Genomic DNA, 103,964 nt, shown 5'->3' with positions numbered 1-103,964 from the left:
AAAAGACAATTCTATCATGCTTTTCCCGCCCACCAACCACTATAAAAGTTGTTATTAGTATGAGAGAGAGAAAATATAATAATAAAGGTATAAAAAGTATTATTTAATTATATAGGAAAGAGAAATTGAGTGATTTTTAATTTGATTATATAGATAGAGATGAGCTGAGAATGATTTTAACTAGTTTTCATTTATTTATAATTATTTTTATATTTTTCAATTATAGTTTATATATATTTATGTGTGTGTGTGTGTGGTGGGGGGGGGGGGGGTTTAAAATAACAAGTGGAGTGTGTCAAAATAAAAATAAACACTCGTGCACGTAAAGCATATGAAACATATAACACACAATAGAGCAAGTATTCTAAGTATCATACAACCTAGAGTTTGTGGTTTGAAGATAGAGTATTATAAATCGTTCTTGTTTTGGATAAGTATGCATGTTATCCCCAAAGTATAAAAGTTAAAATGAGGGATGAAATGTATTCACGTGAAATAAGTAACTTGAAGGATAGTTTGCGATAAAACGGGGGAAGGATAAGTTCAACGGGCAAGACATAGATTAAAAAGGGTCTTGAGTTAGTAGATGGTTTTAAAAGCTTTAAAGTAAAATAACTTGACAAGTAACATAAATAATTAGAGTTTGAAGGCTAAAATGTAAATACATAAGGAATTAAATTGATGATTTTTGAAAAGTAAGTTTACTCGAAGTCGGGTCTCGGTATTCTATTTATTAGTTTTTACTTATCCTTTGTTAAGTAAATATTTTGGTATAATTGCAATATAACAAAGTTAAATAGATACCAAAACGAGACTTTACGAGTGTTCGGATTTGTCGGTTCGAGTCTTGATAATTGGTCAAGCTCGAAGCCGAGATTCCAAAATGTTATGAGATAACTCAATGAAATCAAAAGAAATTTAACCAAGTGTGTAGTTCTATTAAGAAGAACCTCGAGGTCCGTTAAGGGAGTGTTTGGTTTTGTCGGCTTAAACTTGTTATAAGATCAAGTTAGATCCAACATACCAAGTGTTTTGAGAAAACAATTTAAAATTAGTTTATAGAATAGTTTTAGAGAAAATATGAGATTTGGTGGCTCAAAACACACTAGTGTGTCTTAAGCAAGTGAACTCGGTTTAGTTCGGTCTTAGTTCGGTCCTTGACTCGGAGTAAAACCGAGGATGGTTGCCACTGTTTGATCCCTTTTAAAATCGTTCTAATCAATATATATAATAACTTAGATCTAATCCAGATCTATATGTTAATATTAATTATCCGGATCTAGCTCTCTAATACGTTAGTTTGATTGCTATTAGTATGTAGTATATATTATCAGTATGTTTATTGTGAAGCTTGAGAGATAGAGAGAGAATACTTTAAATCTTTCTGAATAATATTAATTCTCTCAAAACTTCAACGCTTACAAGTGACCAGTGGTTCACTATTTATAGAAGACGATCTGGTTCGCTAACATCCCCTAGCGAACCAGCATCCCCTTCGTTAACTTAACGAACCTCCCCCTGATTCGTTAACATTCCCTAACGAATCAGGAGGGAATACATTATAATGTCCTAGTTCGCTAACATCCCTAGCGAACTAGACTTAACCTTAACGAACTAGTCTTAATTCGCTAACATTCTTAGCGAACTAGACTCAAACATAACGAATTAGATAAATAAACATTTAAATATTACATTTAAATATAAAATAAACATTAATGATAATTACAAAGACTCGAGACGCAAAACCGTGCACTAACAGACACCCCCTCGTCTTGAGCTCTTTGTCTTTAACTTATTTGAAACGCTTTGTCTGCCAATCTCTGCAACTATGAATCCCATGTTCATGGCATACACGAACAACACGTTGGAATTGCATAGCCAGGTCATAATCTTCTTGGCGTTCAAACAAAATCTGCTTCCTGTGTAGCACGTCATTGTCTGTCTCTGATAAATTAACCAACCACATTGGATCGATTATCTTGATAAGCTCAGTCTGTAGTCCTCGACCATGAACAATAACGGCCTCGCCAGTACGATTGTCATAGTACCAACGGTTGAAAGACAGATGAATATCTTGAGGCATTGTCTTCACAAGAACCCTTCTCATAGTCTTTGGTGGCTTCACTTTCAAAACAAGTTTCTTCCAGCCGGTCCTCGGATCAATCTCATCAGTACGTTTACCTCTTGGGACCTGGGGTTTGAAGAATTTGAAGCCATGATTGACCTCGAACAGTAAGTGTTGATGAAACCACTCAGCAGTTCGGTTACCCCCACGATTGATAAATGGACGTCTCGCGAGGGTGCGTACATCCCAACGCGGTAATGTTAAAACATCCATTATCCTCTCGTAATATTGGACACCTTTTTCCCATTTCACAATACATACCTTAAGGTCTGAATCATAGAGCCAGAAGACAATATCACCATGTACCTTAGAAACAGTCTTGAAAGTAGTCATCTGATTTGCCTCAATCCAAGCAGCAGCTGTATCCTTTCTTTCTTTATCTACATACCGGAAAGCACTGATGATCTTACCCACTTTCTGGCGTTTGAACCATCTTTCAATGTCATCATCAGTCACTTCTTTTAGTGAAGGAACAGCCCGTTGCACAATCTTCTCCAAATCATCCTCAGTCTCTTTAATTACGTTTTCATTAAATACCGGAGCACCTTGATCAACATTTGCGTGTTGATACAAGTCCGGGTACTCATCAGCTGTCACATCCTCCATCTCAATCTCCTCGTTCTCATAAATAAAATTCGTATCCATAAATAACGGATCATCTTCCATTTCATTCTCATTGATCACTTCGACATCGGGCTCAGTCTCTAATGCAGTCAGCTGATCGTCATTTAGCCCAAGTAGAATCGAGATCTGCTCCCTTGTCAAAGAGCTAATCACAAACTCACCGATCTGTATCTCATCTCTGTTCACCACACTTCTAACCATCCCCAATTCATCAATAAATATCACCGTGTTAGCCTCAATCATTTCTATCGGCTTGGCAGCTGTTGGATCTTGATATGAAATTATCTGTTTGTTCGAATCATCAGCGCTACTAACACCAGCACCAGAGGATGAACCATGCGATTGTTTAGGCTCACCTCCTGCATCAGACTCGTCAGGATCATCATCATCATTTCTGAGTTTCTTGAGGGCATCATCTTTACAAGTTAATTGTAAAATTAACTCATCTTGTTCTTTTAATTTCACCCCCTGAGACTCAACAATCGTGCGTAACGCCTTGGTCTCCTTTTGACAGAAAGTAATATAACTCATCATTTTTCATTGATTCTCAATGAGTCGTTCTTGAGTTTGTCTGTCAGCTGCCATTTGATTTTCATATAAATGTAGTAGATTAAGCAGCATTTCCGTTTGTCGACCTGGTGGCAAGTTGTATACAGATGGATGAACAGGTTGAACAGGTCCTTGAGGCCGAGTGATTCTCATGAATGAGACATCACTAGGCGGAGGTGGAGGAAGAGTAGTTGTAGGCAGAGGAGGAGGTCTCACTGAAGTTGTTGAAGAAACAGTCGACAGCACAGCAGGAGGCCTCGGTATCTCGGTCAATGCCATTTGAGGAATTAAACCGAGCCTCTCATGTGACACCATCGTCGTGGTCAAAGTAAGCATCGGAGTGCTAGTAGTTAGCGGCACCGCCGAGCTTTGAGTAGTTGATTGACGAGGTGGTGGTGATCCAATAATTACACCAGCCCCAGAAGACACACGTGTAACACCCCGACCAAAGGCGGATTATACATCGGGGCGCCACATATTGCTTCATTACTCGCGACACTATTGGTGTCAATATTTATTAATACACATTTTATCGCGCACGCGCAGCGGGGAAAATAAAGAACATAAATCAAACATAAATCAATATATTATAAATTATAACATTCAAACAACATTAACTTGTCTTGATACATTTTAATTCTAGGTCCAAAAGTAAAAACGTCCTACGTGTCCACAAGCTCCAAAACAGCTACTGCAAACCTGAACATGTGTTAAAATAAACGTCAAACACTTGCGTGTTGGTGAGAAATCAAGTTTAATAGATAATCATAGATAATCACAGTAAATCTGCGCGCAACACGTGTATGTCTAGAGTTTAACAAGGGTGTAATCAGATTGTGATCAAGCCTAAGATAGTTCATAGATCATAGTTCAATCCATGCTCCCAATTGAGCATAAAAACGAGAAAACATCTGTGCAAGTGTAAACAAAGAAAACCGTAAACGATAGGTCTCCCGTGTTCAACTAATGGTACCAACGGAACTGCGGAATAGGCCGAACAAAGCGGTTAATGATACACACATACAAATAAACAGCCAAGTAAACGTCCTCAACACATGGGATACTGCGCGACTAAAGTTCATAAACAAGTTTAAGACTCTAAGTTTTGTACAAACACATGAACATCCCAAAACATTAAAACTAAAAAAAAGGGATTAGGTACGAGATTACTCACTTGATAATCGGTGCGGTGTAAGATAAAGCAAGAACCAACTTTAAACAAGTACAAGTTAACCTATAAACAAGATTATTGTTTTAATGATTTGTTTTTAAGTCTTGATTATAAGTTAGCATAATTAATAAGTAAATTATTATATATATATATACATTACCGGAAAAGCAGGGCAGAACGGAGGAAGACGGAGGCAGAGAGGGAGGCGGCAGGAGGACAACGGCAGAGAGCAAAAAGGGGGGAAGAGATAATAAGTGTAGTGTGTGAAGTGTTAAGAAAATAGTACTATATATAGGCAAACCCTAGGGGACACAAACCCTAGAAAAGATCTCCAAAAGTAAAAGATTCCAAAAGCAAAAGATATGGAAAGATATGGCAGCTGCAGGGGGCAAAGGAAAAGCTGACAGGGAACAGTAAAAAGCATGGGCGGGTCAGATAAAGGTACTGGTCAAGCATGGAAAAAGCAGATCTCAAAAGATTATGTCAGTCACTTTATCTGCCAACCAATGGGGTTGGCGCGCATGCTGCGCCGAAAGTAACTTTTCAGACATAAAGCAGATTAGGTCAACAGCTCAAAAGATAAGACAACACAAAAGCAAACGGCTAGATTCAACAGAAGAAACTCAAAGGGTTTAGCGCGAGAAGGCTAAGGCGCGAAGGCAGACACAGAAGGTCATGAGAGCGCGAGCGCGAAGGCAGACAGAACCAACCTTAACGCGTCGCGGAAAGAACTACCATTTCTAAGCGCGCCGCGGGAAGAATCACATTTCTTAGCGCGCCGCGGGAGGAACTAAAATTCCTAGCGCGCCGCGGGAAGAACTATAATTCTTCGCGCGTCGAGGGATGAACTACGATTCTTAGCGCGCTGCGAGAAGAACTACAATCCTTAGCGCGTCGCGGGAAGAACTACCGTTCTTAGCGCGCTGCGAGAAGAATTACAATTCTTAGCGCGCTGCGAGAAGAGTTCGTCTCGCGTATCGCTGAAACAGGTGGTCTTCACGCAGGATTCCTTGTAAGGGGTCTGGCGCGTGGAGCTGCGCAGACAACCTTAGGCGGGAAGGAACGAAGGACAAGCAAAGAGTTAGAAGAAAAAGAGGAAAACAAGGCTTAAGGGCGGGACGACGACAAAAGGGAAAAGAAGGCGGAAAGAGAGAAGGAGAGGGACGGGTCGGCGGAGAGAGAGAAAGAGGCGGGAAGGAAAAGTATATTATTATTATTAAAAGTAAACTATAAGTATAAATAAATACTAAATCATAAAAGAAAGAGATCGGGTCAGAGAAACGGGTACCTGGGTCGGGTCGGGTCGGATCGGGGCAGATGTCACAGTCTCCCCTACTTTAAGAAATTTCGTCCCGAAATTTATCTCGAAGTAGGTTGCGCAGAGAACAGGTGCGGGTACTTGATCTTCATTTGATCTTCCCTTTCCCATGTAAACTCGGCTCCGCGCTTGGACTCCCAGCGAACTTTCACGATAGGGATACGACTGCGCTTGGTTTGCTTAACCTCGCGATCCATAATCTCAACAGGCTTCTCAACGAAATGCATAGTTTCATCAACTTGAACTTCATCAAGTGGAATGTGAAGGTTCTCGTCAGCTAAACACTTCTTGAGATTGGAAACATGGAACGTTGGATGCACATTACTGAGCGCGAGCGGCAGGTCAAGTCTGTAGGCAACTTTTCCCACACGCGCGAGAATCTTGAATGGACCAACATAACGAGGAGCAAGCTTACCCTTCTTCCCAAAGCGGACAACACCTTTCCAAGGTGACACTTTGAGGAGAACAAGATCACCAACTTGAAATTCGAGAGGCTTTCGCCTACGATCTGCGTAACTCTTCTGTCGGCTTCTGGCAGTCAGCAGATGATCACGGATCTTGGCGATTTTATCGGTTGTCTCTTGAACAAGTTCGGGTCCTGTGATTTGAGTTTCACCCACTTCGCTCCAACAAATCGGGGAGCGGCATTTACGACCGTAAAGTGCTTCAAATGGGGCCATACCGATACTGGAATGATAGCTGTTGTTATAAGAAAACTCGATCAAAGGCAGGTGTGAATCCCAATTACCTCCAAAATCAAGAACACAAGATCGGAGCATATCCTCAAGAGTTTGAATAGTTCGCTCAGACTGACCGTCAGTCTGAGGATGATATGCCGTACTCATGTCCAAGCGAGTTCCTAGCGCAGATTGGAGAGATTTCCAAAAGCGAGATATAAAACGGCCATCGCGATCGGATATGATGCTCAAAGGAGTACCATGGCGGCAGACAATTTCCTTGACATAAAGCTGCGCGAGCTGCTCAACACGGTAGTTTTCACGAATGGGCAGAAAGTGAGCAGACTTAGTCAAACGATCCACTATTACCCAAATGCTATCATGTTTGCTTGCTGTCAAAGGTAACTTGGTAATAAAGTCCATCGCTACACATTCCCATTTCCACGTAGGAATTTCAGGTTGTTCGAGCAAACCAGATGGGCGTTGGTGTTCAGCTTTCACTTTAGAACAAGTCAGACATTTAGCTACGAACACAGCAATATCCTTTTTCATACCGGGCCACCAATAAGTAATGCGCAAATCCTTGTACATCTTATCAGCGCCAGGATGAATAGAATACCGAGATTTGTGCGCTTCACTTAGGATATCAGCGCGAAGATTCTCATCAAAGGGAATCCAGATGCGATTAAGATAGCAGAGAATTCCACTCAGATTAGGGACAAAGAGCGCTTCCGCGCCACACGCTAACTCGGCGCGAAGGTTACCATTACTGATGGATGCGCGCTGCGCGTCACGAATACGCGATTCAAGGTTGCTTTGGATCGGCGCGAAGTGAAGCTGGGTGCGCGGCAAGATACAGTTAAGCTGGCAGGGTTTTCGGCTGAGCGCATCGGCTACCACATTAGCCTTACCAGGATGATACCGGATCTCACAATCGTAATTGCTGATGAGTTCGTTCCATCGGCGTTGCCTCATGTTAAGTTCCTTTTGATCAAAGATATGCTGAAGGCTTTTATGGTCAGTGTAGAGGATACACTTAGTACCATAAAGGTAGTGTCTCCAGATCTTCAAGGCAAAAACAACTGCACCAAGCTCGAGGTCGTGAGTTGTATAATTCTTTTCATGAACCTTAAGTTGCCTTGATGCGTAAGCGATAACCTTGCCTCGTTGCATAAGAACACAACCGAGACCTTGGTTGGATGCATCGCAATACACGACAAAATCATCATTACCCTCAGGTAGCGCAAGAACAGGAGCTTCACACAACAAACGCTTGAGCGTTAGAAAGGCTTCTTCTTGCTTCGAGCCCCAAATATACGGTTTACCTTTGTGCGTCAGAGCTGTTAAAGGCAAAGCGATTTTCGAGAAGTTCGAAATGAAGCGCCGGTAATAACCAGCTAAGCCTAGAAAGGAACGGATCTCGGAAGGAGAGGATGGCGTAATCCAGTTCTTGATTGCTTCAATCTTGGATGGGTCGACATGAATACCCATCTTGTTTACAACATGACCAAGAAACTGTACTTCATCAGACCAAAATTCACACTTGGAAAGCTTAGCATAGAGTTGCTCGGCTCTAAGCTTTTGCAATACCAATCGGAGATGTTGCTCATGCTCGGCCTTGGTCTTAGAATACACCAGAACATCATCGATAAACACAATCACGAATTTATCCAAGAAAGGCTTACACACCCGATTCATTAGATCCATGAAAACGGCGGGTGCGTTGGTTAGACCGAAGGACATGACCAAGAATTCAAAATGGCCATAACGAGTTCGAAAAGCAGTCTTCGGAACATCTTCATCGCGGATACGCAACTGATGATAACCAGAACGGAGATCGATCTTCGAGAAACAAGAGGCACCTTGGAGTTGATCAAAGAGGTCGTCAATACGCGGTAAGGGATACCGGTTCTTAATGGTGAGTTTGTTCAACTCGCGGTAATCAATACACATGCGAAACGATCCATCTTTCTTTTTAACGAACAACACCGGAGCACCCCAGGGCGAAGAGCTAGGGCGAATGAATCCTTTAGCAGTCAACTCTTGAAGTTGGCTTGCCAATTCTTGCATTTCAGCGGGTGCAAGACGATAAGGAGATTTAGCTACGGGGGAAGCACCAGGGACAAGATCAATACGGAACTCGACTTCACGAGCGGGAGGGATACCAGGAAGATCATCAGGAAAAACTTCAGGAAAATCACGCACAACAGGGATATCGCGAAGCTTCTTCTTTCCTTCATCAGGTTTAACCACATGGGCTAAAAATGCAATACACCTTTTCCGCATGAGTCTTTGGGCTTCGGCGCAAGACATAAGTTTAAGACCACTGGAGGGTTTTTCGCCGTAAATATGAAGATCACCATTTTCTCGAGGAATGCGAATCAACTTCTTGGCGCAAATAACTTCGGCGCGATTTTTCGAGAGCCAGTCCATACCAATGATAACATCAAAGCTTCCAAGAGGCATGGGGATGAGGTCGATCAGAAAATCGTTTTCGTTAAGGTTAAGCGTGCAATTTTTAATCACAGAGTTAATTAAAACAGTTTCGCCATTAGCCAATTCAACTGAAAAATTCTCTTTTAAATCGTTGCGCGGTCGCGCAAGCTTCTGCTCGAAGGCGCGAGAGATAAAACTTCGATCGGCGCCAGTATCAAAAAGTACAGAAGCATAAAATCCGTTAAGCAAAAATGTACCATTAACTACGTCATTATTCGCTTGCGCTTGGTGCGCGGTTATGTTAAAAGCTCGTCCACGCGTCACTTGGTTCGAAATCTGGTTCACCGGATTCGCTTGTGTGATTTGCACTTGTAGTCTTGGGCACGCGTTCCGGAAATGACTGGGATCACCGCAGTTAAAGCACGATCTGGGTCGTGGGTTTTGGTAGGTTGGTTGTGGATTCTGCGGGTAGACTGGTGGTGTTGGCGTAATTGGGTTGGCGAGAGGGACTCTACAGTATTCGGCAGAGTGACCAACGCGGCCACATCGGTTACATTGCCGACACGGGGTTTGGGTTGGGTGGTGAAGTCTACAGGTTGGGCAAAAGGGTTGATTTCCTGTGTAAGGTTTCTTAGGTGGCGGGGCAGGGAGTGCGGGATTGGTTAAGGCATAGTTGTGGACTACAGGAGGTGTTGGGTAGGCTGACAGAGGGTTAGGCGCGTAAACTGGAGGTTGGTAAATGGGTTGCTGGACAATGGGCGGGTTGGTAAGCGCATAGGCTTTGCGCCTGCGCTTGAGGTTGTTACGGTTCGAGGGTTCAGGTTTGGTTTCTGTTGGTTCAGGGGCAGTCTTGGTGAGTTTGGTCTTTTCTGTTCCCCGCAGGAACAGGGTTCCTGCTCTGACATGGTTGTCGCTGAGCACAGCGGCCAACTCGATGGCGTCAGAGAGGGTTACTGGGTTTCTGGCCCATACAGAATCTTGAATTTCCATGGGGAGACCCCCAAGGAATTTCTCTATGGCTCGGCGGGAAGGGGTAACAAGGTGAGGGACAAGCAGGCTTAGTTCATGGAAGCGCGTCGCGTACTCGCGCGCTTCACCGCTGTATTGCTTCAAGTTCCAGAATTCTTCCTCCAGGCGCTTAACTTCGTTGGGAGGGCAGAATTCTCGCGTAAGAATTTCCTTGAATTCCTCCCATGTCATGCTAGAAGCAGCCTCTGCGCCACGCGCATGAGCTACTCCATTCCACCATGTAAGCGCTCTGGATTCCAGGACACTGGAAGCATATAGGGTTCGTCTTTCTGAGGGGCATTGGGTATGGAGGAAAGCGTTTTCAATCTTCTCAAGCCATTGGAGCATCACGGTGGCTCCTTCAAGACCTGTGAACTTCGGAGGGTTACCCGCATTAAAGGACTTAATGTTATAACTGGGGGTGTTGGTATTGTTTTGGCTCAAAGCTTGGGCTATTGCGGCGGCCATTTCCTGGGAACGTTGCTGCGAGCGTCTGCGCGCGGCTTCTTTCTTCTTGAGATGGCGACGAGATAGCGGAGGCATTCTATAAAAATTTTAATTTTAGTTAATATCTTGGTTTTAGCGCAAAGTTTTAATCTTATAAAGCTTGGTTTCGCAGAGTTAGATACTATCAAAAGTTAAAGTAAAATAAATGACTTTAAATGCAGACTTAATAAAGGTAACAAATTCGAATCGAGAATCGACAATTCATGTATCACCATGATCTTCCAAATTCTCAATTTAAAATGACGAGCAAACAAGTATTGGAGATTGACGATTCATGTATCACCATGACTTTTCAATCTTCAATATAAAATATACAAGAAAATGAGTATTGGAGGTTGACAATTCATGTATCACCATGACTTTTCAAGTCTCCAACCTCAGAACATAATCGTAAATGGAAATTGAAAATCAACTATTCATGTATCACCATGACTTTTCGGATTTTCAAACCCAACAAACGAATATGTAAGAAAAATCAATAAAAATCGAAATTCAACAAAAATCGAAATATCGCGGAATAAAACATAAAATCATATACTGCGCAAGCGCGAGCATATTCATAAATAACGAATAATTAACAATAAGCGCGCAAACATGAGATTTCTCTCATGCGCGAGAAGGGACTCTTAGGTATTCTAGGCCGTTACGTCTAACCACCTATCCTAAAGTCAACGAGCTCTGATACCAATCTGTAACACCCCGAACAAAGGCGGATTATACATCGGGGCGCCACATATTGCTTCATTACTCGCGACACTATTGGTGTCAATATTTATTAATACACATTTTATCGCGCACGCGCAGCGGGGAAAATAAAGAACATAAATCAAACATAAATCAATATATTATAAATTATAACATTCAAACAACATTAACTTGTCTTGATACATTTTAATTCTAGGTCCAAAAGTAAAAACGTCCTACGTGTCCACAAGCTCCAAAACAGCTACTGCAAACCTGAACATGTGTTAAAATAAACGTCAAACACTTGCGTGTTGGTGAGAAATCAAGTTTAATAGATAATCATAGATAATCACAGTAAATCTGCGCGCAACACGTGTATGTCTAGAGTTTAACAAGGGTGTAATCAGATTGTGATCAAGCCTAAGATAGTTCATAGATCATAGTTCAATCCATGCTCCCAATTGAGCATAAAAACGAGAAAACATCTGTGCAAGTGTAAACAAAGAAAACCGTAAACGATAGGTCTCCCGTGTTCAACTAATGGTACCAACGGAACTGCGGAATAGGCCGAACAAAGCGGTTAATGATACACACATACAAATAAACAGCCAAGTAAACGTCCTCAACACATGGGATACTGCGCGACTAAAGTTCATAAACAAGTTTAAGACTCTAAGTTTTGTACAAACACATGAACATCCCAAAACATTAAAACTAAAAAAAAGGGATTAGGTACGAGATTACTCACTTGATAATCGGTGCGGTGTAAGATAAAGCAAGAACCAACTTTAAACAAGTACAAGTTAACCTATAAACAAGATTATTGTTTTAATGATTTGTTTTTAAGTCTTGATTATAAGTTAGCATAATTAATAAGTAAATTATTATATATATATATATACATTACCGGAAAAGCAGGGCAGAACGGAGGAAGACGGAGGCAGAGAGGGAGGCGGCAGGAGGACAACGGCAGAGAGCAAAAAGGGGGGAAGAGATAATAAGTGTAGTGTGTGAAGTGTTAAGAAAATAGTACTATATATAGGCAAACCCTAGGGGACACAAACCCTAGAAAAGATCTCCAAAAGTAAAAGATTCCAAAAGCAAAAGATATGGAAAGATATGGCAGCTGCAGGGGGCAAAGGAAAAGCTGACAGGGAACAGTAAAAAGCATGGGCGGGTCAGATAAAGGTACTGGTCAAGCATGGAAAAAGCAGATCTCAAAAGATTATGTCAGTCACTTTATCTGCCAACCAATGGGGTTGGCGCGCATGCTGCGCCGAAAGTAACTTTTCAGACATAAAGCAGATTAGGTCAACAGCTCAAAAGATAAGACAACACAAAAGCAAACGGCTAGATTCAACAGAAGAAACTCAAAGGGTTTAGCGCGAGAAGGCTAAGGCGCGAAGGCAGACACAGAAGGTCATGAGAGCGCGAGCGCGAAGGCAGACAGAACCAACCTTAACGCGTCGCGGAAAGAACTACCATTTCTAAGCGCGCCGCGGGAAGAATCACATTTCTTAGCGCGCCGCGGGAGGAACTAAAATTCCTAGCGCGCCGCGGGAAGAACTATAATTCTTCGCGCGTCGAGGGATGAACTACGATTCTTAGCGCGCTGCGAGAAGAACTACAATCCTTAGCGCGTCGCGGGAAGAACTACCGTTCTTAGCGCGCTGCGAGAAGAATTACAATTCTTAGCGCGCTGCGAGAAGAGTTCGTCTCGCGTATCGCTGAAACAGGTGGTCTTCACGCAGGATTCCTTGTAAGGGGTCTGGCGCGTGGAGCTGCGCAGACAACCTTAGGCGGGAAGGAACGAAGGACAAGCAAAGAGTTAGAAGAAAAAGAGGAAAACAAGGCTTAAGGGCGGGACGACGACAAAAGGGAAAAGAAGGCGGAAAGAGAGAAGGAGAGGGACGGGTCGGCGGAGAGAGAGAAAGAGGCGGGAAGGAAAAGTATATTATTATTATTAAAAGTAAACTATAAGTATAAATAAATACTAAATCATAAAAGAAAGAGATCGGGTCAGAGAAACGGGTACCTGGGTCGGGTCGGGTCGGATCGGGGCAGATGTCACAACACGGGCTTCTTCGGTGGTTCATCAGTAGCTACCGCTTTGCCCTTTCGTTTTTGTTCTTGCTGAGCTTTTATGGTGGCAGCTAGAGCAGCATCGACTGCATCTTGTTGTTCTTTCAGAGCTCGCTCACCAGCTCCATCATCACCATCATCATTGTTACCATCATCATCCCCACCATCGTTGTTCCCATCTTCTCCCCCTTCACGCTCGGAATCCGAATCATCATGGATCCAGCGCTCATTAGGAGGACATACGTAATCTGGATTGATTATATGACCAATCATCCTTTTGTCTTGTGGCTTATCCTTTCGATATATCAACATCCGATGCACCGTTTCAGCTTTCATATGCTCCATATCAAGAACATCGCTCACCAACGATCGATCAATCACCAAATCCGGTATCAGATCTTGAATAATTAATTGTAGAAAGCGTGGATACATCAAGAACTTCTTTGACGGTAGAGTTTGCTGAACTTGCTCTTTCAGATGATCAAAGATGAGTTCCGAGTAGTTGAATGGCTTGTTCAGGATTAAAGCAACAAATGCCGATTGTAAGCTTAGTCTACATTCATCGAAACCACCGCGACGTCCACTCAAGCAATGAAGCAAGACATGCAGCAAATACTTGTAAGGTGGACACAACCCATTCTTGTTCAACATTGACCGACGAATATCACCCCCATAATTTAATCTTGTGAATAGCCCCCTAACCAGCGTCCTGTCAAATTCACTCGGGTAATCGTCACTATCGTCAAATTGAAGTACCCGACGAATGACCTCAACATCAATCGTGATCGGAAGCTGATTAATTGTAGCTTGAACCCAATTACTTTCCTCAACATATACCGCCGTGTTCCAGAACTGTCTGATTATACTAAGATACACCTTGGGTTTAGCAGTGATTGCATAATGTATCTTCGAACTGCGTAAGAAATTTAACATAGCTCCGAACGTCCTTAAATCAGCCACATCATGATCGACATAAGCACAGATGTTGTGCTTCTTATCGAACGGTAATAGAATCATTTCGACTTGTTGAGCTTGTTGTTGTGGTTGTCCTTGTGGAGGTTGTGGTTGTTGTTCTTGTTCAGCCATGTTTTACTGTATAAATAAAGACCTAATATGAGAATAGATATCACCATATATAATCAAAAGATATGTGTAATTAATCTAGTTACGCGTATTAGACAATTTAAATCCTTTTAATTAAATTAAATGAATATTAAATTTTGTTAACTAAATTTTTTTTAATACTTTAAATGTCATTCGTTAACAATCACACTGATTCGTTATACAAAGATAACGAATCAGGCAATTCGCTATCAAGTAAATAACTTAACGAACTAAACCTAGCGAATCACTAATTAAGTTCACGAACTAAACTCTAGTTCGTTATATTTTAAGCGAATCAAACTCTGATTCGTGTAACCTCTTATTCGCTAAGCTAGTTCATGTAAAATCTTAACGAATTGGACACGAAACAGTTCCAATTCGCTAAGACTAACGAATGGTCAAAATTAAGACCTTTTCTTTGACTTCACAAAGTCAAGGTCAAAATTATCAAGAACAATAATAGTCAACAATTTGAACCCAGATTCAATTAGACCATAATTGTCGTCGAATCAACAAGATAATCAGCTCGTTAAGCTCGGAAACACACTCGTTAATGTAGGTGAATGAGATTGAGACTCATTACCCAAATGTGTTAATAATCAAACGAACCAACAGTGAATATCAAGAACACATAACAATAATTAACCCAGCAAACAATAATCAAATATTGATTAGAGTCCACCAAGGGTATCGGAAAGTGATTCCGATCAAAATGATAACAAAATCAGACAATTAATAACATAAATTATACACAGAAAGGTTTCAAAGGTTCAAAACCCTTAAACCTCTAAAATTACATAATTCAACAGTTAAATCAATGTCATTTTTGACGAAAATGATATCGCCAAGAACATTTATACCTTAGAAACTCAAATATATATTTGAAATGTTCAAACTTAAAGATCGAAAATATCAGAGAGAATTTGAATAGTTTCTGAAAGATGAAGAAAGAAGACGAACAGTGGAATACTATTCGTTATCTTGTCTTATATAGCGATACACGAAACCCTAGGCACAACTTGCACGAATCAGATGATTCGTTTAACTTAAAGTTAGCGAATTAGCCCATTCGCTAACTCAATTCGTTACCTTATGTTAGCGAATCACAATGTGATTCGTTAAATTAAAGATAGCGAATCAAGACATGATTCGTGTCATGATTCGTTAAATATGTATAACGAAGGGATGATTCGTTACAGAGTGCGGAAGCGAATTAGGTTAGCGAACCAGAAGCTAGTTCGCTAAAGAATCACCTAGTTCGTTATCCATAAATAACGAATGGGAGTTTAGCGAATTAAACTCTTTAATTTAATATTAAACTCTTTTATTTAATTTTAAACTCTTTTATTTAATTTTAAATGAAATTAATTAAATGAATAAATTAAAGAATTAAATAAAGAAATAAATAAAACCAATAAGTTAAATTATCGAGAAACCCTTATAACCCGACAACCTAATACGTTAAAAGTGTTTCAGATTACCGAAACATAATTTAAAAAAATTTATTTAAGTATATTGTATAAAGAAGACGAAAATATTTTTGATATTTTGTAAAAAATAAAGAATTAAAAAATGTATTTACAGAAGAATATCCAATCCTCTAAAATAGACAATCTTTTTGTGTTTTTCAATGATTTTATCAAAAGCATTACATATTTTTGTATTTTTGTTGAGTTTGAGCAGCGAATCATATTGACCAAATTGCCCTTCCATCACAGTTTTATATTTCAGCGATATTATGACTGGCGATAAGTCGGTCATTGGTATTGTTGTCCACATAAGTCTAACAACACACATTCAAGTATTTTTGTGATATGATTAAATAGTTCAATTAGAGCACAGAATATCCGAAATTATCAGCCTCTAATCTCGGTTCAAGGGTAATTTGATTTTTGCCAAATCACCCCAACTTGACTTAAACCATTATATTGTTGATCAAAAATTTGATACCAAATGAGAAATTTTGAGCAATGCATCAAGTTTCCTTTACTGTGAGTGAGTATGCACGAGTCCATCTGTCGGCTTACATACATTGTATCCCCTGGGGTCCGTTTCTTAATGGTATTAAGACGCACGCAAGGGAGGAACAATTGTATGACTAACAGCGGATTTTGATCAAGTCAGTAATTTAAATTGTACGAGGTACAGCGGTGATCAAGTTTAATGACTTTGGGTTTGCTCTAGAAAGCGAGTGAAATAGATCGGCTTTGGTAAATAGATCGGTTTTTTGAAAATCTGTGTGCAATTTCTCAAGATCAATTAATTTCTTTTCATAACAATCCCGTATAAAATGATATCGAATCTCGATATGTTTCGTTTTAGAATGTTGTACGGGATTCTTGGTGATACTTATAGCAGCAGAATTATCAATCAAGATGGGAGTAGTAAGAAACTTCAAACCGTAGTCGCGAAGATGTTGTTGTATCCACAGAACCTGGGAACAGCAACTCGAGGCTGCAACATATTCAGCTTCGGCGGTTGAAGTAGAGACCGTTGTCTGCTTCTTACACTGCCAGGAAACAAGCCGGTTTCCTAAAAATTGACATCCTGCAGTCGTTGATTTGAAGTTGATCTTTCATCCTCCATAATCTGAGTCTGAGTAGGCGGTAAAATCGAAAGTATTATCTTTGGGGTACCATAACCCGATGTCAGGATTTCCCCGTAGATATTGCAAAATACGCTTGACCGCTGCCAGGTGAGTCACTCGGGGACTAGCTTGGTACCTAGCACACATACAAACAGCAAACATTATGTCGGGTCGAGAAGCAGTTAAATACATTAGAGAACCAATCATAGCACGATAAAGGGTCGGATCAACAGTATCCTCCAATTCATCCGGTGATAAATTGTGACCCACTGGAAGAGGAGTTGAAGGGATTTTTCCGGCAGTTATCTTGAATCGGCTCAAGACATCGTTCACATATTTAGTCTGATGAATGAAGATTCCCTTATTAGATTGATGAACCTGCAGCCCTAAAAAGAAATTCATCTCTCCCATCGAGCTCATTTCGAACTTGGTTTGCATGGACTTCTCGAATTCCTTACATAAAGTGTCGTTTGTAGACCCAAATATAATATCATCAACATAAATCTGGAGTAGAAGAAGATCATCACCAACAGTTTTATGAAATAAAGTACAGTCAACAGTTCCTCGTTTGAAGCCATTATCAGTCAGATGGTCGGCGAGCGTGCCATACCAAGCTCTCGGGGCTTGATGTAGACCATACAGGGCCTTGTTTAAACGATAAACACGGTTTGGATAATCAGGATTTTCAAAACTAGGTGGTTGTTGAACAAACACTTCCTCATGTAGTTCACCATTGAGAAATGCACTTTTAACATCCATTTGATAGACCTTGATATTCTTGTAAGCAGCATAAGCCAGGAAGATTCGAATCGACTCTAATCTTGCAACTGGAGCATATACCTCAGTATAATCAATACCCTCTTGCTGATGAAAACCTTGCACCACTAGATGTGCTTTGTTTCTGACAATCACCCCTCGATCATCCTTTTTACATTTAAATACCCACTTAGTCGGAATAGCTTTCTTGACTCTAGCAGGCTTGTCTATTAAATCCCAAACACCCAATCGTGCAAACTGCTGTAATTCCTCTTGCATAGCTTCTACCCAAGAAGGATCATCAAGTGCCTTACGAGCTGTCGTTGGCTAAACTTGAGATAGAAAGCAATTGAATTTAGCAATATTCACAATTCCCGAAGAGTATAAATTAGTGTAAGCACACAATACGTTATTGTCGCTTGACGAAGCAACTTGATGACGTGTTCGAACGCCCACATCAAGTTCGCCAATGATATTGTCCTGTGGATGATATCCATGAATCTGAAGAGTAGGATTTTCAGGAACAACAACATTATCAAATAAATTAGTGTAATGTTCACCCAACTCGGGAGATGAAGCATTATAACTATCAAGATCAATAACTTGAATCTCAGCTTGATCATCATCGGAAGAAGTAGAAGCACTATCAATAACAACTGGAGGAACAACTTGAGATTCTTCAGTTGTAGCATCTGGTTGAACTTCAACTACATTAGAACTTGAAGAGCTTGGAATGTTCAAATGTTCTTCAAAGTATGCTCTAACCAGATCTTCATCGATGTGTTCAGTCGAAGGAAAAAAGGAATTAAATAAACTATCGTAATCAAACATCCAGTCTGGACCTTTCCCTTGAGGAGGAGTTGTGTACTTTTGACAGTCCACATGGTACCATTCTTCAACACAGCCAGATGTAAAATTAAATACTCTTTTCTTTGGAGACGCATATCCCAAGAAATATCCTTCGATAGCCTTTTCATCAAATTTACCCGATTCCTTCTTCAACATTGTACACGGACACCCAAATGGTTCCAGGTACTTTAAATTAGGTTTTCTGTTATTTAATATTTCATAGCTTGTCTTCTTGAGTCGCTTTATTGTTAGAACCCGATTAAGTGTATAACAAGCTGTGTTCACTGCTTCATTCCAAAATTGAATAGGAAGCTTTGAATCAGCAAGCATTGTACGTGCAGCTTCAATCAGAGTTCTATTTTTCCTTTCAGCAACACCATTTTATTGTGGTACATAAGGTGCACTATATTCTCGGTGAATTCCCTTTTGAATACAAAAGAAATCCAAAATAGTGTTTTTGAATTCAGTACCATTATCACTTCGGATTCTCCTCACCTTTTATTTATACAGTGATTCTATCTTAGTAATAAGGTTTTGTACCAAAACAGGTGTTTGATCTTTTGAACTCATAAATAACACCCATGAATATCTTGAATAATCATCTGTCACAACCAGACAATACCAGTCTCCAGAAATACTCGCACGATTCACTGGACCAAACAAATCCATATGAAGTCGTTCAAGAGGAGTATTAATGGAATTCAATAACTTAGAAGGATGTGTCTTCTTCTTCTGCTTGCCCTTTTTGCATGCAACACAATGATCAGATAACTTAAAGTTCTTTAACGAAACACCCTCAACTAAATTATTTGCCATTAAATAATTCATCTTTCTAACATGAATGTGACCCATTCTTCGATGCCATAGAATCGAGTCTTTCTCAGTTGCTTTCGAGACAAAACATGTTTCGATCGATGTTGATATCTTAGAACTCATGTTTAAGACATAAATATCATTTGAACGTGGTGATCGCATGACAACCATATCCTCGGGAATAATAAAACCCGGTTTCAAGATAAGACACTCTTTGTCAGTAAATATTGTAGTGTACTTTTTATCACAAATCTGCGATACACTCAATAAGTTATGATCAACCTTGTCACAATAATTTACTTTTTCAAATGTAATATGACCATTTGAAACATCACCCTCTTGTGTGATCATGCCCCCAGAATTCCCAGCAAACGCTACATAACCCCCTTGAATATTTCTTACGTTGGTTAATAGGTCGAGATTTCCGGTAATATGACGAGAACATCCGCTATCCATGATCCAGTTTTCACCAGAAATGGTCTTGGATGAACCCTACACACAAACAAAAGTGATTAGTTCAAAAAGGCAGCCCAGGCCTCCGTCTTGGGCACCTTTTGGTTTTCTCTTTGATCATTAACTTTAACAGTTTTCAATTGTTGTTCAGCCACTTGTGAATAAGTTACCGGCTTCTTAGACTTTCGTCTTAAATAAGCTGCCTGAACAATGTTTGAATTCCTGTTTTGACATATAGGTTCAGTTGGAATGAATTTTGGTTTCACTTGACCGTGTGTCTCATTGATATGCAACACTTTCCGAGGATTCACATCAGAGAATAAAATATGAGTATCATCAGCATATGACACAGGTCGTTTCAGAATCTCCTTAACCATTGGAATTGGTTTAGATTTGTCATTGATAAAAGGATGAAGATTTTGAAAGTTCTGTTGATTACAATTCTTCACAACATGACCTTGTTGACCGCATAAAAAACACGTTCGCATGTCCACATGGTGATGTTTAGAAGAAATTGGAATAGATGGTTGATGATGACTCACATTTTTAGTCATGCTCTTAGCAAACTCATCAGATAATTCAGATTTCTTCTTTAGATAAAAATCTAAATTAGAGCTGTTTGAAAAACTTTTTAGTGTATCTGTTCCAGTTGACTTAACAAAGTTAATCTTCTTAGCTTGTTTTAAAAATTGTTTTGCCTTAGTCAATGGATTAGATTGAACTGATGTTTTTGTTTGAGCATACACAGTTCAAGTTCTTGAATTTTTGAAGTTTCATTGACAAAAACACTCTCAATTAGCTCAGGCTTAATGATACTAATTGGAATATCTTTTTCAGTGAACATTGTGTCCATTCCCTTTAACTTAAAAACTCTAGCAGCAGATGGCTTAGAACTAGAAGGATTAATGAAACGCATTAAATCCTCATCAGAAATTTTTGGTTTAACTGACTTCTTTGCCTTCATAGAGTTCACATTCTTTGAATTTTCCTTTTTCTCTTGAGGTTTGTGTGAACCATACACTGCTTCCTCAAATTCGTGAGGTTCGCACAGAATATGATTAGAACTGGGAATGTTCTTATTCTTGTGTATAATCTCTGGTTCAAACACATCCTCGATAATGACCTCGTCATTGTGTTCAACAAACACCTTTTTGCTTTGGACATGAGATTTTTGAGGAGCAACTTGGGGTTTAACAATTTCAGGTTTAACCACTTTAGGTTTTTCAGAAATCACAGATTCCTTTTGAATCAAATCCTCTTCTTTTCTTGCAAAAGGATTAATTTTATAATCATTATGAAAAGGTGGTGGAATTTCAACAAAACCAATACCTTTCTTAGAATCTTTTTGTTTTCCAGAAACTTCAATAATTTCAATCAATAAAAATGAAGAATTTCGAAATTTACCCAACTTGTTCTTCAACTCAAAAACCTCATTCTCAAGCTCAGTTATCTTAGAACGATGTTTCAAAATTTCCTGAAACTTTTGGTCATTAATGGTCATTTTCACAGATAACACGGCTTTGAGATCATGATTACTTGTTGACAATGCTTCAATCTTTTCTCGAGATTTCATTTGATACTCAAGAGATTGTCGATAAGTGTCCTTAAGAGAAGCAATTTCTCTTATAAGATTATCATTTTGATTTTTTAAAGCATCTAACTTAGAGTTGTTAGATTCACAGTCAACACATGATGCTTTAACAAATGAAGTAGAAGAAATAGAATTACTAACCTCATTGATCTTAGCCATGCAAGCAAACATTGATTTAGAAGTCTTGTCGAAAGAATCGTCAGAATCAGATCCAGAATCATTATCTGAAGACATCACACTACCAGTAGCATCTTGACAATCTTCATGTAACCCAAACATAGCTAAATTTGCTTGAACATCATTGCAAAGTAGTCGTTGTGACCAATCAGTTCCGTCTGCAAACATTGCTTGTGTTGTAGAAGAAGATGGTTTCTTTTCAACATCACTTCCTCGTGGTGAAGAAGCATTTTGACTTTGACCACGAGGTCCAGTGTATTCTTTTCTTGGTTTGTCACATTCCTTTGCGAAATGCCCGAATTCTTGACAATTATAACACTTCACCTTTAATTTGTCAAAACCCAACTTCTTGTTTAACGCTGGGAGATCTTTTCCAGTTCTCTGCATGAATCTTTTAACTTTACGAACAATCATGGCCATATTCCATTTCAAATCCATGATCTCTAGATCATCCGGATCTATCTGATCATAATCCTCATCAGCTAACTCACATGTGGCAATTTTACTACTCACCAAGTTTTCATATGAAGACATAAATGCCGTCAGAAAAGCAAAGTTTTGCTCAGCTTCCTTCATATTCACACTAGGTGGTGCAGCAAATGGATTGGTACTAGTAGAACTTCCAGAACCACCTGAATTACCAGCAGAGTAGAAACAAACTTTTGGATCATTAAATATAGCAGATTCTTTTTCACTTGCGGCATGAGTTAGAAAAGCAGTGATTGGTGAGATTGTTGAACTGAGAGGCATACTTCCACCGTAGAAAGCCGGATCTTGATTTTCTTTGGAAGATTTTTGACACTTAAGATCATATTCTCTAGCTTCGATCTTTTGTAGAAATTCAAGTGCTGTCAAATCTTCATTCAAAAAATAATCATTTTCTTTCAAAACCATGAGAAATGTTGAATAGGAACTAGGAAGCACACTCTTGATAGTGTCAATTTTATCTCTTTCAGAAATTTCCATTTTCATCTTGTCCATTTCAGCAATTAAGTGACTAAATCTTGTAGTCATCTCTTCAACTGTTTCTCCTTTCAATAAATTAAAGTTTCGAAATTGAAACCTGAGCATCACTTTCTTACTCTCAGCTGTGTTACCCATGCTTCTCATCCGCAGATGTTGAAACAAAGATGCACATCTCTTGATACTTCCAACTTGATGAAAAATATTTTCTGGTAAAGTCATAGTCAAAGTAGAATATGCTTTTATCTCGATTTCTAAAACTTTCTTCTCTTCTTGTGAGTATTGAGAAACAGCTTTAGGAGTATACCCAATAGTATCATCACCAATCATTGGTGCAACATAAACCTCATCAAGACAATATGAGCAGTCAGGATGAACAGATCCCAAATGTGCACGAAACCGAGGTTCCCATTTGGCAAAGTCACTGAACTTCATCAATCTTGGACATTTAGAATGTGATCCTATCTCAGTATCAAGTTGCAACATCTGTTGCATCAACATATTTTGAGACGCCAATGCATACATACCAGCCATATTTGAAAATAAACAAGTGTACAGTTATAGCGAACTACACACTGTGTTTAACGAATCAATGAACAAGGTTGAGCGAACTGTGAATAGTGTAGCGAATTGAGTCTTAACGAATCAAGTCTTAACGAATGAGGTGAGTGTGTCAGCGAATCAAAAGTCAACCTAGAGAGTCAACTTAACGAATCACAAATAAAGTTAACGAATCACCCAAAAGGCAAAACAGATAACGAATGTGATGAAAGTTTAACGAATCACAAGTCAACCTAACGAATTGACCAAACGAATTGACCAAGTCAACTTAACGAATTGACCAAGTCAACTTAACGAATTGATCACACGAATTGACCAAGTCAACTTAACGAACTGATCACACGAATTGACCAAGTCAACTTAACGAATTGATCACACGAATTGACCAAGTCAACTTAACGAATTACTAAGAAATGCTTAGCGAATTAAAATAACGAATCAGCTACAGTTGATAGCGAATCAACACTATAGCGAATTATACTATAACGAATCAGGTTGTTACAACCGTTTGTAACAAACTTGATTCCTTTCTGCCACGTGGCAAAAAGTTGTTAGAGCACAAATTCCAAGATAAACACGTGTCAAACGAATCAGTTATATAGTTAACGAACTAGATGGTACGAATTGATTAACTAACACGAATCAGTTAGCGAACTGATTAGCGAATGACAAGAACTGATAGCGAATCAAGTTAAAGACATAGCGAATCGTTTGAAACTTTATAACGAATCGCGTTCATCTTCAAATCTTCAAACATTCAAGAACAATTTTCCAGAAATATGAAGATCAAACCCAGAAACTTATCAATTCCAGATTCGTAATACTCACTCAATTCTTAACCAAACTTAACAAATAATATACCAAAATCTTCGTAATCACAACGCGAATTCAACCCAACACATCTCGTAACCGATTATCACAATACACGAATCAATTTCAACCAAAACTAATCCCCTGTTTACGGACTCAACCCGAAAACACAATAAACATCACAAATCCAATCCACAATCCAATTCCACTCAATTGAACATCAATAATACCTTAACTAAACCAGATTCACTCTAATCCATCCAGATTCAATCCAAATCAACTCAAATAGATTCAAACTCAATCCAAACAGAAAATAAACACAAAAACTATAACAATAACAACCAAACCAAGCGAATTGAGCCCCGAAAGCTCTGATACCACTTGTTTGATCCCTTTTAAAATCGTTCTAATCAATATATATAATAACTTAGATCTAATCCAGATCTATATGTTAATATTAATTATCCGGATCTAGCTCTCTAATACGTTAGTTTGATTGCTATTAGTATGTAGTATATATTATCAGTATGTTTATTGTGAAGCTTGAGAGATAGAGAGAGAATACTTTAAATCTTTCTGAATAATATTAATTCTCTCAAAACTTCAACGCTTACAAGTGAACAGTGGTTCACTATTTATAGAAGACGATCTGGTTCGCTAACATCCCCTAGCGAACCAGCATCCCCTTCGTTAACTTAACGAACCTCCCCCTGATTCGTTAACATTCCCTAACGAATCAGGAGGGAATACATTATAATGTCCTAGTTCGCTAACATCCCTAGCGAACTAGACTTAACCTTAACGAACTAGTCTTAATTCGCTAACATTCTTAGCGAACTAGACTCAAACATAACGAATTAGATAAATAAACATTTAAATATTACATTTAAATATAAAATAAACATTAATGATAATTACAAAGACTCGAGACGCAAAACCGTGCACTAACAGCCACATACCCAATGTCATAGAACTTATTAAAATGAACTTAGAAATTATAATACACAAATCATACTTGTAACATATTAATAAATCATTTTAAAAATAAAGTATTTAAACAAAAGTTCGGTTTTGGTTCGGCTCTTGACTCGGAATGAAATCGAAAATGGTGGCTACATATCCAATACCATAGAACTCATTAAATAAACTTAAAAATAATAATACCAAATCTTTCATACAATATGTTAACAATAAAGTATTAAACAAAAGTTCGGTTTTTGTTCGGCTCTTGACTCGGGATGGAACCGAAAATGGTGGCCACATACCCAATACCATTGAATTATTAAAAATGATTTGGAAACTAAAAGTAAGTAAGGACTAAACAATATTGATAAGCATAAACTAAAACATAAGTTAAGTATATATCAAGGACTATAATAGTCCTCCATGTAGCATTGCCTTGTAGCACAACACTTCAACCGACCGTGACCGGAGAAATGAAAGCCGGAGGAAACAAAGGGTGTATATTATATATATGTTGCAACATCAAACTTTAATTACCAAGAATTAGTTAGAAACAAATATTAGTATTAGCTTGACCTTGAGAAGTCAAATTATCAAGAACTTGAAGAAAGAATACTTAGATCTAGATTGATGAGAGTTTGAGGAGAAAGAGCAACAAAAATGGGTACATTTACCATAAGGGTTATCCATTAGTTTAAAACACCCCTTTAGCTTTAGTTGTTTGGTGATTTGGGTCCCTGAAGTTCGTTTTTAATAGTAAAAGGGTGTTTTCTTAATCCGACAATTGTGAACCATAAAACCCAATATTTTTTTAATAACGAAGGGTCCGAAAGACAAAATGGGTCGGGTTTCCAATACAAAAACAAATACAAGTTAAACCTAAAATGACGAATGTCACACGAATAATTTCAGATTCACTGCACCACATTTCAGGTTGAGCCCCCCTTGAACCCAACCGATCACCAACTATTATTTCTAGTGATAAAACAATAACCGAGCTTGTTACCCTATGGAATCGTCTTGATGCCTTAGTGTTACAGTGGATATATATATATACGGGACCATATCCAGCGTCTTCTCCAAACGATCACAAAAAAGAAACCCACACCCTATGATGCTTGGATTTCTCTTGAAACCGTCTTACAAAGCAACAAACCCTCCTAAGCACTTCACATATAACAAAAACTTCCCAACACTCGATTGGAAAATTTTCCCAACAATTGTAGAGGGGTTAAAGTATTGTCTGACCAACTCACAAATGTTAGATGCTGCACTAAACAAATTAGCAACTTATCCTACGACTTTTAATGGGGTTAAGTGGTTAACTTAATAATAGGAAACAATTATTGCAATATATACTTAAAAACACGAAACTCTTCCCGAACTTCAACGCTACCAAATCCATAAAGGAAAATCAAGATTTGCATGCATCTAAGACGGCTGCCACAACCTTACAAGCATCAGCCTCTAAAACCGAGAGCTCTTGCTCGGACTCTCTTCATCGATAAGACAATCAGCTCTTGGAACGAGGTCGGGGATGCGGCCGGCGATCATATGGAGGTGGTCACGGTTTCACATACCTTTTCTTCACAGCCTGCAGGATTTTCTCGGTGGCAACACATGAGTACACCAACACAACCACAATGGCAACCTTGGTACCCGTGGACCTCCCACCATGTCCTTACCTGATAACAACCTAACCACATGCTCCTACACAAGGCAATCAAGGAATCCTCGGATAATGTCCTGCTCAATCATACACAGCTAACTATACTCCGACCGACATCGAACAAGCTCTTCATACGATGTCTCTTTAACCTCCGGGGCAACCTTGGTACATGGATACAGGAGCAACGAATCATATGACCAACCACGGGTGGTAACTTCTCGTCTTTTTTAATATGAGTATTTCTCGAAACATAATTGTTAGTGATGGTAATACCATTCTCGTTAGTGGATACGACAATCAAACCTTAAACCCACCCTACCCACCTTTTAAACTAAACAGCGTTCGTTTAGCTCCTAATATAATCGAAAACATTTTGTCTGTTCGCCTTCTAAGATAATTAAGTGTCCATTAAATTTGATCTGTTTAGATTTCTTTTAAAGGATCTCAAGACCAAGGTTCATATCCTACGCAACAATAAATCCGGGGATCTCTACCCTGTCACTCCTAAACATTTATCCAAGATTCGGTCGTCGTCAACGTTTTCTGCCATCTTTCAAGACATCTGACATCAGCGGTTAAGCCACCTGGGGCCACATTTACTGCATTCTCTTAAAAAGACTCGTATTTTAAATTTTGGGAAATTAAACAATAAACTATGTCCATCTTGTGTGTTTGGGAAATTTACTAGACTTCCTTTCATCGCTTCTTCTACACCTACTAATATGACATTTGACATAATCCATCGTGATATATGGCCGTCACTCGTTATTAGCACAGGGGTCACCGGTATTATGTTTTGTTTATCGATGATCATACCAATTTTTTATGTACATACCCGCTTATATCTAGTATTATATCTAATTAATTTCTTCTCAGTTGTAGGTCATATATGCATCAACATGTAAAAACGGTAGCCTGTTTTTTTGCGATGACATAGTATATAAAAAAATGAACATTACGTGATGACAAGTTCCGGTCCTGATGTGGATGCTTAATTGCTTATAGAATCCCAGTATCAGTCTTTCATAAAACTAGCATGGGGATCAGTTTGTTGTAGCATAGACCAAAGACACGTGCCTACTTGTGATTTTATCGACTGAAAAATACCAATAAATTAGTAAATTTGAGTAAACTAACTTGTGATTTTTTGCAGTGAGAGGCACAACATAACAACGAGGGCATTGCAACAGCAATATCTTAAGGTTAGAAAACTTGTATTTTCAAATATTATTTGTGATTGTTGATATTGCTACTTAGGGGTTCACGGTCTAGTTTCCATGGTTTATTTTTGCAAACCAAACTGTAGAACTCTTAAACCGAACCAAACAAAATTGTTAGTAACTCATGCTACAACACCAAGTTTATCATATGTGATGGTTACTTGCATTATGTCCATTTTATTGTTCCTTCACTTTTCATTCAAATTTTTTTTGTAAATCATGGGAATGTAAGGAAAGTAATCATCAAATCATCATAGGATGGTAGATTATGAATATCCCAATACAATCCATGAGTATCATGCTAAAAATTTTTTTGTAGCACATTGCACACTTCAGAAGCATGTAATTAATGTGTAGTTTGAAAAATATAATGCTTTAGAGTTGAAAATTAAACCAACACTTGGATTTTGATCTAAACTTGTTTATAATTATAAGTTACTGATTCCAAAAGTTAACAAAAATATTTTTTTATAAAAATAACCAAGCTATTGAAATTTATACACTTGATAAGTTCACTAATTACTAGTGTTGGTATTTTTAAAACTTTTGGTATAGATGTTTTTATTAGAACTTATTTGAGTTGTGGTTATTTTGGTCATTAATATATGATACTTGATTGAACTATTTGAGGTCTTGATGATTGTTTGGGCGTATATGGATTTTTAATGAAAATACGCCTTTATAATGCCAAAATTCCAAGAAAACTCATAAATTTAAGTTTATGTTCTAAAAGATTATCAAAATTTTACAAAAGCTAAAATTTGTCGTATTATGATCTTAACCAAAATTTTATAAAATTTGTAGAGGTGTAGCTATTGTTTAACGGTTTATTTCATCATTTAAAGTCTATTTTACAAAATAGAGTTAAACAACTCCAAATTACTTGAAAATTTTATAGAAATGCTAAGTTATATATATATACTGGATCAAATACAAATGAAATTAACGTGCTAAACGTGATAATCAAGTAGAGTAATTATGTATACAAGTAGATTGATTATCATAGAGTAATTATAATTACTCTATGATAATCAATCTACTTGTATACATAATTACTCTACTTGATTATCACGTTTAACACGTTAATTTCATTTGTACGTTAGCATTCCCATATATATATATATATATATATATATATATATATATATATAAGTTCTAGTTTAATTTTTGTTAAATGTGGGGTTTGGTAACTATGTTTTTTTAATTTTCTCTTGATTAAACAGTCATTTAATCAAGAAATTATAAAAAAAATATCTTATAAAATATAAAATGATGTAGTAAAAAATTTTACAAAATGTTTATGAGTTTTAGAAATTTTGTAAAATTTTCCTCAACTGATTTCATAAAATTTGAATTTCTTTGATAAATATAGAAGTTTTAAACATTAAAAATGAGTTTTTAGTAAATAATTTTATAAAAATAATAGGACAAATATAGAATTAAAACAGAAACCTATTAACTTAATTTATAAAAACAAATTTGAAAACATTTTACAAATTATTAAACTTAAACCGGTTTAATGAACCAAACCCGTTAAACTAACGATACGTCGTTATATGACTTTTTATAACTAAAACTCAAGCATTTCAAAACCAACAGTTGTTAAAGTATTAATAACGTGGGATATGAACATATTGAGTTTCAAACGTTTTACCGAGACTTATTAAAACACCTTTGTAGTGTAGGGCCATGATCAACTCGCTAACAAGTTCAAGCACGGTTTTTAACTGACTTTACACTGAACTGTGAGTTTTCTAGCTCCTTTTAAAATGCTTGTAAATTGTTTTGAGGGAAGCATGAATTATTATTGTTGAAGTTTGAAAGTTAATAAATATGCATTAATGAACTTAATACGTAAATAAGTTTTGTATAAAAAACTTATTAACACGAAGCAATTAACTCTGCGGGATCCCATAACTTTGAGTTTTGTGGCCCCTTTTTAAATCCATTGATTAACACGAAGCAATTAACTCCGTGGGATCTGTTAAATAACATAGATAGTACGATGGGGGTCTGACAAACCCTCGTTCTGATTGATCGCGCCAATCTTTGTGAGTATACATTATTCATACAACTTGTTTTTGGCATAGACAAGTCGAAGGATAATTTAGTGTCACGGTTGACGTGGGCTTATCAGTATTAATGGTTTGTTTGCATATACGGATTAAATATTTGTTCTGTTTTGAGAACGTGAATTGTTGGATTGTATAAGATAAAACCTGCAAGCTCACCAACCCGTTTGGTTGACTCTTTTTATCCATGTTTTTCAGGTCAAGAAAGATTATAAGATACATTTAAGTTTATTTGCAATTGAACCGGATAGTAGAAGATTCAGCCACTTTGGATGATTGTAAAAGATTTTGTTATGTTAAGATTAATTGGATGTAATATTGGCCTAGTGCCCAAATCTTGTATTGTTACAAGATTATTAAGAAATGAAATGTAATCCTTCTTAATCAATGTGTTGTGAAATCATATTTCTTTGTATATCGTGTTTTTGCTTTAGCGAGGTGTGACAAATTTAAGTCCGGAAGACAGACACAATTGTGCTTTCTCAAGCAGGGGCATGCCTACGTTGAAGACAAAAGCCAAAATATGACAAAACCGAAAAGACTGACGAGCCGTTATGAAACGTGTTAAAGCAAGGACACGTACGAACGTGCCACACCTAAGCATGGGCGTGCTCAAGTATGGACAACAATTTAATAAAAATCAAAAGTTAACAAGAAGGTTGACCAGAGATCAAACATGAGCACGCTCTCCTAAGCTTGTCCATGCCAAGCTTGCCGACTTTGACCCGTAAAATTAGTTGCTCTCTAGCACCTCATTCGCCTCATACCTACACTCGACATTTCCACCTATACCGTCAAAATCCGAAAAGAAGCGCACCTACATATCATCAAAGTTTTGCTAAGGTGCTGTTTGTTTTTGCAGACATAAACTGTCTGCAAGCTGATTTCATCTGTTTTCATGTCTGCAACTGAAGATGTGGTCTGAAGATCTGCAAGCTGAAAATATAAGACTGTTTGTTTTTATAAGCTGATACTGTCTGCATAACTGTCAAACTTATCTCACAAGATAGAAGTCATTTATTCAAGTTACATCTAGTTTTTAGTCTTTGCTTGCCATGCCGATTTGGTTTTGGTGGGTGGTGGAAGGTGGTGGTGGTGGATGGTGGTAGTGGCGGCGGACGGTGGGTAGTGGCGGTGGATGGTGGTGGTGGACAATGGGTGGTGGTGATGGATGGTTTTGGTTGGTGGTGGACGGTGGTGGTGATGGATGGTGGTGGTGGTGGGTGATGGATGGTGGTGGTGGCGGTGATGGATGGTGGTGGTGGTGATGGATGGTGGTGGTGATGGATGGTGGGTGGTGGACGGTGGTGGTGATGGATGGTGGTGGTGGTGGCGGACGGTGGTGGTGATGGATGGTGGGTGGTGGACGGTGGTGGTGATGGATGGTGGGTGGTGGACGGTGGTGGTGGCGGTGATGGATGGTGGTGGTGGTGGCGGTGATGGATGGTGGTGGTGGTGGGTGATGGATGGTGGTGGTGGCGGTGATGGATGGTGGTGGTGGTGGCGGACGGTGGTGGTGATGGATGGTGGGTGGTGGACGGTGGTGGTGATGGATGGTGGGTGGTGGACGGTGGTGGTGGCGGTGGATGGTGGTGGACGGTGGCGGCGGGGTACGGGGGTGGTGGTGGCGGCGTACGGTGGGTGGTGGTGTTGGCGGACGGTGGTAGGAGCAGTGGATGAGAGGGTGGCTGCAAAGGGAGAAGAGTATGGTTTTTTTGTGAAGATGTTTTAAGCAAGATTTCCTTGCTTTTCTTTTAAGATGAAAGAAGATAACTTCAGATCTGTTTTAAGAAAAAAAACAAACAGTCTTCAAGGGTAATGTCTGCGCTCCTGCAGACATTAGCTCCCTTGAAGATGTTTGAAGAAAAAACAAACACCCCCTAAGTGTGGTTAATAAGTCTAAATAGTTCGTTAAAATAGAAGATTATGAAAAAAAAACACGCGATAATGAGACAAGAGTAAATTGAAGAATATGAAGATTCTGTACAATTTTCGTAACAACCCGGAGACAGCGAGGATAATGGTACTAACAACTTGAAGACTTTGTCTTCAAGAAAACACAAAGAAGACAAAATACAAAGAATACGAGAGTACAGTGAAAAAAACACTTCTATCATGTGTTTCCTCCACCAACCACTATAAAATGATGCATTCTCTTCGAGAATTTTCATCCCCAATTCACATTTCTACTATTTTCTCTCAAAGTTAGGTTGAAACGACCTTTGGAGCTTGGGGATCGCTCCATAAACGTTCCAAAACTAGTTTTTGTAAAAGAGATATGATAATTAACTTATCTAATTCACCCAAACATGGACCGGCTAGATTAATTGTGTTGTTTGCGTGAAGATGAAACTTATCTAATGGTTTACTTTTAGTAAAGTAATGTGTTTGCGTTCTTAATAACTATTTTTACTTATTTTTTTTATTGTTGAAACACTTATGTTATTAACTTGGTCTTTGGTATTTCAACTATTTTTGGTAGAAAATGGTGTGAAATTTTTTGGTGTGCACGTGGAGTATTGAAAAACCCCGCGCACCATCGTGGGGATTCCATGCCTACCAAATTTTACAAACTTTAATAAAAATGACTTAAGGACTCAGATCTTGCAAGAGGTTTTTACGCTTATGCTAGATCCTGATACGAGCTTCTGAAAATACAAGCCAGAATTTTCAAAGTGTTTTTGCACAATACCGGTGTGACTAACACACATCCGGTAGTGTGCCAAAATTGGTAAAAAAAAAAAAGGCTTCTGCACTTTGCTAGATCCTTTAGACAGTTTTTGGATGGTAGCCAAATAAAAAAAGAGGTTAAGGGTTAATTTATAAAATAAAATTGGGACAACAAAATAACTTAAACCTATTTAACCAATCACTAAATAACGTGAGCGTATTTTGTAATATTGCTAAGTTAGGCATCCCGCAATAAGGGACTTGATACATATCATGACGCATTTTAAATCCATGAAGCAATGGTGGTTCGTCCCGGCCAAAGAGAACAATATCATGGTGCGACTACACTAGGCTTTTACACAAGCTCGTGCCTGATAATTCCTGGCTCCACATTTCGAGGATGGGAAGCGATGTCATCCGCCACGAAAACAATCATATCCTCCTTTTTTTATCTCGCTTTTAAAAAGGATCTGATATGCGTGACATATATCGGCCTTTTGTAAGGCATTTGCAAAACAACTATATCAGAATAGAACAGACAAGAATATAAGGTTTGGCCAGTTTTATAGAAAAGCATACTAAGTTACCAAGTTATCAACTGATCTGCAAAGCATAAATATCATATCCAATTGTGCCAGCAACTAAAATCGACCAGATCCGACCCTCAACAACAATTTGACAAGACACCAAAGGGAAGCAAAATGCCAGTAACAAGAGAGAATTTCCTTTAAATGTTTAAAGAGAGAATTAAAAGGAAAAACAAATGCCAGTACTAAATGATATATATTATATTCATTATAAATTGTATTTTGAATCCCTTTACTTATTGATAATAAGTACAAATATTATAAATTCTATAAAGTTATTGTTATGGACCACATTTTGGACATGAAATATAAAAAGAATTTCAGTTGAGTTTTTAATAATTCTATTATGGGGTATTTAGTAACAGTTTAAAAATGTGTCGTTTCATTAGTTTTGGATTACTTTATGAGTTTAAGTTGTATGTATATGAAATTATAGGGTAAATAGTTAACCAAGTTGAACCTTCCGATATAACTGGTTGTACCATTTTTTAGCCAAACCCGGCACAAATTAACAACTCCCGATACAATTGGTTGTACAATTTTTCTAACCCGACCTGGCACAAATTAACGTGATTAAAACACTGGTTGTGATTATTTGATTTGTCATCTCATTATATGCCTTGAGAAGCATAAATTTTCTCGTTCGATTTTTCCCTCCTATGTGTATTTTACTCGTTTAGCACTTAGGGGTGCGTATATAACTATATATGTGTTGTTTTTGTCATTTTAGCAATTTTATCTTACAAGTTTGCAACTTTGCTATGTTTGTACTTTCATTTGACCAATGGTGGAACTTGGTGTAGGCGGTGAGGGGTCGTGGCCCCCCCTATTTATTTTGTGAGAACCTTCCGGTCGACCATCAATTCTTCACCCGATATCAAAGATTTAGTGATTTTTTGGTGTTTGACCTTCTAATCTGTCAACATAATGTTGGAAAATTTGTTACGTGTGCATTAGTAGGTTGTTATGACACAACAAATGCATACTAATAGACATTGATGAATGAGATATCGATGTGTGATTGTGTGTATTTGAAAGAAAATACTATAGTGGTGTAACCCACATCGGTGGGATGGAGAACTTGTGCCTTGTTTTTCCTCTATAAATAGAGAGGTAAACTAAGTTGCAACACACACCAAACCTTACACACAACACAAACATTGTTGCAAGGTTTTTCCAACTTCTTCTTCTTCTACATTTCTGGTTTCTTTTATTCGAACCTTTTTCAGGTTTACGGTTAACTCCGGCAGTACTACTGCTCCGGCTGTTGTACCCTGGGAAACAACAAGTTCTCTTGGGAGACTCGAAATATTGTTTTAAGGCCCCCGTATTCAACACGATCCTCAGCCAAACCGTTTACATTTTTTTTTGTATTGTATTTGGTTTATTTCTTTGATTCTGTATTGTATTTCAGATTCTTGTATTGTATTGTATGAGTAATAAAACTGTTCGTTAATTTTCTGTTTATTTACTCAATTCACGAATTCGGTTCCTACAATCTTAAAACAATATTTTTAAAACCGTTATCGTGAAAACTTTGTTTAAATTTTCAGAAACTATTCTATTTTGATCCAAACCAGTTTTGTTTCAAAATAGCATATGTTTTAAAAACAGTTTTTTCTTTTCTGTTTTGGTCTCAGAATCAAGAATTGGATCTTCAAAGTTGGACTTAGACAGATTCGTTCTTGGTTTAGCATTCTGAAATCAGAAAAGGCTTCTTTTTGGGCTATCTAGCATGAGATAGCTTATCGTGAAAACTTTGTTTAAATTTTCAGAAACTATTCTATTTTGATCCAAACCAGTTTTGTATCAAAATAGTATATGTTTTAAAACAGTTTTTTCTTTTCTGTTTTGGTCTCAGAATTAAGAATTGAATCTTCAAAGTTGGACTTAGACATATTCGTTCTTGGTTTAGCATTCTGAAATCAGAAAAGGCTCCTTTTTTGGGCTGTTTTTGGCTATCTCGCACGAGATAGTGTTATCTCGCACGAGATAAAGCTATCTCGCAAATTTCAGAATTTTCTGAATTTTTTTTCTGAGTTACTAACTTGGTCTGTTTTCTGTGTTTAAAAATGACAGGACCAACCCCAAACACTTCTAATGCTACCCCTGCTGTCCATTTGACCCCAGCCAATGTGGGAGCGACCACAATGGCTAACCATGCTGAAAAACCCGAAAAGTTCACGGGTATCCACTTTAAGAGGTGGCTGCTAGAAAATGTTTTTCTACTTGACAACCTTGAACTTAGCACAGTTCTTGGAGAAAACAGCCCCATACCCACTGCCCAAAATGATGCCCAAAGTGTGAGTGCTTTGGACGCTTGGAAACATTCTGAATTTCTATGTCGCAATTACGTGCTCAATGGTTTGGCAGATCCATTGTATAACGTCTATTGTGGGATAAAGACTGCCAAAGAACTATGGGAGTCTTTAGACAAGAAGTATAAAACCGAATATGCGGAAACAAAGAAATTTGTTGTGGCCCGTTTTTTGGACTTTAAAATGGTTGACTCCAAGACTGTGATCACCCAAGTCCAAGAACTACAAGTTATACTTCATGAAATTCATGTCGAGGGTATGACACTTAGTGAAACGTTCCAAGTAGCAGCCATAATTGAAAAGTTGCCTCCTAGTTGGGTTGAGTTTAAGAATTATCTTAAGCACAAACGAAAGGAGATGACTATTGATGAATTAATTGTTCGTCTTCGAATTGAGGAAGACAATAAAATGACTCAAAAATCAGCTCGTATGGAGCCAATGACTAAGGCCAACATGGTTGAACTTGGACAATCTTCTAAGGGGGGGGGGGCATAAGGGTAAGGGTAAAATGGATAAGGGAAAGGGAAAGGTGAACCTTGGACCGAAGAAGGAGGTTGTGAAAAAGAAACCTCAACCTTCAAACTTCCAAGGTGTTTGTTACAATTGTAATGAGAATGACCATCGTGCGAACCAATGCAAGAAGCCTAAGCGTGAGCGTGCGCATATGGTGGATGAAAATGGTAAACCGTTGGTGGCAATGATCACCGAGCTCTCGGCAATGATTGAAGAAATCAATCTTGTGGGGGACAAACCGCAAGGATGGTTCATTGATACGGGTGCGACCCGTCATGTGTGTGGTGACAAGACCCTCTTTAGCACCTTTAAGGAGGCTGCTAGTGATGCTAAGTTGTTTATGGGGAATCAAGCAACGGCCGACATCAAGGGTGAAGGGAATGTGATCTTGAAGATGACTTCGGGAAAAGTGCTTACTTTGAGCAACACTTTGTATGTGCTCGAAATTCGTAAGAATTTGGTTTCGGGTTGGTTGCTTAATAAGTTTGGTTTTCGTTTAGTGTTTGAGTCGGACAAGTTTGTCTTAACTAAGCGTGGAATGTATGTTGGTAAGGGCTATGCCCTCAATGGTATGTTTAAACTTGATGTAACCGTGATTGGAAATGAAATGAATAAGGCATCTACTTCTGCTTATATTATTGTGTCTTTAAATTCAAATGTTTGGCATGGTAGATTAGGACATGTAAATTTCAATTCACTTCGTCGTTTAATTAAATTAAAAAGAATACCAACATTCCACATTGATACAAACTCGAAATGCGAAACATGTGTTGAATCCAAACTTACAAGATCATCCTTCAAATCGGTTGAAGAATAACCGAAACACTTGATTTAATTCACACCGATGTGTGCGATTTAAAAATGTGCCCAACAAGAGGGAGAAACAAATATTTCATCACGTTTATTGATGATTGCTCAAAATATTGATATGTATATTTACTTAAAAGTAAAGATGAAGCAATAGAAAAATTTATCTTGTTTAAAAATGAAGTTGAGTTACAACTTAACAAGAAAATTAAACGTGTGAGAAGCGATAGAGGAGGTGAATACGTTTCACCATTTGCGGATTTATGCGCACAAAGTGGCATAATACATGAATTAACCGCTCCTTATTCTCCACAATCAAATGGCATGACGGAACGAAAGAACCGTACATTGAAAGAGATGATGAATGCCATGTTGGTTAGTTCTGGGGTGAGCCATGACATGTGGGGGGGGATGCCATTTTAACGGCAAATTATCTTTTAAATAAGATACCTCTCAAGAATATGGACGAGACTCCTTATAAGTTATGGAAGGGAAGAGAACCTTCGTACAAATACATGAAAGTGTGGGGGTGCCTAGCTAAAGTCACTGTACCACCTCCTAAGGCTCTTACGATTGGTCCCAAAACTGTTGATTGCATTTTCATTGGATATGCTCACAATAATAGTGCACATCGGTTTTTGGTACATGAATCCAAAAATCCAAATGTACACGTAAACACTTTCATGGAGGCGAGCCCCAATACTGTCTCGTATTTTGAGCACGTGTTTCCTAAGTTAGGACACACACATGAGGCCTCATCATCACGAGCGAATGATGTAGGTGCAAGCTCGTCAACACAAAATGACGACTTGGTTCATGAAGGAACACATGAACGGCCCGAGACTGAGGATGGTGATTTAAGACGAAGCAAAAGACAAAAGGTTGCAAAATCCTTTGGTCCTGACTTCGTAAGCTTTGTGGTTGAAGGTGAACCTAATACCTACCATGAAGCGGTGACCTCACCTGAAGGACCTCAATGGAAAGAAGCAATCAAGAATGAAATTGATTCGATCTTACAAAATCATACTTGGGAATTGGTAGATCTTCCAATTGGTTGCAAACCACTTGGATATCGTTGGATATTCAAAAAGAAGATGAAAGCTGATGGAAGTATTGATAAATACAAGGCGAGGCTAGTGATCAAATGTTTTAGACAAAAGGAGGTCTAGACTATTTTGATACTTACTCACTTGTAACACGTATAACCTCTATAAGGTTGGTGCTTGCAATCGCGTCTTTACGAAGTTTGGAAGTGCACCAAATGGATGTAAAAACGTCTTTTCTAAATGGTGATTTGGAAGAAGAGATATACATGGAGCAACCTGAGGGTTTCTCCGCCCCTGGTTAAAAGGGTAAAGTATGCAAACTCATCAAGTCTTTGTATGGCTTGAAGCAAGCTCCAAAACAATGGCACCAAAAGTTTGACCAAGTCATGATTGGCAATGGTTTCAAAATTAATGAGTGTGATAAATGTGTTTATGTTAAAAACACAAATGGAGGTTATGTTATTTTATGCCTTTATGTGGATGACATGCTTATCATTGGGAGTAATGATAAAATGGTTCAATCTACAAAAGACATGTTAAAGGCACGATTTGACATGAAAGACATGGGTTTAATTGATACTATTCTTGGAATAAAAATCATTAAAACCAAATAAGGTCTTACTTTGAGTCAAGCACACTATGTCGACAAGATTCTTGAAAAATTCAACAAGGAAGACAAGCGAGTGGCTCGTTCTCCTGTTGACACTACTCTACATCTATGTAAAAAGAGAGCTGAGCCGGTTGCTCAATTAAAGTATTCAAGAATCTTTGGAAGTCTAATGTATCTCATGACATGTACGAGACCCGATTTAGCATACGCGGTGAGTAGGCTAAGTGGATATACTAGCAATCCAAGTGTTCAACATTGGAAAGCTATTATAAGGGTGCTTAGGTACATAAGATACACAAGAGACTATGGTTTGCATTATACCAACCATCCAGCTGTGATCGAAGGGTATACTGATGCGAACTGGATTTCGGATATGAAAGATTCCAAATCAACAAGTGGGTACGTGTTCCTACTTGGTGGGGCAGCAATATCTTGGAAATCATCCAAACAAACTGTAATTGCTAGATCCACAATGGAGTCTGAATTCATTGCCTTAGACAAATCTGGGGAAGAGGCAGAATGGTTACGTCAATTCGTGGAAGACATTCCACAATGGCCAAAGCCGTTGTCGGCAATTTGCATACATTGTGACAGTGAGTCTGCAATTGGTAGATCTCAACGTTCAATGTATAATGGCAAATCAAGGCATATGAGACGTAGACATAACACAATACGACAACTACTGTCAACGGGTGTTATCGCGATTGACCATGTGAGGTCAGAAGATAACATTGCAGACCCGTTAACAAAAGGCTTAAGCACGGATAAATTTTATAAGTTGTCGAGAGGAATGGGACTAAAGCCCGCGATAAAGGAAGTATGAGGGAAACCTAACTTAGCAGACTGGAGATCCCAAGAGCTAAGTTCAATAGGCAAACTTAATCATATGACCAGAGGCAATCACTGTGGGGGAGTACCCCAAAACCAAAGGGAGTCTTGAACTTCCTAGTCCCTTCTCCTAGGGGAGTACCCTAAAACCAGTGACATTTGGGAGAGGTTAAGCATATTAAGGTTAAGTGAAATAACCATGATGCTTTTAATGATTCATGGGAATCACCTATGTTAGAGAGAAGTGTGGTCGCTTCGAATGGAATTTTGGGGAGGCGCAATTTCCTAGAGCTCTCGCAGAACCAGGACCGTGATCCATGACCATAACGGACACAAGAATGAGGGGTTAACCAAACCAGGGAGAGTATTGTGTGAAGGCATATTGTCGTCTACACAAATGGGGGTCTATTCAAAGTCATCGCGACTACAAACCGCTAGGAGGCTAAGTATGCTTCACAACGGAAGGTTCAAAAGGTAACACCTACCTATCCGGCAATACTCAACTGCTGAAACTTACTTCGAAGAATCGATTTCCATTCATGTGGGGGATTGTTGGAAAATTTGTTACGTGTGAATTAGTAGGTTGTTATGACACAACAAATGCACACTAATAGACATTGATGAATGAGATATCGATGTGTGATTGTGTGTATTTGAAATAAAATACTATAGTGGTGTATCCCACATTGGTGGGATGGAGAACTTGTGCCTTGTTTTTCCTCTATAAATAAAGAGGTAAACTAAGTTGCAACACACACCAAACCTTACACACAACACAAGCATTGTTGCAAGGTTTTTCCAACTTCTTCTTCTTCTACATTTCTGGTTTCTTTTATTCGAACCTTTTTCAGGTTTACGGTTAACTCCGGCAGTAATACTGCTCCGACTGTTGTACCCTGGGAAACAACGAGTTCTCTTGGGATACTCGAAATATTGTTTTAAGGGCCCCGTGTTCAACACGATCCTCAGCCAAACCGTTTACATTTTTCTTTGTATTGTATTTGGTTTATTTCTTTGATTCTGTATTGTATTGCAGATTCTTATATTGTATTGTATGAGTAATAAATTGTTCATTAATTTTCTGTTTATTTACTCAATTCACGAATTCAGTTCCTACAAGTAATAACTAAAGTAAAGTATGAAAGTGATGAAATGTATTGTATTCTCTTCTGACATGACAACCTGAGTTGAATGGCTTGCTATGAATACTCATAAGATGTGAACAAGAAGTATAAATGGTATATAATAAACTTTTAAGAATAGACCTTTTCATTTCCGATGTTTAATTTATCCATACTTTATGTCAATTCCAAAGACACATCCACTCAATATTCTATATTATATAATAACAAAAATATAAAAACATAAAGGAGATATTTGATTTCTTTTTTAAGTTTTTTACTTTTTCTTTATTGGTTTATTTAATTTAGTTTAAAACATTAGGTAACTATTTTAGTTATTTTTTATAATTTTCATATTTTAGCAAAATATAAAAAAAGTCATATATATTAGATCATTTCTGTAAGAGTCGGTTTCGGTACGGCATATAATATATTTACTTTAAACAATTTTATGTTTTAAGGATTGTTTTAAAATTTGCCGCCCCTTCGCTTTAGATGTTCAAGTTTTGACCCCCCCCCCCCCCCGTCTAAGTGTTCAAGTTTTGACCCCCCCGTCTAAGTGTTCAAGTTCCGCCACTGCATTTGCCCCTCGTTACTCCAGCATACCAGTACTATAGTATTGTTAGTGGTATTGTTGTTACTAAGGCTAATCCTTGTGGACTAACAACCAGGACATTAGTCGGTCCAATCTAGCCAGCAACAAAAAAACGTAACTCTACTACATAAACTAAACTAAAATTAGTAGTGTTACTCTAAAACTATTAATAATACTTAATAAATTTCTAAATATTATAAATGACAATTTACAAACATGTTTTAAGTAATTGTCTTGTGTTTATAAATAGTGGCATTGCAATAGTTATATACAACAATTGTGTGTGAATTATTAGAAAGATTGTGTATAGATATACATTTCATCTTGTCTACTCGTTTAAAATAAATTGGATTGAGAAAATTACCTTTGAAAGCACCACATCATCACAATTCTAAAAACCAACGGGTTTGTTGCATTTTTTTAAACCTCATATGTGTTATTCTAAGTGGAATTTAGATATACAGATCGTGCCTAAAGATAGGCACTAGTGTGTTTATCTAACTTTCATGATATTCTTCATTTTTGTCCAGTCCTTTATTTATTTATTTATTTTTTTTTGCTTATTCGTCGCCAAAGGCATAAATATTCCTGTCTAAAAATATGAAAATGCAATATAAATGGTCAAATATGAGGTTGTTATGTGGTCAAACCATGTATAATTTGAGACACATCAATCATGTATATATATATATATATATGATCAGGATCATGAGAGAACCTTTTTAAAATTGAGAACTATGAGAACCATTTTGGACCACAAAAAACCCAAAAATAAAAACAATCATAAAATAAAATAAAAACACAAAAATCAAAAAAGTAAAAAAAACCAAAATTCTTATTTTATCATCCCGGTTTCATAATAAAAAAAAACTCGGTTTAGCTCAATTATATACACATATGTATAATATATACATACATGTACATTTACATGTTTTTTTTGTACACATGTATATAATTTAAAATAAATGATGTTGTACATATGTGTATATTATGTAACTAAAGATTAAATAAAATTATACATATGTGTATAATACAACGTTTTTTTTGTTTTTTTCTATTTTTTTTAATGAAACCGGAATGAAATATAAGAATTTTGGTTTTTTTTACTTTTTTAAAATTTTTATTATTTTTTGTTTTATGATTTTTTTAAAGGTGTTTTTAGTGGTTTAAAATGGTTTTCAAAGTTCTCAATTTACAAAGGGTTCGGATCCTTACCATATATATATACACACACACACACACACACATATATATAAAAAATATTTTTTTTAATGAAACCGGAATGAAATATAAGAATTTTGGTTTTTTTTACTTTTTTAAAATTTTTATTATTTTTTGTTTTATGATTTTTTTAAAGGTGTTTTTAGTGGTTTAAAATGGTTTTCAAAGTTCTCAATTTACAAATGGTTCGGATCCTTACCATATATATACACACACACACACACACACACACACACACACACATATATATATATATATATAGCAAGTTCCATTGATTTCGTCAAATGCAAGTTACCTTGTAAGTGAAAACTTACCCAATCAACGACAAGTGCTTGTATCAACTCCAAGGATTCCTTCGGTGACAACTCTTCTTTTAGTATCTATCTTCATCATTCAAAATCTTCATAAGTGACAAGCTTATGTCAATCATAACTAGCTATTAGTAGCAAGTTATCGCATTAGCACTAAGTGCACTCTTAGTACAATATAATTTACTCGTCCACAACTCTGTTCATTAGGATAAATATTGGTGTAATTTTGCACCTAACATTATTTTACATAAAATATTACATAAAGCACGTGGGTTATACAATTACAAAATACACCGGTAAACTATATTATCAAAGGAATATTTTGCAATACAAATAACTAACATTGTGTGGTCACTATATATATATTAAAGTTTTCCATTTATTTTTACCCTTTGATACCTTCACACAAAACGTACATTATACGCGTATTAGCGTAAAAACTAAAATATATGAGAATATCAGTTAATGTCATATCATTCTTCACTCTCCATCACTCCATTATGGAAATGTTAATCTTTTTTTAATAACGTTTGGATTCACCACCAATTCCCGAATCTCGAGTGATCCTTCTTGAGACGAGATGTCAACCGTCTATACTGATTTTGACGAACCATGCCTGACTCACCCAAAAACACCATCAAGCAGGAAACCAACCATTGTGAGAAAATTTCCTTGAGTCAGGTTTAAAACCTGAAACCTCAAGGATCTCAAGTCTTAACCATCACCTCATGCCATTGAACTAGAAGGCCAATTGCTGGAAATGCTAATCACTCATCAACACTATTTTTCACTCAACCATTTATCTATTTTAAATATAAATAATAATTTTATATGTTTAAACAATTATGTAACCAAAAAAATAAAAGAATTAAATATAAAAACATTCACAATAAGAAGGTATAAAAACATAAAAAAAAACACACGTTGTCAACTGCCATATCATACAAATATCATTATTTAAAAACCCGCAAAACTCATCTAATAAAAAATTATAAAAGTACACACAAAACATTGCCACATCATATCCCCTTTTACAACCCCCCAACCATCCCCCCACCCCAACTGGGGCCCACCACCTACAAAAGGCCCCACTTCTATCTCATGTTTTCTAGTTTTACCCAAGAATATCTTCTAAGAATAAGTTATAAAAACGACATCCACGGTATTAAAATGTGATAACATGTAAAAACACACAAAATAACCTCTAAAAACTTATTTATTGTGGATGTTCTAAGTTATATTGAAAATTTTAATTAACAATAAAAAAGACATACTTATTATCAGCAACTAACAAAAATACAACAATACAAACCAAGCCTTTCTACAATCTTCACCTTCAACAATTTGACGCTCCACGGATCATTCAGGCATTTAATCCTTCTCCGCTGAAGATGTTGTTTCTCGTTTTACTTTGCTCCTAGTCGACCTATTTGTAACTTATTGTTTGGGCGGTTCTACATCGGCATCATCATCATAGAGGTCCTAGAAGCAAGGGTGAATTTGAAGCACTAGTCGTGTAGTTAGGTATTGTGTTCCCTGACGTACATCTTTCGTTTAGAACCACTTCGGGCGTTATAGGGGAACGTTGTAGAACATCCTAAGCCCATAGATGAGGAAAGTTAGCATAATTTTTCGCAACACTATTTTTCAAAGTCTACTAGGGGAAAAAAACAAATTTCTAAAGAGTTAATTATGTGTGTGAGAGAGAGAGAGAGAGTTAATATAAATTTAAAAAAAAAGTCAATCATACCCTTACAAAACGGTCAAGAGGGAAAAATAACAATTTTCATAATAGTATACCTTTGCATCGTGTGGGTGAAAGGCCGATCAGGTTCGCGAGTGAGAGCCACACATGCCTGGTGCGGTGTTCCATGCTGGCACGTAGGACAATAGGTGTATAACACAAAATTTTTATTCTCTTCTAAAACGGTGTGAATTACATGGTACCAATGATTTTTATTACCGGTCTCATCAACAATGGTTTGTAACATGATATAATATAAATTTTATGATAAAAGTATATTTCACAACATTAAAATTTAAATGGGTGAACAATATGCCAAGAATTCTTGGCGTGAATCTCCTCTATGTATGAAACAGTTCAATATGGTGCCCTTGTATGGTGTATAAAAAGGGTTTATGGAGTCGTATCACAAGTTGGGTAAGATAATACTGCTAGGCCACTAATTAATATTGTTAATTTAAGAATACAATAATGTAAATTTGACTCTATTCACTAATTCAGTAGTGCAAATCCCAATTTATCAAATGAAACCATCACATGCATTTCTTCTTCTAAAATAATACAATGTCCACTCTAATCACGTTATATAATAAAATTTATACAATTCATTTAGAAAATGACTTGTATGCTTATTATACTATATTTATATCCCAATCATCAATTCGTCATTATTATTTTTATAAGTTATCATTCCTCAAATGTATGTCCAAATAACATAAACCGACCTCCACAAAATAAGGAGAGAAGAAGGAAAGAAAGAAAAGGTGGATTTGACTTGTGGGGAAGATAGCGATATGTAAAATGTTGGTGATCACAAGATTTAGATGATATTATTATTATTATTATTATTATTATTATTATTATTATTATTATTATTAACGTGGCAAATAAGAATCTTTCTTCTACTAATTTGCATTTATAAATCCAAATATTTGTCATCAGCGGCCCCTAGCGTTTGTCGTAATATAGATTCTCGACAGACAATGGCAATACTCTGTTTGGAATTCATCGTAAGCAATGACGAACACACATCTAATCATTGCTGCTTCAAATCTCTTTTTGTTATTAATATTAATATGACCCTCCATTTGACTCATAATAAGTGGGCTCGGATCAGTTTGCCACCAACTTCATTCCCTATGCAAACCATCACTTAACTTCACTGTAAGTCAACTCATACTCACACTCTTACATTCGTTTTGTGCATAATTAATGTACTCAACGAAACAAACAACTTGATTCACAATAGGATGAAATATATATATATACCTGTCTTTTCATGAACTTGCACTCAATGCTGCTAACCATAATTATTATGATTTTACATATGGAAAATTCCTCAATATCTTGTTCACTCGCAACAGAATATTTTATTTGTGCATTAATAGAAAAAAAATGCTTTTGGGGCGGGTTACACGCGTTTCCGGCATCGGTACGTGTAACCAATTAACCGACTATGCCCGTGGAATGTGCATAAACGTGATTTAAACATGCGTGATCAATGTCGCGTGCGCAATTAACGCCTGAACACGCGTAACCGGATGCGCGCAGAGCTTAATTGTAAAGTATTTTTAAAAAATTCATTTTTTTAAACCAACCCGTTTTTGACCCAAAACCCGTTCCGACCTGAACCCGTTCTCACCCGACACTTTTTGACATGAACCCGTCTCAACCCGAACCAAATTAGCCCTTTTCTGAGACGACCCATTTTGACCGAGACCTGCCCCATTTGGCATCCTAGTCTGGATGCATGATAAATCATGATTATTAGTTTCATTATACTCTTTGATAATGCATTTTGTTGCAACTAATTGATCAAGTAATCATGAGAAGAAGGTTAGTTAAAAACTAGAAACTGATAGGTGAGAGTGTATCAGATAAATGCTTACATAAGTGAGCAAATTAGTATTAAACTGAATATTTGGGATATGTTTGTTTCAGGTGGGAATTCAGGGAGATATTTGCACAATTCATTTCCGAGCCGTCATAGTGAAGTTCGCATTATGGGTAATTTAGAGCCGTTGGTTTGGTATTGTCGGCCCGAAGAAAATGGCATTTGGGCAAAGACAACAGCTAGTGCTCTTGGAGCTTATACGCCATGCGGCATTGAGTCCGTTGTGGGTTGTATATCAAATGTGGTTTTGATGGGCTTGTGCTTATATAGAATTTGGCTGATCATGAGAGGTTTTAAAGTCCAGCGGTTTTGCTTACTGTCAAAGGGCTATAGTTATATGTTGGCCTTTTTAGCAGGTTATTGTGCTGCAGAGTCGTTGTTCCGATTATTTTTCAATGTTTCGATGTTCGACTTTAGTGCACAAAGTAGCCTTGCTCCGTTTGAGGTATGTTACTCATTCTTGTTTTAACTTGTATGTGTGACAATTATACATTTAAAAGGGCAAAAATTGAATAAAAATGTAAACCTTGGTGGTCTAGTTTCTGTTTTCTGTAACCATCTTCATTTGCTTAGAAAAATTCCTCAAAAGTTTTCAATTCAAAAAGCCAACATGGTCAACGTTACTAACATGTCATCATTTTGAGTTTGTAACATGTGTGGACCACCTTTAATTTAAATCTTTTAAAGATCAGTGGTGTTAAATCATAAAATGGGGCCAAAGTTGGGTACCTTTTTATGCAATTTTTTCTTTATGAAAAGACTAAAAGTTGTCACACCAAAATATACTTTATTTAGATGAATTAACTCCATATGCCAAGTAGGTTAAGTTAAAATAAAATAAAAATGAAAGAAAAATGTAGTAGGGAATGCTAATGATGTTTAGTACTATGTCTTCATGCAGGTAGTTTCACTTATGATTGAGACTCTTTGTTGGAGCTCTTTGTTGATCATGACACTTTTGGAAACTAAAGTGTATATTAGAGAGTTTCGTTGGTATGTCCGATTTGGTGTACTTTACGTCTTGGTCGGGGATATTGTGAAACTAAATGTCATTCTTTCAGTTAAAGATCTATACCCAAGGTTGGTATACACCTATTTTTCTCAAGTAAAATATTCAGTTCTAAATTAATATTTAAAAGTAATTGGATATTATAAAAGTTTTTTTTTATTTTTGTTAGTTATGCCTTGTTGTCCTGAATATTGTAGGACATGGTGACTAAATTTAGTTTATTTTCAAGACACTCACAACTATATTTCTTATGCAGATACATACTCTCTGTGTACATTAGTTCATTGTTCTGCCAGGTTTGTTTTGTATGTCTGTTATTATACCATTTTAGAGGAAAAACATCCAAGTATATATGTTTTTGTTGTGATGCAGGCTTTATTTGGATTACTTCTTCTTGGTTATGTACCAAATTTGGATAGCTACATCGGTCATATCCCGCTTCAAACTGATCCTCATGATGACATTAAGTATGAAGTGCTTCGTGGAGGAGAACATATTTGTCCCGAGAGGCATGCCAACATCTTTTCAAGTAAGTGCCTTTATTACAGGTCGGTTTGACCTGAAATACTTTGTTAAAGATATTAAGACATATAATTGATGCGTCATTGTTGTGGCAGGAATATATTTTGGATGGATGACTTCCCTTATGCAGGAGGGCTATCGAAAACCTATAACAGAAAAAGATGTCTGGATGTTGGACACGTGGGACCGGAGTGAGACGTTGAGCAAAAAGTTTGTGAAATTTTGTATTTAAATACATTCTTATTCAATCATTACAGATTAGCTAAAATGACTGGTTGCTACCAATTGTAGATTCCAGAAATGTTGGGCTGAAGAATCTCAAAAGTCAAATCCGTTTCTTTTACGCTGTCTGAATAATTGTGTTGGAGGAAGGTGACTAACTACCATTTTGTTCATGATAAGACTTATGATTATGAGTTATGCCACTAGCTAGACTCCTCTATATGATACTTAACTATTGGTTGTTTGATGTTCTCTGCAGGTTCTGGTTTGGAGGCCTTTTCAAAGTAATTATTTCATTCTTCTAATTAGACGTGGCAAAATGGGCGGGTGGGTTGGGTCAAAATGTGTGGTTTGGATTTGCAAAAACTTATGTCAAAAACTAGTATATTTACAAAAAAAAAATCAAATGGTGTTATTGCAAGAATTATACTACTAAATTATAATCTAATTTGGTGAATATGTACTACTAACATATCATTTATACTTTAGATACTGATTTGTTATACAGTCAACTAAGGTACTATCCAATCTCATTTTTCGTGTAGGTAGGCAATGATCTTTCTCAGTTTGTGGGACCAGTTATATTAAGCTATCTTCTTCAGGCAAGTTCCTTGTTGAGAATCCATTACCAGCTAATGATGCATTTATTATGCGACTTATTCTTGTGCATTATCTTTTCGTAGCAATTTTCCTCTTAATTTAGCTTTTGTTGCTACTTTCTATTGAATTAACTTATGAAGCTGCAGTTGACATATTCATTAATATTTTATTTTGTTTTTGCAGTCGTTGCAGCGAGGTGATCCATCATGGATTGGCTACGTCTACGCCTTCTCAATTTTTGTCGGTGTGGTATGTTTCAAGTTGTACATTGACTTTTAACTTCACATTTTTAGAATAGCTGTGGGAAAATATAGTGAAATCGGTAGGAAGAAAAATATGTGGTAGGAAAGTTTTTACCATGATGTTAATATCGTTTCTAACGAATAGCTGACTTTCATATATCCAGTCATTAGGAGTTCTATGTGAAGCACAATACTTTCAGAATGTTGCAAGGGTTGGATTCAGGATTAGATCAATTTTGGTACGTTCGTTATGATAAAATTCTCTGGTAATTAATTAATCATGACCATGAACTCAATAATGCATAATGCTCTAGGTGGCTGCTGTATTTCGTAAATCATTGAGGCTAACAAATGAAGCCCGAAAGAATTTCCCATCCGGGAAAACTATGAATATGATAACTACCGATGCAAATGCGCTCCAGGTATGCATATGTTACACAAAGCCACTTGCTTTATTATTCATGCTGTTAGTAATTAATAAAATTATGCGAATATGCAGCAAGTATGCAATCAACTTCATGGCTTATGGTCAGCTCCATTCAGAATTGTGCTTTCCATGATTCTTCTTTACCAACAACTAGGGATTGCTTCGCTCGTGGGTTCTCTCGTTTTGATTCTCATGTTTCCTATACAGGTAATTTAAGCTATTTTAATTGCTTAAAATCATCTCAGTAAAATGTGTTTTTGTATAAAAAGAATTGTGGCAAGTTATAACCTCGTTCTTACCGGTTTTGTACAATCTGCTGATAATAGACGATGATTGTCAGCGGAATGAGGAAATTATCAAAGGAAGGATTGCAATACACTGACAAAAGAGTTGGTCTAATGAGTGAAATTTTGGCTGCAATACAAACTGTAAAGTATGTTTTACGTTATAATATTAATAACTGCTTTTGGATTTTAACTTTTGTAGTTAGTAAATTGATTAGTGTTTTGGGACACTGCAATTTTCAGATGTTATGCATGGGAGCAAAGTTTCCAATCTAAAATTCAAACTATTAGGAAAGATGAGCTTCTATGGTTATGGAAATCACAATTCTTGGGAGCGGTAAGCACCACCATTATACAGTTAAAAAAAAATATGAACAAATTTAGTTTAAATATAGAATCTGCACATGTGTAGGTAAATATTTAAAATAAAAATAATATGTGAACAAATTAATTTAATGATTTTTTTGTGTGCATAACATAGACATTTGTATGTACGAAGTAATAATATTAGAAAATATGAGCCACTGACAAAAAAATTAAACATTTTGGGTTTGTTCTTTTTGTTCTCGCAATAATTTAGTGCTTTGTAACGAACCATATATATGTATGTATATGCATGTATTACATGTATAGGAACATATACATGCATGTATGCATTTATAGAATAACAGTAAGAGAAGGAATTACCTCACAAGTTATAGATGTTCTTGGTTTTTACTTTAGAAGATTTATAACTCTCCTTATTTTTTTCTAATTATCTTTCTTGCAGTGCAACAACTTCATACTGAACAGTCTTCCGGTTCTTGTGGCGGTGATTTCATTTGGTTTTTTCACATTGTTGGGTGGAGATTTGACACCTTCAAGGGCTTTCACATCACTTTCCTTATTTACAGTGCTGCGGAATCCTTTAAACACACTTCCTAATTTAATCACTCAGGTTCTCCCTTTTCACCAATTCATATATTTATTTTTGCGTTGTGTCTAACATCTTAAACACGATAAGACCTGTTTTGACAGCCCTAGACTTTAATTGCTTTTATGTCCAAAGTTTACATAAACACGTCGAAAACTTTTGTCCAAGCTTCTTAAAAGGTAGGGTTTTTTTTTGTATTTGTAGGCGGTGAATGCGTATGTTTCGTTGCAGCGTTTGGAAGAACTATTTTTAGCTGAAGAAAGAATTCTAAAACCCAACCCACCTCTTGAACCCGGGCTTCCAGCAATATCAATTAAAAACGGCTACTTTTCGTGGGACCCAAACGCTGCAAAACCAACATTGGCTGATATAAACGTAGATATAGAAGTTGGCAGCTTAGTTGCAATTGTAGGTGGCACAGGAGAAGGAAAAACATCCTTAATTTCCGCAATGCTTGGTGAACTTCCACCTTTGGAAAACTCAACTGCTATCATCAGAGGAACAGCTGCTTTTGTCCCTCAAATTTCATGGATATTCAATGCTACAGTAAGTTGTTGCCTTCGTTTTGTGCATTGGGTTGTCTGTGTAATGGCCAAAACGGATTTGGGTTAAAACGAGTATTTTGTCAATGCAACGGGCCAGGTTTGACCTGCAGCCACTATTTTGTGCATTTTCCTTTTCTTTATATGCAATTAATGTGTAAATTTGGTAAACGAGTTGAGCCCGATCTCGAGTTAGGCTCAGTCATTGTTTATTAGCTAAATTATATACCTTTTTTAATTATTGTTATATATATTTTTTAACTATAATTTTAATATATAACATTGAAGAAACATGGAATGGATCCGGGTCGGATCCAAGTCCAAGTTCCCCGGTCTTCGAGATGAACGAACCACGACTCCGTCTTCTTCTCTGGTTGCTCGAGATCTGCCATAGAAAAGTGGGGGAGTAGAGGTGATTGCTAAGAGTTTTCTCTTGTTTACAGACACAAAAATGTGTTGGAAGCCAAATGGTCCAAGAAGGTTTTTCAAATAAATGATGAAGACTCCTTATATAGGAACTCCATAACTACCATCATGAAACCCTAACCTTTATTGGGCCAGACCTGGCCCAGTTAGGGGTTACCTCCAAAACCCCCGGCCCAATGGGCCTAATAAGTAGACAATAATAATAGTGGAATAAACATAATACATTATGTAATAAATAAAAGGTCGTACCGGGTTTGACGTACCCTACACCTACAAACACAATATATATTTAGTTATTTTTGTCATAGGGGAAGGTTAACATACAAACGAAATTAACGTGCTAAACGTGAGAATCAAGTAGAGTTATTATATATACAAGTAGAGTAATTATGTAATTACATCATAGAGTAATTATCATAAAGAATTACATAATTACTCTACTGGTATATATAATTACTCTACTTGATTCTCACGTTTAGCATGTTAATTTCATTTGTATTTGATCCAAACCCTTTGTCTGTCATAATGTTAAAGATATAAATAACTATTATATGTATACATCATTAATAATATATTAAATAATAACTCTAAAAACAATATGCTGAGCTCGATAAGTGAAGCTTGGGTTCGGGCTCGTTTTTTAAACAAACTTGTTTTTAGGCCCAAGTTCGGACTCAGGCCCGTTTATTAAAAAAACTTGTTTTTAGGCTCGAGTTTGGGCTTGAGCTCATATAAGCTCGGTTCGATTCAAGATTTTAGCCAGCTGATCTTGGGTAGCCCACGAGCAGCTTGTCTCGTTACCCCAAATCTATATCTTTGAATAAAACTTTTAAGGAGGTTTGAGATAAAACAAAACTTAAACTTGGCAATTTATAAGTAAACAGGTTTAATTTTTCACTTCTAGAATATCTAAGCACATACATCATATCAAAACTCATGTATGCTTCTAATCTTCATCTAAATGACAACCTTACAATTTTGCATGTCTGATCTTTTCAATGGATGCTTACAGGTACGTGAAAACATACTATTTGGATCAAAATTTGAAGCTTCAAAATATTGGAAAACCGTAGAAGTAACTGCATTGCAGCATGACCTTGATATTCTTCCAGTTAAGTACCCCAAGAGGCGTATTACCATGTTTCTTGATGGTTTGAGGTTAAATCTGTGTTAATTTTTTTATTTTTTTAGGGTCATGATCTAACTGAGATTGGTGAAAGAGGCGTGAATATTAGTGGTGGTCAAAAGCAAAGAGTCTCAATGGCTAGAGCAGTGTACTCTAACTCAGATGTCTACATATTTGATGACCCCTTGAGTGCTCTAGATACTCATGTTGGCAGAGAGGTAACTTTATCATAGCCTTTTTCAGTTTTTCTGTTATTTACATGATTCTAGAGTACTAATTTTGAGCTGGTTGATAGCATACCTAAACGAGTTTGGGTCAAAATGGGATTTTATTAGGGGTGCTAGACGGGCCGTGCTTGTGGGTTGGCAGGTCCAACCCGAACATGGCCTAAATCCGAAAATCATGTCAGGCACGTCAACCCGAACATGACCCGTTTGACCCATATGTTGCTATATTTATTTTTTTACATACTTTAAAATTTTAATCTGAATTTTTACAACAAAACGTACAAACTTATACCAATCAGTTACATTTTAAGCATAAAATCTTATAAAAATATCCTTTGTAGTTTAAAATTTTGGCTAAGATACCAACCAATTAATTTATTACATTAAACACATTTTAGTAAATAAAAATAAATAATAAATGGGTTAAACGGTTCAACCCTCGCAGGTTGAACCGGAAACAACCGTTTAGCTAAACTGGCTCGTGGGTCCGACCCAAACCCATTTATACGTGCAATATCCAACCCCGCGAGTTTTGTGTTAGGTATGTGTCATGCTTTCATGCCGTGTCAGAAATTTACACCCATCAGGTTTTATCGGGCGAAATGGTTCAGGTTGAAACAACTTTTTTACTGTTTAGTAATCTACAAATATGTATTATGTATTATGATTAGAAGACTATATTATTAAACTATTAATCTATTTTTTTATTAAAGTGGTTTAAGTTGTGTGCTTTTAAATTAAACTTTGCATGATTTTCAACCAGTTTGACTCGTGTCAATTTCTATTAAATATAATTTTGTTATCCATATAACCTGTTATAGTATCTTACATTAATATAATCATATACTTCTATAATCCAGGTATTTGAAAAATGCATCAAGGAAGAGTTGAAAGGGAAAACAAGAGTGCTTGTGACAAATCAGCTACATTTTCTTCCACAAGTGGATAAAATCATTTTGGTCTCAGATGGTATGGTTAAAGAGGAAGGAACCTTTGAAGAGCTCTCAGAAAACGGGCCGTTGTTTAAAACGTTAATGGAAAAAGTTGGCGGAATGGATGAGCCCATGGAAGGAACTGAATGTGGGACCAATATTGATTCTGAGTCCTCAAAACAGTATGGTAATGAGGTGGCAGGCGAGTCAAATAACGACCAAAGCATCACTACAAAAAAGAACCGTCAATCTGTTCTTATTAAGCAAGAAGACAGACAAACCGGCATTGTTAGCTGGAGAGTATTGGCAAGGTAAGAATTAAAGCATGTTCTTATCTGTTTGACTCGTTTGACCCATTTAGTTAAACGGGTTGAGTCAGGTCGACATGTTTAACCCAATATATATTACGATTTATAGGTACAAGGAGGCGTTAGGAGGCTTATGGGTCGTCTTGATATTATTCACTTGCTATATTTCAACCGAAGTGCTTCGAATATCAAGTAGCACATGGTTAAGTTACTGGACAGAACAAAGCAGTACAACGACTCATGGGCCCGGTTTCTATATTCTCATCTATGCCCTCTTGTCCCTCGGACAGGTATATGGACACTGGCGAATTTGGGTTGTATTTTGTTGTTAACGAGTCAAATATAAAAATAAAGCTAAATTAAGGGTCAAAAGTCACTAAATGTGTATTTAAATGCTTACAACATCCTAAAAGCTAATCATGTTATGGGGTGTAAACGAGCTGAGCCACTGGTGAGCTACTTAAGATCGGCTCACTAAAAGCTAGAGCCTAAATTAAATGCTCATTTAATAAACGAACTCGAGCCTAAGTTTCATATTGAGTTTGACTGAGCTCACGAGCCTAATTAAGCTATTATTATAATAGTTTTTAGTTGATATGATCAATATCTAATTACATAAGAAACACTATTATACTATATAATTAAAATAATCAGTAGATTCGTGCTCTTTTAAGTTAAACGGTCCGAGCCCGTGTTTAGGTGAGCTCGGGCTCAGCTCAACGGCATATTTATACGTTATGTTTACAATTTATTTTTTATAAAATGGGTCACGTCCAACCCGACGCAGCCCATTTGACGCTCATTAATTTACTTATTTTGATCGACTGCGGCATGCAGGTACTGGTAACTTTTGCAAACTCGTTCTGGTTAATCTCATCAAGTCTTAATGCAGCTAAAAGACTTCATGATACAATGCTGCATTCGGTTCTTAGAGCTCCAACAACTTTTTTTCAAACTAATCCAATCGGACGGATGATTAATAGGTTTGCGAATGATCTTGGTGATATTGACCGCAATGTTGCTAATCTTGCAAACCAGTTTCTGAACCAAGTTTGGCAGTTACTTTCAACTTTTGTGCTTATTGCCATTGTCAGCACAATATCTTTGTGGGCCATTATGCCTCTTCTGTTTTTGTTTTACACAGCCTACCTCTATTATCAGGTTAGCATCCTTTTACTTTCAACTTGTGTTTGCGGGTGGCGGAAACACCAAACGCATATTCGCAGGCTGAACCGAACACGACCTGTTTGACCCAAAAAGTTTTCAATTTTTTTTTTGTTTTCACATATTAATACTTTAACATTACATTTTTACAACAAAAAATACAAATTTATATAAAAGAATTACATTTGAATTATAAAATCTTATGTCAATTTCTTTTTAGTTTTAAATTTTGGTATAAGATACCAAACCGAATAAAACAGTTTAATCGATTGAATTTAGTTTGGGTAGATACATGTCTAATGTGGATTGGTTCGGTTTATTGGTTTGGGCCAAAAAATGATTACATTTCTACCTAAACACGTGTCTTGATTTTTAAAGATAGCAACACGTGTCAAAACCGAATAAACCAATATCTAAACCGATGAACACCCTAACCGAAACACCTGTTTGATTTTCAAGAGATATAACATAACTCATATCAACCCATTTTCAGAGCACATCACGGGAAGTCAAGCGTTTGGACTCCATAACCAGGTCTCCCATATACGCACAATTTGGCGAAGCATTAAACGGTTTATCAAGCATCCGTGCCTACAAAGCATACGAACGCATGGCCACCATTAACGGCAAGTCAATGGATAACAATATCAGATTCACCCTCATAAACTTCAGCTCCAACCGTTGGCTCACCATAAGACTTGAAACTCTAGGAGGTATAATGATTTGGTTAACCGCCACCTTTGCAGTCATGCAATTTTCAAGAACATATGATCAAGTAGCGTTTGCGTCCACCATCGGCTTACTCCTAAGTTACTCTCTAAACATCACAAATCTCATGAGTAATGTTTTAAGACAAGCGAGTCGATCAGAAAATAGTTTTAATGCTGTTGAACGCGTGGGCACGTATATTGACTTAGCATCTGAGGCTCCATCTGTGATTGAGAATAACCGACCGCCACCTGGCTGGCCTTCATTGGGTGTAGTGGAGTTTGAAAATGTGGGATTTAGGTATAGGCCCGGTCTTCCATCGGTTTTGCATGGTATATCTTTTAGTATATCTTCTAGTGAAAAGGTTGGGATAGTTGGAAGGACGGGTGCTGGGAAGTCGACCATGATTAACGCGTTGTTTCGTTTAGTTGAGCTTGAAAAAGGAAGAATTTTGATTGATAGTTATGATATTTCAAGTTTTGGATTGACGGATTTGCGTAAAGTTCTTGGTATTATACCACAATCACCTGTTCTGTTTTCAGGTATGATTAATCTTGATCAGTAAGATAGCGAAGAATAAAGTTATCCAATATCAAAGTTTACTAAACTTTCATTGTTTTCTAGGTACTGTGCGTTTTAATCTTGATCCGTTTAACGAACATAGTGATCCTGAGCTTTGGGAGGCTCTTGAACGGTCGTATTTAAAGAACGCGATTGTCAGAAATCCTTTTGGTTTGGATGCTGAGGTATGACTTCACATTTCACTCTTTGGTGCTTTTACATTATTTCAAATTTCGTATTATTTAGATTTTAAATTGTACTTATGAAGGTTTCGGAGGGAGGCGAGAATTTTAGTGTTGGACAAAGGCAGCTACTGAGTCTTGCAAGGGCGTTGTTAAGAAAATCGAAGATTCTTGTTCTCGATGAAGCAACTGCAGCCGTGGATGTCAGAACCGATGATTTAATACAAAAAACAATCAGAAAAGAATTTAAATCATGCACAATGCTTATTATTGCGCATCGACTCAACACCATCATTGATTGCAATAGAATTCTTGTGGTCGAAAGCGGTCGAGTATGTCTTCCACTTGTATTTAGATTGAAAATTTCATGATGCGTTTAACGAAAAGGTTTTGAATTTGATTTCAGATTGCAGAATATGATTCTCCGGAAAGGTTAATATCACGTGAAGGGCCGTTTTCAAAGATGGTTCAAAGCACAGGGGCTGCAAATGCGCAGTATTTACAGGATATTGTACTTGGTGGAGTAGGAATAAACAGGTTCAGTGGAGAAGCACCACAAATTGATGTTGATAAATGCCTTGATGATCACATGTGACAAGAAAGTACAAACTCTCATTTGTTTTGTCGGTCATACTTGTAGCCAGAACTCAATTGTATTGACAACTTTGGCCTAATGAATTTTACTAGTTTACCATCAACATGTATTGAAAACATCAATTTAGTTGAAGTTTCCAAATTACAGATGTTGTCTAAAGCTATCAAGTTTGTTTGGCTTAATTATATCATGGTTCACACCCTCTAACTTAGTTTAATTACCATCTAAAGCTAAAAGGTTCGGTTTTGTTAGGACTTGCTTCAAATCACTAGTATTAACTATTAATGTTACTAGATTAACGGGAGTAAGATGACGGTGCCAAGCACACTGCTTAGGCGCTTGTTGTTGCTTTTGTTTCACTTATGATATGCCATTTAAACAAAAAGAAGGTAAGTTTAATATTATACCATGGTTACAAGTTACAACATGACTTTGCGAGTATAAAGCTAACATGACTGCAAGAGTGTCTTACGATCGTATCATCTGAGATCAGACGTATGACTGAGTTTTCTTTTTTTAAATGCTGATTTTACCCTTAAGTTGAGAACAAATTATACTAATAACAAAATAAATCATGTCATCCCAGAAAAGTTTATAAAAGCAAATATTAATTCCAACAAATAGTAACTAGTCACTAGTTGGTTAAGTATGATTGTTTATAAACTATATTCTTTAAGTGAAACATATAAGACGAATTGAGAACCACATATCGGTCTCAAACGATTATCATAGCACAAAGAAAAACAAATCGACGCATGGTGTTGAACACCATTCAAGCTATGAACACCACGTACACACAGAACAAAATACAAACTCATGCATAGATACCAATCATCACATGCTTAGATACCAATCATCACCATCTTACATCTGCACCACACAGCTGCCTAGTGTTCCAAAATGAATCCTGCTAATACGTACTCGAAGCACAGACAACGGGCAACATCACCCTCTTACTTCTACTACAAGACAACCAAAAATCGTTGGTCTTTGCCACTGCGCTGCCTATTGTTTCAAAATGGAACCCGACAACAGCCACACCATCGCTGTCGCCTATGATTTACAAAATGGAACTCAACAACGGAAGAATCAGAGTCATAATAAATGAAATCGGAGCACCAAAAGTGGCACAACATCACCGCCATTCTTCTGAAACCCAACAACAGACGAATCAAAGCCATAACAAACGAAAACGGAGCCACAAAAGTGGCACAACATCATCGTCATATTTACACCACCACTGGTGGCCGCAGATCTCTCAAACAATAGAGAGAAAGCGACCATTAAAATAGAGAGAGTAAATGATAACTAAAAGATGAAGAGGTATGAAAGTGAAGAACATATACATGTTTTAATATGAGCGTATAATCAAAAGGTTACCACAAATGATACTGAAAGTACAAACATAATATGCATGAAGTAAAATGAATAGTACAATAATAATAATAATAATAATAATAGTTGTTTGTTGTTACATGCATGCATCCGTACGCATAAAAATCTAAAAAGTCTTTCCCCTTGTTTGGATATCAACGTTTATAACACTTTTTTAAGTCATACAAAAAGACAAGACATGTAGTTTCCTTTTAAAATTCGTGCTTGTTCACGCGGTTTAACTATTTCGTCAGATAACAATCATTTTAATATTTATCCAACCACATGGGTTACAGATCAACTTAACTATCCCTTGCATCATTAATAGTCTTATTCAATCATCATATCTCACTCTAATGGCTCATGACACAAGCACTTCCACGAGAAAAAGTATGTTCCCATCGTTCTCTTTTGTTACTTTTTAAGTGAACTTGTTTTTTTTTTTGAACGGTCAACAAAAGCAAATTTTATTAAAATAAATCGGACTAGAAAGAAACTAGCCCGACACCACAACCGAAACAGACACCAAAAAGAAAAAAACTCAGTACACTTTAAATCTACACCAATCATTCCAAGACAATTGAGACACTCCCGATCTATTTTTAACCCAAAGATAACTAAGCCCTTTAATTTCACTTACTACACTATTCACCGTGATCGCCATACCATTAAATACCATGTCATTTCGCGCCTTCCATAAACACCACGATGAGACTAAGCAAACCGCGTAAAAAGACTTCGCCTTCCTTTTAGGGAACTTTGAGTATTTATGATACTCAAGAATATCCCTAATATTAAAAGCAAAAATATGCGGTACTTTGCACCAAATAGTAATTGCTTGCCAAACCGCTTGGGCTAACCCACAAGCAATGAAAACGTGTTCTGCCGTCTCCTCCATAACGCCACACGCCGGACAATCCACCGAAACAATCCTAATGTTTCTCTTGGCAAGAGACGTCAAGACGGGGACCCTATCCAACTCCGCTCGCCAAGCTAGGATTCCCACTTTTCGGGGAACCCAATTATTCCACTCGATTTTGTAACCCGGAACAGCTGAACAAGCCTCAATTATTTTGTCTTTTAGGCTAGACGTAGAGAAGCAACCAAAATTATTAAGATCCCAACCAATTCTATATTTGCCCTCCACCAAAACCACATCTCTACAAACTAACAGAAGCTTCCTAAACTCCTCCACCTCCAAATTGGACATTGGCACCTCAACCAATTCCATGTGCTACAAATAATGCCATCCATCATAATTAGCCGATCAGCCACTTTGCACCCTTTATCCCTTTCAAGGCTAAACAACAATGGTAATTTTAAATAAAGAGGTTCTTCGCCAATCCAAAAATCAAGCCAAAAGAGAGCGTTGTTACCACTTTTAATCACATGTTTTAGAAGCATATCTAACCTTATTCCAAAACTTACCAACTCGTCTTCCACCCTCTTAATCTGTTTCCACGGACCCGGGATTGAAAGCTTCGCCGGAATACTTTGCCAACTCCGCGACGAATAATGTATTGACCAAATTATCCTTCGCCATAAACAGTCACGTTCCCCTTTAAACCGCCACCACCATTTCACCAATAATGCAACATTCACATATCGGAGTGACCCGAACCCAAGCCCGCCATAGTCCGTAGGCGCAATCACACGTTGCCACGCGACCCAGTTAACCTTAGACTTATCATCTGAACCCCCCCAAAAAAACATTCTTCTCAATGTCTCTAGCTTTTCTATAACTCCATCAGGAGCTCGATACAAAGAAAAATAGTAGGTCGGTAATGCGTTCATAACTGACTTAATAACAGTAATACGACCTCCAAAAGACAATGTCTTGGCTTTCCAGATTAACATCCTCTTTTTAAACAAATCCACCACCGGATCCCATGCAGAAATGCGATTCATGTTACCCCCAATTTGTAGCCCCAAGTGTTTAAACGGGAAGTTACACCCGACACTGTAGTATGTTCGCCAGATGTTGTTTTTCTACCGGGGTCACACACGTACCATACACCCGACATTTTTGAAGGTTCACCTTGAGGCCCGACACTAAGTAAAAACATCTCAGAATTCGACAAAGACTCGGTGCATCCTCCTCCTCCCATTCCCCAATAAACACAACATCGTCCGCATACAAAAGATGTGATAAGACCGGCCCATTTAAGCCACCATTTATACCCCGAAATACACCCGTTTCCACTGCTCGTTTCATCATTCCAGTTAAAGCTTCCATCGCAATAATAAACAGAAATGGCGATAGCGGGTCACCTTGACGAAGCCCCCGGAAACACGAGAATTCTCGGGTAGGAGATCCATTTACCAACACCGAGGCACGTCCGGCCCCTAAAATGTTTAAAACCCACCTCCTCCAACGAAACGGGAAATTCATTTGACTTAGAACCGAGTCAGGAAATTCCAATTAAGCGAGTCGTACGCTTTTTCGATATCCACCTTGAAGACCATTCCACGTTTTCCCGATTTTTTTAACCACGCCACCAACTCATTAAGAATTAGTGGCCCGTCTAAGATACTCCTATTCGATAGAAACGCCGATTATTGTTCCGAGATCAACTTCCCAATCACCGCTTTTAATCTGTTCACGAGCACCTTGGAAATCATTTTGTTTATACAACCTATAAGACTTATAGGTCGAAAATCCCCCAACCTCAAAGGATCCTTTACCTTTGGGATTAATGCAATAAATGAAGATAAACACCCATTACTGAAACTCCCAGTGTTATAGAACTCGGAGAAAATGTTTACAACATCATCTTCAAAACAACCCCAACACCCTTTCAGAAACTTAAAATTGAAACCGTCCGGGCCTGGAGACTTATCCCCGTCACAATCCCATACTGCCTTTTTAATTTCCATCAGTGTAAAAGGCCTAACTAATAAATCGTCTTCCTCGTTGCATAATACCGACAGCCCCGGGCAAACAAAGCTAGGCCTTGATACCGTCGGCTCTTTAAACCGTTCCGCAAAAAAATTGAACGCCATATCTTTCAGGATTATCGGGTCATCCAACCAACTACCATCATCAGCAACTAACCCATGAAGCCTATTATTTGATAAATTTGCATTTAGCAACCCATGGAAATAAGCCGAGTTCTCGTCACCATTTACCGCCCAACTAACCCTAGCCTTTTGTTGCAGATCTTTTGCTTTCCGAACTTCAAACTCCTGCACAAACACTTTACATTGGTCTCTTTCAACCATTTCGCCATGTGACAATTGTCGTGTTTCCGCCACCAACATTAAATCCTGAAGCCTCTTTTGTGTCACCTTCAATTCCCCATCACGAGCCTTATTAAAATCAGTCAACCAAGCCTTAATCTTGTTCTTTAGCCACCTCAGTTTCGTTGTCAACGCCAGGTCTGCTGGTCCCGAGAAACTAAACTTCAGGCACTCCGTTTCAATAAATTTCACAAAACCCAGAAGTAGTAACCAAGAGTTAAAAAATCTAAATGGATAGTGACCAAAGTTCACATTCACAGACGAAAGAAACACTGGCCGGTGATCTGAACACTCTTTCGCCAACACAGTCACCGAAGCCCTTGGCCACCCATTCATATATCCCCGACAAACCAAGAAGCGATCTAGCTTACTAAACTTGTCGCCATGATCCGAGACATACGTGAACATCCCTCCCCCCATTTGATATTCCACTAGATCCGCCTCCTCAATAAACCGATTAAACGCAGCTGCATTTGAGGCAAAGAAATCTGAATTTCGTCTTTCTGTCGGAGCCCTTACCTCGTTAAAATCTCCTGCAAAAACCCACAACCCCGGAATGGCGCCTTTTATACACAAAAGCGTATGCCACAGACCCCTACGTTCCATTGCATCATTAGGAGCATAGATATTTACAATATTCAGAACCTCGCCTGACGATCTGACTTCACCACTGATAACCAAAAATCTCCTATTTCATCAACATCCTCCATTGATCCAACCCACGACACTATTTCTTCCTCCCTACCCACCGAAACGTATACGCAAAACCAGCAGGGTAATCAGTGCCTTTTTTCGTTGTACCTGATCTTGGACTACAAAATCTCCTGGGCCTTTTCCTACTTTTAGAAAACACACCCACCTCCCTGCCTCATCGTACTTTTACTATTCCTCGTATTATAACTTTTATATTGAATATTTGATTAGAAAATATTATGAAGATCGAGTGAATTGTGTTACACCTCACGCCACATCAGCAATCAAAATGTTAAAACAATCGAGTGAAAATATTACGAACTTGTTAGTTGTTACCCATTATATATGTAGAGCTAGCAATATATAAACCATTTTATATGGCAAATATTAGATGAGGAAGAGTACGCCCCATTATGTAGAGCTATCCAAATGGGAGACTGGGAAAAAGCTCGAGAGTTTTTCGACCACGACGAAGATGCATTGACCGATGTACTCAACATTAGAGGACACCGAGCACTTCATGTTGCAATTGGTAATCCTGAAAATGATGGGTTTCTTGAGAGCCTCCTTGAGCGGATACGCGTGGAGTCACTTCCAACTCTAGTGAATCATAAACAACAAAACGGATTGCACTATGCCGCAATACTTGACAACACAATGGCTGCGAAGAAGCTGGTCGACAAGAACCCACGTTTGTTATTCATTGTCGACTACCAAAACTTCTTGCCTATCCAGATAGCTATTTTTAATTCTCACAAGACCACTTTTCTTTATCTGCTTCAAGTGTGCAAAGAACATATTTGGCTTAGCCAAACGAACGGATATCACAACCCCTTTGAGGGCGAAAAGGGTGTTTCGCTTCTCTGTTATACAATCTTGTCAGGGTTTTTGGGTGAGCTTTACTATCCCTTTTATAGAGTACTTGTCTTCAAATTTATACGGATGATGTGAGTTTTACTTGCAGATGTTGCATATGAGTTGCTCAAGGGCTACCGTGAATTTGCTTCAACAAAGGTCCCTGGTATGAAGCCTCCATTATGGTGTATTGCGCAAATGCGGGATGCATATCGAAGCGCTAAACCATACAACTTCTACCAAAGATTTGTTTATTCGTGTATGTGTCAATTTGCTCTAATTAATTTCATTAAATATTCATTGTGTAGATGTTCTCATTATAGTGACTTAATTATCAATAAGGTTGTTCAATATGGAGGGGCTTTAAAGTCCCTCCACGTCATCGTCACGTAGGAACAGGGCTTCGAAGCCTTTCTCCATAACGCTCCGTTGTCGTTTAAAGCTCATTTACCGCCTCATTATATACACAGACACATGTGTATGAGAGAGTGAGAGGGAGAGAGAAAAACACATGTCCCCACCAAAACCCCCATACCACCGGTCATCCAAAGCCCCCCCCCCCCCCCCAAACACACACACACATATCGACCTTCTTTTAGCTCCCCTCAACGGTGTTCCCCCCCTTTACCACCCCTCTTTTAGCTCCCCTCTGCGGTGTTCCCCCTTATAGCGCCCCAAAAATGCCCCCTTTACCGCCCATAGCGTGTAGTCTAACTATACACATCATGAGAACTCATCCAAATAGATAAAGATCCAATGTTAATTGTCTTTTCTTGACTCCATCTTTCTTCAAGGGAAATATAATAACCCGAACTTTAGTATTATATAACAATAATAATAATAATAATAAATAAATAAATAGAACCTGGAAGAGTTCAAAGTTCAAACTCAAGATTTAAGCACATGTGTATTATTCTAAATTCAATCATCATCTACTTACCTTCTTCAAATTCAAACTTGCGGATAGATCGAGATGATATGTTCGTTTCTTTATAAACATCTTCAAACTCTCTCAATCACATCTCATAAGACCTACTAGCTCCTATTCTCACACGACCTTTGTTCTTCGTTACCACCACCGCATCGCCCCGCCACTATTAAATAAGCCTCATCCTCCGCTGCCGCCGTAGACTGCATCCGCCACTACAAATCGGACACTACCGGGCCGCTAACAACCAGACATCTATTTTGTTCTCAGGTCAGTTTGATTCATAACCAGCATTTAAGATTAGTTGCTTCTTTGATGTTCTAATTGATCAGAAACTTTGTTGGTTTGTTGGACCGATGCAGTCGTAAGCGTCTCCGGATTACCGTCTCTGACGCCCCGCTTCCTGATCATATCATCTCACAGTGCGGGTAATAATTCCAGACCTTCCTTTGTTTTATTCATCCCGATACTTTGCGGCTGTGACGATTGACGGTTCCGGCCATTTAAGGCTTTAAATCTCTATGTGTTAATAGATGCATGTTTGCGTTTAAAGATAAGAATCATTCATCAGAAATAAAGTAAATAAATAAAGAAAGAAAAGGAAGTTGACTAAAAAGCAAATTAATCTGACATTGTTGAATATGCACGTGAGTTTTGTAAAAACTTGTTTTGCACCATACAATTATATAAGAGCATTGGAAATTGTTTTATGAAACCATCATATAACTAAAAGGAATAAAGCAACAATTTTGCTCATACACTTATATCTATACACATATTCTAAGTAATATATAACATGAACTCTACTGCGTAAATTAGTTTCATACGTTATTTTTGTTTAACTAATAGTATTATTCTATTAGTGTTAAATTCAAAACTCTTGCCATCCATTTAACGTTATATATTAATATTAGTAACAATTACATGACTTTTATGAAATCAAGTGTCGAATTATTATTATTATTTTTATTTATAAAAAGCCCTTGTCGCCGGAAGACCGATCGGTTAATCAAGCAATATATTTTGAGTTCAATAAATCTTATGTGAACTATATTATAATGTAGATTCTCAATCTAGTTGAAGACAACCTTATCTTTTCTTTTTGCTTTGTTTAAGGTACGGATTCTTGTTTCTGTCACTCGTAGTATAAATTATATTCTGTTACTTCATAGTACGGTTTCTGGTTTCTTTCTCTAATAGTATTAATTATATTCCGTTACTTCGTAGTACGGTTTCTATTCTCGTTTACTAATAGTATTGAATCTATTCCGTTACTTTGTAGTACGGATTTTCGTTACGCGTCAGTTATATTTTGAGTTCAGTTATATTATATAATATATTTTTGTAGCATGCAATAGATTATTTATTTTGTACTCTTTATTGCATGTTCCGGTTTAGTTATATGGTGTTATCTTTTGTACTCTGTTACCCGAGCAAATTCTGACTTGTCGTTGGGGCGTCAACGACATGGCACTTATCGTGACAGTGCGTAATCAAAGTTCACGGCGTCTCTGAAAGTACTCATGTAGTACCTTGGCCACTTAGAGGCGTATAGATCGATCTTAGCTCCGACTCCTGACTCCTGACTTCTGTTTGAGATGGAACAATGTGTGCACGCCACCCACACCGTCTCCTTGGTGCATGGACTAGCTAGCTGTGTACCCCTCTGTTTAGGCTCTGGGTGCTTCCGTATTACACGACCTATTTATTTTAACATCATCGTTGTGTATTTTAGTAATTATATTTTGCTTCGCTATATTTCTGGTCCGTTTTGATATGTGTATATGCATTTGGTTAAATTTGAGTATATTCAGATTACGTCCCGATCGTGTATCGGATTATGTTTCGCATTTAATTATAGTTCGGTCTAAAACGTGGTTTTATATCCGCAATAGTTTCAGTTTTATTTCAGTATGTGTTTTGTCTTATGTATGCCTTTACCTGTACTATTGTTCTCTCCGTTACTGGGCAATTTTTGGCTCAGCCGTATTTTCTTGTTTGTGTCTGTCTTATTTGTTAACAGGTAATTCGGGAAATCGGGGAACTCAGTAATGACAGTAAAATGAAGCTCAAGAATAAGGACTTGATTTAATTTTATTTTATTTTATTTAAGCATTTAATAAATTTGACTTAGAATTTCTTTCAGTTGTTTTTAACTCTTTTGGTTGCCATGGGATTCTTTTCATTTCATTTAAATGAATTTTGTTTGGTCTATGATATCTGTAATAGTGACATGTCAGCCTGCTCCGGGTTGGGGTGTTACAGGAAAAGACTTTCCCAAACCTCAAAACCATAAACACGTTTATAGATTAGATGAAGTATTTATTTGAGTTGAATTAAATACTAACATTTATTTTTTCCTTTTGAAGATGTGCCGACAAAGGCATGTGACATAGATGACAAATATAAGATTCGGGATACTGAGAACCAATACACGTATAAGGAGAATCTTCTCACCAAGTGCATGAAGAGCTACCTCTACCCTGGTAATTTCATGTGACTCAAAAAGTTCTAGTTATATTAATCATAAAGTTTAACTCAAATGGTTATATCAAAGTTATTGGTATACGACACTCAACAAAAACATATTGATAATCAATAAACTTATAAACGTAACAAATGTCCTCATCTTTTTAGCTGATTAGACAGTTTACTTATACCATCATTTCACCCCTTAGCGTTAGCTCCCACTTAATCAAACTTTCAATAATATTATATTGACAACGATCTCTTATAAACACAACTGATTCAATAAACACTGAATTACGATGAATATACAGGGGGGGGTGTTACACGTGGCTTGTTTATTTACATGTGTATATAAACATAGGTTTAGTTTTTCTTATTATGTCGCGTTTCACTGAGTTGTCTAACTACGTCTTGACTCTTGTTGATGCTAGAAACTGCTATTAAGAGTATTGGTTCCTCGTCTTCTTTCACTAAGTTAGATTTTTCTTGTGCTTGATTTAATTTTATTGCACGAATTTATTGCAATTATAGCATTGCACCTTGCTGAAGTCCTTCGTAAACTTCCTTTATTTGTTACAATCAGTGCTTCTATTTGTTTATGTATTCTGTGAGGCATTCTCCTCCCTTCTAACATAATCATCATGATTGTTTTCGAAGTTATTGTGTCAAGGAAATTCTCTTCCTTCATATATTCTTTGAGCCAGTTCACGTACTGTTACACTTTGACAACTACAATTTGTTTAATGGCATGACCACATATTGCCATTTGTTTATACCATAGCTGTCATTTATTTGTTTAGTTTCGTGTAATTTAAAGTTTTACATTTTCATATAGCTGAATCTGGTTTCTTCTCTTCTGTAGTCATCAAGAAGATTCATGTCAAATTTTGGGACGTTGCACTACTACATGGTACACAATTTCTATCATTTTATTTCGTCTTAAATGTTGTCAATTTTCTACATTTCGAACATAGAGCCGAATCTAGAGTCTTTAGTAACATTGTAATCAAGATATTAGAATATATCTGTGTATTACACTCCATCAAAATTGTTTTAAAAATATAGTCTAGAAAATTTTAAGACAAAATTAAGCATGCTGTAATTATGCAGTGCTCCATATCAAACACCTTCAGGAGGACAAAATGAAGCACAATATAGCTCTTACGATATTGAAGTTAATATGTGAGGAGGTTGTTAAATTAAGATCAGATCATTTTGGACATTATGGTGATGCATTTATCGTGGCGGTGATTAATAATACTCTGGAGGTAATAGAGCATATCAACTGAGTTTTTCCACAAGCAATTTGGACCAGAAACGCGAATGATTATTCACTTACTCAACTTTCAATAATAAACCGATGTGAAGTGCACGAAGTGACTCAGGACAAGTATTTACATAATGTACGTGTTGATAAAGATGAAAATAACCTTTTGCACTTGGCTGGACAATTAGCGCCCACAGACAAACTCAATATGGTTACTGGAGCGGCATTGCAAATGCAAAGGGAGTTACAGTGGTTTCAGGTGAAACTGTTATTCTCTATATCAAATATAAAATTAGTTTGAACTCATTTGCTTTAACATCTATTGACTTGTAGGAGGTGAGCAAATTTATGCGTCCTAAGGAGCAGGAAGCTAAGAACAGAAAACAAGAAACACCGATTATGGTTTTTAAGAAAGTACACGAGGATTTGAGACAGAAAGGTGAAGAGTGGATGAAAAAAACAGCAGATTCATACACGATCATAGCTGCACTTATTATCACGATAGTTTTTGCAGCGGTCATTACTGTACCCGGGGGAAACAATGAGACTGGGAAAGCAACTTTTGAAACTAAATTTAGCTTCATCATATTTGTTATATCAGATGCAATCTCATTGTTCACATCCACCACTTCCTTGTTATTGTTCTTATCTATTCTTACGGCACGTTATGCAGAAGATGATTTTCTCTACAGGTTACCTAACAGATTGATAATCGGCCTTGTCATGTTATTCATGTCTGTGACATCCATGATGATTGCCTTTAGTGCAACGTTATATATTATGTTTGGACGACAAAAGTCATGGATCCTGATCCCAATTGCTGCACTAACATGCCTACCGATTGCTTCCTTTGTGACGTTACAGTTACCGTTGCTTGTTGATCTTATCTCTTCAACATATGGTCATGGGATCTTTGGTAAACGAAGCGAGTCAAGGATAACATCATAGGAAAGCATGATTTGTTACATTCTTAGGTGTACTTTTTGTAATGGATAACAATTAATAATTGTATCATTAGGGCTTTCGCTAGGAAATTTGATTACAATTCTACAAAGTTATTTCTTTCCTATAACCATTTTCCGTTGTTTCAATTTATTTTAACATAGTTTAAACAACTATGATTATTGTGTTTTAAATTATTTAATAGAATAACTTTAAAATCTTCACAACTTATACATTTCATTATAATCCAGTCGTTGTTGACATGATCAAACAATAATGAAATATACATTTTACTTTAGAAATGCCTAGAGAATCTAGGATCAACACAGTATGAACGACAAGATCACAAAACGAGGCCTTCTCGGGTTCAGCAGGCGCATCAGACAGCCCATATCCTCGAAAATCAGGTGCAACGACTCTATAACCATAACCTGCGTCCGCTACAGCTATCATTTGATGGCGCCAAGTGTACCACATCTTGGGGAATACTAGAAGTGCGTATACAAAATCTTTTTGTAGGTATACAGTAACTACAGATTGGCTAAGAATAGGTCAAACTAGTTAATAAAATATTTCTGTATAATATAAAATATTAAAAATAGCTCGATTACAATTATACTCTACGTGATTTCATCTCTTGGAAACACTCGATTTTATCTTCATTGGTGTTTTCACCTTGCAAATCGAGGTTAATATCTTCAGCCATAGATAACAAGTATATAATAACAAAAATGAATGAAAATATTGTATGATTGGAGAAATCATGCTATTTCATTGGTACTATATATGTACTTTCGCTGTCACCAAATTTAAACTGGAAAAGACATGGACCCCATACGATATAAGTTACATAACCAAAAGCCAAATGATATAGCCCGTTGCATGAGAAGGGTCCGAAAGTGTCGGGCCAACTTGAGCCTAATGCACACAGCACACACCATCACCTTACATATCGGGTCTGGAGGCGTGGGGTCAAGTTGGATCTGTACACTATGATGGACATATTTTACCTTAAAGCACATACATAGTTGTTCAATATTTTGTTACATGTGTCATGAACTCGCAACAGGTTCATGATAACATGGCTACAACAACAAAGAAAAGAACAATGCAGAATACATATAACAAAGGAAACTAAAATAATAATTATAGAAATAAATAAGGATTTAGAATCACTTCACTATTCTTCATCATAGTCTTCATCTTCCTCATCCAGCCTTGAGTTGACTCGTGCAAGATGGGGTCAACCGCCATCCTATCAATTTCTGAAACCGACCACCCAGGATACTCACTGTTAGCAACCTCACTAGCTTCTGCAGCCGCTGCCGGCGCCTGTGGTTCTGGTTGTGATACTGATGGCAGCACCGCACCACCATCAGAGGAAGCAGGGACTTTATCTATAGTCTCATCTAAACCAGCATTCAGATCAAAGTCTCTGCTTGGAATAATGTCGACTGCAGTATCAGTCTTGATGGGCTCTGAGTGGTTGTCAGTTGGGCCCAGTGGGCCCGGGTTGGGCTTGCTGGTCTGCTGAACAGAAAACATGGAAAAATCCGATTCGGGTTCGGGTGGGGGCAGAATTGGATCTCGGTCTGCAGATGCTCTGCCTCTGCCACGGCCTCTTCCTCTACCTCGGCCTCTGCCTCTGCCACTACCACTACCACTGCTGTTTGTATGTCCCACTTCACTCTGTTTCAATGAAATGATGATTCTAATTAGGTTTGTAAACGAACCGAACGAACAAGAACAGAGACTTGTTCATGTTTGCTCGTAACTCGTTTATCTTTAATCAAACAAACGTGAATCTGTAATTGTTTGTGTTCATCTGTTAAGAAAATGAATGTGTGTGACCGTTAAGAGAGCTTAAGCATACAAAACATAAACGAATGGTTATAAAAACTGAAAATTTAACTGTTTTTAAATTAGTATGGGGTGACAGGTGACTTGCAGATCGTGTTCATCCTTTTACTTCAACGAGTAAAGCACATCATGTCCTTTCCACTAACTGGTGTTAACTTTTTCTGTTAGTTTTCTGAAAATGACCACGTTGCCCTTACAACTAAAAGACAATGTGTAATATCAAACTTATTAAACAAAAAAAGGAACCTAAAGCTCTATGGTTTGATATTTTATTGTTTAGTTTTGTTTTTGAATTAAAAAAGTTTTATATTACACATTTTGTCCTTCTGTTGTAAGGGCAAAATGGTCATTTTAAAAAAATTAACAACAAAAGTTTACACTAGTTAGTGAAAAGGACGCAATGTGTTACAGCATATAAACTTTAGGGACATATTTGTACTTATTGAAGTTACAGGACACGACCTACAAGTTCGATCGTTTAGCTAAGTGAACATTAATATTACCATGATCCGATTTTTCTTTAATTCTTCATCACTTTCGTTCATTTCATCAGCTGCAGCAGCTTTCCTATAGGAAAAGAAATTGCATTTAATAAAACAGGTGATTCCATACAATATAATTCAGTTTATATATAGCCCGGTGTATAATGAAAAGGATGGTAAAATGTTTATTACTTTCTCTTTGCAACAGCACGGTCATCACCACCAGCTTCTGAGTGGCCATAGTCGGGGACCTTGCCGACCACTTCCCTCAGAAAATCATACACATTGTAGCTTTGAACACAGTGTTTTCTGAAGTAAATTTAAATCTGTTAGTGTATTTCACTATGATTTTTTAACACCAAATAGAATTCAATATATCAGCTTAAGAAACAATAATCCAAAAAGTAAGACAAAGCTAGGGGATGTAAACGAGCCGCTCGTGAACTACTCGGGATTGGCTAGCAAAAATCTCGAAGCGAACCAACCTTAAACGAGCTCGAGCATATTTAACAAACGAGCATCAACCCAAGCTTCACATACCAGGATTGACTAGCCTATACTAGCCTTTTGGTTATATAGATACAACAATTTTTATTCTATATAAAAAATTAAATGCATTACATATGAAAATTATGATAAAAATAACTAAATAATATATATTTCGTTATATGTAAAAAACTATAACAATAACTAAATAACTATGAACTAAATACACATAAATAAATAATTAAATATTTAATAAATAGTTAAATACTAAACGAGCGGACCTCGGGTTTGAAAAGTTATTATCAAGCTAAGCTCAAGATTTAGCCATGGAGCTTGAGTTCAAGATCTCTTAAACTAAACGAGCCAAGCTCGGCTCATTTACATCACCATGTAAAGCGGAGGCAAAGAAATGTGTGGATTGTGGAATATTAATTTAAGCTAAGTTCGCGCTTGAGGGACGATAATATGTGATATATGATTATAGCTAAATTCAGGTAAATCTCGGCTCGTTTGCATCACCTAACAGTTCATGAAATTAATATTCTTTCATATTTGAATTAAAGTTCCAGATAAATTACCAAGACGGTGAAATAGGTTAAATTAAGAAAATAATTTTAACACCCTATACTACTTTACGGTTCAGAAAAAAAAAAAGAAATTAAAATTCTTGACTTACAAATGCAGTGAGTTAACAGTCTTTGCTCCTCTACGAAGAGTGATGTCATACGTACGGTCACAAAGATCTTGCAAAAACAATTCCAACGCTTTGGCTGCATTATTATTTAACAACGGTAAGAAACACAAAAAAACAACGATCATAAACATAGTATTATCACAGTAAGATTAAAATCTGTGAGTAAAATGATTTAGGCGACAATGTAAAACTACTCCTCTGACCCATTGTCCAAAAAGTAAACAACTTTTTGAATCTACTCGTTTGCGAAAACAAACTGAAAACCGACCCACCGTTAATAAGTAAAAGGGTAGAAGTGGATTGATGGTAAGAAACAACTTACAAACTAAGACGGGCACGGCCATGGCAATCTTTCCAATGTCTTCATCAGCTTGCATAATCTTTTTAATCCGGGCCTGCAAATAATAATAATAATAATTCTCTATGAGACACTCGGATATATATATATAGAGAGAAAAGGGTTCAAATAAGAATAAGGAGTTTCCTAGGAATGGTAAGAACCAATAAATTTTTGACATTTGGCATTATAAATGATGGTGAAAGAACAATTCTAGGAAACTATGTCGGTTATAATGATGAAAGAGTAATTCTAGGAAACTATGACGGTTTTTGGTAATTTTAAATCTCAACCATTGATTGATATGATTCAATGGCTATGATTTATTCCTAGTCTTCTTAGGAAACAACTTATTTTTAGGATAACCCTCTATATAGTTTCATATCAATCAATGGTTGAGATTTAAAATTACCAATAACCGACATAGTTTCCTAGAATATTCCTAGTCTTCCTATGAAACTACTTATTTTTAGGATAACCCTCCCCTATATATATATATATATATAGTGGAGGGTTATCCTAAAAATAAGTTGTTTCCTAAGAAGACTAGGAATAAATCATAGCCATTGGATCATATCAATCAATGGTTGAGATTTAAAATTACCAAAAACCGTCATAGTTTCCTAGAATTACTCTTTCACCATTATAACCGACATAGTTTCCTAGAATTATTCTTTCACCATAGGTTTTAATGCCAAATGTCAAAATTCTATTGGTTCTTACCATTCCTAGGAAACAACTTCTTTTTATTTGAACCCTTTTCTATATATATATATATAACACAAAGTGAAATAATTTAGAGTCCATTGATTCAGTACTTATATTGGTTTCAACATATGAGCCTCCTAGAAACCCTAATTTGAGGAAATTATTTAAAAAATCAATAAAACGTTCCAGACACCCTAATGACTGAAATCAAAACCTAAAATGAAATTAATTTGGTCGATTAATTAATAACAGACAAAATTCTTTCCGACAAAATGATAATAATATGGGAAATTGTTGAGCAACAAGTAGAAATCACACAGACAAATAATGTTTGGGAATGAAATTGAAGAATTGGAAATAATAATAAAGGGAAACTTACAGCCGGGAAACGGGTATCGAGCTTTTTCTTCATGGCAGGCTTACAGTCTAATGAAACAAGCACGGATATATAAATATATATATATAAATATATATAATGATTACAGAACTCTTGAATTATTTAAGAACTTCAAAGAACCCTTAGTTTTATAACTTTTTTTGTATGTTAACGTTCTTTGAGAGTAGTTTTATCATTTTCTATATCTATATCTATGATTACAATTTTGAAAATTAGTTTTTATACATATCTATGTTTTGTTTTACATCTATGTAAGTTTGTTTGTACATAAATTTTACATATATGTAAACTTGTGATTAATATATGTAATCAAACTTATATATATAAATTATGATAAAACTACTCTTAAATAATGTTAATATATAAAAAAAATTAAAAAATTATTTGGTTTTTAAGAGTTCCTAAGAGTTTTTAAATGATACCAACCCTATATATATATATATATATATATATATTATGTATGAGTTTGAGTTTTGGGATCTTGTAACCGATGATGCTCAATCGATACCCCGTATCACTGATTCCATACAAGTTACAACAGCAAGCCTGACTTGTTTTTTATTTTAACTTCATGGGTCGGACCCTTTCCACATTACATCACAAATCATTTATATGGTTTAAAAAAACAAAAACAAAAACAAACACTATGTTAACCGCTCATATTGATTTTGACGTGTCAGACCTCGCCCACTCAAGAGAAAACTCATCACTTTAGAAAAGACACAACACAATTATAACTAAAAAATACACATTAGATCGCAAAATATAACACAATGTCGAACAAAATATAGCACGATGTTGAATAATATAACACAATATAAATAAAAAAGACACAATCATTGACGAAAATAAACACAAAACACAATGATAAACAAAAAGACGCGATTTTTTTCACTTACCATTGTTCTTTTATGAGAACGAGAAAGACGGTGGAAACATTTTTTGTGTTTTTACTTTTTTCGTTTTTTTATTAAATTTTGAGTTATGATTTTTTTTATTTATTTATTTTTAATTTTTTAAGGGTTTTTTTTTGCTAGAATTCTTTCTCATCTTCTCATTTTTGTTCCCATTTGTAGAATAAATTAATCCTTAATTATATTTATAGCATTACATTACAAATCATTTACTTATAGTTTTTTTTTTAACATAAGCAAACCATTAATTTTACTATTTTATTTGAAAAGTTTTTTTTTTTTTTGAATTTCGTTCTTTTAATTAACAAGTGCTAAGTTTTTCAAGTAAATTAACAAGTGTTAATATGAGTCTAATTACTACAAAGCACCGGGTGGGGAAAGGTTGGTTTTGATTGGTGGATTGATTTATTTTATTATTTTTAACTATTATTAATAATAGATAATGATTGGTATGGATTTCATCCACAACACTCAAGTTAGCCATAAAGTCTCCATGGTAACGTGACGTCACAAAAAGCATAACACCTTATATGGGCTCCATCCATTACACATGGACTTAGAAATTTAGACAAAAGATGTATGTGATGTGCTCAATGAAAGAGATTAACAAAAGTCAATATAAAATCATATGAACATGAATTTTAAACTAAGAGTACTTCATTTGTAGTGTTGATATGCTACAACAAAAAAGCCAACATAAGCACCAAGTTTTATTTTTTCATGTTAGTTTTGCAACAAGCATGTCTCCCTTAACCATCCTTGACCACATAGATGATAACGGAATCCGCTACCTACTTCATTACCATGCTTAACAAAATTCAACTGTCACTAGTTTTCTATAAGAAAAAAATAACATTTTTTCTCCAACATTAAAAGATCAAACCCGAGAGCCGTTCAGTTAACAGTTTCATTGGCGCAACCCAATACTTTTGGTTTCTGTAGCCAGTACTCTTGAAACCTCTGTTTTGCATACTCCATGTAGTCAAAATCAATTTCATTAACATGTTCCTAAAATAAAACAAAAGGTTATATTTTATGGTCAACTTTTTTTTAGTAAGAATGTTTTCACCAACACTAACGCAGGTGTGTGTAAAACAATGGAGGTGGTGATTTAGACCTGGTGGTCAAACGCTAAAACGGAAAATAAATATATATATAAATAAATAAAATAAAAGGAAACGGGTCAAAAGTCCATGTGTAAAGCTACTAAATCAATTCGTTTCATTATACAGCTAATATCATGAAAAAAAAACACTTTCTTGCTATTATAAAAAAATGTCAGCCAACTTAATTTTGATGTGTCAAAGACTTAAAAGTCCCTCCAACTTGTAAAAAATACATGAAAAAGCAAGTAAACTGACTTTTGTAAATTAAAGTCACTAAACTTCTCTACAATGCATGTAGTTGTGAATTCGTTTTAATATAAGGATCAAAGTTTAATAAAGTGGCATTAAAAAATTTTGCAGACAAAATTATACCGTCTCATTTTAATCAATTAAAGAATTAAGAAGTCATTGTTCTTTAGCACGTGCTTAGAAACAAAAAACGCGTAATTTAACATAACATATAAAAAGTAGCAAAGTACCGATATTACTCCCCATAAGCCCCACATCAGATGACTTGCAAGAGTATACTTATCAACTTCTTCAACTATCTTGTCAACTTCTGAGTCGACCGGTGGATTACCTGCACCATAAAGTTGAAACATATATATATATATATATATATATATATATATATATATATATATATATTACCAACTAGCTCTTATCGACTATTTCATTACTATGAGGCTACGTTATGTAACTATACTTTTAAACATTATATTATTAGTGTTAAATTAATAAGTGTTAATATTGTTTGGTACCTGAAGAACTAAGATATACATGCAGAAATCTCCTACGCTCTTCAAGACCTGTTTCAGTTGAAATTCATAAGAAGCTGAAGCATTTTTTTACGGTATTTAAGAAGATGTGTTAAGAGCTAATATATATTGACTCACCAGGGTATTTACTGTAATCCAATACATGAGGTGTTTCTGTATGATAATCAGCAGCCATCTCACAAAAGTGGTTTGCAATATCAAACATGAAAGAGTTGTAACAAGCATACTCATAGTCCTGTAAATATGTGAGTATCAGGAATACAGGTAGTGAAAGCATGTGAGAAACTAACACAAGCAGAATAAGTAGAAGATTATAATGCATGTCTAGTAATCATAGGATTTAAGTACCGTAGAAACTTTTACTTGTTTGTGTCATTGACATACACTTTTATTTCAGATAATACTTCCAATATTCATCAAACATTAAATTTAGAACACTTCAATGGGTACAGTATATATTGTAAAAATTAGAATTGTGATAGTATATAATATTATAGCATCACATGCAAAAAAGCAGCACTTAAACCTAACATGTATATTTAAAAACCTCAAAGTGGATGAACAAAATCAATTTCCTAAAAAATATTGTTAACTTAGGTAGCTATTATAGCTTATTTGTCATAGTTTGCATGCTCTAGACATGACACTCATAACACGTAAAGCAAATGTTAAATATGACTACAAAAGAACTGTATTATTACAAGATTTTCTGCACTTCAAATAACTTTCGACATGCTTGACCTTTAAACAAATCGTTTTTAGTTAAACCGTCTAGCTCAATCTGTTAGACACATTATTAAAAAAACGACCCAAATAAACCCATTTATAAGTAATCTGGTCAAATTTGTTATTTACTTAACACATGTAAAAAATGCACTCAAATCCATATCTTAAACTGCAAGTCCTTGTTGTCAACATTATGTATGGGCAATGTTTGACCCCTTTGACCTCTTTCTTTTTACCTTAACATTTAATTTTTTACTTTTCAACCCTAAACCTTATATAGAATTAAATACTCACAATTATGGTTATGGATCTTGTATCTTCATCCATCATTATGTTCCCATACTGTAAGTCATTGTGACAAAACACTATGTGTTGATCTGATGCAAGACACTTGTATAGAGTTTCTATCTCTTTCTCAATTGCATCCAACCTGAGGGCCTCGGATTCTACTGCAGAGCACATACTTTTGGCTGCACTAATCCATTTTCTAGAAAAAAAATCGTCAATTTACATATTACAAAACATAGCTTATATTGATGCGAAGTAAACTAACTAGATTTAAAGAGTTATTAGTATTATACCGCAATCTATCCCAGACCAATGCCTTCTTTGGGCCAGGCATATCAAGATCATGAAACTCCTTTAGCTTTGATGCTATAAGCGCAGATATATCAGGATCCCTCAAATCACAAGCTGACAGTGTCTGGTCTCCACAAAAAAAAAAAAAAAGATTATTATTACTTTCTAAAAATATTATACTCTTCGATAAGAACTAATATACCCGTGCACGAAAAAACAGGCATATGTTCAAAAACAACAGATTCATTCATGCACAAGAAAACCATAATAAAACACGAAATCAAAAAACAAGAAACAACATATACCCGTGCACGAATAAACTCTTCAATCCGCCCATTTGAGAATCTACCTAGCAAACGAGGCCCTTGCCCTTGTTTAGACATAAACTCAAACGTACGGATCTCCAACTCCCGATCAAAAAACACATCCACACCCTCACCATATATCCTCACTAAAACCTTTCGAGACCGTTCTCTGTTTGTTGGCCACTTGATTTGGTACACTTCGTTGGTCATCGCGCCTTTGAGTCTTATTACCTGTAAACCATCTACATCAATAACATCATCCCAATGAGACGCCAATGACTGTAGTATCTTCATCGCCTCTGCTGGTAACCGACTTCCTATAGCATCTACTTTTTCTGCAGATTCCATAACTAATAATTCCTCTGTAAACGCAATCACCGGTTTATGATAAACACGTGAAGAATTAAACCTGTGCAATGACTTCTGAGAAAAAAAATAAAAATATAAATAAATTATATGAGCTTGATGTTATCTATAAATTATCCTCAGATATAACAATTCCTCTGATTGTTTTCTTCTATATCATAATATTTTAACATTTAGGCCCTGTTTGTTTTTGACTCTTTTCTCTGAATAGAGGAAAATGTCTGATTCGGTCAGACGTAATCAGACGTGGGGCTGTTTGTTTTTTTTCTGGCATTAAGAGGTTCAGCGTCTTAATAGCATCTGAACCAGTAAGAGCTTTTAGTGGGTCTGAAAACCTCTTAACCCAAAAAAAACATACGTTTGTCTCCGGCCTCCATTAACTTCTAACCCGGAGACTAGGCTCCATCTCCGACGACTAGAGGTTCGTCTCTAGCCTCCACCTCTTAATGATTCAGATTTCAGACATTTGAACCACCTCTTAACATTCAGATGTGGTATTTAGATTCAGACTTAAATCTCTAAAAAAAACAAACGGGGCCTTACTAATATATAACATGAACACACAGCCATCACAACTTCGAAGTTCAAACTACTGCCCCGGGCCCGATCACCCTCGTAGGCCCGAATTTTAATTTTAAAAAAATGACACATATTTTTTTGTTTTTTTTCAAAAAAATATGTATTCGTAATGTTTAAACCCAATTACCAAATTCATTTAAGGCCATTTTTATAAGAAAAACAAAACAAAAAAAAACTTTTTGCACAACTCAAATCATAACCCAATAAGCCCGTTTAAGCCCAATAAAGAATAACCTCTCTTTACTTAAGGCCCAAATTTTTTTCTCGCAATCGGTTCAAAACCCAAAATCTTTTGACGATTCTCGGGGCCGGCCCTGCTTCAACAATTTGGAGTTTAGGTTATAATAACTAATTTATAATATCTTGCAAAAGGGGTTTTATGCAGAAACAACAATTAGTAAGAAAATCAGGTTGAATTCTAGCAATTAAAAAGATGATAAATTGTTGAAATGAATATGCAGAATCACTATTGAATGTTACAGAGTTAACTAATCAATTATAGCAAGAAGAATGAATGACCTGATTAAGAAGTAGATGAAATCTGGTGGAATTGGGTTTTAGGGCACATGAACAGTTGGGACTAGTAAGTGGGAGGATGCTGTGCATGCTCAATGTTTCACTTGCACCCCTCCGACATTGTTTATTTAGGCCATCCAACAAACAACGCACCGTTCTTCGTATCATTTTTTAGTTTACTTTTGTTGGAGCTAATGGAACGGAGGAAAATGAGACGGAAGACGGAATGGAATGGACAAGTAAAGACGATAATTAATCGGATTTAGGAATTCTCAAATTCATACCCGGTTATTAAAGTACGTACCAAACCCGTCCCAAACCTGTTGGGTTTTAATCGTGTAATTACTCGCCGGGTTTCGGGTTTCCTATTGGGTTATGATAAAATACTCGTCGGGTATACCCGGCTCAAAACCCGTAGGGTTTCTACCCGGTTTTGACAAAATATAACTAATCGATTACAAAATTTTACCATAAAGATAAAATATCTCAAATTATTGACATTACAAGTTTCGACAAATAATATATTTTGAATATAGCTATATCGGGTCATCGGGTATATAATCTGGTAAATGGGTCTATGTTATCGGGTCGGGTAATCAGGTATATTATAAATCCCAAACCCATCCCAACCCGCGAAAAATTTCAAAACTAATCCCAAACCCTAATGGGTCGGGTATTACCCGTCTCATTTATGTCGAGTTTTGGGTTTTCCCATCGGGTTCGGGTTTCATTGTCATCCCTATGAACAAGTGAATGAAAATTATGAAATGACTTGTTACAGTTTGTTTGTCGTGTTTGGTTAATCTATATGAATAAAATGAATTATTATTTTATGTTGTTTGATAGAAAAAATAATTTTTAAAAAAATGTAAGAATCAAATAGAAATGATGAAAATACTCATATCTCTAAACTAAAAAAATACAAAATTGCAATGGCGATGGTGGTGGTGGTGGTGGTGGTCAGGCAGCGACAGTGATGGTGGCGATGGCGGAATGACGGTGACGGCGATGGTAGTGGTCAGGCATCGACAGTGATGGTGGAATGGCGGTAACGATGGTGTTATCTAGAAAGTAGGGTAGAAGATTAACGGAAAGAAAAAATAAAAATTTGGGGGGAGGGGGGGATTTGATATAATGGATTCCTTGTGTAATCGTTGATTTCCTTTCATTGATTAAACAAACACCCTTTTCTTCATTCTCTTCAAATGACTCATTAAATTCCTCCTCTCATTCATTCATGTCTATTAAACGCTGCATTAATCTTTAACATTATTCACATATATATTAACCCCTCTAACGTTTGTTTGTTTATAGTCTCCATTAAATAGGGGTGTTCAACGAATCGAATTTCGAATATTCGAATTTATTCGAATCGAATTATTCGAATTTCGAAATTTTGAAACTAGATTCGATTCGAATTCGAAATAGATTCGACAAATTCGATTTGATTCGATTCGAATTCAGAATAGCCAATTCAAAATTCGATTAGATTCGAAAATGAAGTGTGAATCGAATTCGAATCGATTCGAAATAAGTTAAAAAATATATTTCAATTTCAAAACCACTATAAATTTGAGTTTTTTAGCAACAAAAAGTACAAGTCTATAAAATAAATAAATAAATCATATAAAGTTATCACATCCTAAATATTCAAAATGATAACAGCTAATTTTCAATTACATTAATTATTAACCAAAATGATAACTTTCTATTTTTAATCTCTATAACTCAAAACATTTATTTAGTTTATCTTTTCATAAGTATGTATATATATGATAAAAAATAAAATGTATAATTTGAATTCGAATTTCGAATCTAATACGAATTTATAATCATAAATTCGTATTCGATTACTAAAATCAAGTTCGAACCGATTCGAATTCGAATGACTGAAAATCGAATTCGAATCGTCAAATTCGAATGCGAGTCGAATCGAATTTCAAGTTATTCGAGTCCGATTCGAATACTGAACACCCTACCATTAAATATATCAAATTAATAACTATTAATCAACTATTATTAGTTTATTTTTATTAGTATTAATATTGTAAATATTTATAAAATACATATATATATATATAATTTTAATAGTATCAAAACACACACACACATATGTGTAGTTTTTATAAATATTATAATGCATCGACACTCATAATAATAACTACTTTTATTAAAAAAAAACTTTATAGCTTTTGATTTAATATTTTAAAGTGAGAGCATAAAATTCAAAAATGTTACAATGAAGTAATATTTCAAATAAAATTGTTAAAGAATTGAAAGTTTAAAAGAGTGATGTACATTTAGCCTAACCCTTTTTTATGTGATATTTTTTAAGCGGTTTAATAACTATTCGTGAACCAATGGAGCTAATATGATATTTCATGGCTTATGGGTGTGAATGGTTTGAGAGGTTTTTCTTTTATTTTGGACAATGCTCAAAACGTTTAAGCCAATGTTGTAAAAGTAGGTCTATAAGGCCGAGTACTCGGCTACAAGTCATGACGTCGAGGGGAGTTTCTTTAACTCCGTCTAGTTACTAAGAAACGTTCGAAGGTGGTTAACCTTAGCCAGAATCACATCTAGTCGTCAACTTAGCCTTTATTTAGACTTAAAAAATAAAACATAATTCACATTTTAATAATATTTAAAAAAATAATATCACTTTTTTTAACTAATGATTAACAAATTTTAGAATAATTTAACATTTAGAAATGCATTTATTTTTTTATATTGATATCCACTTACTCTGTTATATATATTAGCAAACTTATGATTATCCAAAAATTAAATTTCTTTATATTTATCATTTCCGAGTACCTTCGAGTACTCAGAGTACACTCAGCTAGAGGTGTACAAAAAAACCGGTTTGAGACCGGTTTTAGGCAAACCGAACCGAACCGGTTTGGGTTTAAAACCGGTTTCACCTAAACCGGTTTCCAAACCGACCCAAACCGCAAGTTTCATGACCGGTTCCCCTTCAAATCTATCAAACCGGTTTTAAAACCGAACCGGTTTGAGGAAAACCGGTTTGAAACCGGTTAAACCGGATTATAAACCGAACCGAACCAGTGTGACCAGGTCGGCCTATCATGCTTCTAAACCGGTTTATAAACCGAACCGGTTTGAGTCAAACCGGTTTCGACCGGTTGTTGACCAAACCGGTTCGGTTTATAAACCGGTTCGGTTTGGGTTTAAAACCGGTTTTGTACACCTCTACACTCAGCTCCCCCAATCAACCGCCTAGGATGCGTCTAACGTCTTTTGCAACCTTGTTCGAGCACTCATCATGCATTTTGGTGAAGTAGTCATTACTACTTTATAACCACTTACACTCCTTTAGAGGCAAACATGTAACATTAGATGGTTAAAATAGTCAAATTTGTAGGTGTGTTTTTAATAGATCTCAATAATCAAAAGTCAAGATTCCTGCCATTGTTTATTGTTTGATCCGTTCAATACTCAACATTCCCAGCCATGATCAAAAGGCAAGTTGTCGTAAAAAGTATTGTGTAACGTGCATACAAAATAGTGTGTAACAACGTGCCATAATCAATAGTCAAGTCATCTCAAACTAAAAGTTTTGTGTTGATTACAATGTGTACATGTCCAAACATCTTACAACGAAGATATCTTACTACGATGACTCCTAGTTATTATAACGAATTGTGTAATATTACTATAATACGTCTAGCACCCTCCCCATACATAAAGTTTGTGTGTTAACATAACAAAGTATATAAGAAACGGCTAACCCTATGGGTAATCCGATTTTGAGACTGAATTTACTTACTGGGTAATGGGTATGCCACATTTGTGATGCTTTACATATTTCGGACAATTTTGCAACTGATTTGCAATCTCTGTTTCTATCACCGTATGTGAACGAAATGGAACAGTAACAAATTTTACGACTGAGCTTAAACATTCGAAATTAGTTCCTTCAAACTTAAGTGTTCATGAATTTTATGACATAACAGTTGCGTACTTGCGGAAGCTTATTTTTCTACCGATATAATTTGAGCCATAAATGTGAGTTTTCTAGTGGTGCACGTGTCACCTCTTGTTACTCCACCTTTTAAAATATCTAAGATTTCTATAAACTTATTCTTACTTATTTGAATAAGAATAGTAATTTAATTCTAGTAAATACGACTATATGGACTTTGTGTATGAACGTTTACTTCTCATTAGTTGCTGGACGCGTCTCTTATTTAAGGACAAAATGTGTAGTTTACTTTTTTATTGTCGTGTTTAATTTAATTTGGCAGCTTGACTTGGTCGTCTATAATCAACATTCAAATATTATACCATTTCAAATAACATGTTCATCCAATCCGTTATTAACTTTCCAGTATAATGGCTACCTCTAGCACTTCCAGCACCTACTCCTTTAACCGAGGTACGACGTAAACACTTGTTGCCTGTTTCCCTTCAATTCCGATGTAAACACTACTTTTTAATACATGGTCACACGAATACCCATACCCCTCTTACGTGAATGCCGCAAGCTTTCTGTCTATAAAGCTATCCGGCAAGTCAAACTATGCTCAATGGCATGAACAGATGACTTGCCTTCTGGACAGCTATGATATGCTTGGTTTTATCGATGGCACGGTACAGAAACCCCAGGAGAACAATGGTTCTAAAGCGAAGGCAGACGTTAGTACTTTTGAAGCCATGTATAGGGAATGGAAAAGGTCGGACACACTAGTGAAAGGATGGATTTATGGTTCCTTAAGTGAAGGCGTTATGGGAACGGTTGTCGGACTCCAAACAGCTAATGATGTTTGGAATAAGTTAAAAGAAAATTATACTACTCCCTCTGCTCCGGCACCTGTTACTACCGGTCCTCCCAAAACATCTACGAAGAAAAAAGGTACGCTCGGATCAAATTTTGATTAATTGTTTCCCTATCTTGTTAGTTTTCTGAGACAATTGTACGGTTTTCGTATGTTGTACAAGATGTGGGAGAGTATGTTCCGCTATGTAGAGCTATTCAAATGGGGGACTGGGAAAAAGCTCAAGAAATTTTCAACGAGGACCAAGACGCGTTGATTGATAAACTCAACATTGACGGACAAAGATCGCTTCATATTGCAATTGGTAATAGTGAAAATATTTGGTTTCTTCAGAATCTCCTTGAGCGGATAAACCCGGACTCACTTCCAAGTCTTGTGAATAATAAACAGCAAAACGCGTTGCATTATGCTGCAATGCTTGACAACATCGTAGCTGCAATATTGTTGGTCGAGAAAAACCCACGTTTGTTATTCTGTGTCGCCTACCAGAATTACTTGCCAATCCAGAAAGCTATTTTTAATTCGCACGAAGCCACTTTTCATTATTTGCTTATGGTTTGCAAACAACATATTTGCTCCCACAAAGAGTTGGGAAATCACAATCCCTTTGAGGGTGAAAAGGGGGTTTCGCTTCTAAATAATGCAATCTTATCAGGCTTTTACGGTGGGCTATCAAACATTTTATTAACAAGCGATGAGTAGATCTAAAATATTCTCATGCATATAAAGCCTGGATTTATTTTGTTTATTGTAAATCATATTTGCAGATGCTGCAGCTTACTTACTCCATGACAACCCTGAACTGGCTAGAACAAAGGTCACTACTTTTAAGGCTCCATTATGGTGTATTGCAAAAAAGTGGGATGCATATCGGAGTGCGGAACAATACAACTTCTACCAAAGATTTGTTTATTATCGTATGTTTCTTCACTAAATTTCATTGTATGGATGTGCCATTTCTTTTACTAACATAGACTGGGATGAAATTAGCTATACTAATCTCTTATCCACAAAGCTTAGGCTTAAAACATGTTTTTCAAATAAAGTTGAACCAAACTACTAAAATTTTATTTTAAGTTAGTTTCTTCATCAATATCTTGATTTGTGCTGATCACTATCTAGTTAACTTTTTATTTCATTTTGAAGTTTTGCCGGCCGAGAATTACAACACATACAATACAGATAAGATCCAGGACACTGAGAACCAAGAGGAGACCAATCAAGTCAATATGGGCCAGAATTCTAGCTTTGTCTACCCTGGAGTGTGATTCAAAAGTCTATCTAAATAAACCATAAACACGAGTTATTATCGACAACTGTATACATTACGACAATTCTTTTAAATGGATCAAGATGCAATATTCATTGATGTTGCTTGACCCAATTATATCTAGTCAAGAAATATATATTTTCCAAATCTCTAAACCTAACAGGTTTTTAAAAAAAATTCGCATGCAAAAACTATTATAACTAAAGTAGTTTTTCTTTGTTTCATCATCAATACCATGTATTTTCTCTTCTTCCTGATGTACTATATAACGTCAATCATACGCTAATTAACGTTTATTTTCATTTTGAAGATGTGCCTTTGCCGCCTCCTGCTTACATTCCCTATACATATAATAATCCTGATATTGAGAATCAAGAGACTGAAGAGGAAAATCCTTTATGCAAGGAGAGTTGCCTTCCCCCAGGTTTGTGATCTAAAACTTCTATTTTAATTAAAAGTAAAGATGATATACCAAAACATTTATTGGCAAGGGTCTCTTTCAAGAACAATATCTTCTCCCTTTTGCCTTGTACATATGTTGGTTGGCGTTTTAGATAAAATCATTGTTCATGAAAACAAGTATTTTCCCAAACGTCTAAACCTTCTAACATGAACTTATACGCACCCAACCAACTATAATTTAAATTTGTATGTTTGCTTCTATCATCAAAATCATCATTTGTGTGCGGCATATATATCCGCATGCCTTATGTTTTTTTTAATTGCTTTTCTCAGATGTGAATGTATGGATCATCATCTAATTATTTCTTTTCATTTTCAAGATGTGCCTGATGCTGAGACGCCAAAGACATATAATTACGTCAACCCTGGTGTCTACCCACCGAGTGGTGTCGACCCACCTGGTGTCCACCATCCTCTTGTCCACCCGCCTGCTGTCCACCTACCAACTGTCCACCATCCTGTTGTCCACCTACCAACTGATCACCATCCTGTTGTCCACCCACATGTTGTCCACCTACCAACTATCCACCTTCCTGTTGTCCACCCACCTGTTTTCTACCCTTCTAGCCTCCACCCACCTAGTGTCTACCCTCCAGCTCCTAGTCTTCGCCCACCTAGTGTCTATCCTCCGACTGCCTACCCTCCTGGCGTTCACCCACCACATAACCCTTATGGTGTCTACCGTTACGGTGCCTACCCAGGTTGGTGGTTCAAATTGACATGGATATTTTTCAAGCATATATACATCGTTCTCATTTTTATGTTCCACACGTCCACGATAAGCTCAAATGGCAATATCAAAAACTAATTGATCAACATAATCGAATCACATTCACGTTTTAGCAAAGTGAATTGACAACTATATACGTTGTGAAATCTCATCAACAAGGATTAATATTCAATGTTGATCATAGGCATTGCTAGACATAATCCTGCTATACATTAGTTAACCTAAAACACGTTTTTCAACTGATATTGTACCCACAATATTTAATTTTAACTATTTTTGTTATTATCGTCAATATTATTATCTTAATTGGTGTGCAGATATCCATGTGCCTTATGCTATTGCTATTGTTTCCACTTTTCTAACATTTATATACAGGTCATAGTTTAATTTTCGGTTGTTTTCATTTTGAAGATGCACATGGGCCTTACGGCTTCCCTGGTCCATTTCCTGCTACTGACAACCAACATACACGTCCTGTCACCAATATTAAGTGTAAGAAGACCTATGTCCCTTCTGGTGTGTTAATTAGAAAGTTGAATTAAATGAACCATAAACATGATTTACGAAAATGATTTAGTGGCATAGGTCTCTTTCAAGAACATTATGTTCACATTTTCATCACAAAGGCGTCTAGGATAAATTTAAGGCCTATTCATATTTATTATTGATCTATTCACCCAAGTGATTAAACATATATATATATATATATTCCTTGAAATAAAGTGTTGACAAAAACATCAAGGAATGACATTTACATTTTAGAAAACTAAATCGGCAAAATCTTGAAAAATGGAACACTTTGTAAATAATAGCCCAGTACTTAAGGATCTGACAATGATTGCTAATGCCATACTTGTCAATGATTTGTTTAGTTATGTCTTGTTCAATTTTATTTCCTAATTTTCGTAGTGTTGAATTGAATCTGGTTTCTTGTGTAGTTATGGAGAGGATTTATGTCAAGTTTTGGAAAGTTGTACTACTGTATGGTAAGAAAGCTTCTGTTGTTTAGTTTTCTCTTAATTCTTTTGATGGAAATCAGGCTACGTACGGTGAATCAAATATTCACCGAAGAAGTAATTAGTAGATAACACTCACTCAAGGTGGGAATATAATAAACTGCTTACTTCATGTAGAAACGAAATTAGACTCTTGTTTTATATCCATCTTCAGATTTCCTTTCGCTAAGTAACTCGATCCTGTCAACAAAACTAAGCAAAACAGGGATTAGATAAAACAAAGGAATTAACTTATCGTAATTAAAGGTTAAATGAACAAATAACTTGGTACATAATACATCATTTTAGAGTGACATAGATAGATACGGGTTGGCGGATAAAATGGAATGGTGCTCTTTCTAGAGATGTCCCTCAAATCTTAAATTGAGTGATTTGTGCCACTGTTCACTTATTGCGAGTAACTTAATTCAATGATATTACTGAATAGACTTAATTTACTTGACGATTAGTTAAATCATTTTAGTCATTTGGTTTTGCTAATTTGTTTATTTTTTAATAAATTAACCCTTAAACCCCTTTGTGGATCTGGTGTAATACCAGAAGCCTCCCTAAGGATTCGGCTAAAACCCGGAATCCTTTCACTAGATCTGGCATATTACCAGATGTGTATTATTTACCAAATAGTTTTTGCCAATTACATCCATTTTGTTGGCCCTTTGTGATTTTATGTCTTGGTAATTCCATTCCAAAACATCTAAGTACTCTACATATAACATTCAAACCAAATCTTTGTCTTCATCCTTGGTCTCACAGTCTTTAATATGAACACATAACATTCATTGCTTCTTTTATAGAGGCTATCACTTCAATTTTTAGTTCGATGTAATTGTTGCGAATCGTATGTCCTGGCTTACGATAACAAAAACGTCTTTGTCGTTCCCCTCTTTCTTGTTAGAGTCTTGATCGTCTTAATTTCCAGAAATTATCGTACTCAAGATCGCTAAAATTCTTTTCTTTCTTTAATAGTCCTCCTTCTGTCGTTAAAATCTTCACTCTTTTGTCACTAAATCTGATCTTCTCTTTCTTCTTTTCATTCTTAAGGATCGAAAACCTTATTATATTTAGCAACGAATTAATTAGTATTTTCCCAACAATAATCAAACGTGTAAAAAAATGATAGCAAATGCGTATGTAAAATATGTATAATTGATGGCACATCAACACTCCTTAAAATTAAATACCTGATTTATGTTACAAATTTGAAGTATTAGTAATCTAATACCCGATTTGGTCAAAGCGCACGAGCGAGGTTAACTGATTGTTCAATTTTGCCTATAATAAAAGCAATTTATTTGTTTAGTGGAGATCAAACTAAAGAGAAGCCTTTAAAAATTTGATTTCTTACATTTAAAATCTCGTAAATTAACAAGGCTTTATAATTAACTAATTCGCTGTTAAATTTATATAGTTCCGCAGATCAAGCACCTATGCGAGGACAAAGTGAAACACGATACAGCTCTTATGATACTGATGTTTATTTGCAACGAAATTGGTAAATTAAAAGCTGATCATGATCGACACTATGGTGATGCCTTTATCGAGGCTGTTAAAAATGACACCCCGGAAGTAATAGAGCAGATCATCCGATTTTTTCCACAATCAATTTGGACCAGAAACAATGGTTATTCGCTTTCTCAACTTTCGATAATGAACCGATGCGAAAAATTATTTAACTTTTTCGTGCAAGAGGTAACTCGTGACAAGTATTTGCATAATGTATGTGTTGATGAGAAAAATAACCTTTTGCAGTTAGCCGGAAAATTGGCGCCAACGCATGAACTCAATATGGTTAATGGTGCAGCATTACAAATGCAAAGGGAATTGCAGTGGTTTCAGGTGAAAATGTTAATCCTTGTATTTTAAAGCTTAGGTTGAACATGTTTGGTTAAACAGCTATCCATCTACAGGAACTAGTGAGCAAATTAGTGCGACCGAAGGATAGGGAAGCTAAAAACAAAAAACAAGAAACACCAATAATGGTGTTTCGTAAAGAACACAAGGATTTGGGACAAAAAGGAGAAGAGTGGATGAAGAAGACAGCTGATTCATACACAATCACCGCTGCACTTATTATAACCATAGTTTTTGCAGGGGCAATCACTGTACCAGGCGGAAACAATGGGGAGACTGGGAAAGCAATTTTGGAAACAAAGCCGAGCTTTATCATATTTGCAGTCTCAGATGCAATCTCATTGTTCACATCCACCACCTCCTTGTTGTTGTTTCTATCAATTCTCACAGCACGTTGTGCAGAAGATGATTTTCTCTACAAGTTACCTAAGAGATTAATACTTGGCCTTGCGATGTTATTCATGTCCGTGACAACTATGATGATAGCCTTTAGTGCAACGTTATATATTATGTTCGGACAAGAGAATTCATGGGTCCTGATAGCAATTGCTTCAATAACATGTCTACCCATTGCTTCATTTGTTACGTTGCAATTGCCGTTGCTTATTGATCTCATCTCTTCAACTTACAGCCGTGGAATCTTTGGCAAACAAAATGAGTTTAGAATAACATCATAAGAAAGCATGGTTTTTTGCATTTGTCAGGTGCTATTTTTAATAAAATGTAATAAAGCAAGATTATGGATTTATTTAGTAATTTTTAATGGAGCCAGGAGCTAGTGTGATACTTGATTCCTTGGAATTAGAAGAGCTTCCCAAAATCCTCATCTAGAATGTATGTATAATTGTTTGTTGGATTTTATAATTGTTTTAATGTCAGATTGAAATAGCATCACTTACATACTCCATCCATAAACATTACAGCATTAGAGATTATTAGAGACTATTATTATGACATGAACCAAATCAAGTCTCCCGATTCATAAGTTCCTCACAATATGTTGACATTAATTTGCATGTGATATTAAATAATGGTTAAAATTTCCTGGTACATGTTCTTCATTCTAACTTTTCTTAAAAGATTGTTATTCGTTAACCATTAAATAAACTAAGTATTATACACTCAATGCGAAAATCTAAAATCAGTTTTTGTGCTACAGTTTCATTGTGCACCATCTCTTTTGTTGGATTAATGGAGTTGCTCACGTGTCACGCTTACGAAGTGATGGATCTAGAGCCAAATGTCAGGGGTAACGTTCAAAAAAAAAATGTAAACTGTCACACCCCGACCAAAGGCGGAACATGCCGGGGTGCAACGTGATTGGACAAATACACAAGACACTATTAAAGTGACAATATTTAATCAACTCATTTACTTCACAAATCAATAAACAACACATCTTGGTCATACAACAAATTGAACACAAGTAAACAAATATATTGTCCGTTTCACTAATATCCTAATAGTCTTGGTAACGTTTTTCGTCAAGTCCTCAAGTCGATAAAAGTCAAACCTGTAACAATGCATAAAATAATATTTTGTCAACACGTATGTTGGTGAGCAATTTCATAGTTTGAGTATATATAATATGAGCGAAATCCACATACGTATATGAGACTATAAATAAAAGCATCAATCGTGGCATATAAAACATATGTAAATGAGGATCCTTTCTACTCGGTAACAACCGACATACTCGGATAATGAGGCCCTATTCTACTAGCACAAGGCTAAGTAGTTAGGGGAGTGTATGATCATACTTAATGAGGCTCAACAACGACATAAAAATAAACACTCACGCACGTAAAGCATATAAGGCATATAACACACAAAAGAGCAAGTATTCCAAGTATCATATACCCTAAAGTTTGTGGTTTGAGAAACGTGTATAATAAATCATTCTTGTTTTGAATAAGTATGCATGTTACCCCCAAAAGATAAAAGTGAAAACGGGGGATGAAATGTACTCACCTCAATTTACGAATCGAGAAATACCAAATGATCGAAATGTAGAAAGCTTGCGAACGAAACGAACGAATCCAACTTGAAAGCTAAATGAAAACGAATAAATAAAATATATTAATGAACTTGAACTTTAGTTGAAACTACATTGAAACATTGAACGAGAAGGTTCGGTTATTAGTCGGGTTACCGGTAAATTTGTTAACGATTAGGGACTCGTACTTAATTGATAATTTAAAATAAAACAATATTATATGATTGAGCTTTTAAATAGCTAAACCAATATTAAATAGAAACAAGACGGGTTTAAATCAGGAGTTCGGTTTTATAAAATTGAATTGATAATAAAGTTTATAATAATATTATTAATGATAAAGATAGAAATGATAATAATGATTTTAAAGTATGTTTTATATATATATATATGTATATAAATATATAAGATAATGATGATGATGATATAGAAAGATATACTACCACTCGAGGATTGTTGTTAAAACTAATAATAGTAATAGTAATAACAAATATAATAATAATTACTTTTGTTGTTGATTACATTATTAACGGATTTTATGAATTTTATTATTAATAACTATTTTTACATAAGTAATTATATGTGCCATATTAATAATAACTACTACTTGTCACATTTTAATAAAGTAATATTAGTGATAAGAATATAACTCAAGTAACGATGTCGTTAAACGACAACTAGGCCCGGCATGGGTTTCGGTTTAATAAAACAAGTGGATAATATTCAAAATAATATAATTTAATAATATTACTTAATAATCATATTAAAAATGATAATAATAATCATAATAATAATAATCTATTGTTATGAAAATAATGATGATAATAATTGTTTTGTTAAACAATAATAATAATAATAAATATTATTTTGTTAATAATAATAATTATTATTATAATAAGTTATGAGATTTATAAAATAATTAATATGATTCCAAACACTCTCCAAAGTCGGTTTAGGGGAAAACGACTCACGACTCGATTACCGGTTATGAGTTAAACACAAAAACAATTAAAACTCTAAATCTCCTTACCATGATGTTTGGCCGAGAACAATATCGGAGCCGAGCACGGTCGTCGGAGAAGGTTTCCTCCAGGGAGTGAGAGAGAAAGATAGGCCGAGGGAGAGAGAGGCCGTGAGAGAGAGAGACGGGGAGAGAGAATAACAGAGAGAGTGTGTGAAACAGAGAGAACGGAGAGAGGGATGACGGAGCACCGGGGCCACGACCGGTCGCCGGAAAAACGAGGCGGAGAGAAGGGAGAGCCGAAGAGAGAAGGAGAGGAAGAGAGAAAGAGAGGTAGAGAGAGAGTACGGTAGTGAGAGCAGAGAGAGAACTGAGGGACGGAGAGAGTGCAACACGGCGGCCGGAGTGTCGTCGCGGCTTCTCGCCGGAATCTGGGTTCGCCGGAAAAACGTAAACAAAGGGGAACAGGGGCTGTCGGAACGCGAGGGGAAAAGGAGGGGTGGTGGTGATGTTTGGGATGCAGGGGGGGGAGATGGTGGTGGTCGCCGGAGGTGTCGCCGGAGCTATTCCGGTCGCCGAAAAATGGAAGAGGGAGGGTGGCGGCTGTGATGTTAATATGTTAGGGTTAGGTATTGTTTGTATATATAGGTGGGTAAAAAAGTTACCCCTTTGGCCCCTTAAGTTTCAATAATAGTTTAATACGAGTTTAAAGATTTGCAAAGCTTATAACGAGTTTATGAAAAATCATTTTAAACCCCTTATGTTTGTCTTAACGACTCTATAATATGACAAGCATCGATTATTTATGATCGAGGTCTATATAATATTATATAATAATTAATTTAGGTTCTAAAAATAATTGAGTCGGTTTTTACAAAATAAAAGTTTAAAATACGGATACAACTCGAGACTCAAAATTGGAGAATGTCACATAAACTAAACCAAAAAGAAACACGATGTAAATAAATTTAAACACATGGGCTGCATATTTCTCCCATTCGGTTTTTGAAAGCCTGAAATCGAGCCATTACATCATCTTCTTTTACTTTAACAAGAGTTTCTTTATCGACCACACAAAATGTCACTCTAGCCAACATCTTGTCAAAACCGTTTTGTTTTAGATTATTCAATGTTCGGTTTGTCCCACTTATCAGCTTAGACACTTCTAACAATTATTATTATTATTATTTTGAAATGTTTTGATAAAACATGTGTGAGGCCTAAAAAATCGTCCAACAAGTGTATAAATATTATTTTAAGTGTAACATATATTATTTTAAGGGTTAATGAGTTATTGGTTTGGGCTTTACACCTTTATTTAGGCTTTAGTTGTGTTGAATTTTTAAATTGGTTGGACTTAAAATGCATAGGGGTAACGTTATTTTTTTTTCAAGGGTAATGGAACACAAAAACCGACCTGAAGTTTTATTTTTTTACACTACCGACGAGAAGTTGAGGGGTTGCGGAGGATACCCCTCCTGACACACTACATCCGCCACTGCGCTTACGGGTCACCAACTCTTATGTTTTGAGGATGCTAGTCTTGTTGTTGATGAGTTAAAGCATAATGTGTTAAGTGTCTCTAAAATTTTTGACAAAATGTTCACAACCCATTTCACTAAAGACGAATATATAAGGAATATCTTATGCTGAAACCATGTTTTTCCATACCTGAGCAATCGGTTCTAATGAGAACTCAGAGGCACAATGACTCTTACATACTAGACATGAACAATGACTCTTCACTAAGGACAACATCATGTCTTTTATCTAATACCTCGGAAACATATTCTATTCAGTGGCATCGAAGGTTGGGCTACATTAATTATAAAAGCTTCAACCGACTGGTAAAAACAAATATGTTCAATGTTTGCCAATCAAAACCTTTTCAATCATTGAAAGACGTATTTCTTGTTTGAAATGTAAACAACATAAAACACCACATAAACCTAATTTTATTTAGTTTTGTTGGATTTGTCTTGCAACTCTCACACATGGACTTATTTAACCTGAAAAGCATCTCGAGTATTGGTCGTAAGACCTACTTTTAGTTACGTCACAAAACACATTGAAGTTGATTATTATTTTATTCTTGAACAAGTTGTAAAAGAAAAATTACAAGTATGATTCATAAAGATAGTGGCATTAAAAAAAAAAACCTTTATTAATACACAGATTACGCTCCAAGCTACAAAACGTCTTCCAGCCTTAATTTGCAAAGGACTATTAAACACAATGTAATTTAGACAAATATAAGAGGTATCTTTATGTAAATATGAGCTATGTATATAACTCATTGTCTTGTACAAACCCAAATTACAATCATCATTATATATAATACATATATTCATGTATTCTTTACATACACATAAGAGTTCATCCCCAAATAATTAATAAAATAAGCGTAAACAAAAATTAATTTGCTATTACTGGCATTAACTTGTTAAAAATGCCAACTATATCGTATTTTAATTTTGATACTCCGTTATTCATAAACAAGTGCATGGCCAATAAATTGATTTTAAAAGTCAACTGTACTTATCAAAATTGAAGGACTTTTAAAAGTCAACGACACCAAACATTATTGGTATTCAACATTCCCTGTTAGAAATTATTGTTCCACTCATACAGAAACACGTACATGCATGTGGTTATTATGCCAATTTGTAATAAAATAAATAAATATATAATGTTACGACTTATGCCTTACAATAATTTTAATGCAAATTCATTAAAACTTAATCAATGCCTTAAGTTGAATTCAAAATGAGTAAATTCCCCACGGCCCCACCACCCTAGAGATAGGGTTCGTATTAAAAATCACGTGTTTGTATACACGAGTAGTTAGGAGTAAAAAGAGTTTTTGAAAGAAAATAAGTGGAAAGTTGATATGGCTTGCTGAATAAGCCCTGCACAGCTACACATGGAAAGAATTAGTTGTAACGTTACCCATTGAGTAAAGGGTTAAAGTGGTAACTAATGACTTTTACTTTTTACGCACATAAACTTGCGATATCCACAACCTCTAAATGCACTCTTTTTTGTCTATCTAATACACCATATTAAAATGAGTTTTCAGAGTACAAAAAACCATGATTGTAAGTACCTTTTAACTATCTGAACAATTTTTTAAACTTGATATCTAACACAAATGCATGTTAGCATTGCAAGTTAAATCATATCCCTAACTTGAGAATGATTGTAAGTGGTTACTATGATTTACATGAGGTTCTTATCTAACTTGAGATTGTATAGTTGTTTTTTTCATTGTTTGAGCTCTATAGCTCATTATATTTGTTCATAAATAGTTAACATATTTTGCTTAGTAATAAAAAGAAACTATTAGTTTGTTTAACTTGTAGAACAAAAAAAATATATCAAATCCCATCATGCTCACCTCATATTTTTGTGACTTGAGGTGTGAAGTGTTGTAGTGGTAAGGACAAGATTTTTCTCGCCAATATCGCGCTACACCTTCACGCATTATAAATATAGATTTAGAAATTTTAATAAGTAAGAGCATCCACAACAACAAACCTCTACAAACCGTCACATTAGCGCCACGTCAGCTTTCAAATTTTCTCAAAAAATCTCAACATTCTATCACAACAACAAACTTTCACAAACCGTCACATCATCACCTACTCCTATAATTAATTTTATATTTAATCAAATAACTTTTATAACATTACTTTTAATATTTCTTATATATTTATATATTAAAATATGTATTTGAAATAAATAAAAATAAAAGATAAAGTATTATAAATAAATAAATACAACGCATTAAACATAGAAAAAAACATACATTAACTTAAAATAAAAGGCATACGGTAACTTAATAAAAAACATACATCAACTTACATAAGATAATAGATGGAATATGAGCGGATCCATGTTCAAGCAGTTCAACATTAGAATGTTTATTTCGTGATTAAACACAATTTCATCCATTTACTCGTGAAATTTATCCAAAAATGTCTTTCTTTTTTATAAAAAAATCTTGCATTTTTTGGTTGACCTTGTTAACGACAGGTTCATTTTTTACTTTGTCCCTCGCAGTTGTTGTATGTTGTGTTAATTTCTAGAATTTATTATATGATTTATTTTTTTTTAAATAAAAAAAATGCACCTAACTATTGCAACTTTAATTCGTAAAAGAATTAATTATTAAAGTGAAGGATGAATTGGACCCACAAGTTTGTAGTCACAGACACACCACACAAATATTGACTCTACATCGGTGTAAGTCTGCTTACAACTTGTCTGTCCAGTGCCATATACTTTTAGACAGAGAGAAAATGAGTCCAATATGAATGCTCTAAATATGATAACAGAAGAGGTGATTCGAATACAATAAAATTCACAACTATCCTTCTGCTTTAACTATTTATCCTTGCATTACTTTTCTCTTTTTTAATAATATAAATATATATTTAATAAGTTGGATGTCACTTTACTAGTGAGAGTTAGGGGGTTCAAACCTCACTATCACCAACTTAGAGCAGACTCTGGCTTGCCAGGGTTCGAGTCCTGATCTCACTCGGTTTTACCGGCTCCTTGCTGTCGTGCCATTAGGCGGGTGTGGGGGTTGAGTTTTATCCGGTGAATCCCTCAATAGGGTGGATCGCTAGGGGCTTGGTCCGTCCGGAATAGTGGCCGGCTCAGGCTACCTTTAGCCAATGGGGACCGCGTACGAAGTAGCCGGCGTTACTTAGTTGATTGTTCAAAAAAAATATATATTTATTTACAAAAAATATAATAAATGTGTGACCATCAAATTAAATTATAGTCCCGTCCCGCCATCTCTTCTACAATCATCTTTAATCAATAAAGTTTAATGGGGTCCTCCTATATGTATCAAAAGGGGCATATATTTTTTTCTTTTACTAAATCCATCTATTTCTGTCACACATGCTATGCATTGTATAGCCATATACAAGTGTATGCTTCTTGTATACCTTTTGTATACATGTGCATTAACTTTGTATACCATCGTATATCCCCCTATACATATATAAATGTGTAGTCCTCAAATCAATAAGATAAAATGTAGTTGATTAGTAAAGAGAAGTATACATAAAAAAGTTATCTCAGTCATAGAAACACCATTCTCCAAAATCTTTAAACAATTGTATCCGTCACATGATATAATAATATATGTTGTATAATTTTGTACGAGCCGTAGGGCTGTAAGTGAACAGGACGTCCGGTCGTCCGTTTGGTAAGAAGTTTGTTTATGTTCGCCCGTTTAATAAACGAACTGAACATGGACAAAAAAAGTTCGTTTGGTAAGCTTAACGGACGAACACGAACAAGGGCTATGTTCGTTCGATAGTGCTCGTGAACGCCCGGTAACGTTCGTCCGATTACGTTCGGTAATGTTCGCCCGGTATCGTTAGTGTTTAGATCTATCCACTATTTTAATTTAATTGTGGAATTTCTAGTGTTATTAATCACACATTTGTATTACTACACATGTCTTATGTCTCTTATATTATGGTGATAAACTTTATGTTAATATATTAGGTGTTAAGTATATTTAGATGTTATATGGTGTAATTCCAAATTTGTAGGTGAAGTTGTTTAGATTTATGTTTGGTATTAATATGTAATCGTTAATATTTGTCTATTAGTGTTCGTTTGTCCGTTAACGTCCGTTTACAATATTAACGGGCGGACATCGACAAAATCAATTTCTTAATGGACGGACACAGACATGAATTTTCGTTCGGTAGAGTGTTCGTGAATCGTCCGTTTGTCCGTCAAAAACTTAACGGACGGACACGGACATGCTCTCGTCCGGTCCAGTCCGGTTCGGTTCAGTCCGTGTACACCCCTAACAAGCCGTATGATATCAAATAAAGTCTGCACACAAGAGCCTCTAACATCATACGTTAAAACTAGTCATACGAGCCATATAACGTTATCAATGGTCAAATTATTCATTTATTTGTAAATCAAAAATCATACAAACAAAATATAACACGTTCCGACTGTCTTTCGAGACACCATACAACCATTTTGTCACACGTCATAGGTGTGTATGGTACAAAAGCCTTGGAGTTTTCCTTACTTTAAGGAAACAGTAATCATTTGACTAGTAAACAACATGCTACATGACCTAAAATAATATTCAAGACTCGTTCATTTCATTTCAATAATAATAATAATAATAATTTTCTTTACCCTTTTCGCCTTGTCAATCAATCAATCAAAACCCTAATTGTACTATAAATCACCCCAAATTATAGTCTTCACAGATCTTGTCTGCTTTGATCATTTCACACATAATACAAGTATCATTCTTACCCAATTACATTATATCATTTGTTTTACTCTGTTTTAGCCTATTTAACCCAATTAGGGTTTCGCTTCAAATCAAATTTTAATTTTTAGCAACAATTGAGCTTTGATTAGCTAGATTCCATCTGGGTTTTTGAATTAAATGGTTCTTGAATAGTTTTATTTGATAAATTTTGAATTTTGAGCTGTTTGGTGAATTTATAGCTAGAGGGTCCAGTTTTAATTTGTATAATAAAAGCATGTACCTTTATGTTTCTTTTTCATGTTTTATGATTAATAAAAAGTCTGGTTTGAATATGCAGCTGCAGATTCATCTGTGATTATTTTTCTTTGAAGAATTCATCAACAAATGCTAAACTTTAGCAGATCGAGAGCTCAACCGAGACCGAACCGATCGCATCCTCTCGGAGGTAATTAATTAATCAATTGAAGATTTTGATTCTTGGGTTTTGTCAGAAATGTAATTATATGTTTAAAACAAGTTGATCTCATCAAGTTAAAGCACTTATTATGATCATTGAAATCAGTGTTTTGAGGGTTTGAAGTTAATTTTGTTGTTGTGTGTAGGCATGGATTTTGCAGACCCGAAAAAGAAGAACGGTGCGGTTGGAAAGATTTTTTTGGCTGCGGGTCTTACGGCTTTATGCATTCTTATTCTCAAACAATCTCCAAGTTTCAGTAGCCCGAGCCCGGTTTGTAAATTTATCTTTTTTATTTGTTTAGTTAATAATTAATGTTGCATATTTTGGTATTTTGATCTAGATTACTTAGGTTATATGAATAATGATATCAAAGTATTGCATTTTGAGAATTTGAGTCATGATTTGTTATTATTAGCAAACATATTATTCTTAATCAACCGGTTTATTTTAATTGAGCGTCTATTAGTACACACGAAAGACCAAACAATATTCTTCAATGGCCTTTTCACAATCCCATAGGCCAACAAAACATGTCATTGTGAATAGTAATTATGTTGATTTTGTCTTGTTTTAATGTATGTTGTTGATAAATCGGGTTAAGAATCTTACTTCCTCTGTAGTATAACAATTGCAGCTCCTATTTAGGTGTCCCATGACATGTGGAACAATTCCTTTTTGGGAAGATTCCAAGTTGATATTGTTTATTCACACATTGTCATCATTATAAATATATTGATAATATCATTTTGGGTCCACATGATTACTTCATTTTACTTTTAAAAATGGGTTAGAGGGTGTATGCCTGAGGATGTTTGGATAACAACTCAAGTTTCCTTAACTCATTATTCACACAAAAGTCTTATTTCTTATAAAAGTAAATATATAATGTTGTACTATCTGACTTTTGTTTTTTTTCTTTAATTTTATAGTTCTCTCGTCATGAAGAAGGTGTTACACACGTTCTAGTAACGGGAGGTGCAGGTTATATTGGTTCTCATGCAGCACTACGCCTTTTAAAAGACTCTCATCGTGTGACTATAGTGGTATTTTCTTGTGGAATTTTATTCATTATTTTCTATAAGCTGAAAACAAATGAAACTGATTGTTTAAAAATAGGGGTGTGCATGGGCCTGTTTTGTGCTCAAACCGAACCGAAAATCGGTTTTTGAGTTTTTTTTTTGTTTTTTTTTGTTTTACTATCTGGGCTTGAAATTTTTGGACCGAAAATAATTGGCCTAAAATAATAAATATGGGCCTACATTTTTTTCAACTAATAGTTAACTGAGTACCATATGCATTTGGGCTAAAATGTTTGCGTTAGACTATTTATTAAATTTGTTTATAAATTTAAAAATCCAAAATAAATAATGAAAATCCCTAATTTTGATTCTGTTTTTAGGTTTTAATTACGTGCAATACCAAAACCAAGTAGAAAGTTTGGTATTTATGGAAACACAAAACCAAACTGTAGGTTTTGTTTAGGTTCAGTAATTTTGGTTTAGTTTTTTCAGTTATCGAGTCAGTTTTTCCGGTTTCATGCACATCCCTGTTGAAAGCTGATTATTTGACCCTTAAAAATATAATATAATATAATAAGAAACAGAATTTGTCTATCCATGTTTTGGCTTGAATGTGTATTCTTTTGTGATAGGATAATCTCTCGCGTGGAAACCTAGGTGCGGTCAAAGTTCTTCAAGACCTGTTCCCGGAACATGGGAGACTTCAGTTTATTTATGCTGATTTGGGCGATCCTAAAGCTGTATCCTATGAAACATAAATCAACAACCAAATAGATGCTAGTAGTAGTAATGTTATTATAAGATTATATAAGCAATTTGACATGTCTATGTTCTTTTCCTTGATCAAACACTTCAGATGCACAAAATCTTTTCTGAAAATGCATTTGATGCCGTGATGCATTTTGCTGCAGTTGCATATGTTGGGGAGAGCACCCTTGACCCCCTAAAGTAAGCGTATAGATCATCTTTGATTCGTTAATATGTATTAGAGGTCACAGTACCAACTAGTTAATGATAACCAGGTCGATTTAAGTGATAGAGTAATAATTGTTTTGCCTCTGCCGGTTAAAATTTTGAAAAGTGGATTAAATGGAGATGAGTCAAAGCCACCAAAAGTACTCGAGCGTGAAAGTTTTCTCACAAGCCAAGCTCAACTGCTCAAGCATCGAGTATTGAGCTTGACACGAGCCGAGTTCGAGCTTGAGCTTAGCTTGTTTACATCTCTGATTCGTAGGTAATGGAGAAAATATAGTTGTCAATTGCCTTAATTTTAATTTTATAGGTATTACCACAATATCACATCAAATACACTTGGGATAATGGAAGCAATGGCAGCACACAGTGTAAACACACTTATATACTCTAGTACGTGTGCAACATACGGAGAGCCCGAGAAGATGCCCATTACTGAAGAAACTCCTCAGGTAACACGAGCGTATGTAAATTATAAAATTATTTTTTCATCTAATTTAATTCAACACCTCTATATTTTCTTGAATATTCCAGATTCCCATCAATCCTTATGGAAAAGCCAAGAAGATGGCAGAAGATATTATTTTGGATTTTCATAAAAATTCTGACATGGCAGTCATGATTTTAAGGTTTGTAGTTTACATATCTTGATACATATTTTCGAATTGATGTTCTATACCCAAGGGGTCAATTTTGTTTAATGTCAAAGTGGCAAAACAGTTTAAAAGTCAGCTGATGACAGGGACTAAAACCGTATTTAGTTCAAAACTTTAAATTTGACTTTTTTAGTTCAATATTTTGGTTTTGAATTAAAGTTAAGCCCACTAACCCCATCCAAATTTTCTGTTAATGTTATATTGAAAGACCCTTGACTATTTGTGTATTTCATGAAGTTTTTTTGTTAACTTTTGATCTTTTAATAAAAAGATAAAATCGAATTTGGATGAAATTAGTGGGCTGGATTTTAGTTAATTAGGAAATCAAACTATTGGACTAAATAAGTCAAATTTAAAGTTTTGGAGTAATGGTTATTTGGATCAAACCACAGGGACTAAAACCGTATTTAGCTCAGTTTAAATACACTATTTGATTGCTTTTTTATACATTGAAATTGAGTTGATTATTTTGCTTTTTTTTGTTTATTAATTTCTAGGTACTTCAACGTGATTGGTTCAGATCCCGAGGGGCGGTTAGGAGAAGCACCTAGGCCAGAACTTCGTGAACATGGAAGAATATCGGGTGCATGCTTTGACGCAGCCCGTGGAATCACCAATGGGCTCAAGGTAGATTACTTTTATAAGTTAATTTACAACACAAGTTTTTTTTTTTATTTACACTTCAACATGTTTTTCCCTTTTTCTTTTTTGCATATTAACGTTCTAAAGTTACAAATTTACAACAAAAATTACAAACGTATATTTTAAAACTTTATGCTTATTTCTCTTTTATCTTTTAAATTCTAGCATAAATTTTTGCGACATTATAAACTTGTAAATTTAAAAAAATAAACAAGTTAAACGGGTCAACCCGTGAACTCACAAGGTCAACCCAAACACTCAAGACTAAACCATTTAGACTAAACCTAAACCCATGAGTTTTATGTTAGATTTATGCCATGTTAGAAATTCACTCTACATATAATGCGATGCAGGTGCGGGGAACAGACTATAAAACCCCGGATGGAACATGCGTTCGTGACTACATTGATGTCACCGATCTAGTCGATGCTCATGTTAAAGCACTTAACAAAGCAAAACCCGGGCATGTTGGAATCTACAATGTTGGTACTGGAAAAGGTACTAAATATCCCCATCTATTTAATATTTTTTATATAATCTCAATTAGGGATGTGATTTTCAAACACGAAACAAATATTCCCATCGTATCTTATCAAAGTCATGTCATGTTCGTGTTGCGTTGATGTGTCTGACACAATTTTTGGATTCGATAGGTAGATCGGTTAAAGAATTTGTGGAAGCTTGTAAAAAGGCAACAGGCGCATCGATCAAAGTAGAATACCTGCCACGAAGGCCCGGTGACTATGCTGAGGTGTTCAGTGACCCGTCTAAGATACTACGTGAGCTTTATTGGTCTGCGCAACACACAGATCTTGAAAAGAGTTTGGAGGTTGCATGGAGATGGCAGAAGTCGCATCGGAACGGTTATGGTTCCTCGTCAACGGCTTCCATCTAAAGATTGACATGGTTTGGGAGATAGGTGTATGTATTTTTTAAACATCAATATTAATTGATATTATTATTAAGGTTTGTTACATATGTTATATGCAAGTGACTCTCTACAATAAAAATTTCTATGAATTGTAGGCTATTTATTTATTTATTTTACATAATGGAGAGGATGCCATACCATTATGCTTTATTACCTTAAGTATATGTACTAGAATTCATATTTATGAAATGTTGTTTGATCATAGGTTATCTATCAAGTGATGTTTGGCAAGTTGAAGTGTCTATAGTTCTAAATTCTAATAACTATTGTATAAGCAAAATACCTCAATTATCTGCCAATTAGAC

General features: G+C 36.0%; 5 protein-coding genes and 1 pseudogene across 8 annotated transcripts; 4 read left to right on the top strand and 2 right to left on the bottom strand.

Annotated features, from left to right (window-relative positions):
* The first annotated feature begins 46,058 nt into the window (after window positions 1–46,058).
* On the top strand, window positions 46,059–57,142 carry LOC143637028 (ABC transporter C family member 12-like). 2 transcript variants are annotated; one of them, XM_077104495.1, is made up of 23 exons: window positions 46,059–46,479; window positions 46,936–47,114; window positions 47,300–47,339; window positions 47,416–47,572; window positions 47,661–47,775; window positions 47,857–47,937; window positions 48,047–48,071; window positions 48,333–48,389; window positions 48,571–48,636; window positions 48,794–48,868; window positions 48,944–49,051; window positions 49,129–49,263; window positions 49,383–49,489; window positions 49,584–49,677; window positions 50,110–50,277; window positions 50,458–50,799; window positions 52,234–52,332; window positions 52,413–52,565; window positions 53,435–53,817; window positions 53,924–54,104; window positions 54,652–54,975; window positions 55,472–56,228; window positions 56,311–56,438. In XM_077104495.1, the coding sequence occupies exons 1-23, from the start codon at window positions 46,069–46,071 to the stop codon at window positions 56,436–56,438; spliced, it is 4,185 nt and encodes a 1,394-aa protein (XP_076960610.1). In that variant the 5' UTR covers window positions 46,059–46,068. The 2 variants fall into 2 exon arrangements, with proteins under 2 accessions (XP_076960610.1, XP_076960609.1); XM_077104494.1 differs by lacking the exons at window positions 46,059–46,479; window positions 46,936–47,114; window positions 47,300–47,339; ... (3 more) ...; window positions 48,047–48,071; window positions 48,333–48,389 and adding exons at window positions 56,516–56,761; window positions 56,836–57,142 and having other exon boundaries at window positions 48,492–48,636; window positions 56,311–56,432.
* A 5,052-nt stretch (window positions 57,143–62,194) lies between these two features.
* Window positions 62,195–68,850, top strand: LOC143636996 (uncharacterized). Its single transcript, XM_077104465.1, has 6 exons — window positions 62,195–62,218; window positions 62,689–63,223; window positions 63,296–63,445; window positions 66,484–66,600; window positions 67,952–68,109; window positions 68,184–68,850. The coding sequence occupies exons 1-6, from the start codon at window positions 62,195–62,197 to the stop codon at window positions 68,796–68,798; spliced, it is 1,599 nt and encodes a 532-aa protein (XP_076960580.1). The 3' UTR covers window positions 68,799–68,850.
* Window positions 68,851–69,728: 878 nt separating this feature from the next.
* LOC143636979 (uncharacterized) lies at window positions 69,729–73,823 on the bottom strand (annotated as a pseudogene). Its single transcript, XR_013154347.1, has 6 exons — window positions 73,739–73,823; window positions 72,637–72,709; window positions 72,297–72,390; window positions 71,327–71,443; window positions 71,156–71,219; window positions 69,729–70,481 (listed from the first exon to the last, which is right to left on the bottom strand). The product of XR_013154347.1 is annotated as an uncharacterized LOC143636979 (transcript).
* Window positions 73,824–75,261: 1,438 nt separating this feature from the next.
* LOC143636978 (putative choline kinase 2) lies at window positions 75,262–79,789 on the bottom strand. The gene is made up of 8 exons (XM_077104448.1): window positions 79,630–79,789; window positions 78,166–78,588; window positions 77,863–77,984; window positions 77,576–77,768; window positions 76,673–76,790; window positions 76,538–76,585; window positions 76,256–76,356; window positions 75,262–75,678 (listed from the first exon to the last, which is right to left on the bottom strand). Exons 1-8 carry the CDS (start codon window positions 79,714–79,716, stop codon window positions 75,565–75,567), a joined length of 1,206 nt encoding a protein of 401 aa, XP_076960563.1. The 5' UTR covers window positions 79,717–79,789; the 3' UTR covers window positions 75,262–75,564.
* A 4,400-nt stretch (window positions 79,790–84,189) lies between these two features.
* Window positions 84,190–90,443, top strand: LOC143636995 (uncharacterized). Its single transcript, XM_077104464.1, has 7 exons — window positions 84,190–84,462; window positions 84,549–85,089; window positions 85,193–85,342; window positions 85,572–85,689; window positions 87,797–87,873; window positions 89,312–89,739; window positions 89,811–90,443. Exons 1-7 carry the CDS (start codon window positions 84,190–84,192, stop codon window positions 90,429–90,431), a joined length of 2,208 nt encoding a protein of 735 aa, XP_076960579.1. The 3' UTR covers window positions 90,432–90,443.
* Window positions 90,444–98,992: 8,549 nt separating this feature from the next.
* Window positions 98,993–103,758, top strand: LOC143637027 (putative UDP-arabinose 4-epimerase 3). Of its 2 annotated transcripts, none has more exons than XM_077104493.1 (11): window positions 98,993–99,162; window positions 99,320–99,427; window positions 99,585–99,709; window positions 100,369–100,482; window positions 101,091–101,198; window positions 101,315–101,406; window positions 101,741–101,882; window positions 101,965–102,059; window positions 102,584–102,713; window positions 103,082–103,226; window positions 103,382–103,758. In XM_077104493.1, exons 2-11 carry the CDS (start codon window positions 99,367–99,369, stop codon window positions 103,621–103,623), a joined length of 1,254 nt encoding a protein of 417 aa, XP_076960608.1. In that variant the 5' UTR covers window positions 98,993–99,162; window positions 99,320–99,366; the 3' UTR covers window positions 103,624–103,758. The 2 variants fall into 2 exon arrangements, with proteins under 2 accessions (XP_076960608.1, XP_076960607.1); XM_077104492.1 differs by having other exon boundaries at window positions 98,993–99,258.
* Window positions 103,759–103,964: the final 206 nt, after the last annotated feature.

The sequence above is a fragment of the Bidens hawaiensis genome, unplaced genomic scaffold (genome assembly GCF_021521415.1).
Source record: "Bidens hawaiensis isolate Kalapana, Puna unplaced genomic scaffold, B.hawaiensis_p1.1 tig00008096_1, whole genome shotgun sequence".
Classification (NCBI taxonomy): Eukaryota; Viridiplantae; Streptophyta; class Magnoliopsida; order Asterales; family Asteraceae; genus Bidens; species Bidens hawaiensis.
The sequence above is the reverse complement of the archived record's forward strand: the minus strand, read 5'-3'. Positions and strand labels throughout refer to the sequence as shown.

Bases quoted from the DNA above. Each gene is read 5' to 3' on its own strand.
- LOC143636996 (XM_077104465.1), top strand. From the start codon at position 62,195: ATGGCGCCTTTTATACACAAAAGC. The intron at 62,219-62,688 runs GTATGCCACAGA...ATGTAGAGCTAG, and splicing joins CGCCTTTTATACACAAAAGC to CAATATATAAACCATTTTAT. The intron at 66,601-67,951 runs GTAATTTCATGT...ACCGATGTGAAG, and splicing joins GAAGAGCTACCTCTACCCTG to TGCACGAAGTGACTCAGGAC.
- LOC143637027 (XM_077104493.1), top strand. From the start codon at position 99,367: ATGCTAAACTTTAGCAGATCGAGAGCTCAACCGAGACCGAACCGATCG. The intron at 100,483-101,090 runs GTATTTTCTTGT...CTTTTGTGATAG, and splicing joins CTCATCGTGTGACTATAGTG to GATAATCTCTCGCGTGGAAA. The intron at 103,227-103,381 runs GTACTAAATATC...TGGATTCGATAG, and splicing joins CAATGTTGGTACTGGAAAAG to GTAGATCGGTTAAAGAATTT.
- LOC143637028 (XM_077104495.1), top strand. From the start codon at position 46,069: ATGTTTGTTTCAGGTGGGAATTCAGGGAGATATTTGCACAATTCATTT. The intron at 46,480-46,935 runs GTATGTTACTCA...GTCTTCATGCAG, and splicing joins GTAGCCTTGCTCCGTTTGAG to GTAGTTTCACTTATGATTGA. The intron at 47,340-47,415 runs GTTTGTTTTGTA...GTTGTGATGCAG, and splicing joins TTAGTTCATTGTTCTGCCAG to GCTTTATTTGGATTACTTCT.
- LOC143636995 (XM_077104464.1), top strand. From the start codon at position 84,190: ATGACTTGCCTTCTGGACAGCTATGATATGCTTGGTTTTATCGATGGC. The intron at 87,874-89,311 runs GTAAGAAAGCTT...AAATTTATATAG, and splicing joins GAAAGTTGTACTACTGTATG to TTCCGCAGATCAAGCACCTA. The intron at 89,740-89,810 runs GTGAAAATGTTA...ATCCATCTACAG, and splicing joins GGGAATTGCAGTGGTTTCAG to GAACTAGTGAGCAAATTAGT.
- LOC143636978 (XM_077104448.1), bottom strand. From the start codon at position 79,716: ATGCACAGCATCCTCCCACTTACTAGTCCCAACTGTTCATGTGCCCTA. The intron at 78,589-79,629 runs GTCATTCATTCT...TTTTTTTCTCAG, and splicing joins TTCATCTACTTCTTAATCAG to AAGTCATTGCACAGGTTTAA. The intron at 77,769-77,862 runs GTATAATACTAA...TTTTTTTTCTAG, and splicing joins TTGGTCTGGGATAGATTGCG to AAAATGGATTAGTGCAGCCA.